Source organism: Bubalus bubalis, chromosome 3 (assembly GCF_019923935.1).
Source record: "Bubalus bubalis isolate 160015118507 breed Murrah chromosome 3, NDDB_SH_1, whole genome shotgun sequence".
In the NCBI taxonomy this organism is placed as follows: Eukaryota; Metazoa; Chordata; class Mammalia; order Artiodactyla; family Bovidae; genus Bubalus; species Bubalus bubalis.
In genome coordinates, this window is record NC_059159.1 from 108,766,188 (window position 1) to 108,910,366 (window position 144,179).

The 144,179-nt window shown below is 38.4% G+C and overlaps 1 protein-coding gene, 1 long non-coding RNA gene and 1 pseudogene across 4 annotated transcripts in view; 2 read left to right on the forward strand and 1 right to left on the reverse strand.

Annotated features, from left to right (window-relative positions):
• The first annotated feature begins 426 nt into the window (after positions 1–426).
• On the forward strand, positions 427–100,360 carry SMC5 (structural maintenance of chromosomes 5). Of its 3 annotated transcripts, XM_006080615.4 has the most exons (25): positions 428–1,354; positions 7,171–7,312; positions 19,521–19,573; positions 48,424–48,586; positions 50,169–50,303; positions 51,770–51,910; positions 55,199–55,360; positions 56,169–56,240; positions 66,320–66,575; positions 68,302–68,456; positions 71,433–71,546; positions 78,035–78,129; positions 78,728–78,860; positions 81,340–81,513; positions 82,785–82,954; positions 85,164–85,287; positions 85,561–85,683; positions 91,983–92,108; positions 94,017–94,061; positions 94,510–94,605; positions 95,014–95,118; positions 95,309–95,428; positions 96,600–96,779; positions 96,859–96,954; positions 97,982–100,360. In XM_006080615.4, exons 1-25 carry the CDS (start codon positions 840–842, stop codon positions 98,123–98,125), a joined length of 3,639 nt encoding a protein of 1,212 aa, XP_006080677.2. In that variant the 5' UTR covers positions 428–839; the 3' UTR covers positions 98,126–100,360. The 3 variants fall into 3 exon arrangements, with proteins under 3 accessions (XP_006080678.2, XP_006080677.2, XP_044795884.1); XM_006080616.4 differs by lacking the exon at positions 94,017–94,061 and having other exon boundaries at positions 427–1,354; XM_044939949.2 differs by lacking the exons at positions 95,309–95,428; positions 96,600–96,779; positions 96,859–96,954; positions 97,982–100,360 and having other exon boundaries at positions 442–1,354; positions 93,991–94,061; positions 95,014–95,074.
• A 25,045-nt stretch (positions 100,361–125,405) lies between these two features.
• LOC102411390 lies at positions 125,406–128,290 on the forward strand (annotated as a pseudogene).
• Positions 128,291–137,944: 9,654 nt separating this feature from the next.
• LOC123332839 overlaps positions 137,945–144,179 on the reverse strand; it is an 11,366-nt gene continuing 5,131 nt past the window's right edge. The window contains exons 2-3 of the long non-coding RNA XR_006549932.2: positions 141,739–141,871; positions 137,945–138,008 (exon numbers count right to left, since the gene is read on the reverse strand). This is a non-coding gene — a long non-coding RNA (uncharacterized LOC123332839). The remainder of the gene's footprint in view (positions 138,009–141,738; positions 141,872–144,179) is intronic.

The following is a 144,179-nucleotide window of genomic DNA, read 5'->3' on the forward strand; positions in this document are numbered from 1 at the left end:
TGGCTTCCCATTGCTTTTAAAATAAAATGCATGATGGGCAAGGCCCCCCTAAGCAAACTTGCTCACTTCAGCACAGCTTAGCCCGCCTTCCCTTTGTTCCTCATTCTGCTGGTTTCCACCTCAGAGCCTCTGCCCTTGCCTGGAATGCTCTTTTCTCATTTCCTCCGCTAGCTCCTTCTTCTCCAGGATTTAGCTCAAGTATCACTTTCTCTGGCAGGCCTTCCCTGCTTCTCTCTTACATTCATTCTGTTTTTTCCTTCATGACACCTATCACCACCTGAAATTATCTTGATCCTATGTAGGTTATCTTGTTCTTTTCCTGTCTTCCACACCAAAACGTAAGCTCTGAGACCTGCTTGCCTGGCTCCCTCACTGCCTCAGCCTAGCCTATTGTAGATCAGACATGATTATAGTGAGTGAGGACCTGCAGGGGCCTCAGTGAAGCTCATCTTTAATAAGGGAGTTAACTAGATGAACGTGACTAGGTTTAAGTGGAAGCATCCTCTCAACGATGCCAGCGTGCTCGCTGGGGCATTTCTAGAAAGCTCGAAGGAGGAATTCTTACTAGGGAATTAGGGAGCGGGGGTGGTGGTGGGGGTAGTGAAGAAAACCTGTGCCGTGCAATCTTTCCACCTGTTGGAGAGCGCAACAGTCCCGAGCGCTATGTTTTAAGGGAAGAGCTGGCATAGAGTCATTTGAAAGCTTGCATTGTTGGGGTTTTTGTTTTTGTTTTGACAGGGGGACCTGATTAAAAGCAGTCAGAAGATGACGAGGTCCCGCTCTCCCTCCTCTCCTCGTGGACGTTTCCTTGAGCGCTGAAAAGGCTTTCAAAACATTAAATGCAGCTGACATTTTTTTTTTCTGAGTTAAAAAAAATATCGGCAAAATGCAGAAACATACAGAGCAGTCCTGTGGCCGCTTCCCGGGGGGTGGTCCCGTGTGCCACCCCGTCCCATTCCCGCCAGCTCGGGTCTCCCAGGACCCTGGAGGGGTGGAGGGGAGGGGCATGCCCTGTGACGCTACCAGGCAGGGACTGCGCAGGCGCCGGGGCGGGCTCTCGCGCAGTCGCGCGCCGCGCTGTTCGCGCGGGAGTGGGACGCCGGGGCGCTGGGGCTGTAGGAAGGTGGGAACGGAAGCCACAGCCGAGAAGAGAGACCGCCAGGATGGCGACACCGAGCAGGAAAACATCCACTCAAAGCCCCCTGGCCTCCAAGAGAGCTATCCTGAGTGATCCCTCGTCGGAAGTCCTGTGCAAGAAAAAGAGTTCGGTCCCACCGGCGGCGCCACGGCCACTGCCGTCGTCCGGGCCTTTCGTGGAAGGCTCTATCGTCCGCATCGCGATGGAGAACTTCCTGTGAGTGACCGGAGGCCGTGCCGCGGCGTGGGAGGCCGGCACACGAGGGCCGCAAGCTGCGTGCGTGCCGGGGGCGGGTCTGTAGAGGTGTGCCTGGCTTTTGAGGCTTTTGGTAAATTCGTCCGGGGATTGCGGTGAGGATATTTACTTGTGGGCCGTGGAGATTGACGTGTTTGTTGATGTAGGTGTGTGCCTTGTGTATTGCAGTTTTTTAATTCTTAATGCCCAAGTTTGAAGGCGTCAAATGGCGGGCGGTGGACGTAGTAGGAATTACATCTCCCGCGCTGGGAGTCACGGCCTGTAGACATAATCTGTAATTCACAAAACTATGGTCCTGGGAAGTCAAAAAGTAACGGTTAAATCAGCGACAGTGACTCTGTGCTGTGGCACATTTCGTGAAGAGATAGCAGTTGCCAGGTGGACAAAGATGGTGATGGTTGTGATGGATGGAGACGTTTCCTGAAATGTACCAGAAAATTAAGCCCAGATCTCAGTTGTTGCGCTACCCAGCAGAGCCTTGCTTGACTCCTTCAAATCTGACTTTCTTCCTGGTTGCTTGCTCACCCTTCAGACAACTAATCATAGTATTCACTTTAGAATTTAGTAAAGATGTTGAAACACAACTACCGTGTATCCGTCTAGCACCTTGCAGTTCATTTGTCTATTATATTTTAAGCTTTCACAGTCGCCTAAGGAAAACAATTACAGTAACAATAAGGACTTTTTTTTAAAGCATCTATCCTGTGCCAGGTATAGAAATAGGTACTTTATTTACACAGTACCCTCATTCATTCCTCATAACTCTTGGTAGCATCGCCACTGATAAGCTCAGAGAGGTTGATTTGCCTAGGTTTACTCAGCTGATAAGTAGCTGAATTGTTGTTTTAATTAAAATCAGGAAAGATAAATATAATCAAATGAAGTATCTACCATAATTATATATATATATATGTGTGTGTATCAGGATGCCCTGGGGGCACAAAGGATGAAATGATTAATTTCCTCCTCAGTTGTGAGAAGGGCCTTGTACTGGAGGATATGAAAGTCTTAAGGGAAGAGCATGGCACTGCCTGAAACAGTTTGCTGTATTTAGTAAGTTTCCAGTATCCTAGTATGATTAGGACATAGGATGTGAGTGAATGTATGGATAGAGTGATACTGATGATATATAGCATTATTGAGGGTATGTGTTTCCTGTGCTGAGAAATTGCAGCTTTATCCTGTAGGCAGCCAGGATGCATTTTCAGTAGGGCATCATATGTGGTTTGGGCTTCTTAGGTGATGCTAGTGGTAAATAACCTGCTTGCCAATGCAGGAGGCTTAGGAGACAGGGGATGGATCTCCTGGAGGGCGGCATGGCAACTCACTCCAGTATTCTTGCCTGGAGAATCCCATGGACAGAGTAGCCTGGCGGGCTACATCCATAGGGTCACAAAGAGTTGGAAACGACTGAAATAGCGCACACACATGCACCCTCATGTGGTTTATATTACTTTGGAAGCAGTGTGAAGGATGATTTAGAAAGGGTGCAAGATTGGAGGCAAGAAGGCTTTTACAATATGAAGGCAGAGATGATCGGGATTTGAGTCTCGCAGTGGGAAGTAGAAGCAGAAAGAATAGATTTGACAGGATTTTGTCTGCAGATTAATTGCGAGGCATCAGGGTAAAGGAGAAATGGAGCATTTTTCTCAAGTCTCTATCTTGGCTAATTGGTATAGAGCTGTGTCAAAGGAGGAGTAATTCTGGGAGGATAATAATAAATGCCTTTTGTATCTTGTATATTGAAGTTTCCTGTGGGGCATCTAAAAGGTCTTCTAAGGGCAGTATTTATAAGGGTTCAGAGCTTATAGGAAAATGTTAACAGATGAGAGACTTAAGAATCATGCATATAGGTGATTGTTTAAACTGCCTCGAAGGGTATAGAAATAGAAGCCCAAGTACAGAGTTCCAGAGGAATGCCAACATTTAAGGGCAAGCAGAAGAACTCACAGATTGAGAAGGAACTGTTCAGGGAAGTAAGGGGAGAACCGTGGGAGAGTATTATCAGAGAACCCAAGGAAAAAGAGTGCTTCAAAAACATCATATGATACAGTGAAGTCAGATAACAGTACAGAAAAGAACCTGCTGCATTTAGCAGTCAGGAAATCTTTGGCGCTTTGAGGTAGGGGAAGTGGAAAACTTTGCAGTCATAGAAGAATGAATGAGTGTGAGGAAGTAAAGCTTGGATGTGAAAAGGAGAAAGAAAAGGTAGCTGGAAAGTGCAGAACTAAGTAAGATTTTGTTTATTTTTATGAGAGGACTTTGAGTTTTAGGAATGCAGTAGGAAGAGTAGGCCTAGAGAACTGAAAGGGCTTGGAAGAGAGTAGTCAAGGGAAAGATTCCTGAGAGTTCACCAAGTCCACTGGGATTGAGAGTGGAGGGAAGAGATTTCTAGGCAGAAGTAATAGCATATGCAAAGGCTTTGAGAAGGAAGGAAGCATAAGATAGTCAAGAAACTGAAAGAAATTCCTTATAGGTAAACTTTAGAGGTCTAATTAGAGAATAGGGGAAGGAGATAGAAAGTAGAAAAAGATGATCTAGACCTAAATTATGAAGGGTCCTATTTATTTCTTTTTTTAAAAGCAAGGTATGTCAGATTTTCTTGTTTACCAACATTATTTGGTGATAAATGGAGTGATGAGTGGGTGGGTAGTGTGAACAGAGGTGGAGGAGATGAAGAGAATCAAAGATGATGCCTAGGTTTCTGCTGTGGGCAGAGGAATGAATAATGATATCCTTCACTAAGAGACTACAAGAGTGGTTTTAGATTTTTTTTAAGGCTTATGAAAAAGTAATTCCGGTTTCGGACTGTGAATTTTAAATTATTATAGCTAGGCTCAAACACATCTTTATTGATCAAAATAGCAACCATTGCAATCAACACATTTTTGCCAACAAGAAATAAGTTTGTTTATTCTTGTAGCATAAAAATCCATCCTTCAGGATTTGACGAACTCTTTGAAAGCATTTTCTGTCTCATGCTGGTTGTGAAAGTGATTTGCATGCAAACCGTTGTTGAGATGCTTGAAAAAGTGGTAATTGGTTGGTGATAGGTTATATGGCCGTTGAGGCAAAACTTCGTAGCCCAATTCTTTCAACTTTTGAAGAGTTGGTTTTGTGATGTATGGTCAGGCATTATTATGGAGATGAATTGGGCGCATTCTGTTGGCCAGTGCTGGCTGCAGGCATTGCAGTTTCTGTGCATCTCATCGATTTGCTGAGCGTGCTTCTCAGATGTAATGGTTTCTTTTCACCAGGATTCAGAAAGCTGTAGTATATCAGATGGGCAGCAGGCCACCAAAAGAGTGACCATGACCTTTTTTTGGTGCAAGTTTGGCTTTGGAAAGTGCTTTGGAGTTTCTTCGTGGTCCAACCACTGAGGAGGTTATCACCGGTTGTCATATAAAATCCACTTTTCGTCCCATGGTTTGTTGTTGCATACAATAAGAGAAGATGACACTTCAAAACAACGATTTTTTTTTTCTTGGTCGATTCATGAGGTACCCACTTATCGAGCTTTTCCACCTTTCCAATTTGCTTCAAATGCCGAATGACCATAGAAGGACTGACATTGAGTTCTTGGGCAACTTCTGGTGTAGTTGTAGGAGGTTCAGCATTGATGATCCTCTCTGTTGGTTGTTGTCACCGTCCAGTTGCCGGCAGCTGTGCTGCTCATCTTCAAGGCTCTCGTCTCCTTTGCAAAACTCCTTGAGCCAGTGCAGTTTCATTAGCAGTTCCTGGGCCAAATGCGTGGTTGATGTTGTGAGTTATCTCTGCTGCCTTACAACCCATTTTGAACTCGAATAAGAAAACTGCTCGAATTTGCATTTTGTCTAACATCATTTCCCTAGCCTAAAATAAATATAAAATACACAGCGAGTAATAAGTCATTAGCAAAAAAAAAAAAGCCAAAAATGTACATTAAAATGATGTATAACATAACCACATATATTTGAAAATCTATTCCAATATCAAACAGCGAAGTTCAACAATGCAAAACCACAGTTACTTTCGCACCAGTGCAATAGTTTTGAATATGTTAAGTTTGAAGTGACCGTTGTGGGACATCCAAATAGAGTTCCTGAGGTGGGAATTGCATCTGTAGGTCATCTGAACCGACTTTCAGTATATAGATGTTACCTGAGACCATGGAGAATATATGAGGTACTAGATAAAGGATGTAAACTCACAAGAGGATGGCCTCTGAAATTAGCTTTTTCAGGGGGAGGTCAGACAAAAGGGAACTCACAAAAGGGAATTTCCAATAAACATATTGTAGAGTCAGAATGGTTTTTTTTTTCTTTTTTAAATGCGGAGGCTTTATTTAGTTTTTGGCAGCTTTTCGTGTTTATAGTATTTGTGTAACAATATAGGTCAGAAGTTTTCATGCTTTTTTCTGCTCTATTTGTTTGCTTAAATACCAGTTGCATCACTATTTTAGTAAGACAGTTTACAGCAGGAAATTCAAATATTAAAAGAATGGAGCTGCATGTGTTGATTAAGAAGCTCCAAGTCAGATAATTTTCCAGATGTCTGAAATTCCCAAACTCCCAGGGGCGGGGGAGCCTGGTGGGCTGCTGTCCGTGGGGTCGCACAGAGTCGGACACGACTGAAGCGACTTAGTAGTAGTAGTTTTATTTTAACTGTTGTAAAGGGTTGTTTCAAGACTCTGCTGTTACTAGAATAAAGCTTCTGAAAAGACAGATGGATGCTCTGCAGAGAAGTGGGGTTGGAAACCTGCCAGAAAATACTTTTCTTTACCACCTGTATTTATTTTATTACAACTTGGAATTTCAGAATGATTAATTTCTTGGAGTATTAAAGTTGAAGTGTGCTTGGTAAAATTATTTGAATACCTAGGAAGTTAGTAATAGGCTAAGCTTTTACTCTTGGGGAATTAGTTGGTAGCCAACTGAAACTGTGGGCACGGGACATTACTTATGGGGTCCAGTTCCAGATATTCAAGGACATAGTACAAAGATACTGAGTCAGTTTCCTTCACATCTTGCCATAGCTGTCCCTGAAGACTAATATGGATTAGATGCTCCTGTTGCAGGTAGAGAGCAGGACAGCATGCTGCTTTCTAGTATGAGGGAAATTTACAGACGTGCATGGTGATGATGCACTCTTGTTTCCTCCCATAGGAATAAAATTTAATTTGTACTAGAAATAGATCCTTTTGTGAATGTCTGGCAGTATATTAAAGGAAATTCATGTTATTTTAAAAAGTTAAATTAAACTATTGAGTTGATACATCTTCAGTTTTCTAATTATAATAAAAGTAATTCGGTTGACTATGATAAGTTTCTAGTAAGCATTTTAATTCAAGAGAAATATAAATGTAAAATACACAAATTTAGAATGAGCTGTCACTTCACTTACATGTAATTTGTTTAAAAATCATTTGTACAGTAGCTTTGATGGACTTTCTCATGTATTAGAATTACTAAAGAATAAATTATATCAAACTTCGCTCTATTTAGCAGACTTAATATTTGAGAAAAATTATGTGAAGTTTTATTTTCCCATGAATGTTCTAATTTTAGATATACTTTGTCACTTTTTCATTTCTCTCACTGACAGATTTTTTTTTCCCTCTAAGTTATTAACAACCTATAAAGTAATGTTACATTAATATTTATAAGGTTAATTGGTTTTTAAAGAATTTGAGGAAACCTATAGTTAGTGATAAGGGTAAAGCAAGAAAAAGTGCTTTAGTAGGAAAATATTCTTCACTTCTTATCTCTACTTAATAATCTCACCTCTTTATAATTTAGGACATATGATGTCTGTGAAGTATCTCCTGGGCCCCACTTGAATATGATTATCGGAGCTAATGGAACAGGGAAGTCCAGCATCGTGTGTGCCATTTGCCTTGGATTAGCAGGCAAACCTGCTTTCATGGGACGGGCAGATAAGGTAAGTTAACATAGGTACTTTTAACAAAATTCAAAACCATGAATCGCTTTTGGTAACAAATCAATTTCTACATCTTAATTCTTGGGTATGGCAAATGTGTTGTGCTTGAATATAAATAATGAAATTGGCAGGTAGAGACACTGAGGGAAGATCTCCATTTCCAGAAGTAGTTTGCTATATACCTAGAGAATTCTCCAAGTGTGTAACACCTTCAGCCTTAGAAATAGTGTAAGATACAGCTGTTTAAATGTATTGATGGACTTGTGAAAAGGAGATGTTTCCAAAGGGCACAAATAAAGTAATTTGGATCCGAAGATTTCTGCAAGCTCTGAAGTTGTTTTCCCAGGGTTATTTGCTTACCTTGTGCCCTGAAACCTGGCTTTGAATTCGTTGCATAGGATTGGGGGTCCTGAGGGTGTAGAAGAGTTAGAAGATAAAACTATGAGTACTGTGTGTAGCAGGAAAAACAAAAAATCACGAAGTGGGGCTACTTATCTCATTGTTATCTCTGAATACAGTAGTAGAAGGAAAAAGAAAAAAAATCTTTCAAACAAGCCTCAACACATACATTGTAATTTTAGTTTAAAGTGTCTTCACTTAGTAATATCTCTGGCAGAAGCAAATGAAATCCTCTGAAGGAAAATGTCTTCAATACAGTCCTCAAAAGAAATTTAAAGTTCCAAGAAATTCATGAATCCATACCCCAAAAAATAACAAAGCATAGGAGGAAATGAACCACTAAAAATGAGAGCTAATAAAAACAACAGGCTATACAATCTGACCTATAGAGCTTGTATATATAGAATGTAAACTAGGAAGATTTAGTTTATTTAAGAACTGAAAGAAGGTTGCAAAGAAGTAACAAAAAGATAAGGTAAATTTGAAAAAAGAATCATTGAGAATATAAATAAAAATACATGGGAGAGAAACTTGATGGACAGGTAAAACAAAGCAGACATAATTGAGAATATGTGAACCAAATACTTGACAGTTTTTCTAAACATGAAATACAGAGCTAAAGCGAAAAAATAAAAAGTAATGAAATCAAGATTGAGACCTGATAGTTGAAGGAAAATAATGGACTAAGGAAGAGGCAATATTCAAAGAAAGAATGACTAAGAATTTTCCAGAAATGTTGAAAAACTTGAATCCTCAGATCCATTGCACCTAAATATATTCCAGATGGCGTAAAAGAAAGAAATACACAAATAGACACATTGTAGTAAATTTTAGAATACCAAACATGGTAGTCATATGGTCACAGAATGTGACGGGGTTGAGAGAACAGTCTGAGATCCTCATAAAGGAACTTTGAAAGTGTTTAATTAGGAAGAAGGAAAATTATCTCAGACTTTAATTATCTCAGAAGAAAGTCTGAAAGGTAAAAAGATGTGAGCAATGAAATGGTAAACACATAGTAAGTGTTAGTTGCTCAATTGTGTCCAACTCTTTGCAATCCCATGGACTGTAGCCCACCAGGCTCCTATGTCCATGGAATTCTGCAGTCAAGAATACTGGAGTAGGTTGCCATTCCCTTCTTCGGGGGAACTTCCCAACCCTGGGATCGAACCCAGGCCTCCCACATTGCAGGCAGATTCTTCACCATCTCACCAGTGAAGCCTACTAAATACTAAACATGTAGTAAAGTTATGTGTAAACTGTATAAAATAATACTGATGTCTCGTGTCAATTTTTTAAATCAAAGAAGATACAACTAAATGTTGTCAAAGCTGTGATCAAAGTATTCTCTGTATTGTTGGGAGAAAGTTAAGATAATTGGTTAGCTTAAGAGTTTATTAAGTTAAATATGCATGTTAAAGTTTGTAGAGTAAACCAGTTTAAAAAAAAGAAGTCAAAATATGTAACTTCCAAACAGGAAAGATTAAAGTAGGAGGAGCGAAGTAGAGGAAAAATAACCACTGCCCAAACAATCCAGAAGGAGTCTTGAGAAAGGAGAAAGAGAAAAGAAACAGAAATGTGAAAAAGGACATCATTAGACAACATAAAAAGAGTGGAAATCCATGCACAATACATTTCACTGTAATTATGACTGCCACCAGGTCATTACAAGAATACAGCAGAGGTTTATATATTCATAATGTAAGAATATTATGAGACTCATTCCACTAAAGCGTAAATATTTTAAAAGTTGTATATATTTCCGTCTGAGCCATCGGGGAAGCCCCGTATATATTTCTACAGCTATTTAAATTATCAAAACTAACTCTAAGTAGAGAAGATAAATTAGCTGGTAAGTTTTTTCTCATAGAGAACACCAGACAAAAACAAAATGTGGATTAGTCCTAACAGCAAAAGTTGCTGTTTACACAGGGAAATGTGACTTTAGGTACCCAAATCAAGCAAGGATAGCATGAGAAAATAAAAAGCCCCTTTCACTCATGAATCTGGAGGCAAAAGTCACACACAAAAAAGGAACTTTAGCATGTTGAATTTAATAATATATAATGCACTGTGACCAAATCGAAGTTATTCAAGAAATGAGAGGTTGATTATTAGGAAAAAATTAACATGATACACCATATTTTAAAGAAGCAGAACTCAATAATTTCTCAACAGCTAAAAAGCATTCAGTTAAATTTCACAGTAATTTATGATTAAAAACTCTTTAGTAAACTAGGAATAGAATGGACGTTTCTTAATTTCAGGAGATATCTATGAAAATGTACATGTCAAGGTTACCTACTATCATTACTATTGAACATTGTATTGGAAGTTCTAGATAGAAGAGAAAAGATATGTGTTGAAAAGAAAGAAAACTCTGAATCATAGATTGTAGGAATGTCTGCTTAAAAACCATAAAGAAATTCTGGCTAAGCCTCCCAATGGATTAATATGCAAATTTAATAGGGCTAAATCACCTATCAACAGAAAATTGGATTAAAGATTTACTGAGCATGGCCCCAACCCTTCAGAACAAGACCCAGTTTCTCCCTCAGTCAGTCTCTCCGGTCAGGAAGCTTCCATAAGCCTCTTATCCTTCTCCATTATGGGGCAAACAGACAGAAAACCACAATCACAAAAAACTAACCAATCTGCTCACATGGACCACAGCCTTGTCTAACTCAATGAAACTATGAGCCATGCCGTGTATGGCCACCAAAGACAGATGGGTCATAGTGGAGAGTTCTGACAAAACGTGGTCCACTGAAGAAGGGAATGGCAAACCACTTCAGTATTCTTTCCTTGAGAACCCCATGAATAGTATGAAAAGGAAAAAAGATAGGACACTGAAAGATGAACTCCCCAGGTCGGTAGGTGCTATGGGAGATCAGTGGAGAAATAACTCCAGAAAGAATGAAGAGATGGAGCCAAAGCAACAACACTCAGTTGTGGATGTGACTGGTAAGGGAAGTAAAATCCGATGCTGTAAAGAGCAATATTGCATAGGAACCTGGAATGTTAGGTCCATGAATCAAGGCAAATTGGAAGTGACCAAACAGGAGAAGGCAAGAGTGAACATTGACGTTTTAGGAATCAGTGAACTAAAATGGACTGGAATGGGTGAATTTAACTCAGATGACCATTATATCTAGTACTGTGGGCAAGAATCCCATAGAAGACATGGAGTAGCCATCATAGTCAACAAAAGAGTCTGAAATGCATTACTTGGATCTCAGAAACGACAAATAATCTCTGTTTCTTTCCAAGGCAAACCATTCAGTATCACAGTAATCCAAGTCTGTGCCCCGACCAGTAATGCTGAAGAAGCTGAAGTTGAATGGTTCTATGAAGACCTCCAAAACCTTCTAGAACTAACACCCAAAAAAGAATCCTTTACATTTTAGGGGACTGGAAAGCAAAAGTAGGAAGTCAAGAAATAGCTGGAGTAACAGGCAAATTTGGCCTTGGAGTATAGAACATAGCAAGGCAAAGGCTAACAGTTTTGCCAAGAGAACGCACTGGTCATAGCAAATGCTCTCTTCCAACAACACAAGAGAAGACTCTACACATGGACGTCACCAGATGGTCAGTACCGAAATCAGACCGCTTGTATTCTTTGGAACCAAAGATGGAGAAGCTCCATACAGTCAGCAAAAACAAGACCAGGAGCTGACTGTGGCTCAGATCATGAAAATAAATATTGCCAAGTTCATACTTAAATTGAAGTAGGGAAAACCACTAGGCCACTCAGGTTATGACCTAAATCAAATCCCTTATGACTATACAGTGGCAGTGAGAAATAGATTTAAGGGACTAGATCTGATAGACAGAGTGCCTGAAGAACTATGGACTGAGGTTTGTGACATTGTACAGGAGGCAGTGATCAAGACCATCCCAAAGAAAAAGAAATGCAAAAAGGCAAAATGGTTGTTTTGAGGAGGCCTTACAAAGAGCTGAGAAGAGAACTGAAAGGCAAAGGAGAAAAGGAAAGATAATTCCATTTGAATGCAGAGTTCCAAAGAACAGCAAGGAGAGATTAGAAAGCCTTCCTCAATGATCAGTGCAAAGAAATAGAGGAAAACAATAGAATGGGAAAGACTAGAGATCTCTTAAAGAAAATTAGAGATACCAAGGGAACATTTTATGCAAAGATGGGCACAATAAAGGACAGAAATGGTATTGACCTAACAGAAGCAGAAGATATTAGTAAGAGGTGGCAAGAATGCACAGAACAACTGTACAAAACAGATCTTCATGAACCAGATAATCATGATGGTGTGCTCACTCACCTAGAGCCAGACATCTTGGAATGTGAAGTCAGTGGGCCTTAGGGGAAGCATCACTATGACAAAGCTAGTGGAGGTAGTGGAGCTTCAGTTGAGCTATTTCAAATCCTAGAAGATGATGCTATGAAAGTGCTGCACTCATTATGTCAGCAAATTTGGAAAATTCAGCAGTGGCCACAGGACTACAAAAGGTCGGTTTTCATTCCAGTCCCAAAGAAAGGCAATGCCAAAGAATGTTAAAACTACCTCACAATTGCACTCATCTCACATGCTAGCAAAGTAATGCTCAAAATTCTCCAAGCCAGGCTTCAATAGTCCATGAATTGTGAACTTCCATATGTACAAACTGGATTTAGAAAAGGCAGAGGAACCAGAGATCAAATTGACAACATCTGCTGGATCATCGGAAAAGCAAGAGAGTTTCAGAAAAACATCTGTTTCTGCTTTATTGACTATGCCAAAGCCTTTGACTGTGTGGATCACAACAAACTATGGAAAATTCTTCAAGAGATGGGAACACCAGACCACCTTACCTGCCTTCTGAGAAAACTGTGTGCAGGTCGAGAAGCAACAGTGAGAACTGGACACAGAACAACAGACTGGTGCCAAATCAGAAAAGAAGCATATCAAGACTGTATATTGTCACCCTGCTTATTTAACTTACATGCAGAGTTCATCATGTGACATGCTGGGCTGGATGAAGCACAAACTGGAATCAAGGTTGCTGGGAGAAATATCAGTAACCTCATATATGCAGATGATACCACCCTTACAGCAGAAAGTGAAGAAGAACTAAAGAGCCTCCTGATGAAAGTGAAAGAGGAAAGTGAAAAACTTGACTTAAAACTCAAGTTCAGGAAACTAACATCAAGACATCTGGTCCAGTCACATCATGGCAGATAGATGGGGAAACAGTGGAAACAGTGAGAGACTTTATTTTGGGGGGCTCCAAAATCACTGCAGATGGTGAGTCAGTTCAGTTCAGTCACTCAGTTGTGTCTGACTCTTTGCTACCCCATGAACTGCAGCAAGCCAGGCCTCCCTGTCCATCACCAACTGCCGGAGTTTACCCAAACTTATGTCCACTGAGTTGGTGATGCCAACCAACCATCTCATCCTTGTCGTCCCCTTCTCCTCCTGCCCTCGGTCTTTCCCAGCATCAGGGTCTTTTCAAATGAGTTAGCTCTTCACATCAGGTGGCCAAAGTGTTGGAGCTTCAGCTTCAACGTCAGTCCTTCCAATGAACACCCAGGACTGATCTCCTTTAGCATGGACTGCTTGGATCTCTTTGTGATCCTAGAGGCTCTGAAGAGTCTTCTCCAACACCACAGTTCAAAAGCATCAATTCTTTGGCACTCAGCTTTCCTTACAGTCCAACTCTCACATCCATACATGACTACTCGAAAAACCATAGCCTTGACTAGATGGACCTTTGTTGGCAAAGTAATGTCTGTGCTTTTGAATATGCTGTCTAGATTGGTCATAACTTTCCTTCCAAGGAATAAGCGTCTTTTAATTTCATGGCTGCAATCACCTGCAGTGATTTTGGAGCCCCCAAAAAATAAAGTCAGCCACTGTTTCCCCATCTATTTGCCATGAAGTGCTGGGACCGGATGTCATGATCTTAGTTTTCTGAGTGTTGAGTTTTACGCCAGCTTTTTCACTCTCCTCTTTCACTTTCATCAAGAGGCTCTTTAGTTCTTCACTTCCTGCCATAAGGGTGGTGTCATCTGCATATCTGAGGTTATTGATATTTCTCCCAGCAATCTTGATTCCGGCTTGTGCTTCCTCCAGCCCAGCATTTCTCATGATATACTCTGCCCGTAAGTTAAATAATCAGGGTGACAATATACAGCCTTGACGTACTCCTTTTCCTATTTGGAACCAGTCTGTTGTTCCATGTCCAGTTCTAACTGTTGCTTCCTGACCTGCATACAGGTTTCCCAAGAGGCAGGTCAGGTGGTCTGGTATCCCCATCTCCTTCAGAATTTTCCACAGTTTATTGTGCTCCACACAGTCAAAGACTTTGGCATAGTCAATAAAGCAGAAATAGATGTTTTTCTGAAACTCTCTTGCTTTTTCAATCATCCAGCGGATGTTGGCAATTTGGTCTCTGGTTCCTTTGCCTTTTCTAAAACCAGCTTCAATATCTAGAAGTTCACGGTTCACGTATTGTTGAAGCCTGGCTTGGAGAATTTTGAGCATTACTAGCGTGTGAAATGAGTGCAACTGTGCAGTAATTTGAGCATTCTTTGGCATTGCCTTTCTTTGGGATTGGAATGAAAAGTAGCCTTTTCAATTTTCAAGTTTCAGTTCCAGTCCTGTGGCTGAGTTTTCCAAATTTGCTGGCATATTGAGTGCAGCACTTTCACAGCATCATCTTTCAGGATTTGAAATAGCTCAATTGGAATTCCATCACCTCTGCTAGCTTTGTTCGTAGTGATGCTTCCTAAGGCCCACTTGACTTTATATTCCTGCAGCCATGCAATCGAAAGACACTTGCTCTTTGAAAGAAAAGCTATGACCAACCTAGTCAGCATATTAAAAAGCAGAGATATTACTTTGCTGACAAAGGTTGATCTAGTCATAGTCAAAACTATGGTTTTTCCAGTAGGCAAGTATGTATATGAGAGTTGGAATATAAAGAAAGCTAGGCGCCCCAAAATTGATGCCTTTGAATTGTGGTGTTGGAGAAGAGTCTTGAGAGTCCCTTGGACTTCAAGAAGATCCAACCAGTCCATCCTAAGGGACATCAGTCCTGAATATTCATTGGAAGGACTAATGTTGTAGCTGAAACTTCAGTACTTTGGCCACCTGATGTGAAGAACTGACTCATTTGAAAAGACCCTGATGGTGGGAAAGATTGAAGGCTGGAGGAAAAGGGGATGACAGAGGGTGAGATGGTTGGATGGCATTGCCGACTCAATGTGCATGAGTGTGAGTAAACTTCAGGAGTTGGTGATGGACAGGGAAGCCTGGTGTGCTCTAGTGCATGGTGTCACAGAGTCAGACATGACTGAGCGACTAAACTGAGATGTAAGATAGTGTAACACTGACATTGCATCTGTGAATGCATTGATCTTGCATATCCTAACCTTCAGATATCTCAGAAATGTATGTTTAAGCCACCCACTCTGTGGGACTTTTGTTACAAAATCCTAGACTAAGGCAAGAACCTTTTTCATTCTTAATAATGATTCCAAAACCTTTTCTGTGAGTTATATCTATTGATTAGAATTAATAATAAACTTAGAAATAATTAGCAGTTTAGAAATAAGAACTGAGAACCCCCTAAAAAAGTTGTATAACAGAAATGAGTTGCATTTTCTGTGTTCACTAACAGTGAACAGTAAATGCAATTAAAATGGATATTATAGCAACAAAGGTATAAGTTACATAACTGCAAATAAAAGGTATGTATGCAGAGATTATAGTTTTTATTTTAAAATGTTAACGTTTGATACATGTCATGTCAAGTGTCATTCCAGTCAGAATCCTGCTACCTGCTACAGAATCCTGCTATAAAAATTACAAGCTGTTTCTAAAATTTAGATGAAAATACAGAGGGCCAAAAATAGCTAAGCTCCTTCTAAAGAAATAGGATAAAGTGGAAAAACTTGTCTACTGGATATCAAGATGATACAAAATTTGGTAAATTAAGACATTGTGGTGTTGATGTAGGGTAGACTAGTGTGATGTGACAGAATAAAGAGCTAAGATACAAAGCTTAGTAAAAACTTGATTTATGACAGAACTGACATTGTAGGTGAGTGAGGAAGAGACGGATAAATGGTACTGAGACAACTGGGTATTGGTATAGGAAAAGATGAAATTGAGTCCTTTCCTCATACTTTAACAAAAATTAGTTCCAGGTGGATTAAATATCTAAATGTGATTGACCAGGAAGTTTTTAGAAGAGATCAGTAGTAGAAGAGAATATTTTTGTGACTTCGAGTTAAGAAAATGTCTTAAAGTATAGACCTAAAGGGAAAAGTTGATAATTTCAACTATAATAAAACTAAGGAACTTCTGTTCATCTAAAAGACACCTTGTAGAGAAAAGACTAGTCACAAATTGGGAGCATGTATATATAGCACATATAACAAGATTGATAAACAGGCTATATAATAAGCAAAATAATGACAACTCATAAGACATGTGAGCAAAAGATCTGCTTAAATGTCTCACAGTCAAGAGGCAACCCAGACAACCAGTACATTCCTACAGACATGAAAAGATGCTCAACCTCATTAGTTATTAGAGAAACGCACATTAGCCCTAGCAAGGTGTATCTATCAGACCCACCAGAATTCCATTGGTGCCATGTGCTTATAAGGATATAAAACAGTGGAAACTCTGATGCATTCTTGGTGGGAATATGAATTTGTACAACCCCCTTGGTAAGTGCTATGGTATTACATAGTAAATCTGTAAATGCTTATATCCAGTGCCTCAAAAATTCTGCTTTCTAGGTACCCTAGTCAGCTTTTGTGCATTTATACTAGGTGAAATCATGGAAATACTTATAGAAGTATTGTTTGCAGTGAATTCTGGAATAGTCAAATACAATTGAATATTATATGACAATAAAAACAAACTTTGGCTCACTGGTTAAATATCAAAAACATAATTTTAAGGAAAAATGCCATCTTGGAAAAATACACGTAATGTGAGTTTGTTTCTAGAACAGTCAAAAACATTTGGAGTCTCATACAGTAAAAAACAAAAGTAAAGGAATTATCAGTTTGCTTGCTTGCTTGCTTGCTAAGTCGCTTCAGTCGTGTCCGACTCTGTGTAACCCCATAGACGGCATCCCACCAGGCTCCCCTGTCCCTCCAGGCAAGAACACTGGGGTGGGTTGCCGTTTAATTAAATCAGTTTAGAGATTACATTTGTTGTTTCATTTTTTAAACTTTTTATTTTATATTGGAGTATAGCTGATTAACAATGTTGTGATAGTTTCAGCTGGACAGCAAAGATACTCAGCCATGCATATACATGTATCCATTCTCCCCCAAACTCCCCTCCCATCCAGGCTGCCAAATAACATTGAGTAGAGTTCCCTGTGCTATATGGTAGGACCTTATTGGTTATCTATTTAAAATATATAACAGTGTGTACATGTTGATCCCAAACTCCTAACTATTCCTTTACCCCTTTCTTCCCCATTAGTTGAGAGAAAAAGGATGCAATTAGCATGAATTAAGGAATGTCAGATACACCGTTAGTGACCAGTTCCTTAAACTGGTAGATATATGGTGGTTTTATTATTTCTAAACAGTTCATGAAGTTTGTATATACTGTTGGTATATATTTCACATGAAAACATGTTTTAAAAAGAAAGTCTAAAAGTTGAGTTACTTGACTGTAAAATATTTTAAAAACTTGAAATGATTCTTTTATTTTTCTAAAACTACTGTAAATATTATAATATAATCAAAGTGATATTATAGGTTTTTAAGCAAGGCTTAACATTTAATATGCTGGCTTACATGGTGTCTCCATGATAAAGAATCTACCTGCCAACGCAGGGGATGCAGGTTCAATCCCTGGGTCAGAAAAATCTTCTGTAGAAGAAAATGACAACCCAATCCAGTATGCTTGCCTGGAGAATCTCATGAACAGAAGGAGCCGGGCTGGCTACAGTCCATAGTGTTGCAAAAGAGTCAGATACAACTTAGCGAATAAACAACAGCAAAATTTAATGTAGGTTACAAGATTGATTTGTATACCCCTTAACATTATAAATAACCTATTCAAAACAAAATTTTTAATGCCATAAGAGAGGCATTTATTAGATAGAAAAGATACTGATTTATTAATGATTAATTTTGTAACCTGAGCCAGTTAGTTGTCTGGAATTCAGTTTTTATTTCAGAGAACAGGGGTTGGAGTAGATAATTTCCAAGGACATACTCAGATTTTTATTAATATTATGTTGTGTTTGTTTTTTTGGCCACACTGCACAGCTTGTGGGATTTTAGTTCCCCAACCAGGAATCTAACGCAGGCCTTTGGCAGTGAAAGTGCCAATTCTAACCACTGAACTGCCAGGGAATTCCCTATATGTAGTTTTTTAAATTGTCAGAAACTGTTCATTAAATCATTATCTCTCTGTAATGGTCTGTATTGTATTCCAAGGGCTGCCTTAGTCAGAATGGATTGGGCTGTAACAATTTTCACCAACCTTCTTATTTATTTTTGTCATGAAGATACATCTGTCCTCACCCTTGAGTGGTAGGCTTTTTAAAGGAAGCTGTGAAGTGCAGTTTTCTTAGATGACAGCTTGCAGACGTTTGTGTATCCACAGATGTGTTCAGGGGATGTCCAAATTCTTAGCAAAAAAAATTTTAATGTTGTATTTTTATTTAAATGCAATATAAAAATTTAGTATAAGCATTTCTGCACCACTGGTACAAATACTTTATAATAAGAACTGCCTTCTAATTTTATTTCTTCCATTTGGTACCAAGTATTTTAATTACTGCAACCTAATGAGCAGATGCCCCACTCCTAAAAAAATGCCATTGTTTTCCTTATTTATGAAAAAACTGAAACAGAGACGTTAAGTAACCCAGTCAAGGTGAAACAGCTTGTATATGGCAGAGCTGAGATTTGAACTAGACATGGTCTATGTTGAAGCCTGTACTCTTGATCATTAAACTGTACTTTCTTGTTACAGCAATAGACTTTCTTTTTCATCTTTATGGTTCTCAGTTTCATCATCTGTAAAATGGATATAATACATATCTCATAAATTTGCTCATGAGTGTTAAATGAGAAAATTGTATATCAAGTGCTTAGAGCATAAACATAGTAATGCTTAATAAATGTTAACTGTTGTGGTTATAATTGTCATCATCATTGTCATTACCACTATTAAAAAAACAATTATTTGCAAGGTGTATTTCCCACCTTTTTTGAGTATTACTTAATTATAGCCTGATTCAAGATCCAATCTAATTTTTTTAGGTCCAGGGTCTTTTTTCATACTTTACACTCACATACATATAGAAAGCAGCTTAAATACATCTATTTTATGATATAAATTGTGCTCACTTAAATCGTGTTTACTATATTTATTGGACTATTTAAAAAGTGCTTGGTGATAGGTGTATACTAATTAATAGGATGGGTGCTATTAGAGTGATTATTAATAATATTTAATCTGTGCAGCTCCATAGAAGTACTCAGTCTGGAGCTCGATAACTTGGGCTCAGATTTTTGCTCTGCACTACTTACTGTTAATAGCTTTGTCATGAACTTTGTAAGTGGCTCTTAAACGCATAGAAAGATCAATAACTCTTAGAATATTTAAATACTGGTAGCTTATAATATTATCTGTGAGTGGAAACAGTGGAGGAGCCTAAATCTGGAAAGGGTACAATTAGAAAGTGAAGTAAGTGAATGTACAGAATAGTTATTGAAAGAATTCTTGATCTGACAAATAATAATGACTTCTGCTGTGTCTCACCTGGGAATGTCACCACACAGCTCACTTTGTCTTTTTTTATATCTTAGGTTGGCTTTTTTGTGAAGAGAGGATGTTCCAAAGGCATGGTTGAAATTGAATTGTAAGTGTTAAAAGTACTGAAACTACTTTTTTCTGCATAATTTCTTAGTTTATGTTCATGCATTCCTGATGACTTTAGTCAAGAGTAATAATACAGTGTTTATTGTTGCTGTTCAGTCGCTAAGTCATGTCTGACTGTTTGCAACCCCATGGACTGCAGCACTCCAGGCTTCCCTGTCCTTCACTATCTCCTGGAGTTTGCTCAGATTCATGTCTAATTAGTTGATGATGCTATCTAACCATCTCATCCTCTGACACTGCCTTCTCCTTTTGCCTTCAGTTTTTCCTAGCTCAGGGTATTTTTCAATGAGTTGGCTGTTCACATCAGATGCCAAAGTATGGGAGCTTCAGCATCAGTTCTTCCAATGAACATTCAGGGTTGATTTCCTTTAAGATTGACTAGTTAGATCTCCTTGCTGTCCAAGGGAATGTCAAGAGTCATCTCTAGCACCACAGTTCTGTGGCGTCGGTTCTTCAGTGCTCAGCCTTCTTTATTTTCCAACTCTCACATTCATACATGACTACTGGAAAAACCGTAGCTTTGACTATATGGACTTTTGTTGGCAAAGTGATATCTTTGCTTCTTAATACGCCGTCTAGGTTTGTCATAGCTTTCCTTCTAAGGAGCAAGTGTCTTTTAATTTTGTGGCTGCAGTTACTGTCTGCAGTAATTTTGAAGCCCAAGAAAATAAAGTCTGCTTCCACTTTTCCCCTCTCTATTTGTCATGAAGGGATGCGACTGGATGCCATGATGTTAAGTTTTTTGAATGTTGAGTTTTAAGCCAACTTTTTCACTTTTTCATCCTCATCAAGAGGCTCTTTAGTTTCTCTTCACTTTCTGCCATTAGAGAGATATCATCTGCATGTCTAAGATTGTTGATATTTCTCCTGTCATTCTTGATTCAAGCTTGTGATTCATCCAGCCCAGCATTTTTCATAATGTACTCTGTATCAGTTCAGTTCAGTTGCTCAGTCGTGTCTGACTCTTTGCGACCCCATGAATTGAAGCACGCCAGGCCTCCCTGTCCATCACCAACTCCCGGAATTCACTCAAACTCATGTCCATCGAGTCAGTGATGCTATCTAGCCATCTCATCCTCTGTCGTCCCCTTCTCCTCCTGCCCCCAATCCCTCCCAACATCAGAGTCTTTTCCAATGAGTCAGCTCTTCGCCTGAGGTGGCCAGAGTACTGGAGTTTCAGCTTTAGCATCAGTCCTTCCAAAGAAATCCCAGGGCTGATCTCCTTTAGAATGGATTGGTTGGATCTTCTTGCAGTCCAAGGGACTCTCAAGAGTCTTCTCCAACACCACAGTTCAAAAGCATCAATTCTTCGGCGCCCAGCTTTCTTCCCAGTCCAACTCTCACATCCATACATGACCACAGGGAAAACCATAGCCTTGACTAGATGGATCTTTGTTGGCAAAGTAATGTCTCTGCTTTTGAATACGCTATCTAGGTTGGTCATAACTTTCCTTCCAAGGAGTAAGCGTCTTTTAATTTCATGGCTGCAGTCACCATCTGCAGTGATTTTGGAGCCCCCCAAAAATAGTCTGCCACTGTTTCCCCATCTATTTCCCATGAAGTGATGTGACCAGATGCCATGATCTTCGTTTTCTGAATGTTGAGCTTTAAGCCAACTTTTTTACTCTCCTCTTTCACGGTCATCAAGAGGCTTTTTAGTTCCTCTTCACTTTCTGCCATAAGGGTGGTGTCATCTGCATATCTGAGGTTATTGATATTTCTCCCAGCAATCTTGATTCCACCTTGTGCTTCTTCCAGCCCAGCGTTTCTCATGATGTACTCTGCATATAAGTTAAATAAGCAGGGTGATAATATACAGCCTTGACGTACTCATTTTCCTATTTGGAACCAGTCTGTTGTTCCATGTCCAGTTCTAACTGTTGCTTCCTGACCTGCATATAGGCTTCTCAGGAGGCAGGTCAGGTGCTCTGGTATTCCCATCCCTTTCAGAATTTTCCACAGTTTATTGTGCTCCACACAGTCAAAGGCTTTGACATAATCAGTAAAGCAGAAATCGATGTTTTTCTGGAACTCTCCTGCTTTTTTGATGATCCAGCGGATGTTGGCAATTTGATCTCTGACAGTATACAGCCTTGTGGTACTCATTTTACAAGTTTTAACCAGTCCATGAAAGGTTCTTACTGTTTCTAAAGGTTCTAAAGGTTGCTTCTTGACCAGGATACAGGTTTCTTAGGAGGCAGGTAAGGTGGTCTGGTATTCCCATCTCTTTAAGATATTTCCAGTTTGTTGTGATCCACACATTCAAAGGCTTTACCATAGTCAATGAAGCAGAAGTAGATGTTTTTCTGGAATTGCTTTGGTTTCTCTATGATCCAGTGAATGTTGGCGATTTGATCTCTGTTTCTTCTGCCTTCTCTAAACCCATCTGGAAGTTCTTAGTTAATATACTGTTGAAGCCAAGCTTGAAGAATTTTCAGTATAACCTTACTAGCATGCAAAATGTGCATAATTATACAATAGTTTGTAGATTCTTTGACACTGCCCTTCTCTGGAATTGGAATGAAAACTGACCTTTTCCAGTCCTCTGACCACTGCTGAGTTTTCCAATTTTGCTGATGTACTGAGTGCAGCACTTCTACAGCATCATCTTTTAGAATTTTGAATAGCTCAGCTGGAATTCCATCACCTTCACTAACCTTGTTTGTAGTAAAGCTTCCTGAGGCCCACTTGACTTCACTCTAGGATGTCAAGCTCTAGGTCAGTGATCACACCATCTTGGTTATCTGGATCATTAAGACCTTTTTTGTATAGTTCTTCCGTGTATTCTTTCCACCTCTTTTTAATCTTTTCTGCTTCTGTTAGGTCCTTTGTCATGCTCATTCTTGTGTGAAATGCTCCCCTGATATCTCCAGTTTTCTTGAGAAGTTTTCCTGTACTTCTTTGCACTGTTCATTTAAGAAGGTCTTCTTATCTCTTCTATTTTCTGGAACTCTGCATTCAGTTGGGTATGTCTTTCCATTTCGCTTTTTTGCTTTTTTTCTTTTCTCAGCTATGTGTAAAGCCTCCTTACACAATCATTTTTCCTTCTTGCATTTCTTTTCCTTTGGGGTGGTTTTGGTCACTGCCTCCTGTAGAAGGTTATGAACCTATGTCCATAGTTCTTCATAACTCTGGCTACCAGATCTAATCTCTTGAATCTATTCATCACCTCTCCCACTTTCTTCAAGTTAAGCCTGAGTTTTGCAATGAGGAGCTGATTATCTGAGCCACAGCTCCAGGTCTTGGTTTTGCTGACTGTATAGAGTTTCACCATCTTTGACTGCAAAGAATATAATCAGTCGTATTTCAGTATTGACCATTTGGTAATGTGTGTGTGCGTGGGGTCATCTCTTGTGTTGTTGTAAGAGGGTGTTTGCTATGTCCAGTGTGTTCTCTTGAGAAAAGTCTGTTAGCCTTTGCCCTGCTTCATGTTGTACTCCAAGGCCAAACTTGCCTGTTATTCTAGGTATCTCTTGACTTCCTACTCTTGCATTCCAGTACCTATGATGAAAAGGGCATCTTTTTTTGGTTAGTTCTAGAAAGTCTTAGAGGTCTTAATAGAATTGTTCAACTTCAGCTTCTTCAGCATCAGTGCTATAATTCTATATTATGACATTAATATTAGAAATAATATTTAAGGAATACTTTATCCAGAAAAGTAAGTTTTCTTTTTTCTTTAATGCATCTTTTAAAACCTGAATTGTAAGAACTTTTTTTCTGGAAAAATTCATTAGAAATTAGAAATTTATGGGAGATAATGAAATAATGAAATTTATGGGAGTATTATTTCATACCACCATATGGTATATCCATACCACTATTAAATATTCATTATTCATTAAGAAGTTGCAGTATTTTTACAAACTTAAGCACTTTTTTTATCTTTCAGAAATATTTATTTATTTGGCTGCATCTCAGTTGCACCCACAGGATCATTGTTAAGGCATGCAGGCTTCTTTCTAGTTGTAGCATGCAGACTCAGTAACTGTGATACACAGTCTCTCTATTTGTGGCTCCAGCTCCCTAGTTGTGCACTGGCTTAGTTGCTCTGCAACATGTGGGTTCTTAGTCCCCTGACCAGGGATCAAACCTGCATCCCCTGCATTAGAAGGCAGATTTTTAACCACTGGACCAGCAGGGAAGTTTTGTTTTGTTTTGTTTTGTTTTGTTTTTTTTCTGATTTTTGAAAGCAAAATACTTGATTGTTAGGAAAAAAGAAAAAACTTAATCTAGGGTTGTAAAAAGATGAAAATGAAGGCCCTCTTGACAATTCCACTTCTAGAAACAACCTTTGTTAGTAGTTTGGTCAATTTCATGTATGGCAAAAACTTGGCATTTATATCACCATTTTCTGTTCCCTCCCTTATGACAGAAATCAATAATTCATTATAGTATTCTTTTCCCTTAACCTAGATATTCTAAGTCTACCGCTCTTGGCAGCAATTTCTGATGGATGAGAGTTCCTCTCCAAGATGAAAGCAGTATATCCTTCATGTATATACTTAGTTTGTTTATACATAAAAAACATATGCACAGTATGTGCATTCTTTAGATGATTTTTAGATCATTTTTTGAAATGTTTATAGAAAGTTATTGAATTTTCATAGCTGAAATAGCTCTTAAAAAATACCTAACAGCCCTGTCATTTTATGGGATGTAAAGAAATGTTCTTTTTATTCAAAAATTGTTGGAAATTTTTAAAATTTATGTAGAGATGAGAAAGAGGCCCACATGGAAGGAAACAGTTAAGAGATTATGTTCAACTTACTAAAATATAATGGTATTTTACTGAAGGATATAAAACTAAGGCCTGAATAAATGGGGAAGCTTATTATGTTCTAAAAATATAAAATTACAATCATCATCAGCATGTCAGTCATTTCCACACTAATGCATAAATCTGATAAAACTCCAGTGAGAGTCTCAACAGTTTATAAGTTGATTATAAAGTTCATCTGGAAGAATAAATGTGCCAGAAACCCAAGAAGTTTTGAAAAAGCACAATCATGAATAAGACATTTGTATAACAGATGTTAAAGTGAACAGTAAAGCTTTTTTTTAATTTTTATTTTACATAGGAGTATAGTTGATTTACGATGTGTCAGTTCCATCACTATACAGCTAAGTGATTCAGTTATACATATATCTATTCATTTTCAAATTCTTTTCCTATATAGGTTATTGCAGAATATTGAGTAGTTTCCTGTGCAAATAGGAGATCTCTGTTGATTATCTATTTTATATATAGTAGTGTGTATATGTTAATCCTAAACTCCTAATTTATCCCTTTCCCCCACATGCCCTCACCTGGTGACCACAAATCTGCTTTGGAAATCTGAGTCTGTTTCTGTTTTGCAAATAAGTTCATTTGTATCACTTTTTTCTTTTTTTTTTTTTTTAAGATTCCACCCATATGTGTTACCATATGATATTTATTTTTCTCTGAGTTACTTCACTTAGTATGATCATTTCTAGGTCCATTCATGTTGCTGCATATGGCATTATTTAATTCTTTTTAATGGCTGAATAATATTCCATTGTATATATGTACCACACCTTCTTTATCCATTTCTCTGTTGGACATTTAGGTTGCTTCCATTTCTTGGCTCTTTTAAATAGTGTAAATCATATGGTAATTCTGTGTTTAGTTTCTTAGGGAATCTCCATACTGTTCTTTGTAGTGGCTGTACCAGTTTGCATTCCCACCAACAGTATAGGAGTGTTTCGTTTTCTCCACACCTCTCCAGCATTTATTGTTTGTAGAGTTTTTTGATGATGGCCATTCTGAGTAGTGTGAAATGATACCTCATTATACTTTTGATTTGCATTTCTCTAATAATTAGTGATGTTGAGCATCTTTTCAAATGTGTTTGTTGAGATCATCTATATGCCTTCTTTAGAGAAATGTCTAAGTCTTCTGCCTGTTTGATTGGGTTGTTTGTTTTTTATATTGAGCTTAATGAACGTTTGTATATTTTGGAAGTTAATCCCTTGTCAGCTGCTTCATTTGCAAATAGTTTCTCCCATTCTGAGGATTGTCTTTTCGTCTTGTTTATAGTTTCCTTTGCTGTGCAAAAGCTTTCAAGTTAAGTAGGTCCCATTTGTTTATTTTTGCTTTTATTTTCATTACTGTAGATCAGTTCCAAAAGATAATGCTGTGGTTTATGTCAAAGGGTGTTCTGCCTATGTTTTTCTGGAAAAAGCTCTGATGCTGGGAGGGGTTGGGGGCAGGAGGAGAAGGGGACGACGAGGATGAGATGGCTGGATGGCATCATTGACTCGATGGACGTGAGTCTGAGTGAACTCCGGGAGTTGGTGATGGACAGGGAGGCCTGGCGTGCTGCGATTCATGGGGTCGCAAAGAGTTGGACATGACTGAGCAACTGAACTGAACTGAAGAGTTTTATTTTATAGTATTCAGCCTTACATTTGGGTCTTTAATCCATTTTGAGTCTATTTTTGTGAGTGGTGTTAGAGAATGTTCAGATTTCATTTTTTACATGTAGCTGTCAAGTTAATAAAGCTGTTAATAGTATGGTATTAGTACAGAAAAATTAGAGGAACAGAAGGAAGAAAATAGTAGCAGTTCTAAACACATGTAAGAGTTTAATTTATGAGAGGTGGTATGTAAGGTGGCTATGTAAAGGTATATAAAGGTGGCTATATAAGCATGGGGTATAAATTACTGCAGGCTTCCCAGGTGGCTCAGCTGGTAAAGAATTCGTCTGCAGTGCGGGAGACCTGGGTTCGACCCCTGGGTTGGGAAGATCCCCTGGAGAAGGGAATGGCTCCCCACTCCAGTATCCTGGCCTAGAGAATTCCATAGACTGTATACTCCATGGGGTCACAAAGAGTCAGACACAGCTGAGTGACTTTCACTCTCCCAGGTTTTAGTTAAGTTCAGTTGCTCAGTCATGTCTGACTCTTGCAACCCCATGGAATGCAGTACACCAGGCTTCTCTGTCCATCAGCAACTCCTGGAGCTTGCTCAACTCACATTAGTCGAGTTGGTGATGCCATCCAACTATCTCATCCTCTGTTGTCCCCTTTTCTTCCTGCCTTCAGTCTTCCCCAGCATCAGGGTCTTTTCCAATGAGTCACTTCTTCACATCAGGTGGCCAAAGGATTGGAGTTTCAGCTTCAGCATCGCCCTTCCAATGAATATTCAGGACTGATTCCCTTTAGGATGGACTGGTTGGATCTCCTTGCAGTCCAAGGGGCTCTCAGGAGTCTTCTCCAGCACCACAATTCAAAGGCATCAGTTCTTTGGCACTCAGCCTTTTTTGTTGTCCAGCTCTCACATCCATACATGGCTACTGGAAAAACCAGAGCTTTGACTAGATGGACCTTTGTTGTCAAAGTAATGTCTCTGCTTTTTAATATGCTGTCTAGGTGGTCATAGCTTTTCTTCCAAGGAGTAATCATCTTTTAATTTCATGGCTCCAGTTACCATCTGCAGTGATTTTGGAGCCCAATAAAATAAAGTTTGTCACTGTTTCCATTGTTTCCTCATCTATTTGTCATGAAGTGATGGGACCAGATGCCATGATCTTAGTTTTTTGAATGCTGAGTTTTAAGACAGCTTTTTCACTCTTCTTTTTCACTTTCATCAAGAGGCTCTTTAGTTCTTCACTTTCTGCCATAAGTGTCATCCACGTATTTGAGGTTATTGATCCTTCTACTGGAAATCTTAATTCCAGCTTGTGCTTCATCCAGCCTGGCATTTCACATGCTAAACTCTGCATGTAATTTAAGCAGTGTGACAATATACAGCTGTGACATACTCCTTTCCCAATTTTGAACCAAGTCTGTTGTTTCATGTCTGGTTTTAACTGTTGCTTCTTGACTTGCATACAGATTTCTCAGGAGGCAGGTAAGGTGGTCTAATATTCCCACCTAGTCAAGAATTTTCCACAATTTGTTGTGTTCTACACAGTCAAAGACTTTGGTATAATCAATAAAGCAGAAGTAGAAGTTCTAGAATTCTCTTACTTTTTTGATGATCCAGTAGATGTTGGCAATTTAATCTCTGGTTCCTCTGCCTTTTCTAAATCCAGCTTGAACATTTGCAAGTTCATGGTTCATATATTGTTGAAGCCTGGCTTGGAGAATTTTGAGCATTACTTTGCTAGCATGTGAGATGAGTGCAATTGTGTGGTAGTTTGAACATTCTTCGGCATTGCCTTTCTTTGGGATTGGAATGCAAACTGACCTTTTCCAGTCCTGTGGCCACTGCTGAGTTTTGCAAATTTGCTGGCATATTGAGTGCAGTACTTTTAACAGAACCATCTTTTAGGATTTGAAATAGCTTAACTGGAATTCTATCACCTCCACTAGCTTTGTTCGTAGTGATGCTTTCTAAGGCCCGCTTGACTTCACATTCCAGGATGTGTGGCTCTAGGTTTGTGATCACACCATCATGTTTTTCTGGGTCATGAAGAATATTTTTGTACAGTTCTTCTGTGTTTTCTTGCCACCTCTTCTTAATATCTTCTGCTTCTGTTAGGTCCATACCATTTCTGTCCTTTATTGAGCCCATCTTTGCATGAAATGTTCCCTTGGTATCTCCAGTTTTCTTGAAGAGATCTCTAGTCTTTCCTGTTCTGTTTTTTCCTCTATTTCTTTGCATTGCTCACTGAGGAAGGCTTTCTTATCTCTCCATGCTGTTCTTTGGAACTCTGTATTCAAATGGAATTATCTTTCCTTTTCTCCTTTGCCTTTAGCATCTCTTCTTTTCTCAGCCTCCTCAGACAACCATTTTGCCTTTTTGCATTTCTTTTTCTTTGGGATGGTCTTGATCACTTTCTCCTGTACAATGTCATGAACCTCCATCCATAGTTCTTCGGGCCCTCTATCAGATCTAATCTTGAATTTACTTGTCGCTTCCACTGTATAATTGTAAGGGATTTCATTTAGGTCATAACCTGAATGGTCTAGTGGTTTTCCCTACTTTCTTCAATTTAGGTCTGAATTTGGCATTAAGGAGTTCATGATCTGAGCCACGTCAGCTCCCGGTCTTATTTTTGCTGACTGTACAGTGCTTCTCCATCTTTGGCTGCAAAGAATATAAGCAGTCTGATTTTGGTATTGACCATCTGGTGATGTCCGTGTGTAGAGTCTTCTCTTGTGTTGTTGGAAGAGGGCATTTGCTGTGACCAGTGTGTTCTCTTTGCAAAACGGTTGCCTTTGCCGTGCTACATTTTGGACTCCAAAGGCTGAATTTGCCTGTTATTCCAGGTATCTCTTAACTTCCTACTTTTGCATTCCAGTCCCCTAAAATGGAATATTTTTTGGGTGTTAGTTCTAGAAGGTCTTGTAGGTCTTCATAGAACCATTCAACTTCAGCTTCTTCAGCATTACTGGTTGGGGCATAGACTTGGATTACTGTGATATTAAATGGTTTGCCTTGGAAATGAACAGAGCTCATTCTGTCGTTTTTGAGATCACATCCAAGTACTGCATTTTGGACTCTTGTTGACTATGATGGCTACTCCATGTATTCTAAGGGATTCTTATCCACAGTACTAGATATAATGGTCATCTCAGTTAAATTCACCCATTCCAGTCCACTTTAGTTCACTGATTCCTAAAATGTTGATGTTCACTCTTGCCATCTCCTGTTTGACCACTTCTAATTTACCTTGATATCTGGACCTGACATTTCAGGTTCCTTTCCCAAGTGGCAGAGTAGTAAAGAATCCACCTGCCAGGGCAGGAGATGAAAGAGATGCGGGTTCAATTCCTCAGTTAGGAAGATCCCCTGAGGAAGGAAATGGCAACCCACTCCAGTATTCTTTCCTGGAAAATTCCATAGACAGGAGCCTGGCAGGCTGCAGTCCGTGGGTTCGCAAAGAGTCTGTTGGACATGGCTTACCACATAAATTACTCAAACTGAGTTGAAATAATTGGCTATTAGTTGTTTAAAACAGATAAATTTAGAACTTTATCAGGTAATCCTGTACATAAGTAAAATCTTGATTTTAAAAGTCTTTAGACTGAAAAAATATGTGGGTTTAAAAAGAATAGAAAAATGGTGTAGAATATTTTTTAAATCTCAGGAAAGGGAAAGACCTTACTCAGTAAAACAGGATAGCCAATAACCATATAAAGGAAGATAGAAGAAACTCGAAGGAAGAAAAGGCTGTTTTGATGCCCGGAACTGCTTGGCCTCTGCCCAACCATGTGGAAAGGTAGGCTAAGGATAGCTGGTCTTCACTTAAGATATGCTGGGACCTGGGACCGTTTCTCAGAATACTTGAACATGGACAAATATCCCCTGAAGCAACAGAATACAGAGAAACTAGAAGATAGGACTGAAAATAATTGCCCACATGGAAGTTGGTACAATTATGAACAGTGGGATACAGAAAAAGCCATAAATCAACAGAAGTACCAGTAGCAAAAGCAGGGCACTGTGTGTGATTCTTGCATACAGCACCACCAAGGTGGTGGGCAGGGTGGCGGGCAGATTGTCTAAGCTATACCTCCTGCCCAACCCACATACCTGGACCCAAAGCTCCTCTTTTGGAGTGAGCATGGGTACCAGACTCATGTTTTCACTCCCTCATGCTGCAGCGTGAGCCCTGTAAAACCTTGTGTGGAAGAGAAAAAAAGATAGGAAATTTAGGCTCCATAAAAATTCAGCCCAAAATAATGGCGCCATAGTTAAAAATGAGTGACAGATGGGAGGAAACATTTTCAGCACAGATAATATGTACATGTCTTAAAATGACTGAGATTTTAATATCTCATTAAATCAGTAAAAATTATATACAACTTAATAAGGAAATAAGCAAAGAAGTTTAATACAAAGTAATATAAATGACAAGTATATATAAAAAAAAGACTACATCTCACTAGTTACAAAGGAAATCAAGATGAAGATTGTTTTCCTCTCAGCTTAGAAAAATATAAAATAAAGTTCAATCATACGAAGTTACAGAAAAGAGAATTCTGTCATGCACTATTGTGGGAGTATAGGCACTATATCCTATTCTGCAGTATCTGTTAAAGTTTAAATACAAGTATTCTTTGGTCCAGTCACTGTTCTAGAGAATGATTGCTCACTGGCATAATGTAGCTTTTTCCTAATTTTAATGATGAAAATTATAAATAACTCAGATGTCCATTGCCTGAAAAATGGCTAAACAAATTATGATATATCCATACTGTAACACATGATTGAGCCATACAAAGGACTGAAGTACTGATAGATCAGGTAACATAGGTAAACCTTGCAAAGATTATGGCTGGTGAAGAAACTAGACACAAAAGATTGCATATTGCATGATTCCATTTCTATGAAATGTCCAGGATAAGTAAATTGATGGGACAGAAAAGAGATTAGTGGTAGCTGGGGTTTGAGTGGAGGAAAGAATGAGGAGTGACTGGTTAAACAGGTATGGGCTCTTCTTTTGAGTGATAAAAATATTCTGAAATTAGATGATGGTGATGGTTGCATAACTTTGTGAATGTACTTAACCCCTGTTGATACACACCCTTAACTGACACCTAAAAATGGCTAAAATCATAAATTTTATCATCTTTAAAAAAAAAAAAAATTAATTGTACACATTAAAATAGTGGATTCTATGATTTGTGAATTATATCTCCATTTAAAAAACACAAGCATACCTTGTTTCATTGTGCTTTGCAGATGTGTTTATACAAATTAAAGTTTTGAGGCAACCCTGCATTGTCAAATGATGGTTAGCATTTTTTAGAAATATAATATTTTTACTAAGGTAGGTTATTTTTTTAGATGTAATGCTTTTGCACACTTAGTAGACTACAGTATAGTATAAACATAACTTTGATTTGTAAGGGGAAACCAAAAAATTGATGCAGTACACTTTATTGCAATGTTTCCTTTATTGCAGTGTTTTGGAACCAAACCTGCAATGTATCTGAGATATGACTGTAATTGCAAAGATACTTCTAGGTTAGCACTGATCATGATGGTTTCCTAGATACTGAAACTGAAAAGTATACTAAACCAAGTATATTTATAAAACACAGAGGGAGTATTAACATTTAAGTTTCAGAAGTCTATTAAGGATGGCTGTAGGTCTTAAGCACTCCTGACTTTTTACTCTGAGTCATCAAAGCCCTGTTGTCTTCTTATTATCTGAAGAGGTTAACTGTTCTGGTGTTCAGTAGCTACTTGCTCTAATAATCTAACCAGTGACTGTTAACCAGAGTTCTGTTACCAGGTCTAGCACAGGGAAGATTTCCTTTCTACATACTCAACATGATTATGTTGTGCTCTTTTGTTCAGTTAGGGTCCTTGTGGCTTTGAGAATACCAAGCCCAAAATGGCTGATATAAGTCGTCAAAACTGTCATTGCTGTTGAATGGAGGCAATAACTGGTCATATATTCATTGAAGGGAATGGTGGGTAGAATAAATGGTCTCTGAAATGCATTTATGCAGTCATTTTTCAAATATGTTTTAGTACATTGAGGGATAGATACAGCATTCTTTTTTGGGAGGAACAGCATTCTGCCATCATGGAATATATTGTTGTTGTTGTTCAGTCGCTCAGTCATGTCCAACTCTTTGTGATCCTGTGTACTGCAGCACACCAGGCTTCCCTGTCCTTCACCACCTCCTGGAGCTTGCTCAGACTTATGTCCATTGAGTCAGTGATGCCATCCAAACATCTCGTCCTCTGTCATCCCCTTCTCCTCCTGACTTCAGTTTTTCCCAGCATCAGGGTCTTTCGTAATGAGTTGGCTCTTCACATCTGGTGCCCAAAGTATTGGAGCTTCAGCTTCAGGATCAGTCCTTCCAGTGAATATTCAGGACTGATTTCCTTTAGGATGGACTGGTTGGATCTCCTTGCTGTCCAAGGGACTCTCAAGAGTGTTCTCCAACACCACAGACCATAGCATCAATTCTTTAGCAGTCAGCCTTCTTTATGGTCCAACTCTCATATCCATATCCATGACTACCAGAAAAACCATAGCTTTGACTCTGTGTATCTTTGTTGGCAAAGTGATGTCTCTGCTTTTTAATACTGTCTAGGTTGGTCATAGCTTTTCTTCCAAGGAGCAACCATCTTTTAATTTCATGGCTGCAGTCACCACTTGCAGTGATTGTTTTTAGCCCAAGAAAATAAAGTCTGTCACTATTTCCATTGTTTCCCTATCTGTTTCCCATGAAGTAACGGACCAGATGCCGTGATCTTAGTTTTTTGAATGTTGAGTTTTAAGACAGCTTTTTCACTGTCCTCTTTCACTTTCATCAAGGGCTCTTTAGTTTCTCCTTACTTTCTACCGTAAGGGTGGTGTCATCTGCATATCTGAGGTTATTGATATTTCTCCCGGCCTTCTTAATTCCAGCTTGTGCTTCATCCAGCCCAGCATTTTGCTTGATATACTCTGTATGTAAGTTAAATAAGCAAGGTAACAATATATAGCCTTCAGATCAGATCAGATCAAATCAGTCGCTCAGTCATGTCCGACTCTTTGCAACCCCATGAATCGCAGCACGCCAGGCCTCCCTGTCCATCACCAACTCCTGGAGTTCACTGAGACTCACGTCCATTGAGTCAGCGATGCCATCCAGCCATCTCATCCTCTGTCGTCCCATTCTCCTCCTGCCCCCAATCCCTCCCAGCATCAGAGTCTTTTCCAATGAGTCAACTCTTCGCATGAGGTGGCCAAAGTACTGGAGTTTCAGCTTTAGCATCATTCCTTCCAAAGAAATCCCAGGGCCGATCTCCTTCAGAATGGATCTCCTTGTAGTCCAAGGGACTCTCAAGTGTCTTCTCCAACACCACAGTTCAAAAGCATCAATTCTTTGGCGCTCAGCCTTCTTCACAGTCCAACTCTCATATCCATACATGACCACAGGAAAAACCATAGCCTTGACTAGATGGACCTTTGTTGGCAAAGTAATGTCTCTGCTTTTGAATATGCTATCTAGGTTGGTCATAACTTTCCTTCCAAGGAGTAAGCATCTTTTAATTTCATGGCTGCAGTCACCATCTACGGTGATTTTGGAGCCCAGGAAACTAAAGCCTAACACTGTTTCCACTGTTTCCCCATCTATTTCCCATGAAGTGGTGGGACCGGATGCCATGATCTTCGTTTTCTGAATGTTGAGCTTTAAGCCAACTTTTTCACTCTCCACTTTCACTTTCATCAAGAGGCTTTTGAGTTCCTCTTCACTTTCTGCCATAAGGGTGGTGTCATCTGCATATCTGAGGTGATTGATATTTCTCCCGGCAGTCTTGATTCCAGCTTGTGTTTCTTCCACTCCAGCGTTTCTCATGATGTACTCTGCATATAAGTTAAATAAACAGGGTGACAATATACAGCCTTGATGTACTCCTTTTCCTATTTGGAACCAGTCTGTTGTTCCATGTCCAGTTCTAACCGTTGCTTCCTGATCTGCATACAAATTTCTCAAGAGGCAGATCAGGTGGTCTGGTATTCCCATCTCTTTCAGAATTTTCCACAGTTTATTGTGCTCCACACAGTCAAAGGCTTTGGCATAGTCAATAAAGCAGAAATAGATGCTTTTCTGGAACTCTCTTGCTTTTTCCATGATCCAGCGGATGTTGGCAATTTGGTCTCTGGTTCTTCTGCCTTTTCTAAAACCAGCTTGAACATCAGGAAGTTCACGGTTCACATATTGCTGAAGCCTGGCTTGGAGAATTTTGAGCATTACTTTACTAGCGTGTGAGATGAGTGCAATTGTGCGGTAGTTTGAGCATTCTTTGGCATTGCCTTTCTTTGGGATTGGAATGAAAACTGACCTTTTCCAGTCCCGTGGCCACTGCTGAGTTTTCCAAATTTGCTGGCATATTGAGTGCAGCACTTTGATAGCATCATCTTTCAGGATTTGGAATAGTTCAACTGGAATTCCATGACCTCCACTAGCTTTGTTCGTAGTGATGCTTTCTAAGGCCCACTGGACTTCACATTCCAGGATGTCTGGCTCTAGGTCAGTGATCACACCATTGTGATTATCTGGGCCGTGAAGATCTTTTTTGTACAGTTCTTCTGTGTATTCTTGCCATCTCTTCTTAATATCAAGACTGCTTCTGTTAGGTCCATACCATTTCTGTCCTTTATTGAGCTCATCTTTGCATGAAATGTTCCTTGGGTATCTCGGATTTTCTTGAAGAGATCCCTAGTCTTTCCCATTCTGTTGTTTTCCTCTATTTCTTTGCATTGATCGCTGAAGAAGGCTTTCTTATCTCTTCTTGCTATTCTTTGGAACTCTGCATTCAGATGTTTATATCTTTCCTTTTCTCCTTTGCGTTTCGCTTCTCTTCTTTTCACAGCTATTTGTAAGGCCTCCCCAGACAGCCATTTTGCTTTTTTGCATTTCTTTTCTATGGGAATGGTCTTGGTCCCTGTCTCCTGTACAGTGTCACGAACCTCATTCCATAGTTCATCAGGCACTCTATCTATCAGATCTAGGCCCTTAAATCTATTTCTCACTTCCACTGTATAATCATAAAGGATTTGATTTAGGTCATACCTGAATGGTCTAGTGGTTTTCCCTACTTTCTGCAATTTAAGTCTGAATTTGGCAATAAGGAGTTCATGGTCTGAGCCACAGACAGCTCCTGGTCTTGTTTTTGCTGACTGTATAGAGCTTCTCCATCTTTGGCTGCAAAGAATATAATCAATCTGATTTTGGTGTTGACCATCTGGTGATGTCCATGTGTAGAGTCTTCTCTTGTGTTGTTGGAAGAGGGTGTTTGTTATGACCAGTGCATTTTCTTGGCAAAACTCTATTAGTCTTTGCCCTTCTTCATTCCGTATTCCAAGGCCAAATTTGCCTGTTACTCCAGGTGTTTCTTGACTTCCTGCTTTTGCATTCCAGTCCCCTATAATGAAAAGGACATCTTTTTTGGGTGTTAGTTCTAAAAGGTCTTGTAGGTCTTCATAGAACCGTTCAACTTCAGCTTCTTCAGCGTTACTGGTTGGGGCATAGACTTGGATTACTGTGATATTGAATGGTTTGCCTTGGAAACGAACAGAGATCATTCTGTTGTTTTTGAGATTGCATCCAAGTACTGCATTTCAGACTCTTTTGTTGACCATGATGGCCACTCCATTTCTTCTGAGGGATTCCTGCCCGCAGTAGTAGATATAATGGTCATCTGAGTTAAATTCACCCATTCCAGTCCATTTCAGTTTGCTGATTCCTAGAATGTCGACATTCACTCTTGCCATCTCTTATTTGACCACTTCCAATTTGCCTTGATTCATGGACCTGACATTCCAGGTTCCTATACAATATTGCTCTTTACAGCATCGGACCTTGCTTCTATCACCAGTCACATCCACAGCTGGGTATTCTTTTTGCTTTGGCTCCATCCCTTCATTTCTGGAGTTATTTCTCCACTGATCTCCAGTAGCATATTGGGCACCTACTGACCTGGGGAGTTTCTCTTTCAGTATCCTATCATTTTGCCTTTTCATACTGTTCATGGTGTTCTCAAGGCGAGAATACTGAAGTGGTTTGCCATTCCCTTCTCCAGTGGACCACATTCTGTCAAATCTCTCCACCATGACCCGCCCGTCTTGGGTTGCCTCACTGGCATGGCTTAGTTTCATTGAGTTAGACAAGGCTGTAGATTGACTAGTTTTCTGTGAGTATGGTTTCAGTGTGTTTGCCCTCTGATGCCCTCTTGCAACACCTACCATCTTACTTGGGTTTCTCTTACCTTGGGCGTGGGGTATCTCTTCATGCCTGCTCCAGCAAAGCGCAGCCATTGCTCCTTACCTTGGACGAGGGGTATCTCCTCACCGCCGCCCTTCCTGACCTTCAATGTGGGATACCTCCTCTAGGCCCTCCTGCGCCCGCGCAGCCACGGCTCCCTGGACGTGGGGTTGGACCTCCCGGCCACCGCCCCTGGCCTCGGTTGTGCGGTTGCTCCTCCCCGCCGCCGCTCTTGGCCTCGGGCTTAGGGGCGTGGGGTAGCTCCTCCCGCCCGTCGCCCCTGGCCTCGGGCTTGGGGTGTGGGGTATCGCCTCTCGTCGCGCCCCTGGCCTCGGGCGTGGGTTGCTCCTCCCGGCCGCCATCCCCTGTTCTCGGGCGTGGGGGCGTGGGGTAGCTCCTCTTGTCACCATCCCTGACCTCGGACGCTGGGTATCTCCTCTCGGCCGCCCCCGCTGACCTCGGACGCAGGGTAGCTCCTCTCCGCCATTCCTGCGCTGTCGCAGTCTGGTACTCTCGGCCGCTGCCCCTGACCTCGGACGTGGGGTAACTCCTCTTGGCCGCCACCCTTCGGGCATGGGGTCCTCCCGGATTCTGTCCCTGACCTCGGACGTGGGGTGGCTCCTCTCGGCCGCGCTATGGCGCACCCGTCACAGCTGCCTGCGCATATATAGCCTTAACCTACTCCTCCCAGTTTTGAACAACCAGTCCGTTGTTCCATATCCGGTTCTGACTGTTGCTTCGTGACCTGCATACAGATTTCTCAGGAGGCAGGTAAGGTGGTCTGGTATTCCCATCTCTTTAAGAATTTTCCACAGTTTGTTGTGATCCATACAGTCAAAGGCTGTAGTGTAGTCAGTGAAGCAGAAGTAGATGTTTTTCTGGAATTCCCTTCTTTTTTGTATGATCCAGCAGATATTGGCAATTTGATCTCTGGTTCTTCTGCCTTTTCTAAATCCAGGTTTTACATCTGAAAGTTCTTGGTTCACATACTGTTGAAGCCTAGCTTGAAGGATTTTGAGCATTACCTTACTAGCATATGAAATAAGTGCAGCTGTATGGTAGTTTGAACATTCTTTGGAATTGCCCTTCATTGAGATTGGAATGAAAACTGACCTTTTCCAGTCCTGGGGCCACTGCTGAGTTTTCCAAATTTGCTGGCATATCGAGTGCAGCACTTTAACAGCATCATCTTTTAGAATTTGAAATAGCTCAGCTGGAATTCCATCACTTTACTAGCCTTTTCTTAGTAATGCTTCCAAAGTCCCACTTGACTTCACACTCTAGTATGTCTGGCTCTATCTACATGAATGATCACCCTGTCATGGTTATCTGTGTCATTGAGACCTTTAGTTTTTCTGTGTTTTCTTGTCACTTCTTCTTAATATCTTCTGCTTCTGTTAGATCTATACCATTTCTGTCCTTTATTGTGCTCATCTTTCCATGAAATGTTCCCTTGGTGTATGTATAATTTTCTTGAAGAGATCTCTGGTCTTTCCCCTTCTGTTGTTATCTTCTATTTCTTTGCATTGATCACTGAGGAAGGCTTTCTTATCTCTCTTTGCTATTCTTTGGAACTCTGCATTCAGATGGGTGTATCTTTCCTTTTCTCCTTTACTTTTTGCTTCTCTTCTTTTTTCAGCTATTTGTAAGGCCTCCTCAGACAACCATTTTACCTTTTTCTTTTTCTTGGGGATGGTTTTGGTCACTGCCTCCTGTATAATATTACGAATATATGTCTATAGTTCTTAAGGCACTGTCTGTCAGATCTAGTCCCTTGAATCCATTCGTCACCTCCACTGTATAAACATAAGGGATTTGATGTAGGTGTACCTGAATGCGGAGAAGGCAATGGCACCCCACTGCAGTAGTCTTGCCTGGAAAATCCCATGGACAAAGGAGCCTGGTAGGCTGCAGTCCATGGGGTTGCAAAGAGTCAGACACGACTGAGCGACTTCACTTTCACTTTTTACTTTCATTCATTGGAAAAGGAAATGGCAACCCACTCCAAGTGTTCTTGCGTGGGGAATCCCAGGGACGGGGGAGCCTGGTGGGCTGCCGTCTATGGGGTCACACAGAGTCGGACACGACTGAGGCGACTTAGCAGCTTAGCAGCAGTACCTGAATGTCCTAGTCGTTTTCCCTACTTTCTTCAATTTAGGTCTCAATTTTGCAATAAGGAGCTCATGATCTGAGCCACAGTCAAGCTTCCCAGTCTTGTTTTTGCTGACTGTATAGAACTTCTCCATCTTTGGTTGCAAAGTCTGATTTCAGTATTGACCATCCAGTGATGTCCATGTGTAGCATCATCTCTTGTGTTGTTGGAAGGAGGTGTTTGCTATGACCAGTGCATTCTCTTGGCAAAACTCTGTAAGCCTTTGCCCTGCTTCATTTTGTAGTCTTAATGCCAATCTTGCCTGTTACTCCAGGTATCTCTCTCTTTTTTAAAAAAATTAATTAATTTATTTTAATTGGAGGCTAATTACTTTACAACATTGTGGTGGTTTTTGCCATACATTTACTCCAGTTATCTCTTGACTTCCTACTTTTGCATTCCACACCCCTGTGATGAAAAGGACCTTTGTTTTCTTTTGGTGTTACTACTAGAAGGTCTTGTATGTCTTTGTAGAACCATTCAGCTTTTTTGGCATTAGTGGTTTGGACATTGACTTAGTTACTCTGATGTTGAATGGTTTGCCTTGTAAATGAACAGAGATCATTGTGTCGTTTTTGGGATGGCACCCAAGTACTGCATTTCAGGTAGAGGAATCTGTAAATGCTAAGACCCCGAAGTGGTACGTAGTGTCACTGGATTTTGTTAAATAGGAGGAGTAAAAGATAAGTTCTGAAAATATAAGGGAGCCAGCTCATTAGGCTTTGTAGACTAATGTAAGGAATTGTTTTGAATAAGCTGTGAAGCCATCAGAATATGAGCAGAGAGGTGACATAATTTAATAGCTTAAATTTTAATCAGATCATTTAGGTTGCTCTGTGAAAAATAGACTATAAGAAAACAGGCAAAAGCAAGGAAATCAGTGAAGCTTTAATGTAATAATTCTAAGAGAAAGTAAAATAGTCTAAAATTTGCTCACAAATTGAATACAGAATATGAAAGAGAGAGGGGCATCGAAGAAGAAGTATACCAATATATGTATCTGGCATCCTTAAGAGTGGAGTTTCTCTTAACTGAGGTAACGAAACCTGCATCTGGAGGTTTTAGGGTAAGATCAGAAGGTCATTTTGAAGTAAACCATATTTCGTCGAATTAAGATGCCACCATTGTAAAATGCAACTTCCAGTTAAACTATGAAACAGTTTGAAATATGCAACCTAGTTTCAGAAATGTTAAGATGGAAAAGAACAGCAACAAAAACAGATGCTTTTAAGGGTCAGTAAAATACAAGAAAGTTTGAGATGCTTATATAGACATTCAGGTAAAAATGTTGCCAAGGCCTGTGATGAGCTAAATCTCATTCAGTTTTGTGTCTTCATTTTATGTAAATTGAAATGTTGAATGGACAGTTAGGGTTTTTTTTTTTTCCCCCTTATTAGAGGAGAAGTCTGGGCCAAAGGTAATACACATAGGGAGTTGTTGGTAGGGTGGTTGAAATCTCCAAGGGAGAAGATGCAGATGGAGGAAAGAAGTCTGTAAGAACTAGATTCTGTTGTACTGCTGCATTTAGAGGCTGAACATGGGGAAACGAACCTGGGAAGAATGCTAGTGAGAGGAGAATGCGGTACCTGGAAAGCAGTCGAGGAGTCATCCAGTGCTGTTGACCTGTCCAGTGCTTCTGACAGGTGGAGCAAAATAAAGACAAAGAACTTTCCTCAGATTTAGTTCATTGTAGGCCTTGGCAGGGTTTGGGGGAAGTGGTGTTTTATTCCTATTGTATGTTCAGGAAGGGCCTGTTGGGAAGTGAGAACTGAATGAGAACCGTAATAACTGGGAGTAGAGTACTCCAGGCAGATGGAATAGTTTGTGCGAGGATCTCTGGCAAAATTAAATTTGTTGTTGCTGAGGAACAGAAAAATGGTAGTGTGGCTGGAGTGAAATGAGATACTTGTAGGATTTTGAAAGATATGATTTACTTGTTTAGAGGTATTCCTTGTTTCTGATTTCATGTTCTTTTAATTATAACTAGCAAGTGAATTTTATCAGCATGTATTGAATTGATCATATTATTTTAATTGGTAAATTCAGTTAATTTCCTAATGTTCAGTCTATTTTGCATTCTTAGAATAAGTTCAACATAGTCATAGTTTGCATTGATAGACTTGCTTCTCTAACATCTGTATTTTGCTTGTGAAATATTAGTTGATTGGATATTTGATTAAAGTTACTGATAAAATCATCTGGGCCTATTGATTTAATTAATGGTAATGAATTATTTAGTTTTTCTATTCTTGAGTCATCATGGTAATTTATAGTTTTCTAAAAAATATTTTCATCTTAGCTTTTAATTTTATTTGGCTAAATAATGTTATGTAACTTTATTATGTTTGTATTATGACTTCTCATATGTAAAATATATTATTTAAGTATCTCCTGTAGTTGTATTCCCCTCTTTCATTCGTTTTTTTTCATGATTTGGAAAAAAATTGATTTGTCAGTTATATTCATCTTTTTTTAATGAGTTTAACTTTTTGCATTGTTGTTTCTGTCTTACGTCATGGTTTTATATTTCATTCATGTTTACTCTTCCCTTTACTAATTGTTCTTTAAACTTTTGGTTTCTTTTGTTCTTCTCATTTCCTGAAATGGATATTGTACTCATTTTCAGTCTTGTTTTTTCCCTAATGTAAATAGTGAAGGGTAAAAATCTGCCTATCAGTACTGCTTTAGTTCCATCTCCCAAATTTTGGTATAGTATTTTTCTACTTTTCAGTTGTGAATGTTTTCTTTTTGTTTTTGAGCTCAAATTAAAAGCTGTTTCAAATTCTAATGTGATCTTCCTATTATATTTCAGTATTGATCATCACCTTGATAGTAGTGTGGTAAAAAATAGATAAGGTGATCTTTATGTTCCCAATCCTTTGAAATTTGTTGAGGCTTACATACTGAGCCCTTGTAATTGTTACCTGTTTGGTTGAAAGAATGAGTATTCTGCTGTTGTGTGTGCACTGTTTATTTGTCCATTAGTGCAAGATTACTAGTTATTTTTACTATTACTGAGAAAAGCATATTACACTATCCCTTTCTTTATGTAGATTTATTAATTACCTTTGTTCTGTCCATCTTTCCTTTATATATTTATAGGACAATATTGAACTCTATTGTTATATACTGAATTCTACATCTTTTGAGGCTTTCTGCCTTAAAATCTGTTTGTCATTAATGAATATAGTTAGCAGCTTTCTCTTTAAATATTTTCTTGTTTTTTTTTTTTTAATTTATTTCATTTTTTTAATATCTTTTGTATCCCATTTAAGCAAGGATAGCTGAGTAGAGTTTTGCATTTTGTTTGTTGGCTAGGACTTCTAATACTGTCAGAGATAAGAGTGGGCATCCTTGTCCTTGTCTTGTTTCAGATGTTAACAAGAAGACTTTCATTTTTTTGCCTTTGAGTGTTATATTGGGGGTGGGTTTGTCATAAATGGCTTTTATTATGTTGAGATATGTTCCCTCTGGGCTTCCCAGGTGATTCAGATGATAAAGAATTTGCCTTCGGTGCAGTAGACCTGGGTCCACCCTGAGGTTGGGAAGGCCCCCTGGAGAAGGCAATGGCAACCCACTCCAGTATTCTTGCTTGGAGAATTCCATGGACAGAGGAGCCTAGTGAACAACAGTCCATGGAGTTGCAGAGTTGGACATGACTGAGCAACTAACACACATGTTCCCTTTGTACCACTTTGGTAAGAGTTTTATCATGAATCGATATTGAATTTTGTCAAATGCTTTTTCTGCATCTATTGAGATGGTAATATGGTTTTTGTGTGGTGTTAATGTGGCATATCACATTAATTGGTTTGCATATGTTGACTCCTTCTTGTGACCCTAGGATGAATCCAGCTTGGTCATGGTGTATGACTTTTTATTTTATGTGTTGTTATATTTGGTTTATTAATACCTTGTTGAGAATTTTTACATCTATATTCATCAAAGATAGAGGCTTGTAATTTTCTTTTCTGGGTGGTGCCTTTGGCTTTGGTATCACAGTGATGGTGGCTCCATAGAATGTATTTGGGGGTGTTCCTTCCTCTTCATCCTTATGGAAGAGTTTGAGAAGGATGGGTTTAAGTTTTTCTTTGTATGTTTGGTAGAATTAACCGGTGAAGCCATCAGGTCCTGCACTTGTGTTTGTAGGGAGTGTTTTTCTTCTATTTATTTACAGATTCTATTTCACTTATAATGATTGTCTGTTCAAATTATCAGTTTCTTGATTGAATTTTGGTGGACTGTATGTTTCTAAAAACTTATCCATTTTTTTTGGGTTGTTGAATTTACTAGCATATAAATGTTCATAGTATTCTCTTACAGTGTTTTGTATTTCTGTGGTATCAGTTGAGACTTCTTTTTTGTTTCTTACTTTATTTACTTGGGTTCTCTATCCTTTCTTGGTGAGTGTGGCCAACGGCTTGTCAGTTTTGTTTAGTCTTTCTATTTCCTTTTTGATTTCCTCATTCCCTCATAGCTCAGTTGGTAAAGAATCTGGCAGCAATGCAGTAGACCCTGGTTCAATTCTTGGGTCGGGAAGATCTGCTGGAGAAGGGATAGGCTACACACTCCAGTATTCTTGGGCTTCCCTTGTGGCTCAGCCAGTAAAGAATCCACCTGCAATATGGAAGACCTGGGTTCGATCCCTGGGTTGGGCAAATTCCCTGGAGAGGGGAAAGGCTACACACTCCAGTATTCTGGGCTGGAGAATTCTATGGACCATATAGTCTGTGGGTTCTATGGACCGTATAGTCTGTGGGGTTGCAAAGAGTCTGATGTGACTTTCACTTTGATCCATTGGTTTTTTTAGTAACATGTTGTTTAGTCTCCATGTAATTGTTTTTTTCTCATTTCTTTTCCTGTGGTTAATTTCTTGTTTCATGCCTTTGTGGTTAGAGAAGATCCTTGAAATAATTTCTATACTCTTAAATTTGTTGGGGTTACTTTTGTGCCCTAGTATTTGGTTAGTCCTAACCAGTCCATCCTAAAGGAAATCAGTCCTGGGTGTTCATTGAAAGGACTGATGTTGAAGCTGAAACTCCAATATTTTGGCCATCTGATGTGAAGAGCTAACTCATTTGAAAAGACCCTGATGTTGGGAAAGATTGAAGGCAGGAGGAGAAGGGGACGACAGAAGATGAGATAGTTAGATGGCATCACTGACTCAATGAACATGCTGCTGCTGCTGCTAAGTCACTTCAGTCGTGTCTGACACTGTGCGACCCCATAGACGGCAGCCCACCAGGCTCCCCCGTCCTTGGGATTCTCCAGGCAAGAACACTGGAGTGGGTTGCCATTTCCTTTTCCAATGCATGAAAGTGAAAAGTGAAAGTGAAGTCGCTCAATTGTGTCCAACTCTTAGTGACCCCATGGACTATAGCCTACTAGGCTCCTCCGTCCATGGGATTTTCCAGGCAAGAGTACTGGAGTGGGGTGCCATTGCCTTCTCTGTAAATGGACATAAGTTTGGGTAAACTCTGGGAGTTGGTGATGGACAGGAAGGCCTGGCGTGCTGCGGTTCATGGGGTTGCAAAGAGTTGGACACAACTGAGCGACTGAACTGAACTGAAAGAATGTTTCATGTGCAGTTGAAAAGAATGTGTATCCTGGGTTTTTTTGCATACAGTGTCCTGAAAATATCACTTGAATCTGTTTTATTGCATCATATGAGATCTCTGTTGCCTTATTGGTTTTCTTTCTAGAGGATGTGTCCCCTGATGTGAATGAGGTATTAAAGTCTCTTCCTGTTGTGTCCCTATCAGTTTCTGCCTTTGTGTCGTGTTAGTATGTGTCTTATATATTTGGGTGCTCCTATATTGGGTGTATATATGTTAACGAGTGTAAAATCCTCTTCTTGTATTGGTCCTTTTATCATCATATGGTGTCCTTTTCCATCTTTTTTTATGGCCTTTGTTAAAGTCTATTTTGTTTGATATGAGTATTGTGACTCCTGCCTTCTTGTCATTTCTGTTTGCATGAAATGCCTTTTTCCATCCCCTCACTTTCAGTCTGTGTCCTTTGTCCTAATGTGGGAGGCTTTATTTTTCTTTTATCCTATCTTTTACTCTGTCTTTTGATTGGAGTATTCAGTTCACTGTCATTTAAGGTAATTATTGATACATAAGTATTTACTGCCATTTTAAACCTTGTTTTCCAGTTGACTATATTTCTTCTTTTTTCCTCTGGTTTGATGAAAATCTTATGCTTACATTTTCTTTTTGGTTTTTGTAAATTTTTGTATGTTTTTTAATTTGTAGTTGCTCTCTTTTTTAAGTATGTTAACCCTTTCCTGTATCTGCATGCTTTAATAGTCACATAAGTAAACATTCTTAGAAAAAAAAGTATTACATTCTCTTAGTCTTCTTCCACACATTTTATGATTTTATATTTTTTATATCTTCATGTTTATCCTTTTGCTGTTCATTATGTTTATTGTTGCTTTCACAAATAAGTTTTTTTTTTTTTAAATCTGTATGTACACTGGCTTAAGTGGTTTCCTTTTCAATTGTGATTTCCTCCTACCTATATCTGTTTGCTTCTTTTCTATATAGAGAAGACCTTTAAATATTTCTTTTAGGATAGGTTTAGTATCGCTGTATTTTAGTTTGTGCTTGTCTGATAAATTTTTTCTCTCCACTCCTATTCTAATTGGTTACCTTACTGGGTAGAGTATTCTAGGTTGCAGTTTTCCTTTTGAGACTTTGAATATGTTTTGCCACTTCCTTCTGGTCTGTAACATTTCTGTATAGAAATCAGCTGATAGTCTTATGGGAGTTCCCTTGTCATTAACTCTTTGTTTTTCTCTTGCTGCCTTAAGAATACTGTCTTTAACTTTTGCCATTTTAAAAATAATATATCTTGGTGTAGGTCTGTTTGGGTTCCTCTTGTTTAGAACCCTGTGTGTTTCCTGTATCTGGATATCTGTTTCGGAAGTTTTTAGCCATAGTTTCTTCAAATACGTTTTCAATCCTCTTTTCTCTTGCTTCTCCTTTTGGAATCCCTGTTATGTGTAGATTGGCATTCTTTATATTGTTCCATAGGTCGCATATTGCTTGCTTGCTTTTTTTTTTAGCTGTTGGCTGTTTCGACAAGATTATTTCCATTTTCCTTTCTTCTAGATCACTTATTCTCTCTTCAGCATCATTCATTCTGTTATGCATTGCCTTTAGTTCAGCCTTTGTCTCAGCAAATGAATTTTCTAATTTTTCTTGACTCTTCCTTACAGTTTTTAGTTCCTTTTTACAATAGTTTGCATTTCTGTTGGTGCAGTTCAGTTCAGTTCAGTCAGTCAGTCATGTCCAACTCTTTGTGACCCCATGGACTGCAGCACGACAGGCTTCTCTGTCTATCACCAACTCCCGAGTTTACTCAGACTCATGTCCATTGAGTCGATGATGCCATTCAACCATCTCATCCTCTGTCGTCCCCTTCTCTTCTTGTCTTCAATCTTCCCCAGCATCAGGGTCTTTTCTAGTGAGTCAGTTCTTCACATCAGGTGGCCAAAGTATTGAAGTTTCAGCTTCAGCATCAGTCCCTCCAATGAATATTCAGGACTGATTTCCTTTAGGATGGATTGGTTGGATCTCCTTGCATTCCAAGGGACGCTCAAGAATCTTTCCAACACCAGAGTTCAAAAGCATCAATTCTTTGGCACTCAGGTTTCTTTGTAGTCCAGCTTTCACATCCAATACTGGAAAAACTATAGCTTTGACTAGGTGGACCTTTGTTGGCAAAGTAATATCTGCTTTTTAATATGCTGTTTAGGTTGGGCATAGCTTTCCTTCTAAGCAGCAAGCATCTTTTAATTTCATGGCTGCAGTCACCACTTGCAGTGATTTTGGAGCCCCCCAAAATAAAGTTTGTCACTGTTTGCATGTTTCCCCGTCTATTCCATGAAGTGGCGGGACCGGATGCCATGATTTTAGTTTTTTGAATGTTGTGTTTTAAGCCAGCTTTTTTACTCTCCTCTCTTGGAGGGCTATTAATATGTGGGAGCGTCCTGGCATAGCTTGTATGGCTTTAATATTTTTTTGGTGTGAGGGCTGCTTTTGGTTTGGATGCTTGTCATATCTTTGCTCAGTGTATACTGGATATTGGTAGGCAGTGTGCAGGTGCTGCCCATAGATGCTCCCAGGAAGTGGGGGCCACGACCAGCCACCTGTCACAGGAGCCTCAGCAACAGCAGCCCATGCCCATCTCTGGAGTCGAAGATGACAGTGGTAGCTCGTGCCCATCCCTGCACCCCGTGTAGGCGGTGCTCTGCTGCCTAAGAGCGTGAACTCAGAGAAGGAAGTTTTTTGATGGTCTTGCCGCTCGTCTCATGTGCCACCAACAGTGGTGCCTTGCGTCTCTACCAGTCCCAGGCTTCTTCCCATACTCGCTCTGTTGTGGTGCACCACACCCTACCCACCTCAGGCTGCCTCTACACAGCCAACCCTGGTCCTCGCCTGGGGTCTAACCTCCAAAGCCCAAGCCTCACTCCACCTGCCCCAGCAGATGAGTGTCTCAGGCTGGGGTCTGCTAGGTGGCACCTACTGTCTGAAGGTGTCTTTCCACTTTGCCCTCGCAAAGCAGTTGCTGCACTTTCCTTTGAGGCTCCAAAGCTACCCCTTTGTCCCAGTTGATCTCACCACCAGTGAGGGAACTTTGCAATGTGCAGAAACCTTTCCTCTTTCACAGCTTGCTCCCAGGGACTCAGGTTCCATCCCAGTCTCTCTCTCTCTCTTTTTCCTTTCTTCTTTTGTCCTACTTAGTTACATGAAGATTTTCTTGCCCTTTAGAAAGTCTGAAGTCTTCTTCCAATGTTCAGTAGATGTTCTCTGTAAATAATTCTGCATGTAGATGTGTTTTTGATGTATTTGTCTGAGAAGGTGTTTCCCATGTCCTACTCCTCTGCCTTCTTGATCCGATCCTTGGGATGGTTTCCGTAAGACTCTACCTTGGAGAACTCTGGGCTTTGTCCTCAACACCCCTCTCTCAAGGGATCATAAAAATAAATACACCAGATTACCTGGTTGGCCAAATGCCCTCAGAATGAAAGGCAGTTTCTTTTTTCCACTGCTGGTTTCCCATCTGCACTGGTATTTTGTCCAGAATTCCTTACTTTCATGCTAACCTATAAATACATTTATAAAGATACTTTACCAGTTTTTTTTAGTAGTTGTTCAGTAAGAGAATCAGAAAATACTTTGTTAGTTAAGCTCTTGGAAATCAAAGTTTAGAATACCTTGTTTAACATCCTAAAATCTTACGGTTTGGAGTGTTCTGATTACAGTATAATCTAGATATATACCATATTTACATTGTCATTTTGCCATTGGATATCAATAAGTTATCTTTATGCCTCATGCTGCTGACTGCCAGTGAAGAAGATGGATGAATAGGTAGGAGGTGTGGCACAGTAGTGCTTCTAAAAGCAAAAAATAAATACCCATCTTTCAGATGAATTTTCTTTTGTTCAGTGTTCTTTTATAGTCATGCGATACAGTTTCTTTTGAATTCAGAGTGGTGGAGTATAAGATGAGGAAGCCGTGGGCCACCTGTATGCATTTCCACTTGATATCTGGAAATACATACACAGTAGTTGGTTTTCATTTGTACATTTTCCAAGTAGAGAGAGTTTCAAGGTTGGGCTCTTTATGCTGTCATATATCAACCCAGTTTGAATTTCAGTGAGCACATGTGATTAGAGAATAGCATAATGATTAAAGGATGAATAACTCCAGATATGTGAATCCTCAGGCAGTGTTTGGGAGTTAATATCAGTGTGTTTTAATTTTATTTTAACGGTTTAAATTTCAGATGTTGAAAGAAGTAACTTATTTGTGGTCAGTTATGTATTACCACTAATAAAATGCCAGGCTTTCCTTCTTTGGAGGGGCTATAATGTTAAAAGAAATAAAAATTATAATAATAATCCTATGTGGAAACCTTTGGTGCAAGAGAAAATAATGTATGTATTTTGAGTATAAAGATTTTTAATTTTTAAATAGGTTCAGGACTTCTGGAAATCTTGTAATCACTCGCGAGATTGATGTGGCAAAAAATCAGTCCTCTTGGTTCATCAACAAAAAATCTACAAGCCCAAAAGCAGTAGAAGAGCAAGTTGCAGCCTTAAATATTCAAGTGGGCAATCTTTGCCAGTTTCTACCTCAGGTATGAGAGAATTAAATGTAAAAGTGGGAAAATTTTCTATATAATGTTTCCTCTTTATGTCATATAAGAATGTAAATACTTTTTGAGAGCTATTGTTACTATTTAAAAGGAGCATAGTGGTCTTAATAGTTAACAGTTCTTTGTATTGTAAAAGGTAGTATCTCATCTCTTATAGTAAAATCTTACTACATTTTAGTAATTTGGAAATACTCAGTTAATAAATCTATCAATAAATCTATTATAATAGATTTATTATAATATTATAATAGATTGTAATAAATTATATTTATATTTCTATAATAAATATTGATCAATATAATATTTATTATATTATAAATATTATTAAAATTATAAATATAGGAGGGGAGAAGGGGCTCAGAAAAAAAAATAAAAAAAATAAAATTATAAATATAATATAAATATTTTATTATAATTATTATTTATAATATATTATAATCTATTGTAAAGGAAATAAAGGTATTATCTCCTTTGTTTATTTCCTTATAAATAATAAAGGTATTATTTATTTATAAGTACAGAAAGTAGCTTAAGTAGTTCTGTGCTTCAATTTATAGGCTCTTAAAACTGTGTTAATAAACAACTTCTTAATCAGTGTATTTGTATTTGTATAAAATGCTTTATATACCAAGACTCTTAAATCTATGTGTATGCCTTCTAGAACCGTTTTATATTTTAAGTTTGTTCAAAAAAAAATAAAAACATCCTGATATTCCATGTTAAATATTAAAGTCAAATATCTTTTAGACTGGTCTTTGGATATTATTCTAGTGGCTGAATTAGTTCTTTTCTTCAGAAACAATGATGATTTGATTACTGTGTCCAAGTTAAGTAAAAGTTAAAATTTGAAAGCATTTATCAGCTGGTTTTCAGAGAAGGCAATGGCACCCCACTCCAGTACTCTTGCCTGGAAAATCCCATGGATGGAGAAGTCTGGTGGGCTGCAGTCCATGGGGTCGCTAAGAGTCGGACACGACTGAGCGACTTCCCTTTCACTTTTCACTTTCATGCATTGGAGAAGGAAATGGCAACCCACTCCAGTGTTCTTGCCTGGAGAATTCTAGGGATGGCGGAGCCTGATGGGCTGCCGTCTCTTGGGTCGCACAGAGTCGGACACGACTGAAGCGACTTAGCAGCAGCAGCAGCAGCAGCTGATTTAAAGCTGTCTTCAGAAGTATTAATAGTTGTTTGAAATTGCCATCCTTCTTTTCTTTTTTAAGCTTCTAATAATTTCATTCCAATTGACATGTGGTAATGATCATTGCAATCCAGGGCAGTATTTTTTATTTCCAAACTGTGTTAAATGTATAGAAAAGTTTCAACCTGGAAATATTCTCATTGAAATTTTTTTAAAGTTCTCAAAAAGGTGGTAGTTTATACCCTAAGTTTATTATTTTAAAGAATAATATCAAAGGACAGGGTTTATTTTAAGATTCAAATCGCAAAGGTTTTTTTTTTTTTCCTTTTTAATGAGTTTCTTCTTGACAAGTATCATTGAGTGAAAAATGTTTTGAAGATATTTGTAAATGATAATATTAGTTGATATTTAAGTTTTGTGCTCTAGGATAAAGTTGGAGAGTTTGCTAAACTCAGTAAAATTGAACTCCTTGAAGCTACCGAGAAGTCAGTTGGTCCTCCAGAAATGCACAAATACCACTGTGAACTGAAAAACTTCAGGGAGAAAGAAAAACAACTAGAGGTAATTTATAGTCAACTCATTTTATTGTCTTTCATTGGCCAGTGAATAATAGTTCGTTGAGTAAATTCATATATTTGTGATTTTTTTTTTCAGCAAGGATTTTCAGTAATTATGTTACTAAAAAGTAAGAATGGGTTTGATATAAAGTTTTGACTATCATGTCATCAAATATATGTTATTAATTGAATTTCTAAAGTACTTTTTTCTCTCAGGAAGTTTCAGTGTTATTCTTGTATTCATTCAGTATTTTCTAAACACCTGTGATATTTCAGATGCTGTATAGGGTTTTGGGTAATACAGCATATATATAGCATTTAGTTAGTGTCTTTGTTAAGCCATTCTTATATTTTATTCAGTTGTGTGAGGATAGACTTTGTAAAAGAGCTGTACATTTAGTTGAAGTGTTTGATTTTTATCTTCACCTTTAATAAATAAATTTAAATGTCCTTTTATAGTATATCACATTAAAAGATGTTTATTTAATGAATCATTTTTCATAATTCAGCAGCTACAATTCAGTAAATTTTTGTAATGAGAAATCTAGTAAACTAATGCTTTCTTTTAAACTGTGACTGGTACTTCCCAGGTGGCTCAGTAGTAAGGAACCTGCCTGCAGTGCAGGAGGTGCAGGTTTGATCCCTGGGTTGGAAAGATTCGCTGGAGGAGGGCATGACAACCCACCCCAGTATTCTTGCCCGAAAAATCCTGTGGACAGAGGAGACTGGTGGGCTGCAGTCCATGGGATTGCACAGAGTTGTACACAACTGAAGTGACTAAGCACACACAAACTGTAACTATCTGTACTTGATAATGTGATTTGTTCTGATTTAATGCTATTGTTATTGTTGTACTTAATTCAGAGTGAATGACAAAAGAAGTTGTAATTATTTTAATCCTACTTTAGATACCCCTGTCACTTCTTTTATTTTTCCCCACATCAAATCGTCTAATACTCCCCTCTGCAAGACTGTAACTACCTACCAACTTCTGAAAGAAAACAAGCACATATTCTTCTAGGTTCTGAGTACAATTTACTTGTTTGTTAATTCACAAGATAAAGGCTAGATTTTAGCTTTCCTTTATCTCATTTCTAAATCCTTCAGTCATGGGTATTCATAACATACTACTAATAATATCACTTTGCTGTATGTCATGTTACAGCTTTTGAGCTTTCACCTGTAGTTAAGTTGAGTACCTTCTACCAGTGAAGTGAATAGGGCAGATATCTCTCTTCTCTTCAGGCAAGAAGAGTCCAAGCTTAGAGATGTGGCAGGGCTTCCTCATGGTCCCATAATTGATAAATAGTAGAGCCTAGACCAGAACTCAGGTGTGCACTTTAGTTTTACACAGTTCTTAAGAACTCCTATTGTGAAATTTTGCTAGCACTATACATTTTTCATTATAAAAAGATTTGACCTTTTGTCTTTCTTTGATTAAGCTAATTGTTAAATGAATATTTATTTTAGACCTCATGCAAACAGAAAACCGAATATCTAGAGAAAATGATTCAGAGGAATGAAAGATATAAACAAGATGTGGACAGGTTCTATGAACGTAAGCGACATTTAGATTTGATTGAGATGCTTGAAGCAAAAAGGCCGTGGGTGGTAAGTCTGAGTTACTAAAGTAAAATAGTGATTCTTTAAGTATCAGGAAAATTATAAAGGAGACACTAAATACTCAAATTAGGTGCTATTCATTTTTGCTTTGTATATTGTGCATAGTAATATTGATCTGTCTCTGTGTTCTTTTGTAACTGTGTGCTATGTTATTGTTATTGCATAACAGGTAACAGTGGATTTAGTCTGTGTCCTTAATTCTTCCAGAATTGAGTCAACAGATAGTTTTGTTTTATAAAATACTAATGAGCTAAAAATATTTACATATGTAAGAATGAAATGTCCTCGGGTTACTGAAAATTTACTTGGAGTGTGCTACTAGTATCAACTTCAGCTACAGACAGAGCTGAAGGATATTAACTGTAATCTTCTACTCATTATGGTTCATAAGTTTACTGAGTTTACTGTTTTAATCACTGTGATGTATATGATTTGGAACCAGAGTTTGGGCCAAAAATTCATTTCCCTCAGTACATTATTTTTCAGTGGGTGGAACAAAATAAGGAAGTTTAATAATATTTTTAATGCCAGGATGGAAATAATTATTAGATTGGAAAAATGTGTGGCTGTATTTGTGACTTTATTCAGCCTGTCCCACCCGTTTCACCGTATCCTTTTCCGTAATTCCATTTTTCTTAAACTTTTTCTTTTTTTTTCAGCTCAATTTCATAATTTTTTCCTATGTTTTTTATTATTCTGACACCTGCTTTATTTTTGTATTTTGAAGTCTTTTGATTTCTCTATTTAAAGACTGAGTTTAATGATTTTTCAATATTTCCTTCTTTGATTTCCTATGATGTTTATTGTTGTTCAGTCGCTTAGTTATATTCGACTCTTTGTGATCCCATGGACTGCAGCATGCCAGGCTTCCCTGTCTATCACTGTCTCCCAGAGTTTGCTCAAACTCATCTCCATTGAATCGGTAATGCCATTCAATCATCTCATCCTCTGTTGTCCCCTTCTGGTGTCTTTGATCTTTCATAGCATCCAGGTCTTTTCCGGTGAGTTGACTCTGCCTCAGGTGGACAAAGTATTGACGCTTCAGCATTAAGTCCAACTCTTACATCCAGATGCCTAGTGGAAAAATCATAGCTATGACTTTATGAACCTTTGTTAGCAAAGTGGTGTGTCTGCTTTTTAATACTCTTTCCAGGTTTGTTACAGCTTTTCTTCAAAGGAGCAAGCATCTTTTAATTTCATGGCTTCTGTCCCTGTTTCCATTTTTTCCCCATCTATTTGCCGTGAAGACCAGATGCCATGATCTTAGTTTTCTGAACAGTGAGTTTAAAGACAGCTTTATCACTTTCCTCTTTGACCTTCATCAAGGGGCTTTTTTTAGTTCCTCTTCTCTTTGTGCCGTAAGGGTGGTGTCACCTACATATCTGAGGTTATTGATGTTTCTCCTGGCAGTCTTGATTCCAGCTTGTGCTTCATCCAGCCTGACATTTCACATGATGTACTCTGCATATAAGTTAAATAAGCAGGGTGACAATATACAGCTTTGATGTACTCCCAATTTGGAACTAGTCCGTTGTCCATGTCCGTTTCTAACTGTTGCTTTTTGACCTGCATCCTGATTTCTCAGGATACAAGTATGGTGGTCTGGTATTCCCTTCTCTCTCAGAATTTTCCAGTTTGTTGTGATGCATACAGTCAAAGACTTTAGCATGGTCAATGAAGCAGAAATAGATGTCTTTCTGAAATTCCTTGCTTTTTCTGTGATCCAGCAGATGTTGATGATTTGATGTTGGTTCTTTTGCCTTTTCTAACTCCAGCTTGTACATCTGGAAGTTCTCAGTTCACATGTTGTTGAAGCCTAGCTTGAAGGATTTTGATCATTACCTTGCTAGCATGTGAAATGAGTGCAATCGTATGGTAGTTTGAACATTCTTTGGCTTGTCCTTCTTAGGGATTGGAATGAAAACTGAGCTTTTCCAGTCCTGTGGCCACTGCTGAGTTTTCCAAATTTGCTGACATATTGAATATAGCTCTTTAACAGCATCATCTTTTAGGATTTAAATAGCTCAGTGAAATTGCATCACCTCCACTAACTTTGTTCCTAGTAATGCTTCCTAAGGCCCATTTGACTTCACCTTCCAAGATTTCTGACCCTAGGTGAGTGATCACACTGTCTTGGTTGTCTGGGTCATTAAGACCTTTTTTGTATAGTTTTTTTGTATTCTTGCTACCTCTTCTTAGAGCTTCCCTGGTGGCTCAGAGGTTAAAGCATCTGTCTGGAATGCAGGAGAGCCAGGTTCGTTCCCTGGGTCGGGAAGATCTCCTGGAGAAGGAAATGGCAACCCACTCCAGTACTCTTGCCTGGAGAATCCCATGGAGGGAGGAGCATGGTAGGCTACAGTCCATGGGGTCACAAAGAGTCGGACACGACTGAGCAACTTCACTTCACTTCACTTCACTTCACTTCACTTCACTTCACTTACCTCTTCTTAATATTTCTACTTCTGTTAGGTCCATACTTTTTCTGCCCTTTTATCGTGCCATCTTTGCATGAAATGTTCACTTGGTATTTCTAATATTCTTGGTGAAATCTCTAGTTTTTCCCATTTTGTTGTTTTCCTCTATTTCTTTGCATTGTTCACTTAAGAAAGCTTGCTTACCTCTTGTTGCTGTTCTTTGGAACTCCGCATTCAGATGGGTATATCTTTCCTTTTTTCCTTTGCCTCCTACTGCTCTTGTTTTCTCAGTTATTTGTAATGTTTATTTGTATTCTTTTTTTTTTTAAGCTTCATCCCACTCATTCTTACTATATGCTTTCTTAGCACTTTACTTATTTTTTTTTTTTAAGCAAATATTTATTTATTCCTTTGATGTGACAAGCATCATTTCCACCTGGATGATTCATTTTGTTTTTCTGTTGAACCATTTTCTTTTTTTGTTTTTAAAAATTTTTCATGAATGAGTTTCTTTTGGTTCTTTACATGTTTTTGAATCCCTTCATTATTGAGAGATTAGAGGAGATCCTCCCTTTAGTAGGGAGACTCCCTTCTGAGTCTTCTGTCTCAGAAACAGAAAGGAATGGAAGACAGAATCTGGCCTAATGATAAAAGTGTGTAGTATCACTGAGTTCATCATTATTTGATATTTACTATTTCTGAAGTTGTTTCAGAGGGCAAATTTTTTTTATTAATAGACCTCCTAAAGGGATTCAGAATTGTCTTTTTCGTAGATTTGATTTCTGTCTGTAGCTTGATTTTAGTATATGTGTTACTTTAAATGAAGAGTATATTAACTTTTCTTTCTTGAACTCATTGTAAGGAATATGAAAATGTTCGTCAGGAATATGAAGAAGTAAAACTAGCTCGGGACCAAGCCAAGGAAGAGGTCAGAAAACTTAAAGAAAGTCAGATTCCTATAACAGAACGCGTTGAAGAAATGGAAAGGCAGCGTCACAGTTTGGAGGCTCGAATCAGAGAGAAGGTTATATTTCTGGCTCAATTTTTTATTTCTTGTCATTTATTTTAGCAAATACAAAAAATATTTTGTAGGTTTTTAAATTTGTTTTGTGGATTTACTTGTAACTTTAGTTCTTTTAAGTTCTTTTATTAGGAATTGTACTACCACAGATCTTTCAAGATCCTAATCATCACTTGCTACTTTATAGAAACTTGCTACTCTATAGAAATTCCAAGATGTAAAAAGAGAAAAAATGAAATGTAATTGTTCTAATTACAGGAGGATTCAGAGCAATATTCCCAGAAACATTGATCTCCTTTTATGAATTTCTTAGACATGTTATATAATTACATCCCCTTTTGTAGGAATGTAATGTAAAAAACCTCATGTTTTTTAGAATAAATAATATAATGGCATATGGAATATTCTCTATACCTTGAAAACATAACTAAAAAATTTTGCAATCACAGCTTTTAACCTTTAGGGAAGATTTTGGAGTCACATAATAGTTTTGAGACTGTTTTAGACTATGGACCCTGCTGTAATGTATGATTGCTTTTAGGATAAAATAACATGAGGAAATGTGAAGAAATGTAGAAACATATGTATTCATACAGCTGCAACTACTTTTAATATCTGTAGGAATAACCTTTCATAAATTTTCAAGTAATTGTTTGTGTTTTGGGTGATAGTGAATTTACTTTGAAAGAAATCATAGAGGAGCATTGTGGGTAAACTTACAGAGCAATTTTATGTTTGGACGAGCAGGGTCACATAATTGCCTTCCTTTTTTTTTTTAACTAACTTCCCTTCTTCTGATTCAATCTTGCAGGCATTAGCTATTAAGGAGACATCTCAAAAATGCAAACATAAGCAAGATGTTATAGAAAGAAAAGATAAACAAGTAAGATCTTGCATTGAATTTGAAATTTTTATGTTAATTTACCCTAACTTTTGTGTTTAGGTGTGGGTTATGAGAGAGTTTCTTGTTTTTGAATTTCCTGAGATCCTCCTTGTTCTCTCTTTCTTGTCTTAATCTGTGAGGAGAACTAAAATGTGGAAGTTGCACAGAGGATAATTGGGGGGAATGGCTCAAAAGTACTCATAGATATGCATTTAATAGGGTGATAGTAAAATGGGATTTAGTTGTCTTCATAGCAGCAATTAAATTGCAAAGGATTGATTCTGTTGTTTCTTTATATTAAAGAGTTGGATATTTCAGAGCTGATTATAAATTCATTGTGCATGGATGGAGCTTGATAGCAAAATTATTTTAGGATAATTGTGCAAGAAAGTGGGCTTTTTAGATGCTGTAGCTCTGGTGGCTCAGAGAGATCCCCAGATATTTTTTGGGTTCTGTTCTCCAGAACCATTCAGAAAGTAAAGCTTGAATTACCTTTCTTAGAGAGAGATGCACATCTTGAAGCATTTCTGGTGTTTAAAGCTTTATGTTAAATCTGTCCGTTTTCACCCTAACCCTTTTCCTATATCTTTATCTTCAAATTCCAATCCTCTCTCATTTAACTTCTCCAGAGGATAAACCTTACGTTTTCTTGACAGAAGCTTGCTTGATAGCAGTAGTGCTCAAGGTGTGTGCATAGCGGGGTGTGGATGCGTTGTAGTAGAAAGGTAGGGTGGTGTGCATGTGCAGTTGCTCAGTTGTGTCCGACTCTTTGCAACGCCATGGACTGTAGTCTGCCGGGCTCCTCTGTCCATGGAATTTTCCAGGCAAGAAGACTGGATGGGTTGCTATTTCCTTCTCCAGGGGATCTTCCTGACCCAGGGATTGAACCCATGTCTCCTCTGTCTCCTGTACTGGGAAGCAGATTCTTTACCACTGTGCCACCTGGGAAGCCAGGTGGGGTAGGTAGGAATCATTCTCTTCTATGTGATGTCTCCGTTTTTTTTTTTTTACATTTTGGAAGGCTCAGCAATCATTTCCTTTCTCTAAATCTCTCTAAGGCATGCACAGGGCAATCACTATTGTATCCAAATACCTGGTGGAAAAATAGTGGCTCAACAAAATTAAATGACTTAGAGAACTCAGAAGTGGCTCCGAGTGCTGCACTTTATTTTCCACAGTATAAAATAAGAATTTCCACAAAAATATTACTTAATATATGAGGTCTTTATACTTGACATTTCCTAGTTGTAAGACTCTTCTAGGATTTTTTTTTTTTTTTAGGAAGAGTCAGTTGTTTTTTTCTCTTTCATTCACTCCTTATACTGTGGTCCCTATAATAGGGTGCTAAATTAATTGTTCTTCTACTACTTTTACTCTTCTGAATATTTATTGAATTCTTCAGTTGTTCCTTTATTCCTTTTGTCCTTGTGGGACCAAGCCCTTTTAGCTCCATTTGTATTATTGATTTAGAGTTTAGAAGGGAAAAGGCGTAAAGATTCATCTTTAAAACCCCAAACAGGAGCTGCTAGGTTGATAGGTTATCTAACATTTAGCTGGATTTTAAAAAGGCAGAGGAACCAGAGATCAAATTGTCAATATTCTTTGGATCATAGCAAAGCAAGAGAATTCCTGAAAAAGATCTACTTCTGCTTCATTGACTGTGCCTAAGGCCTTTGACTGTGTGGATCACAACAAACTGGAAAATTCTGAAAGAGATGGGAATACCAGGCCACCTTACTGCCTCCTGAGAAATCTGTATGCAGGTCAAGAAGCAACACTTAGAACTGGACAAGAACAATGGACTGGTTCCAAATTGAGAAAGGAGTAGGTCAAGGCTGTATATTGTCACCCTGCTTATTTAACTTATATGCAGAGTACATCATGAAAAACGCCTGACTGGATGAAGCACAGGAGTCAAGATTGCTGGGAGAAATATCAGTAACCTCAGATAATGCAGGTTACACCACCCTTATGGCAGAAAGTGAAGAAATAAAAAGCCTCTTGATGAAAGTGAAAGAGGAGAGTGAAAAAGCTGGCTTAAAACTCAACATTCAAAAAGCTAAGATCATGGCATCCAGTCTTATCACTTCATGGCAAATAGATGGGGAAACAATGGAAATAGTGAGACTTTATTATTTGGGGCTCCAAAATCACTGCAGATATTGACTGCAGCCTTGAGATTAAAAGGCACTTGCTCCTTGGAAGAAAAGCTATGACCAACCTAGACAACATATTAAAAAGCAGAGACATTACTTTGCCAATAAAGGTCCGTCTAGTCAAAGCTATGGTTTTTCCAGTAGTCATGTATGGATGCGAGATTTGGACCATAAACAAGGCTGATTGTCAAAGAATTGATGCTTTCTAACTGTGGTGTTGGAGAAGACTCTTGAGCATACCTGGGACATCAAGGAAATCAAACCAGTCAGTCCCAAAGGAAATCAGTCCTGAATGTTCATCAGAAGAACTGATGCTGAAACTCCAATACCTTGGCTACCTGATGGGAAGAGCCAACTCATTGGAAAAGAGATGGGAAAGATTGAAGGCAAAAGCAGAAGGGTTCAGCAGAGGACGAGATGGTTGGATGTCATCACTGACTAATGGACAGGAGTTTGAGCAAGCTCAGGGAGATGGTGAAGGACAGGGAATCCTGGTGTGCTGCAGTCTATGGTGTCTATGGTGTCGCAGATAGTTGGACCCGACTGAGCAACTGAACAGCTTGCATTCTGACATAAATCTCACTTAGTATTTTAATACATTGGTGGATTCAAATAGAAAATCTTGTCTTTACCATTTTTGTACCGTCTAAGATTGACCTAAAATCTTATTTTGTTCCATCCTTAACTGGTTTATTTCAGTGTTAAGCCAACATTTAAGTAGTTCTCCTAGAACCAGTGTTTTCTTTTTTTTTCCTGTGTCATAATTACCAGTTTATCACTTCTGTAAGTTCTTGAATTTTTAGGTTTTCTTAATTTTTTAATACATTATAGCATATAAATTTTTTCTGATTATCATTTGGTTACATCTTAACATGTGTGGTATGTGCTTGTATTGTTTTGGTTCAAGATTTTATAATTCTCATTCACATGTTTTCATTTAAGTTTATATAGAAGTTCTTACTATTTCAGTTTACTTGGATATGGAATTTTTAATCTTTATAAAAAAAGTTTAGTCCCAGTTATATTGATTTACAGTTAATAGATGTGACCTTTATGACTTTATATTAAAATTTTTGGAAACCTCTTTTGGACTTTTACCGTAATTATATTATACAAAATGTTCTACTCTTTTTTTTTTTCCTGGCCTGATTTATCCACTTTAAAGTGCCAATTCCTTTTTCTTTGAATGTAGACTTTTCTGTTTTTCTTGTAATTGTATTTTTGCTTTCTAGATATTAAGGCTTTATTGTTTGTTCATTTTATCTGCTATAACTAACATATACTGGGTTTTGCTTTGTAATTTTTTAAATTTGGTATGAGACACTTTCTCATACAGTAAAGGAGTTTAACCAGTTCACATTTACCACTGCTTTCTACTTACCCTTAAAAAGTTTAAATAACATTTTTCTTAGTAGAAAAAGTTAATTAGTATTTTTATTCTTCTATTTGAGAAAGATCAGAATCTTGGCAAACTTTTATTTCCTCTTCCTCCACTCCATGCCAGTGTCATTAGAAATTTTACTTGTCTGTTATTTAAGGTATTATTTCCTATTGTCTGTATTTTAGATATTTTAATATATTAATATATTTGATATGTTAATACTTATTAATACTAATATTTACTGTATATTAATGTTTTAATATATTTTATTGGCTTATTTGGTCATGTTACTGCTTACATCACATTTTTTGTGATTCCTTCGTTTGAAGAGATAGAAATTTAGGTTGTTTTTTTCATACTGTCTCTCTTCTGTAGGTGTTTTAGAGAGCTTCTTTGGCTGATAAACTTTCTGAGTCCTTGTATGTTAGGAAATATCTTTTTTGCAGTCACTATGGAATATTAAAATGTCTGGATGTTGAATTCTAAATTACAAATTATTTTTCCTTAGGACTTTGGCAGTCTGTCTCAGTGTCTTCCTGGGTCTAATATACTTGACCTGCCACGTCTGTGGATTCTGTATTTGTGGATTCAACCAAAGATGGAGCAAAAATATTTGGAAGAAAATATTCCAGAAAATTCCAAAAAGCAAAACTTGAATTTGTTGTATACCAGAAACTATTCATAGCGTTTAGTTTGTACTACAGATGATATATATATTTTTTAACATTTAATTTTATCCATGTTTGCTTTGGGATAGGGAATAGATCATTTAGTAAAAGCATAAAGTAAAACCAAGGTGTGTCTTGCGTACAACATGTAAATTACAATAATGATGTACTTTTGCACCCCATAATAATGATGTGTGTAGGTTATATGCAAATACTATGTCATTTTATATAAGGGACTTAAGTATCTATGGATATTGGTAGCTGTGGCAGGTGGGGAGGGATGGTGAGGTGCTGGAACAAATCCCCCAAGGATGCCAGGAGACAAATGTATTGTTCCTGAGAAGTAGCAGATATGAGAGGTAGACAGACCATATTAGGTAAACCCTTGAAGAAAAAGCAAATTGAACTTGATTGTAAATGAACTATACAATCTTTCTTACAGTGAGAAACTATAAGAAAGCTTTGGTTTGAAAGTTTTTAAGCCATAGAGAAGCAGTATATCATACATGTTAAAATACTTTGGACTGCCTTATGGAAGACAAGCTATAGTCCATTTTTGCCCCACACGTGGGAGTTTAAAACCATTTAGGAGGCCACTGCAGTAATCTAGGCAAGAGATAATAGTGGTTTCATCTAAGGTGGTAGCAGTTGATAATTTAGAAAATTGAACCAACAGTATTTGCTCAGGAAGTAGATACAAGAATACATTGTGAAAGAAGCAAGGATCAGATCTAACCTTTTGACCTTACAGTTGATAGTGGTGCCTTTTACTGAAATGAAATTTGCTAGGAGAGGGAAATGGAGAAGGAAATGGCAACCCACTCCAGTATTCTTGCCTGGAGAGTTCCATGGACAGAGGAGCCTGGCAGGCTACATAGTCCATGGGGTTGCAAAGAGTCAGACTTGACTTAGTGACTAAACCACCATCAGGAGAGGAAAAATAAAGAATTCTATTTGACTGTATAGAAGAGTTCCATCTTTTTACTTTATACCTGTTTCTATCCTCAAATCTAAAATGTGTTTCTTAAAAACCATATTTAGTTGGTCATGACAGTTTTTTAATCCATTCTGCCTATATCTGCCTTTTAATTGGAGTGTTTAAACCATTTGCATTTGATGTAATTACTGTTAAGTCATTTTGTGATTTGTTTTCATATGTCTTAGGACTTTGTTGCTCCTCTCTTTCTCCAATATTGCCTTCTTTTGTATTGTTTTTTAATGTATCATTTTAATCCCCACCTCTTTTTTTTTTTCTGTATTTTTGAACTATTTTCTTAGTGGCTGCCTTTAGAAATAGAAATAACATCTTAATTTATAATAGTCTAGTTCATATAAATATGTACTGGAGTAGTATAGAAAACTTTGCTCCTATGTAGCTCTAGTCCCTTCTCCTTCCTTTGTGCTGTTATTGTCATACCAGTTACATTTTTAAGCATTATAAGCCTGTCAAAATAGTTTTGTAATTATTTCTTTATGAAGTTTCATTTTTGTGGCAGTTGTTGATTCTTTGACACCAGCTCTGTTCTATACAATTCAATTCAGTTCTGATACTATTTAGAATTTAAGTAGATTCTACAAATTCATGGCCTAGTCCCACAAGACAGCCCTGGCTTCATGCCAGTCTCAAGTCCCCAGACCTCAGTTTTCCTACTCTTCTCTCTGACTTGGGTACAAATTCAGAGGTTCCCACAAATACCCCTGCCTTCAGGTTCAGTATGTGCTAGAACGACTCACAGAACTCAGGAAAACATTATACTTGACAATTATGGGTTTACTATAAAGGATACAACTCAGGAACAGCCAAATGAAAGAGGTGCATAGGACAAGGTAGAGTGGTGCAAAGTTCCTATTCCCCTTCTGGGTGCATCACCTTCCCAGCATATGGACACGCTCACTAACCCAGAAGCTCAATAGCCATGTTGTTCAAGAGATTTTATTGAAGTTTCATTAACTGGGTATGATTGATTAAATTATTGGCTATTGGTGATTGAAGTCAATCTCCAGCCTCTTTCACCTCCTGGAGGGCATGAAGTTGGACTGAAAATTGTAATCCAACTTTTAATCATGTGGTTGTTTCTTTGGGCAATCAGTCTCTATCCTGAAGCTGTATAGAGTCCCTGACAACTTATCTTTTCACTGTATGGATCATAATAAACTGGAAAGTTCTTAAAGAGATGGGAGTAATGGACCACCTTACCTGCCTCCTGAGAAACCTGTATGCAGGTCAAGAAGCAATAATTAGAACTGTACATGGAACAACGGACTTGTTTCAGAAGGGAAAGGAGTATGTCAAGGCTGTATTTTGTCACCCTGCTTATTTAACTTACATGCAGAATACATCATGTGAAACTCTAGGGTTGATGAAACAGAAGCTGGAATCAAGATTGCCACAAGAAATATCGATAACCTGAGATACGCAGATGATACCACCCTTATGGCAGAAAGTGAAAGAGGAACTAAAGAGCCTTTTGATGAAGGTGAAAGAGGAGAGTGAAAATGCTGGGTTGAAAATCAATATTCAAAAAACTAAGATCATGTCATCTAGTCCTACCACTTCATGGCAAATAGAAGGGGAAACAATGGAAACAGTGACTTTATTTTTTGTCCAAAATCACTGTGGATGGTAACTGCAGCTGTGAAATTAAAAGATGCTTGCTCCTTGGAGGAAAAGCTGTGACATACCTAGACAGCGTAAAAAAGAGCAGAGACATTACTTTGCTGTCAAAGGTCTGTATAGTTAAAGCTGTGGTTTTTCCAGTAGTCATGTACAGATGTGAGAGTTGGACCATAAAGAAGGCTGATCACCTAAAAGTTGATGCTTTCTAACTGTGGTGTTGGAGAAGACTCTTGAGAGTTCCTTGGACAACAAGGACATCAAACCAGTCAATCCTAAAGGAAATCAATCCTGAGTATTCATTGCAATGACTGATGCTGAAGCTGAAGTTCCAATACTTTGGCCACCTGATGTAAAGAACTGACTCATTGGAAAAGACCCTGATGCTGGGAAAGATTGAAGGCAGGAGGAGAAGGGGACGATAGAGGATGAGATGATTGGTTGGCATCACGGACTCAGTGGACATGAGTTTGAGCAAACTCTGGGATATGGTGAAGGACAAGGAAGCCTGGAGTTCTATCCATGGGGTCACAAAGAGTTAGACATAATTTAGCATCTGAACAACAATTGATAAAAGTGACTTGTGGTTGCCAAGAATTTTTTTACTGTTCTTTCACCATGAATAAGTTGAGAAACATTGCTTGGAGTAGCCTTGGAGGGTTAGATTTAGGTAGCTATAAGAACTCTTCTTATATTATATATGATAAAGCAGAGTGATTACACTTGGAGGTAGGATGATGGTTTTAAAAGGAGGAAGTACTCTGATCAGAGTAGTCTGCTTTTAACACTGCTGTTAATGAGATCTGAGACAGAGTCTCATATTAACTGAGTGAGTAGATGGCCTTTAGCAATATTGGATTGAGGAAGGAGGAGAAGATGAGAATTCATCTCAGAATGAGAGCATTTGTCCAAAATCACTGTGGATTGTAAGCGCAGCTGTGAAATTAAAAGATGCTTGCTCCTTGGAGAAAAAGCTGTGACAGACCTAGACAGCGTACAAAAGAGCACAGTCATTACTTTGCTGTCAAATGTAAATGTAAATAATACATTCATTAGACAAACGTAGTAGTTTTTGGGGGGAGTTTGAGTGCCTGTTTAAGTTATGTGGCCATAAATTTGAAGTAAGACCTGTTTTCAAAAATTTCTCCAATTAGTTCAGTTGTTTAGATCCAGATAAATTGAAGGTATATATTTAGGTTTAATAAGGACTGACCTTTTCCCTTGCTAATGTAAATTAGGAATGGTGTGGGGTCAGGACATCTTTGCATGGGAGTGATTCTCATGCTGAGTTGTGGAACCTCAGCGGGTGAAGGAAAGAAATGAGGAGGGGGGTGGTTGATGGTGAAAAGATAGTTGGCTCTGTGGTTTGCAGGACTCTGTAGTCAAACAACAGTTGTAATACCATGGAAGTAAAATGGAAGGGAAGGAAGGGGGTGATCAAAGAGTAGGATTGTGGAAATACAGTTTTCGGAGGTGGTATGGTTTTTTTGGTGAATGGATATCATTAAATATAACCATAAGAGAGGTTGGCCGAGGTGGTGTTGAGGAAAAGATGGTTGAAGTTGAAGAAGTCAAGGAACACAGAGGCCAAAGACTTAAACTGGTTTTCTGTATGTATGTTGAAATACCATGATGGCCGGCATAATGACGGAAAGAAAAGGTAGTCGTAGTCGGGTGCTAAAGTCATGACTGAATGAAGGGTGTGAGGAAAGATTTTGAGGGAGGCAGTTAACATCGCAAAGATAATGGGTGGTAACGTCTGATCGCATGGTCTTCAAAGCATCTGAAGTGGGGCTCAGTTGACGGAGAAAGTAGTACAGTGGAGATTAATGAGGACACCCTCCCCACCTGAGTCCTGAAGTGTCCTAAAGGATTATAGCAGGAAAAGGTCACCATTTGAAAGGGCTCCAGGGAGAAGTGTCTTCCAGCAATCACCAAATTTTACTTAGAACAAGAAGAAAGGGCATTCAGAGAAATTAAATATTCAGAGCAGTATGTGGATAGTATCCTAGCGAACGTGGATTATCTAAGAGGCTTGGACTTACTGTGCCTGACTGAACTTGGGTGTACAGAATTAGTTATTTATGGTAGTTTGTTGGATGAAGGTGTTGAATGAGTTAAAAACAACTCAAAACTTAGCTAGAAGGACAGGGTACCATCAGGTTGCTTTGCAGTTTTTCAGGTCAGTGTCAAGAGACTTCTTGGTGTAAAATTTTTTCAGCAGCTCAGTGATTTTTGGTAGCTTGGTGGTCTCTTTTGCTGGAATTGCAAAAGTTATATTTGTTAAATTTCTTGTCCCTTTTTGATTGACTTGGAATTCCTTATATGTTTGGTGTATTCTTAATTCCATCCTTGTCTCCCATGACCTGCCAGTTTAGTCTCCTAAAACATGGGTTTCCTAGCTGAACACTATGGCTTCTTGTCTGCTTGCTTCTTTCAGGATCGTTGAACATTGTTAATTTTCAGTCACATACACACACACATACATACATCTTATTTTTTCAAATATTTTTTCTTCACTTCTGTGTGTTGTAGGAGAGGGAATTTTGGCATATATTCAGTTCATTGTCTGATACTGTCAAAGCTAAACTTTTAAAAAGGAAAATTAATACCAACCCAAATTTCCAAAGATCCCCTGGAGAAGTTCACAGCAACCCACTCCAGTATTCTTGCCTGGAGAATCCCATGGACAGAGGAGCCTGGCAAGCTGCAATCCATAAGGTTGCAAAGAGTAGGACACAACTGAAGCAGCTTAGCACACATGTACCCTGAACATAAGCATATAGATTGAGGATTGAAATCTTAAAATATTAATTTGAATTGCTAGTAGAAAGTAACTGAAAGAAAATGGTTTATTTTGGTTTAAAATTAGTAGGATATAATCTTCATCATTTCTATTATTACTGCTTTATTGAATGTCTGTTGTACCATATAACTATTTTCAGCTTTATGATGTATGTGAAATCTTCTTGTAATTATTTAGAGATCTGCTGATTGGCTTTATAAATATTTTGCTTATTCAGCAAATATATAATGAATGCTACTATATACTAAGCACTGCTCTGGATACTTGGTATGTATTACTGAACAAGTAAAGAGACAAGCAGTCTGGTAGGAGTAGCAGTCTAATTCTACCTTTTAGTGAGGAAAAAACCCATATTCTTAGAGTATTTGCATTTTTAAAACTATTATCACTATAAAAACTGTATAAACCAGGAGGAAAAACAATCTCTAATACTAATCTGCTTTTGTTTTATTAGATTGAGGAGCTTCAGCAGGCTTTAACAGTAAAACAAAATGAAGAGCATGACCGACAGAGGAGAATAAGTAACACCCGCAAAATGATAGAAGATTTACAAAATGAACTGAAGACCACAGAAAACTGTGAGAATCTTCAACCCCAAATTGATGCCATTACAAATGATCTGAGACGAGTTCAAGATGAAAAGGCATTATGCGAAAGCGAGATAATTGATAAGCGAAAAGAGAGGGAAACTCTAGAGAAGGAGAAGAGGAGTAAGTTTTATTAAACTTAGAGTGAAGACATGTTTATAAAATGGGAGATATGTCTCTGTTGATAGACTTTTCTTCTTTCCCTGATTATGCTTAAATGTTCAGCTCTGCTTGTTGAGGAAGCTCTTTTAATACCTGTATCTGTTGTGTAATGATTTGCCACTAGCAGACCATTGTCTTAGGTCAGATTATGGCAGTTGATTTGATTCCCTAAAAGTACTTTGTTTTCTGTACTGTCACTCAGTTTTCTGTTACTTCTCAGGTCAAATTTAAGCTCTTTATTCTAGCTTTCTTCCTTGAAGCCTCTCCAGTTTCATAATTATTTTTTTTTCCTGTAGATCATATGGCTAGATCATTATTCAGAGGAGATCTTACAGTCTGTCTTCTCAGTATATATGACTAAGATCAGTTAAAAAACATTTTAAAATGTATTTAGCAAAATGCTAGGTGTATGGTTTTAAGAGAAGACAAAACTAGATAAGACAACTTCCTGATTCACTGTCAAGAGTAAGCACTCTTTAACTATTTCAGCAATTTTTTTTCTAGTGGTTTTTCATGTATCTTAATCATATTTTTGTTTCTCCATATCTTGGTTAATCAACTTTAGATATCATCTTTTAATAGTTTGTTTCTTTAGATGTGAATTTCAACTCATGACACCTCCCTTACCTATTGTTGTAATTCCTCAAGTGAGATTATTATTTTAATATTAGTAATCATATATTAATGTGACTTACTATAAATATTCTTACTCTTTTTTTGTCATTTAGCATTTGTTGATAATGCTTGAATGCATATTTATAAACTAAAAATATTGGTACTCCTAGCCTTCCTTTTTGCTTTCCTCCTTTTTTATAATCTAAATCTGTAATGTGTACTCTGGTTTTTATAGTTTAAAGGCTGAAATATATTTTATTGAGAACCATAATAAATGTTATATGTTCTGTTTATGGGTTAATTCAAACAGCTAGAAATACTAAGTATTATTTATGTTATTACAACAGTAAAACTTGTTCACAACAGAGCCAAGTAGTATATTATGACCTTATTTCCATTCATTGATAATTTTTTTTAAAGATTTTAATTTAGCATTTTTTAGAAATGCCATTTAGTTTGGCATTTCCTTAATTGGGAAAAAAAGTATCTTCAAGTTCTGAAACCTTCCATCCTCCCCCTCCCATCTAAACTGATTGTTCTCAAGGTCTGTTACATGAATGATACCTAGCACTTGTCTCACACTTTTACTGTGTTGGATAAATAGCTATTGCTGAATTCTGTGTCTTCATTTTTTTTTAATTCCTTATTTTCTAAGAGTATATCTTCAGGTAACCTCCTAGGAAGAGATACTTGAGAATTGAGTCTTTGCATCCCTGAAAAATCTTTACTTTGTTATCTCCCTTTTTTGTTGTATATAAAAATCTGGCTTGAAAACAATTTTTCTCAGAATTTTGAACACCTATTGTGATTGTTTTTTTGATAGGAAGTCTAGTGTTTTCTCATTTTGTACATGGCTTGTTTATTTTTGATAGCTTAAAGATCATCTTGTATCCCAGATGTTTGGAAATTTGGGAATGATTTGTCCACGGTGGGTCTTTTTCACTGTGCTGGATACTTGCTGAGTGGTATTTATAGCTTTTAGATCTAAGATACTCTTTTGTATTATTAATAGGTTATTTTACTAATTAAAGTTTTCAGAGATAATGCTTTGGTTATTTTCCCCCAATTTTAGGTGTAGATGATCATATTGTACGTTTTGACAATCTTATGAATCAAAAAGAAGATAAACTGAGACAGAGATATCGTGATACCTATGATGCTGTTTTATGGCTAAGAAATAACAGAGACAAATTTAAGCAAAGAGTCTGTGAGCCCATAATGCTCACGGTAAGAAATTTGTTTATCTGTTCGTTTTATTATTATAATCATTGTAGATTTTGTTGTTTTAAGAATTCTTAGTCTTATTAACACCGTAGTTTTCTATTAGTAGACTTGTGGCATCTGGTATGCTGCTGAATCTGCACCCTTTTTAAAGGGTCTTTGATAATAAACCTATGAACTGTTTCTTGATAGAAGTATGAAACTGGCAGCTTATTGACCAAGAATCATGTATAAACTTGGTTATCTGGTTCCTTTGGCAATTGCTATTTTTCGGTTATAATAGGCAATGTAGTAAATTCTGCCAAAGAGGTAGAAAACTTCTGTACATGTATGCTACTGACAAGGGGATACCTGACAGGACAAACAAGAAAATCATCTGCTACAAAAATGAAGCATTCTGAGAATTCTGCGAGTCAAAACCAGCAATTTATTGACCTCAAAAACATATGATAGGTCTTATTGGTGACCATGGGTCATCAAGAATAGGGCAAGCTGTATTTGGTAAATTATTTAATCAAATGTGGATGTGGATTTAATAGGAAGATCTCCATCTAAAATATTTAAAATAGTGAGTTGGGCTATGAGAAGGAATGAAAAAATAAAAAAAAACACCATTCTTTGCTAATGATATGTTAGACATTAAAACTTACCCCAAAACTATAAAAGGATCATTTTTACTAGATGACTCTTTCTTAACTTTGGGAAAGAATTCATTGCAGATCCTTGCAAGATCCATGACAAGTTCTATTTTCTGTAACTCCTGTTTATAATACGCTTTATTCAAAATCATTTCATATAGTTCTTTGTCTTTTATTAGAGCGTGCATTGTATTAGCAAAATTAGTAGGCATAGTACTGTGTTCTCTTTTTGCTCAAATATGTATTATTAGAATATTTTTGCCAGATCAGGAAGGGAATACCTCTTTTGGATGCAGACATTATTGTTTTTATTAATCTGGTAAGGATTGAAAGAAAACACAAGAAAAAAATATGTGACTCTTAGTATAATAAATTATAATGCAAGTATTATTTTCAACAGATTTTTTATTAAAATGCCAGCCTCAAAATACTGTCATCTTCTTGTCACTTGATTTCCTGATAGTAGTCAGTCACCAAGTCAGATTATTAGCTGGCATGTATTTACTTTTTAAATTACATTTGAGTCTGAGATAAAGGGAGATACTCTGTTATTTTATCCTTTCCTGGAACAACCTTGTACCTTTCCTACCACCTGCTTCTAGCGGTATCCTGCCCACACTTAACTCTACCTCCAAAGGCCTTAAAGTGTTGCCACAGGTTTCTATTTACTAATATAAGGGGGCATTTATTATACATTCATGAATTTTAAAACAGATTACAGGATAGATATTAGAAAGGTTTCATTTTTTAAAACTAGCGAAACAGGAGTCTGCCATTAACTACCAGAACATCTTGGAGTGCTACACCTCCAATGGGTACCTGTCTGTGTCTTAGTACTTTGTGAAGACGTTGCTTTGAAGAACTTTGCCAAATATTTTCTTCACCAATCTTATAAGGAATAAGAGCTCACTAAAAAGCTGATCAAGGTGTGAAACCAACAGGGTGGCCAAATCTTCCTTCAGGATATCAGCAATGGAGTGTGTATACACTTGGAAAAAATTGTCAATTACTACAGGAAATGCAGGAACTGACCAGTGACAAAAATGACCCCTACTTATGTGGCTTCTTTGAGATTCATTACCTAAACAAGCAGGTGAAATTCATCCAAGAGTTGGATGTCCATATAACCAACTTACAGAATGTGTGGGCCCCAGAGTCTAATATGGCAGAAAATCTCTGATAAGTGTGTCCTGGGGGAGAATGAGAGCTAAGTCCTAGGTTAGCATATCTATTAAAAAAAAATTTCCTTTGGTGATATTGGGGTTACTTTATCCACTTTGTTTTTTTTCATTTGTTCCATTCCTTCCAACAAAGTAGTTTGATACCAAAAAATTTGTGGAACAATAGACATCTAATGTCTATAGCATTTATGTCTGTGTAACAATATTTTATATGGCTGTGATTTTTTTTTCTGTTTGCTTGTGTATCAGTTTTCCCATGTTTCTATACTGATTGATATTCTGTCATTTCAAGTAATACTGACCGACAATTTATGTGACAAACACGGTACTAATTTTTTAATATTATTTCTTTTAACCCACTTTTAGTCCCATGAAATATAAACTGTTTTACTCTACCCATTTTACAGATGAAGTAACTAAAGCCTTCAGAGATTTAGGTGGTACTTGATCAAGATCAGGATAGGAATGGAAGTGACATCTGTTGGATCCTAGAGCCCTGGCTCTTGAGCTATTGATATCTTAGTATTTTCCATAGCACTGAGCCTCACATGCAGAAATGTCTATTAGTCAGTATTTTTAAAATAAGTGATTAAGTTTATGCTCTTGTAGTATAAACGTAAGGTTTCTCTTGAAAGCACTAATGAGTGAGTGAGTGAAGTTGCTCAGTCATATCCGACTCTTTGTGACCCCATGGACTATAGCCTACCAGGCTCCTCTGTCCATGAGATTTTCCAGGCAAGAATACTGGAGTGGGTTGCCATTTCCTTCTCCAGAAGATCTTCCCAACCCAGGGATTGAATCCAGGTCTCCTACATTGTAGGCAGAGTCACAATTAAACCATTGCAAGTTTTTTTCATTAGTCTCAAAATTTTATTTAGGCCTTTGTGTTTATACTAATTAGTTTTTGCCATGGATAGTATGAATTTCTCTTAAAGACAATATGCATTAGGTGCTGTTAAAGTCTTAGCTTTTGCTTTACTATGTATGGACAGTAAATTAAATAGCTGTTTTAAGATGTTGACTCTTCAATACCAAACTTCTTTAATCTTTTTTCTCAAGGATTGACTTTTAACCTAATTAAATAAATCTAAGTTAGATACAGTTACATTCTAGTAATCAGTTTGGGTTTCATGAAAATCAGCTTTTCTTTTTGTTTTGTTTAGATAAATATGAAAGATAATAAAAATGCCAAATACATTGAAAATCATATTCCATCAAATGACCTGAGAGCTTTTGTGTTTGAAAATCAAGAAGATATGGAGGTTTTCCTCAAAGAGGCAAGTACTAACCAGCATAATATTTTAACTCACTTCACACTTATTTTCCAGTGCTTGAGTTTTTAACTTCAATCTGGAGCAAAAAATGATAATGACCTATTTTACCAGCAATAACTCTTATGTAAAATCATTCAAATTCACTAATTTCTTTTTTGTGCCATTACTGAGGATTGAATTTGTTTTACAAAAGGACAAACAGCCCATAATTCCATCTGTAACATATTTTGAAATTATGATTTGGAATTAATATGAAGTAATTCTGTCACATTAAGAAAAAGAAGCATCTTAATGATAAGCCTTTGGTCTTGGACATCCTTTTTGGAAATGTATTGGAATGAACTCAGTTTTTCTTTGGAGAGGGAAATAATATAGTATTGCTTCTTATTATAAATAAAACATTTGCACTTGCCTGATGGTTCAGTGGGTAAGACTGCACTTCCAGTGCAGGGAGTACAGGTTCAGTCCCTGGTTGGCGAATTGAGGTCCCATGGGCTGCATGGTGCACCCAAATAAATAAAACTTTAAAAAGAGTGAGAATCCTATGTCTGACTAGAAAAACACCACTGACCAAGAATCTAAGCCACTAGAAACCAGCGTGGCTTTGTTAAGAGCGTAGACTCAACAGACAGGCTGCCAAACTTTGAATTCTGGCTTTGCTGCTGTTTTCAAAAACTCAGTGCTTTGTATCTTAATTTCTTCACTGTAAAATGGAGATAATATCTACTTCAAAATATGGTCATGATGATTAAATAAATTATTAAATGAAAAAGTTAAGAGCAGTGTTAGGTACTGTAGTTTTCACTGTATAATATTAATATATATTGTGAGCTATGTATGTTACTATCTTGTCAGTAAGATTTCTTTTTCGTTTTGCAATATGCCTTCTATTTTTTAAAAAACCATGGAAAGATGAACTTTTTCTAGTAAGTCTAAGTAAGGACAGCACCCTGAATCAGCTTAAGTGGTCCTCTGTTTCTCTGGTACTCAAGTTACTGGAAAAAATCTTTACTTTCTTTGACTTTCACTATATTGACCTCCTTCTGGTTTGGGAGTTGGCAAGGAATATGAATATATGATGACCAGATAAAAAGGCTGAATCTACAGAAGTATGAAATGGACTCCAAAAAGTTAAGCATTTGTGTAGTTAGAGCTATTTAAGTCTAAACAGTTGGGTTCTTGACCTGATGTCACTGAAAAAGTAGTTTACTTGGATTACAAGTCTGTGAGACATGGCACAGTGTGAAGGGCCTGGAGTCAGGTGTAATTAGATGATTTCTGTTTTGTAAATGACCAGCTTAGCCTACACTGAGTAACTGGATTTGCCTCAAAAACTCATGCTTCCTCTGTGCTAAGAATTTGAATCATATAATAAGACATTTGTGTCCACCTCTTTTGTGACCCCATGACTGTAGCCACCAGGCTCCTCTGTTCATGGGATTTCCCAGGCAAGAATACTGGAGTGGGTTGCCATTCCCTTCTCTAGGAGATCTTCCCAACCAAGGGATCAAACCTGTATCTCCTGCATTGGCAGGTGCATTCTTTTACCACTGAACCACCAGGGAAGCCCCAATAATATGACATAGGTTCCAGCAAATTTGACCTTTTATTTTTCTTGTATTATGAGAACTATCCATTGTATCTCATTATTAGGACTAGAACTGCTTGCATGTGTGATTTTTTGTGTGTGTATATTTTAAATTATGAAGTTTATTGTATGTAATCTCCTCCTGTAATTATGTCTTCCAAAATACCATTTCCCATCCTTTGGTAACTTACAAACCAGTTGCTCAACTGTGTTGTTGTTCAGTCACTCAATTGTGTCAGACTCTTTGTGAACCCATGAACTGCAGCACACCAGGCTTCCCTGTCCTTCACTGTTTGCCAGAGTTTGCTTAAACCCATTTCCATTGAGTCAGTGATGCCATCCAGCCATCTCATCCTCTGTGGTCCCTTTCTCCTACAGCATTCAATCTTTCCCAGCATCAGGGTTTTTCCTGTGAGTCAGCTCTTCCTATCAGGTGGCCAGAGTATTGGAGTTTCAGCTTCAGCATCAGTCCCTCCAGTGAATGTTCAGGACTGATTTCCTTTAGGATTGTCTGGTTTGATCTTGCAGTCTAAGGGACTCTCAAGAGTCTTCTCCAACACCACAGTTCAAAGGCATCAGTTCTTTGGCACTCAGCCTTTTTTATTGTCCAGCTCTCACATCCGTACATGGCTACTGGAAAAACCAGAGCTTTGACTATATGGACCTTTGTCATCAAAGTAATGTCTTTGCTTTTCATTACACTGTCTAGCTTTGTCATAGCTTTTCTACCAGGGAGCAAGCGTCTTTTAATTTCATGGCTGCAGTCACCATTTTCAGTGATTTTGGAGCCCAAGAAAATAAAATCTGTCTCTGTTTTTGTTGTTTCCCATCTATTTGCCATGAAATGATGGTATTAGATGCCATGATCTTAGTTTTTTGAATGTTGAATTTTAAGCCAGCTTTTTCATTCTCCTCTTTCACCTTCATCAAGAGGCTCTTTAATTCCTCTTCGCTTTCTGCCATTAAGGTGGTGTCATCTTCATATCTTTATTGATATTTCTCCCAGCAATCTTGATTTCAGGTTATGCCTTATGCAGCCTGACATTTTGCATCAGGTACTCTGCATAGGGGTTAGATAAGTGGGGTGACAGCATTACAGCCTTGATGTACTCCTTTCCCAATTTTGAACCATTCTGTTGTTCCATATCTGGTTCTCACTATTGCTTGACCTGCATACAGGTTTCACAGGAGTCAGGCAAGGCAGTCTGGTATTCCCATCTCTTGAAAAATTTTCCACAGTTTGTTGTGATCCACACAGTCAGAGGCTTCAGCATAGTTGGTGAAGCAGTAGATATTTTTCTGGAACTCTCTTGCTTTTTCTATGATCCAGTGGATGTTGGCAGTTTGATCTCTGGTTTCTTTGCTTTTTCTAAATCCAGCTTGTTGTACATCTGGAAGTTCTTGGTTCATATACTGTTGAAGCCTACCTTGAAGGATTTTGAGCATTACCTTGCAAGCATGTGAAATGAGTGCAATTGTGCAGTAGTTTGAACATTATTTGGACTTGCCTTTTTTGGGGATTGGAATGAAAACTGACCTTTTCGAGTCCTGTGGCCACTGCTGAGTTTTCCAGATTTGCTGCCATATTGAGTGCAGCACTTTAACAGCGTCATCCTTTCGGCTTTGAAATAGCTTAGCTGGAATTCCATCACCTCCACTAGCTTTGTTCGTAATGATGCTTCCTAAAGCACATTTGACTTCGCACTCCAGGATGGCTAGCTCTAGGTGAGTGATCACACCATCGTGGTTATCTGGGTCATGAAGATCTTTTTTGTACAGTTCTTCTTTGTACTCTTGTCTGTGTGTCTGACTCTGCAACCTCATGGACTGTACAGTCCATGGAATTCTCCAGGGCAGAATACTGGAGTGGGTAGCCGTTCCCTTCTCCAAGGGATCTTCCCAGGTCATCCACATTGCAAGTAGATTATTTACCAGCTGAACCACACGGGAAGCCCATGTTCTTGCCACCTCTTCTTAATATCTTCTGCTTCTGTTAGGTCTATACTGTTTCTGTCCTTTTTTGTGCCCATCTTTGCATGAAATGTTCCCTTGCTATCTCCAGTTTTCTTGAAGAGATCTCTAATCTTTCCCATTCTATTGTTTTCCTCTGTTTCTTTGCATTGTTCACTTAAAAGGCTTTCTTATCTCTCCTTACTGTTCTTTGGAACTCTGCATTCAGATGGGTTTATCTTTGCCTTTCTCCTTTGCCTTTCACTTCTCTTCTTTACTCAGCTATTTGTAAGGCCTCCTCAGACAACCATTTGTCTTCTTGCATTTCTTTTTCTTTGGGATGGTTTTGGTCACCACCTCTATACAGTGTGACGAACCTCCGTCTATAGTTCTTCAGGCAGGAGACTGCCTGCCTGAAGATCTAATCCCTTCCATCTGTTTGTCACTTCTACTGTATAATCATAAGGAATTTGATTTAGGAAGTACTTGAGTGGCCTAGTGGTTTCCCTATGTTTTTCAGTTTAAGTCTGAATTTTGCAATAAGGAGTTCATGATGTGCGCCACAGTTAGCTCCTTGTTTTGTTTTTGCTGACTGTATAGAGCTTCTCCATCTTCGGCTACAAAGAATATAAACAGTCTGATTTCTATATTGACCATCTGGTGATGTCCATGTGTAGAGTCTTCTCTTGTGTTGTTGGAAGAAGGCGTTTGCTATGACCAGTGTGTTCTCTTGGTAAAACTGTTAGCTTTTGCCCTGCTTCATTTTGTATTCCAGGACCAAACTTGCCTGTTACTCTAGTTATCTCTCGACTTCCTACTTTTGCATTCTAGTCCCCTATGATGAAAAGGACATCTTTTTTTTTTTTTTTTTTTGGTGTTCTAGAAGGTCTTGTAGATCTTCAGCTTAGGCTTCTTCGGCATTAGTGGTTGGGGCATAGACTTGGATTACTGTGGTATTGAATGGTTTGCCTTGCAGACAAACAGATCATTTTGTCATTTTTGAGATTGCACCCAAGTACTGCATTTCAGTCTCTTTTTTTGACTGTGAGGGCCACTCCGTTCTTTCTAAGGGATTCTTGCTCACAGTAGTAGATATAATGTTCATCTGAATTAAATTTGCTCATTCCTGTCCATTTTAGTTCAGATTTCTAAAATGTCGATGTTCATTCTTGCCATCTTCTGTTTGACCACTTCCAATTTACCTTGATTCATGGAGCTAACATTCCAGGTTTCTATGTAATACTGTTCTTTAGAGCAGCGGACTTTACTTTCACCACCAGACACATCCACAACTGGGCATAGTTTCCACTTTGGCTCAGCTTCTTCATTCCTTCTGAAGCTATTTCTCTCCTCTTCTCCAAACTGGAGAACAACTATTCCAAAGAAGTTCTGAGTCACTGCTGCAAAAGTTCTAGGCCCCACAACAGACTTCCCAACCTGGGGATCCAGCAAAGGGATTGAGAACCCCCAGGGAATTTGACTTTGAAGGACAGTGAGATTTGATTACAGACTTCCATAGGACTGGGAAACAGAGACACTTGGAGGACACAAGCAAAATCTTGTGCACACCAGGACCCAGGAAAAAGGAGTGGTGATGCCACAAGAGGCTGAGGCAGACTTAACCTATGTGTGTTTGGGAGCCTGGCAGAGGCGTAGGTCAATGGTGGCCTACCGCTGGGTTGGGGGCTCTGACTGCAACATTCCTGGGAGGCAGGGCATGCTGGCATAAGTCCTTTTGAAGGAGGTTGTCATTACTGCCATTATTCCTACCATAGTTTGCCCTCAGGCCACAATACAGGGAGGGAACACAGCCCCACCAGTCATGACTTATATAGTGTCAGTTGCTCAGTTGTGTCTGACTCTTTGCAACTGCATGGTCTGTCCACGGAATTCTCCAGGCAAGGATACCGGAGTGGGTTGCCATTCCCTTCTCCAGGGGATCTTCCTGACCCAGAGATCGAACCTGGGTCTCCTGAATTGTGGGCAGATTCTTTACCATATGAACTACCAGTGAAGTCCAAATAAATGAAGAAGAAAAAGCACTTCCTCATATAGTAGAATACCAACTAATAAATACAGAAAGAACAATTAGAATCATTAATGGTTCTTAAACCTATTAGGTAGTTCCATGAACAACAGAGTATTTTTAAAGTCTCTCCACATACATAATTACAAACAGAAAAGTAGTTGACAGATCTTTTTGTTCTTTTTCAATCATTTACCTCTTTATTGTGCTTCACTACATTGTCTAGCTCTTCTAGGACAATGCTGAAAAAAAAGTGGTAAGATTTGATATCTCTACTTGTTCCCAAGCGTAGGGGGAAGCACTTAATAATCCACAATTAAGTACTGTGTCTGCCATATGCTTATCATAGATGCCCTTTATCACATTGAGGAAGTTTCCTTCTGTTCCTAGTTAGCTGAAAATTCTGAGATAATCTTATGGCTTTTGTACTGTATTCTGACAATACAGTAAGTTAGACTGATGTAGCATTCAAAGTCAACCAATTTCCTGGGATAAACTTGACTGGGTCGGGTATAGTGTTTATATATTGCTAGATTCTGTTTACTAATATTTTGTTAAGGATTTTTGTATATGTGTTCAGGAGGGATATTGTAGTGTTTTTGTCAGGATTATACTGGAATCATAAAATGACTTGGGAAGTATCCCGTCCTTCTGTGTTCTGAAAAGGAGTCTTGGTGTTACTGCTTCTTTATCTGTTTGATAGACTTTATCAGTGAAAATAATAAAAGAAATGTACTTTCTGTGAAAACACATAGCTCTTAATATCACCACACTAAAAAGGTTTTTTTTGAGTACCATTAAATATCCAGTGAGTGTTCAATTTTTTGATCATCCCATGAATGCCAGTAAGAATAATATCATAACTTTAAAAATCTTCATTGAAAGTATATGGTAATTAAAGTAGTATTTTATTTTCCTTATATTAAGGTTCGTGACAATAAAAAATTAAGAGTAAATGCTGTTATTGCCCCTAAGAATTCATACGCAGACAAAGCGCCTTCAAGATCTTTGAATGACCTGAAGTAAGTCTTAAAATAGTATTAGAACTAAGCTGTTTTTTTGAATATTGAATCATCATTTATCTCTTATTAAATATATTTAAATTATCTCTTTGTCACACAAATATATTTGTTATAGGCTGTATTATTCCCTTTTAGGATCTCTTCTTAAGTCTAAAAAGGCAAAATCTAGGCCCAGGAACAGATTGTGGCATTCTTAGTATATGATGGTGATTTTTCAAATCATTGGAATAATATTGGACTATTTAGTGAGCTCTTAAAATAGTTGGTTAGTTATTGGGGAAATAGAAGGATAAATCACTTCATAATGTAAAAGTAATTTCCAGAAGGATCAAATGGAAATACTACAGTTATAAAACCTACTACAAGTAAATAAACTCTTAACTCTGTATAAAAGCAATGGTAGAAACCACAAAAGAAGAGATTAATAGTTTGTAATTATAAATATTAAACTTATCAGGAAATAAAATCACTTAAGTGACTAACTTCCTGTACCATCATTCATTTATATTTTATTTATTGTTTATTCACTTGTCAACTATGAGATTTTTTTTTAATGCTGTTTTAAGAAGGAAATCCTAAAAGTTGCTTTTCCTTTCAGACAGTATGGATTTTTCTCTTACTTGCGAGAGTTGTTTGATGCCCCTGACCCTGTCATGAGTTACCTTTGCTGCCAGTATCACATTCATGAAGTTCCTGTAGGAACTGAAAGAACCAGAGAAAAAATTGAACGGGTAAGAAAATACTGCATCAGTCAGTACCAAAAATGTAGTTTCGTTAAAACTTCTTAAAGGCAAGGAAACTTGTGAGAAATTTAAAGAAACGTGTCATTGTTTTTAACTAAACAGGAATTACCTGGATATTTTACATTTCTAATATTACATAGGACAATGAATGTTGACTAATACTTTATGACAGTAAGGATGTGGAGTTACCTAAATAAATACTTAATACCTATAGGGTAACTAAATTAAAGCCTGAAAAGAGACACCTGACTCTCTTATTGAATTCTGCTTTGCTTGACAGACATTTGTTCAAACATTAATGGTTTATTCATTTAATTCTTGTATTCTAGATTATTTTTCAGACAGATTATACTTGAGGATGGTAGGCTAGGATATAGAACTGTTCTGGTAAGCCCTCCCCTTAAAGTTCCATTTAAGATTATCTCATAAGTGAATGACCACTCTTAAGAGGATCTCCTTCTATTATCTGACTGAGCCACCTAAACTCTTAGCTTCCTGTGTTCTGCCGATGCTGCTTCGAGTTTTCTTCTCCTTACCAATAGTCTCCAAGACTCCAAACCACCTTCAGTGCTTTAATCATAGGCAGAAACAGTGAAGAAGTCTTTCTAGAACAGGTTTTTCCATAATACTAAGTTACCATGTTAATACTGCTTGTATGCATTTACAGACCTAACTGCTATTTATAATACTGAATTTATTAGAGAATGTGTTTTAAGTTTTTAACAGCCAGTCTACAAGTATCCCTAGAATATTCATTTGTAGTCTGGCGCTTTTGTATACCTCATTAACAAAAGATAGAAATGGGGCCCTATTACTAACCCATTTTGCGAAGACAAGCAAATTATTAAGTTGCATATCATATTATGGTGATCATTTGGGGAAACCAAAAAAATAGAACTCTCCATGTGTGTGTACCCCTCTTTAATACGCATTGATGGGGTTTAAAAAAAGACAATATACACAGACCTTCCAATTTCTGTCATAACTTCAAGGGTAGGTAGGGTGCTACCTCTTAAGGTTAGGATAGTAGGCATTCTTTACTATTGCAGAAAGACTAGAAAATTTGCTAAGGGCTTTCATAGCTTTACTCTGGTGCAAAAAGGGATAGTACTGCACTTGGAAAATCCTTTCACTTTTTGAACAGTTCTTCAAGTTGAAATATTTTTACATGCTTTACTTTTTAACATTCTGTTTAGGTCACCTAGAGAGCTTTAACTCTACTGTCTCTACTAGAAAAAAGAACATGGTACATAGAAAAGCAAAGTCAGACACCTAGTAAAGCCCTTAACATTGTCTTGGCCATCTTTCAGAAAATACAAACCTGCACTGAGGAAATTTACTATCTAAACATTTCATGTCTACCTCCTAACAACAATGGTCATATTTTCTCCCTTAGAAAAAAATAACATTCTTTAGTGTAAGTTTTGCTTTATTATCAAATTCTGACATTTTAGACTCTGTAAATGATTATTTTCATGACACGTGGTGGGTAGGCTAGCGTCATGTGGGCTCTCCTTTCATTTCAAATTACTGAACATTTGTGGATGCCAGTTTATACCCTGTTAAGCTAAGTATGCTTAAATATGTCATATCTCGTCACTTAGACTGTAAACTTCTGCAGAGAAACAAGCCACAAGAATACTGGTAGTAAACCTTTAGAGACTGAAAAAAACTACATTAAAGCCTATTCTTTATAAATATACAGAATGTTACGATGTTTAGAATGTGCGTAGTTTATGAAACTCCTTAATAAATTCTTGAGAGAAAAACTCTCCCCCAAAATGCAAAAAGAAGTCTTTGAAATCCTTGAAAAGTATGTGCATTAACTATTCCCCAAATATATAGGAATTAAATATAAGAGTATGTATCTTTGAACAATATAACTAAGGGGAAGGGAGAGTAAATGTATTAGTTGAGATAAGCGACTTCATTCTGCTGGGCAACTGACTCCCCAAAAGTACACCTACTTGGGAGAGATTGTATAGTGAAGTAGAAGTGTAGCCAACTTTGGTAGTTGTTTCAGTTTTCTCCCAGTTCTCTTCCTTAGTGTTATTTTCAGATAATAACCTGAAATTTATCACTCACCTTTTTAGAGATGTTGGATTACATTTCTTTTAAACAATGAAAATAAATCTAATATATTTTGATCTAAAATTCACTTGATCTGTACTTTTAATTCTTTAGTCCTTTTTTTTTTTTAATGTTGTAATTATTCTTGTGCTTAGTTGCTCAGTCATGTCTGACTCTTTGTGACTCCATGTACTGTAACTCACTTAGGCTTCTCATGGGGATTCTCCAGGCAAGAATACTAGAGTGGGTTGCCACACCCTCCTCCAGGAGATCTTCCCAACCCAGGGATCAAACCCAGCTCTCCTGCATTGCAAGCAGATTCTTTACGGCTGAGCCACCTGGGAAGCCCCATCTGATGATTCTTAGATGTCTACTAAATGTTTATTTTACATTATAGGTAATACAGGAAACCCGATTAAAACAAATTTATACAGCAGAAGAAAAGTATGTGGTGAAAACTTCTTTTTATTCAAACAAAGTCATTTCAAGTAACACATCCCTAAAAGTAGCTCAGTTTCTCACAGTCACCGTGGATCTAGAGCAAAGACGACACTTAGAAGAACAGCTAAAGGTTGGTCATTTTTTATTTTACAGTTGATTTACAGTGTTGTGTTAGTTTCTGGTATGCAGCAACCTGAGTCAGTTATATTCTTTTTCATTGTGGTTTGATACAGGATATTGAATATAATTCCCTGTGCTATACAGTAGGACCTTCTTGTTTATCCATTCTGTATATAATAGTTTGCATCTGTTAATCCCAAACCCTAATCCATCTGACCCTACCTCACCCTTTAGCTTGGCAACTAGAAATCTGTTCTCTGCATCCAAGTCTGGTTAAGAAATTTGTGTCACATTTTAGATTGTGCATATAAGTGATATGGTATTTGTTTTTCTGACTTACTTAACCTAGTATATTGTTGTAGATAGCATTACTTCATTCTTTTATGGCTAAGTAGTATTTCATTGAATATACCATTCATTGAATATGCCAAAGGTACACTGAATGTACCGTTCTTTATCCATTCACCTGTTGATGGACATTTAGATTGTATCCATGTCTTGGCTGTTGTAAATAGTGCTGCTGTGAACATTGGGGTGCATGTTTCTTTTCAAATTATAGTTTTGTCTGGATATATGCCCAGGAGTGGAATTGCTGGACTGTATGGTAACTATTTTTAGTTTTTTGAGGAACCTCCATACTATTTTCCATGATGGCTGAACCAGTTTACATTCTCACCAACAGTGTAGGAGGGTTCCCCTTTCTGTGCACCCTCTCCAGCATTTATTATTTGTTTACTTTTTAAAATGATGGCCACTCTGGGTGGTATGAGGCAGTACTCTGTTGTGGTTTTGATTTGCATTTCTCTAATATTATTAGGAATGTGGAGCATTTTTTCATGTGCCTATTGGCCATTTGTTTCTCTTCTTTGGATAAATATCTATTTAAGTCTTCTGCTTATTTAGTGTTTGGATTGTTTGTGTTTATGTTACTGAGCTGTTTAGTATATTTTGGAAATTAATTAAGTCCTTCTCAGTCACATCCTTTGCAAATATTTTTTCCCAGTCCATAGGTTGTCTTTTTGTTTATGGTTTCCTTTACTGTGTAAAACTTGTAAGTTTGATTAAGTCCATTTGTGTGTTTTTTTTTTTTTGCTTTTATTTGTGTTGTCTTGGGAGATTGACTTAAGAAAACATTGGTATGATTTATGTCAGAGAATTATGGTGTTAACGTCTTCTATTGAAGTTAAAGATTGGTTATTTTGATTTGAGTATTTAAAAAGAATATTAACTCAGTTTATAATACTTTAGTCTGTTTTACTAACAATGTTGCGTATTCCATAGGAAATTAATAGAAAATTGCAAGCAGTAGACTCAGGATTGATTGCCTTACATGAGACAAACAAGCATCTGGAACACAAAGATAATGAACTTAGACAAAAGAAGAAGGAGCTTCTTGAAAGGAAAACCAAGAAAAGACAACTGGAACAAAAAATTAGTTCCAAACTAGGAAGGTATCTTTCAGCCCATTCTGGGCTAGGGGGTTGGGAGGGTGATACAGATGCACTATAAGGATATTATTAATTATATATACCTTGTAATAACAACACAGTTCCCACCAGCATGCTGTATAGAGTTTCTCAAACTCAAACCCTTCTACCCAAAACACAGGACAAAGCAGGGGGGATCTTAAGTGTTGTGTATTTTTCTGTTTCTTGATCAGCTGTTTTCATCCCTGGAACCCATTCTATTCTTCAAAATTATTGAGGACCTTGAAGTTTTGTTTATATGGATTATATCTATTGATATTTACCAAATTAGAAATTAAATTCATTATATGTTAACAAAAAATATTTATGAGAAACAATTTTCCAAACAAAATACATTTAGTAAGAAGAGGGACATTATTTTTACATTTGTAAATCTCTTTAGATGAAGTTAGTTGTTTTTTCATAAGTGCTTCTGCATTCACTTGGTTGTGAGATGTTTTGGTTGAAGTATATGAAGAAAATCTGGCCCCACATATATATGCAAATGGAGAAGGGAGGACTTGTCAGCATACGTATTCTCTAATGTTACATCAAAACTTGGCAGAGTATGGTTTGTTAACGTTTAACTGCAACATGGAATCTAAAATCATTAGTGAAGGAATGTACTCTTACATTACCATAAGTGCATCTTTTACCCATGAATGACTTTGTTACATTATGCTAGGTTACTGTGAGATCCCAGGCAGTTGTTCTCAGAGCTGATTGTAAGTTTTGTTTTGAACTTAGATGTTTTGTAGAAACTTGGAATATATAAGATCAGATAAAAGCTGTTATAGGGTGTTCAGTCTAGGGGAGAGGAAAGTGATTTCCAGTTTCAAAGTTTTTCCATGCCCATTTCAGGACACAATGCAGACCTTTTTTGGTGATTGTTCTTTTGTGCTTCTTTCCTATAGAATAAAGATACAGGTATTAAAGACATAATAAATGACAGCTTGAGTACTGTATAAATTTACCTTGATTTAATAGTGTTTCTAAACACATACATTGAATATTTAAAATGCTTTTTAAAAATTTTTGGTTTTTTTTTTTTTTTTCCCAAGCAAATTGCCTGTTAACTTTTAAAAGTCAGTAGTGTATGTACCTTGGTTGCTTAAAAGAAGATGAGTCTTAACTGCCTAGAATGCTTTTCTACATAAATCTTTTATCTTCAGTCATCCACAAGTCAACCTTTTACTGTTGTTGGACTGCTGTATTGAACTCATTGTCTGAAACTAAACTTTCTCCTGGTAATGTTGAATTTTGTAGTGAAATAACCTTTCATATCCATTGTCCTCCTGGCTGTCTCATATCTACAGTTACTCTGGAATACTGCAGTGGTGACCTGTTAGTGGTCTCCCCATGACTCATCTCCTCCATCCGGTGCATACAGAATACTGTCATCAAGTTTATCATCTTTTCATGTTCCTGCCCCCTTCAAAATATCTGTGGTGGCTTCCTACCTTTACTGTATGAAATTTAAATATTGCTTTCCTTTAGATTGTCCTTCACGTTTTTCAAAATCGTCTTGCACTCCATGCGTTCTAATTTTCTCCCTCTCTGCCCCAACACACTCTTCACTCACCATTCAGTCCACTCTCTACAGCATCCACTGAACTTGTTTATTCTTGTTTTTATTGCTTCCATCTTTGATTTTTCTCTGTAGTGGAAAGAACTTGGTCTTTGATGTCAAACACATCTTACAACTTAATATCTGTAATGTTAGGTAACTTAAGTAAACTTCTCAGCCTTCGTGTCTCCATATTAAAAAGCAGAGTATTAACTTTTAGAATTGTACTGTCTTTTCATCATTATTATTTTACCTATTAGATTGCCACAGTTAAGCTCCTTAAGGGAAGGGACTGTTTTTATAAACAATGCTTATCACTTATGGACCAGACACTATACTAAGTGTGTTGCATAATTTGCCTTTTTTTAATCTTCACCAAAGCCCTGCAGAAGTGCTATTATTATTTACAGTTTATAGATGAGGAAACCAAAGCTTAGAAGAGTAGCTTGTTCAGTTATACTGCTCATTGGTGGCAAAGAGGAATTTTAAACCCAACTTTCTGACTCTAGATCCTATACCATTAGCACTAGCATTGCTACATAGACCACAAAGCAGCAGGAAACCTGAGAATGTGGGCTCAGTCCTTGTGTTTTCTCTGATTTCTACATCATTATGCATTTCATACAGTTTAAAGCTGATGGAACAGGATACTTGCAATCTTGAAGAGGAAGAACGAAAAGCAAGTACCAAAATCAAAGAAATAAATGTTCAAAAAGCAAAACTTGTTACTGAATTAACAAACCTGATAAAGGTAATAAGACATTTTCATTTTAGTCATTTTTTTGTTGTTGGAAGTCAATAGTAAAATCTTAGCAAGAGGTTTTTATAGGTAATTTCAGCTTTCTCTGTTTGACATTTCTCTTTATAGATCAGTAAATTGATTAAAAGTACTCATTAAGCTAAATTGTTTTATTCCAAATGACTCAAAGGAGAACTATTTAAGATTGAAGTATCAATCACATTAGAAAAATGTTAAGAAACTATATTGTTGTAAAATAAAACTCATAGAGGTTTTTATTCCTAGAATTGTACTGCTTTACATATACAAAAAGTAGATTTAATTCTTCAAAATACTACAGTGATCTCTGAGAAGAACAAATTAGAATCAGATTATATGGCAACCTCAGCACAGCTACGTATCACAGAGGTAACATTTTTGCTTTTATTTTGGGACTTCAGTTTGAAAACTGTATATACATGTGTGTGTGTATATATATATATATATCATGCCTTGCAGTGTGCAGTTTTGGGTATGCTGTTTAATTTACAGATTTCATGCACTTTGCTGATTAGGAAGTAATATTTGAAACCCTTTGTGTACATTTTTTATTATTACCACCCTCCCCCATTTAAATAACAAATAGAGTACCTGATTTAGTCATTTGAAAACCAAAATCTTACCATGTCTGCTTTCTTAGCCGATACAAATTATAGTTAGTACTATTGCCAAGAAGCAACTAGTAGCTTTTATTGCAGTTTGTGTCCCCTAAACTACAGATGAGTTCCAGTCAACACTCAGAATGGCCTTAGTGTGTGATCCTGGTGATTTCTGTTCTGATAAATACTGAAATTGTTAATGATAAATATTGAAAAGGGGAAGGACAGGGGGTGATGTACTAAGTTAACAAATTCCAAAGAAGAACAAGCAACAAAATGAGGTCGTAAGAGTGACATAGTTTTTGAGTCTTTCAAATCCTTTCCCAAAAATAGAAGAGCAACTGAGGTACTATGACGACGTAACAGCAAGCCCACGGACAATGTATACAACAGACTCAAAGATGTCCCTGTAGGTGTACTGCAGTATATTCTCAGACTCATCGTCCAGGATTAGCATGAGGTTAGGTTAAGGGCTTAGTCCTTAATAAAACTGCCCTTCAGATGCCACCTGCACTTCTGACCAACTGGTGACTGATTCAAGGGTTCTCATGGCTCCCCCAAGTTCAATAATTGAGTGGCTCACAGAACTGAAGAAAAGGCTGTTCTCAACAATTACAGTTTTATTATATAAACAATACAAATCCCTACTAGTCAAGAGGCATATAGGGCGGGGAGGGTCCTGCACGCAGTTTCTGTGCCCTTTTCTGGTGAAATAATTTGTTGCTCTCCTAGCACATCAGTGTTTAGAATTTTTACCAGGTTCCATTACCTAGGCATGACTGATTTGATCATTGGCCATATGGTTAAACTCGGTCTCTAGCCCTTCTCTCTGCAGTTTAAAAGACTGGGTGGGGATAATAAGAAGACTCAAAGCCCCAACCCTTTAGTCACATGATTTGTCTTTCTGGCATTGACTTCCCCCATCCTGAGTCACTCCTTAGCATAAACTCAGACACTCCTATCACTCAGAAAATTCCTAGGATTTTAGGTCTTCCTCCTAAGAACCAGGGACAAACATCAGTCAAGTTCTGTGTTTTACAACACCCAGTCAGCAGCAGCATCAAAACTGGTATGGTATTAGAAAGTATGTGGTAAGAAACAGAGGGAAAGCTCAAAGAATCCAAAAATTAAGTCACCAGCAGGTTCTCATCTTTTAAGAAAAGAGGCCCCATTTGGTGTGGAAAGCTGAGCAGACCAATTTCAGAGCAGCTGAAACTGGGAGGTGACTTTTAGATTCCAGAAAGGTCAGGTGGTGCTGGGGTGATTCAGGTCCTGTGAACTAGCAACTCACGTGAAACTGCCTTGCAGAACAAAGTTGCTTACTGAGGAGAACTAGAACTACTGGGCAGGCTAAGGAGACAGCAAGCATGTGTTATGTGGGCAGAAGGCTGACACGGTAGCTAAAGGCACAACACTCTTAAACACAGAAGAAGGGAGACAATGTAAGTAAAACAATATGTTTGCTGACTGTCCTATAGGTACTATTAGGAAATAAAAGGATACTACCTCAGATTAGATGCTTTGGGAGAGGGAAATGAGGGAGAATTTCAATATTGTTTATAGTAGAACTGAACTGAGTATGTCAAAGATACTCAGGCCACAAGGATATAAGATACTTGAGCGTAAATACTTTTTCAAATAAAAAATGGAAGGATGTTTAGCATACTTCTACATACATAATCAGAATAAAGACTTCTACACCTGCTGCCTTCCCTAACCTGACAGGGGAGTCTCCTATCCATATTGTTAGTAGCAGCAGAAACAGTAATATTTTTGAGTTGAGCTGATTACTCTGGAGAGTAGAAAGGTTCTTAATTATACTGTCCAGGGAAATAATCTCATTAGCTACTTGTCACACTAGGTTTTCTTACCTGGACATACACACAAACTCCCTCTCTGAAAGGTGTTTCCATACTAATCTTCTTGACTGTATTTTCTATTTCCTCCGCAATATTTTATATCATTGTTTCTCTTTTTTTATATGTTAATCTGAAAGTTAGTAAATGCTTTTTATTTATAATTGTCTTATCAACCCTTTTGTAGGGTTCTCTCCTTTCTTGCACTGTGTTTTGGTAAGTGCTTGTTACTGACTGATCATAGTCACAACTATGCATTTTAAATTGTCAAGAATGATGAGTGAAAGATACAGAGAAGAGTAAGTCTATATAGTAGTTCATTTTGTCTTTCATTTGCTCTTTTTTCTTCTCATGTTTTCTGTCACTTACCCACACTTGCTCTTATCTATTCCTCTTGCTGGTCTTCATTTGAAACAAAGGGAAATCATTTCCTTCCTTCTTTTCTTCCCCTCACCCCACTTTGGGGTTTGTCTTTTACCCTGATCATGAAAAACAAATTCATACACAAAAAAGATTGACACAGAATTTCAGTAGGGGTTGTGTTCATGAAGGAACCTAACGGATAACTAAACACCATTGAGTTTAATTAATAACTTCCTCAAATTATTGGAGGGCAAATAGCGGAAGAGGGATCCAAACCCATTAAACATTTCCAGAGGTATGTCATTACCATCTGGACTATTTTTACAAGTTAATAAGCTGACTGCACATAAATCCAGATATGGAGGTAGACAGATGGATGAACATGTTACTTAGTTTTTTACTTTGGGCAGGTTTCCTGACCACTACAAGCGTTTTGTCTTCAGCCACAGATATTACAATACCTACCTCACTTGCAGGGCTATTGTGATAGTCAGTTTAATAATACATGAAGATGCTTAGTGCACTCCCTAGCATGAAACATGTATGGATTTACATCAAGATTCATATTATAAGAATTGGAAGTTGTTAAATTTATTTTTTATCCTACGATCAAATTTAGAAATTGTGCTTTCATCTAATGTTCTTTACCTACCTGCTTGCTACTCTCCCACAAAAACTGAACTTCAGGAAAGACTTTTTTTTTTCTATTTAGAGCAGGGCAAAGACTAATAGAGTTTTGCCAAGAAAATGCACTGGTCATAACAAACACCCTCTTCCAGCAACACGAGAGAAGACTCTATACATGGACATCACCAGATGGTCAACACCGAAATCAGATTGATTATATTCTTTGCAGCCAAAGATGGTGAAGCTCTATACAGTCAGCAAAAACAAGACCAGGAGCTGACTGTGGCTCAGATCATGAACTCCTTATTGCCAAATTCAGACTTAAATTGCAGAAAGTAGGGAAAACCACTATATCATTCAGGTATGACCTAAATCAAATCCTTTATGATTATACAGTGGAAGTGAGAAATAGATTTAAGGGCCTAGATCTGATAGACAGAGTGCCTGATGAACTATGGATTGAGGTTCGTGACATTGTACAGGAGACAGGGACCAAGACCATTCCCATAGAAAAGAAATGCAAAAAAGCAAAATGGCTGTCTGGGGAGGCCTTACAAATAGCTGTGAAAAGGAGAGAAGCGAAACGCAAAGGAGAAAAGGAAAGATATAAGCATCTGAATGCAGAGTTCCAAAGAATAGCAAGAAGAGATAAGAAAGCCTTCTTCAGCGATCAATGCAAAGAAATAGAGGAAAACAACAGAATGGGAAAGACTAGAGATCTCTTCAAGAAAATCAGAGATACCAAAGGAACATTTCATGCAAAAATGGGCTCGATAAAGGACAGAAATGGTATGGACCTAACAGAAGCAGAAGATATTAAGAAGAGATGGCAAGAATACACAGAACTGTACAAAAAAGATCTTCACAGCCCAGATAATCACAATGGTGTGATCACTGACCTAGAGCCAGACATCCTGGAATGTAAAGTCCAGTGGGCCTTAGAAAGCATCACTACAAACAAAGCTAGTGGAGGTGATGGAATCACAGTTAAACTATTCCAAATCCTGAAAGATGATGCTATGAAAGTGCTGCACTCAATATGCCAGCAAATTTGGAAAACTCAGCAGTGGCCACAGGACTGGAAAAGGTCAGTTTTCATTCCAATCCCAAAGAAAGGCAATGCCAAAGAATGCTCAAACTACCACACAATTGCACCCATCTCACATGCTAGTAAAGTAATGCTCAAAATTCTCCAAGCCAGGCTTCAGCAATATGTGAACCGTGAACTTCCTGATGTTCAAGCTGGTTTTAGAAAAGGCAGAAGAACCAGAGACCAAATTGCCAACATCCGCTGGATCATGGAAAAAGCAAGAGAGTTCCAGAAAAACATCTATTTCTGCTTTATTGACTATGCCAAAGCCTTTGACTGTGTGGAGCACAATAAACTGTGGAAAATTCTGAAAGAGATGGGAATACCAGACCACCTGACCTGCCTCTTGAGAAATCTGTATGTAGGTCAGGAAGCAACAGTTAGAACTGGACATGAAACAACAGACTGGTTCCAAATAGGAAAAGGAGTACATCAAGGCTGTATATTGTCACCCTGCTTATTTAACTTATATGCAGTGTATATCATGAGAAACGCTGGACTGGAAGAAACACAAGCTGGAATCAGGATTGCCGGGAGAAATATCAATCACCTCAGATATGCAGATGACACCACCCTTATGGCAGAAAGTGAAGAGGGACTCAAAAGCCTCTTGATGAAAGTGAAAGTGGAGAGTAAAAAAGTTGGCTTAAAGCTCAACATTCAGAAAATGAAGATCATGGCATCCGGTCCTACCACTTTATGGGAAATAGATGGGGAAACAGTGGAAACAGTGTCAGACTTTATTTTTCTGGGCTCCAAAATCACTGTGGATGGTGACTGCAGCCATGAAATTAAAAGACACTTACTCCTTGGAAGGAAAGTTATGACCAACCTAGATAACATTTTCAAAAGCAGAGACATTACTTTGCCAACAAAGGTTCGTCTAGTCAAGGCTATGGTTTTTTCTGTGGTCATGTATGGATGTGAGGGTTGGGCTGTGAAGAAGGCTGAGCGCCGAAGAATGCTTTTGAACTGTGGTGTTGGAGAAGACTTGAGAGTCCCTTGGACAGCAAGGAGATCCAACCAGTCCATTCTGAAGGAGATCAGCCCTGGGATTTCTTTGGAAGGAATGATGCTAAAGCTGAAACTCCAGTACTTTGGCCACCTCATGCGAAGAGTTGACTCATTGGAAAAGACTCTGATGCTGGGAGGGATTGGGGGCAGGAGGAGAAGGGGACGACAGAGGATGAGATGGCTGGATGGCATCACTGACTCGATGGACGTGAGTCTAAGTGAACTCCAAGAGTTGGTGATGGACAGGGAGGCCTGGCGTGCTGCGATTCATGGGGTCGCAAAGAGTTGGACACGACTGAGCGACTGATCTGATCTGATCTGATATGTATTTCGCGGGGGTGGTGGGGGGGAACCTTTACCAAGTAAACAGTATTATTGCCACTACCATTGTTTACTATTTGATTGATTGAAATAGAATTTGCAAGCTTGTATATTAAACTTTGTGAAGACCACTGATGTCTGAACTCCAAATCTGACAAGGAAGCAAGGGAGGAAGGACCAGACACACACTGCATGATGGATGTGAATAAGATTACACAAGTTTAGTTCCTTTTTTATTTAATCTCCAAAAATACAAAGGATAATGTTTCGGTACTGTGTCTTTATGAAAATGACTGTGCATCTTATTCACCTTTCTATGCTCAATACATGGTAAAATACTGATGTTTAATAGGTTCTCAGTAATTATTTGGTGAAGGAATGAATGGGTCCATGAATAAATGATAACTACATGAAAGGCACTTGGAAAACAAACATCATTTAAAGGTTCTGCTGAGCTCTCTGATATGAAGCCTATGTATTATATATATTGTTTTATTAAAGTGTAATTATACATAGGTTAAACTTTCATAAAAAGGCAATTAAGTTTAAATTTCAAAGCTTTTAGGGATTCAGGAATGCCATATTATTAATGTCCTAATATATTTTGAAGTTTAAGTTCAAACTTTATCTTAGCAATAAAATCAGTCATAATTTGAGATATGGTTTTTGGATGATTTGCTTATTACTATTATCAAAATACAGTAATATATGTGATATAGTGTGGTGATATTTATTAATAAAAGAGCTCTCTGATTTAACAGTAACATACAAATTTTCAAAATTTTTCTCTTAAAATAGCAACATTTCATTGAATTGGATGAAAATAGACAGAGATTATTGCAGAAATGCAAGGAACTTATGAAGAGAGCCAGGCAAGTATGTAACCTGGGTGCAGAGCAGACTGTTCCTCAAGAATATCAGACAGTAAGTATAAAAATATATAATGCTACAAGTTAACATAGTTAACACAGGATTTTTAAGCTTAAAATGTGTTAGGCATTGTACAGGAGCATGTAAAACATGATCTGCCATAAAAAATGAGATCCCCCTGCCACCATTTTTAAACTGAGTATGCATGTAATTTTGCTCAATGAATTTTTTCTTCATGATACTCTAATGTACACCATGTAGTCTTATTGCTTAGTACCAAAGTTATTCAGATATGGGTATCATTTTGCAAAATTATTCCTACCAAAACATTCATCCAGTAAAAAGCTTTTTTCTCCAAGCACCTTTTTAGGAGAGGTTTGGGAGATGGGATATGGTTTTTCCTGGAAATGTAGTACTAGTAATTGATATATAAGAAACAGTACATAGAGGTGATAGGTTCGAAGAACAAAGACAAAATGAAAATGTTTTCCTGGAAATCAGGGTGTTTGTTTAGGGTTCTTTGGGAGTGGATTCTTTATGACTAACATCTGTTGGTAAAGAAAAGAGCCTTTCCTTCTTCTCATTTGTGTACTTTGTATTCTGACATATCATTCAGTTAGTAAATGAGAAGATACTGCCCTTTCCTGCCAGTTGTACATTGAGTAGGTAGCCCCTTGACCTGAAGCTTTATCTGACAGGTAGGGGTAATGCCTTGATTATCTTCTATCACACATTGAACAAAACACATACTTTCTTCTCTCTTGAAATCTATATTCTAGTCTGGAGGGTGGGGAAAACAAAAAGCAAATAGATGATGTTGGGAATAGCAGGACCTACTAAGAAGAAGAATAATACAAGGTAAGAGGCTAGTGTCAGAGAAGGCTCCTTTGAGAAGATACTATTTTAGATGAGTGCTGAATGAACAGAAGAAATCAGTCAAGTGAAGGTTTGAGGGAAAAGCATTCCCAGCAAAGAAAACAGCTTATTCAAAGCTCTTGAGGTAGAAGTATATTTGGCTTGTTTCAGAATAGAAAGAATCTTAGTGAGGCTAAAATTTATTATCCAAGGAGGGCAGAAGTCAGATCCTATAGGGCCTTATAGGCCATTGAAGGAATTTGGGCTTTACTTTGAGATGAAGTCCACTGGAGAGTTTTAAACAGAAGATTGAAAGAGGTAGGACAACCATTTGTAGAACACTCCAGCTGCAATCTGGAGAATAAAGTCGGGATACAAGAATGGAAGATGACCATTTAGGAGATTGTTGCTTTGGACCAGGCAAGAGACTATTGTGGTGTGGATTAGGGTGGAAGCACAAATAACAGAGCAGTTTACAGACGTGCGGTATCTTTTAATGACAGAACCAGCAGGACTTACTAATGCATTTGAATTGAAGGGTAGAGAGAAAATCCCTAAATTTTGCCAATTACTCAGATGGAAAATATCGAAGGACAAATAGGTTTGCTCAAATTGGTGGGGAAGGTGGGTAAGTTGCAGAGTTGTTTCACCATCTTAAATTTGTCTGTTAGAATCAAATGAAGATACGAAATAAGTGTGTGGTACGTGAGTTCAAAGGACAAGTCAGATTCAACAAACAATAAATACCTGAAAGCTTATAGAAGCTGAACTGCTTTCCAGAAGGTTAGAGGGAAAAAAGGTTAAGATATTAGATTAATGTGGCAAGTTAGGATCTTTTTCAGAGTTTTAAGATTCATTTTGCACATTGTAGCACATAAACTTTTGCAAGTTGTGCCGACAAAACGTTGTACGGCTTGCCTGCCCCCGCGCTGTTCTAATTTGTCACTATGGTATGGTCTCAGAAGATAGTACTGTGGTGAAATTCTATTGTCAAAGTAATTGGATTCTTAGGATGCTTGTGTAGTTCTTCACAAGTACAGTATAAAGTTCTAACTTCTTGCTCTCTTTCAATGCCCCACATATTCTGGACCCATTCTACCAATTCAGCAAGTACCCACCATTCCAAATGGACACAACTCCTCACCCCCCATGGTATGCAGTGCTCTTTCTTTTTCTCCAAGCTCCTGTCTCTCCTCTGCCTTACTTTGCCCTAGCTGTTTGCTTTAAGGCCCAGAGATGAATTCTAGGCCTCTGAATTCTCTTACTATTTCTTGTAGCTCCTGTAGCATGAACTGATAATTCCTTTCTCTCAATTCTATAACCTGTATGATGTGTACCGCTTATTTTAATACTCAACATCAATACATTGCCTTAAGGTGTTAGCTCGTGTTATTAAGTATAAATGTTTTCTTCTAAAGTATAGACCCCTTTTTGAAAGCAAAAAGCCATGTTTGTAATTCCTTTGATTCCTTACTGTGTTGTGCTAGCATGCTGTTCAACATATAGCAGACACTCAACAGAATATTTTCATTTTAACTATTTGAATTGAACTGTTTTCACTGTCCTACCTATAATAATGGACAGTTTTTTCATTCTTTAGGCTTTCCAAGATCTTCCAAACACCTTGGATGAAATTGATGCTTTATTAACTGAGGAAAGATCAAGAGCGTCTTGCTTCACAGGACTCAATCCTACGGTATGCTGCTCTCCCTAATGCCTACTGCAGTCGCCACACCAGCACACCCTGCCCCCGCCCCCACACAGTTCCCTCCAGTACTTGCCTCCCACTCTGTTCCTGCTGTCTAGCTTATTATTACCAAGAACTCTAGTACAATGTACTTTTAAATGCCAGATTCTGAATCTATTAGAATTTTAAATAGATTCTTCCTAAGGAACACAGTGTTCTGTGCCTTTTCTTTATAAAAAGAATACTCGGGCTAACCTGAAATACTGAGATGTCTTTTTTTTTTTAATGACATTTTTTTAGTATGTTACAAGAACATAAATTAACTGCATACAAACAGTGGCATTTTCAATGTGATGCAAAATTTTTTGTACCTTTATCCTTTGGTAGATTATTCTTAAAGATTTTTTTTTCTGCCAGGTTGTTGAGGAATACACAAAAAGAGAAGAAGAAATAGAGCAATTAACTGCGGAACTAAAGATAAAGAAAGTTGAACTGGATAAATATAGAGAAAACATTTCACAGGTAATTATTCAACTTTTTCTCATGTGCATTAATAATATGGGAATGTAGAATAATGCAAAATGAAATAACGTTTCTAAGAAAAAATGTATGTTCTCAGGACTAGATTGATATTGATTTTTTCTATGTAAAGTTTGTATCAATGTAATAACACTTCTTTTACATTGTATTTTTATATTGCTTTTACTTACAGGTGAAAGAAAGGTGGCTTAATCCTTTAAAAGAGCTGGTAGAAAAAATTAACGAAAAATTTAGCTATTTTTTTAGTTCTATGCAGTGTGCTGGTGAAGTTGACCTCCATACAGAAAATGAGGTAAAATTGCATTCGATATGTTTCGTGACAAGAATTTTAATTATATGCTAAAAGTATATGTAAATCGTTTATATACTCTAAAGTTATATCTGAAAAATTTTCTTATTAAAAAAAAAATGTCCAAAGGAAAGAAGAGACCATATATAGGATTCCATCAGGGTCACTTGTTGTTTTGAAGATGTTCTTCTTGGTGACGTCTGAGATTAACGACTAATAGCTTACAGACTCTTTTCATATCCAGCCTAAGTAATAATGGTTATTCAGTTGTGATGCACAAGTGCATTGCTTTTTGAAATCACTCCTCAAGTTTGAAGAGTGTCATATACAAATTGGCAAACATAACTGAAATATAGAATAGTATCAATGATTTCCTTTTGATCAAGAATATGAGTTCACAAGAACAAAAATACTTAAAAATTTTGGTACTGATTTCTTGAACTATATACGTTTCATGCATTGCAATTGTGGGTAAAATAAGATTTCCATTAAGAAATATATGAAGAGATGAACTAGGATGTCCTTCAAAATGAGTGGGTGGAGCTATAGATGAAGCAAGATAGGTCATGTATGGATCACAGTTGAGACTAGTTGATTGAGCTTATTTGGGAGTTCTAATTTTGTAAATGTTGAAATTTTTCCCTAATAAAGCATCTCCTTTAAGGAGGAAGAAATGTAAGGCAAGGTAGTGCCTTTATTTCTCCTTAGGAATTTTGTCCCATTACTCCTGTATCTGTTTATTATGAAACATAAGGTAGCAAACATCATGTAACTGTAAGTTTTAGTAAGCTATTAGACCTGCCAAGAGAATTGTCATCTACATAGTCTGGGCTTGCTAGAAGGAAGAAATGTATTGTAATAACATGTAATTTATAATATATTTCCTTTGTGCCAGAAACTGTGCCAAGCATTTCTAGGTTTACCTTCTTTAATCTTCAGAACCATTCTATAAAGCAGGTGCTTTTTATTGACTATTTTATAAATAAACTGAAACAATATTAGAACCACTTGCTCTCTACAAGCTCTAGAGGTCTCCAAAGATCTATTTAGATAAAACTGATATCATGAATAAGTCAATTACAAGAGTAAAGAACTTAAATTTATTTTCAAAAAACAGTATAAAATTGCCAGAGAAAACTCTTCACCTTTCATCAACTTTTTAAATGTTTTGTAGGAAGATTATGATAAATATGGAATTCGAATTAGAGTTAAATTTCGCAGTAGTACTGAACTGCATGAATTAACTCCTCATCATCAAAGTGGAGGTGAAAGAAGTGTTTCTACTATGTTATACTTGATGGCACTTCAGGAGCTTAACAGATGTCCGTTCCGAGTAGTTGATGAAATCAATCAGGTATTGCTTATTCTTTTATTGGGTTTCACTCTATCTTGTAATAGATTTAAATCTAATCATTATTATTGTCTTTCTTTAGGGAATGGACCCAATCAATGAACGAAGAGTGTTTGAAATGGTTGTAAATACTGCTTGTAAAGAAAACACATCTCAGTACTTCTTTATTACACCAAAGGTAGGTAATAAGTAATCTAAAAATATTCACATACTTGGAAGTCCCTTATGGCTAAAACATGTAGATTTTGGCCCAGTATGTGTAAATATGAGCAGAAACAGTCCCAAAATAGATTATAGTAAAGGGGGACAAGTTCCAATAACATACTTAATCAGAAACCTTATCATTAGAGGAAGAAAGTAGTAGGCATAGCATTATGTTCTAGAGCTGAGAGTTCCTCTGCTTTTTTGGCATTTATTCTTCCTCTAGGGAACTTCCTCTCTTAGCACTGAAAAATGACAGAAGGCACTGCTCCACCTCATTTCCTCAGAAAGGCCTGTTTTGCTCTGTCCTGGCCCAGAGGAAATCCTAAGTATCCTCAAAATCTTCTCTTCACATAAAAAACAGACTTACCTTTACAGAACCATTACAATGGGAAATTTTCTTTTGTTACCTCTTGTGCTATGGGTCAATTATGAAACTGCTGTATAGCAATCAAAGATGTTTTTATTAGATTTTTTAAAAGAAATTTCATTGGAGATCCTATCTTAAATTCAGTTTTTATCAAATAGTATAATCTCTTCTTTTTCTAGCAGATACTCTGTGGAATAGCTAGATCTGTTAATACCCTATTGTTGTTGGCTTATAAATCCAACCACCCTGTTAATACACTTTTCAGGCTATCAATCTATTACAGTACCTGACTATAGAAGTTGCTTGAAAGGTGTTTTGTGGATAAAAGAGTGAAATTATCCTAGGAAAGTTCTGGAGGATATACTTTTCCACGGTCAACCCAGGAAGCAGTGTGATCCCATTGGCCTGTGAATATAGAGGGCTCCCAAGATATGTTGACGAGTCCTTAGGCCAGGTTTCAGATGTGGTAATTCAAGTAAAAATCGCTATCTGGCAGAGTGTATGTTGAGTTGAGAACTTCATTAAGAGTTTCATTAATTTTACAAATAAAATGTATTTGACTCTACACGTGCAAGTTCAGAAAGTTGTGCTTAATATATAGCATTCTATGACAGTTTGTTTTAACACTTCACAGCTCCTTCAAAATCTCCCTTATTCTGAAAAGATGACAGTATTGTTTGTCTACAATGGTCCTCATATGCTGGAACCAAACAGATGGAATTTAAAGGCTTTCCAAAGGCGGCGGCGCCGTATTACATTCACTCAGCCTTCTCAATGAAAGTGAAGGGCAAGAACTTGGAGACTTTTCTGTTAAATCCTATATGTAAGTGTGGCTCAACTGAATAAAAGTTAGATTCATTAAGACTAAAGGATCAGTTATTTTTGAAACCTGCTATTAGATACAAATAGGTTGATGAAGAGAGACCATAATAACTTCTTTCTGTGGAACATCATCTGGTAGTAAAATTTAAATCTTGTGTCCTTAGCACTCTGACCATAAGTGACTGGGTCCCCACTTTTACAGTATTGGCTACTCAAATGAGAACTACAGTGGAAGGGATTATTGGTTACAAGAAGTTTCGTTGACATGGGAACCCTGAGCTTTACTTGCAAAGTAATTTTAACTACTCTTAGAGTCTAAAGATGACTCTACAGCTAAAGTCTGAGTTTCTCCCAGTGTTATATTTAATTTTTAAAATTTGATATGGAAATGTCTAATGTAGTATGTAGTAATTTATGACAAATCTATTCATTTCTTCCGATTAAAAAGCTTACCTTATCTCCACTAGGAAATGGGATTTTAGGAACCTTTTAAAAAAAGTTTCATGAAACTTGATACTGTAGTTGTATTGGTATCTCAAAGGAGGGGAAAGTACTGGGAGCAGGACTTCTTTGAAATGCCACAAGATGGCCACTAGATGATGCAAAATGCAACCAAAAGATTGACAGAGAAGAAAGTGGCAAGAATTTTTAAAGAATAACCCTATAAAATGTGGGTGGGTCTTTTCGGGCTTAATCGTTTCTGTTTTCTTTTTTTAATTTAAAGTCAATTTTTACATCTTAAATTTCTAAAACATTTTTATAATTATTTTTAGTAAAATTTTTCTTAACATTTCTTATACTGGTTTCTACAGTTTATATTTGAAATTTCTCAGTGTTATGTAGAGTGAGCAAAAGCATTGATTTGTTTAAAACCATAATATTTTTAGACCTTAAGCTTGTGTAGGTCCTTTTAATTTACAGTGTTGATCCTACCCCAGTATCTTAGAAAATCTAAACTGTTCTTGCAGCATGGAAGAATCAGATTAGAAAATCATTTGTTTATCTCTGAGTTATACTAATTAACAGTGCCAAAACATTCTATTCTTTAAAATCTTGTAAAAATAAAGAACTGGATCAAGGACGTATCTTTGAACAGTGTATTGGATCTGTAGAGGTAATGACAATTATTTTTTTGACTTGGTAGCTTGACTAAATTGAAGAATTGCATTCATTTTGGGTTTTGTATGTTCTTAAATAGCTACTGAAATCTTAAGTCAAAGTCTACATCCTCTTATTTGGACATTTTCTCTCTAAAAAGCTATTTTTTTCTTTATAAAAATTTTAAAAGAACCTTCCCCTCTTAAACTAAGTCTAATGCATGTACTATGAAACTATTTTGAAATAACATTTTTACTAGTGCAAACAACTCATGTAAATATTGAAAATGTTGGTAACATGTTAGTAAATGAATGTTTTACCAAATGTTTTGTTGTTAAATACTTTGTTTTCCATCAAAGTATCTTTACTAACATGTGCTTGGTGTAGTTCATTTATTGTCTAAGTGCCAGTCATCTTATTTCTAAAAACTGATCATCATTGTGAAAAAAGTTTGAAGATTATTTCAGTTTGCATATGCCAAGAATTATTCCAAACCTTGTTTATAAGCATTTGTATCTCTGGTGGACAAATACTTGGTTTTACACTGAAAGTTGAGCTGCGAATAAATTATGTATTTTAACATTAAGTCCTGCACAATAACTCAGCCACCTGAAACGTCACATATTTTCTGAAAAAGTTGATTTTAATTACAAATTGTAAAAACTTCATATAATAGTCTTATTTGATGAATAAAATATTTAAAACCCTAAAAGGTGACAAGCAATTATTTGTAATGACAAAATCTTAATTGATTTGCCTAAGGTTTTTAGCATTAAAAGGAAAGATTTCTTGCTGCTTTGTAATTGTCTTTTGGAAATGTGTTTATTTTCTTTGGTGTATGAATCTTTAGTATCTAAAAAAATGTAATTTGGGGGAATTCCTGGTGGTCCAGTGGTTAGGACTTCGTGCTTTCACTGCCAAGGGCCCAGGTTCAGTCCCTGGTCTGGGAACTAAGATCCTGCAAGCTGTGCAGCACCACCGAAAAAAAAAAGTGTAATTTTGTCCTGCTACTATGTATCTGCAGGTGTAACTGGAAAAAAACTCTTTGTGGGAAATGCTCCTTTGTTGGTAATAAATGCATATTTTCATGTTCTTTTAGTGTATGTCTTTTTAAATGAGCACTGTTTTTTATATACTTTGAATCTTTGTAAGAGTCATTTTGGTTTTCAGATTTGCTAAAAAGTCTATTGAATGCCTACCATTTACAGAATACTGTTTGGCAGTCTATGTTCAAAAAGATAGAAAATTTAGTCCCTTGTCTTGCTGCAAGGCGATCTTAGTCTAAATAAAGCCATAAACACCAGAAAAAAAAGGTATTTAAATCATCTAAAGAAACCAGTTACAAGGTAAGTATAAATATTTTTAGGTTGAAACCTTAGATGGCCTGCAAGAGAGCCTTGAATATGGTATGTTTACCTATATGGTTGTGTACTTAGTTAAATTTCAGCCACTGTGTTACTCAAGAGGGAGAGGGTGACTAGTGGAGACAAGGAGGCGTCTCTGCCATGATCCAGAGAGTCACCCTGTGGTTTGCTGACAGTGTTTTCAGAGGAAAGACTTGGTAGGCTTTCATCACACTCATAAAAATCCAGTTGTCACAGCCTTCAAGACTTCTGTGTATCTCCCCCCACGCTGCCCTCATCTAAAGTATCATCCCTAAGCCACTAATACATATCACTGGCAAAACACAATGTATATTTTGAAGAATAAAAAATACAGCCTGCATATGATTCCACTGTCAAGAATCTTAGTTCAGGGTGGTGATTCCAGTTCAAGATGTCAAACGCCATCCTGAAGATCCTGAACTTACCTTTTGCCCCAGACATATTGTGTCTACAGTTACATAATAGAAAATTCCTCATCACTGGCTGAGTGACAGCCACACATCAAGCAAGCAGGTAGGAGAGGCTGGAACAAACTCACCATAACCCCCACCCCCAGTGGGTCCCAAATTGGAAGAGAACTGAAAGCCCAGAGCTTCTTGATGAGAAGTGAGGAGTTTGAACCCCACATCAGGCACTCCAACTTTTAAGACCTGCACCTGGAAGAGAAGCCCCCATCTGATTTGGATAACTAGTGAGGCTTGTGTCCTAAGACCCAAACTGTAGTGATCTGAGAAGTGATTCTTCAGAGGCTAGTCTGCTCAGACTCACCTACCCAGGCCCCAGCTCAGAAACAACAGATCACACCCAGACATAAATTGAAGGAGGCTCACCGGCTTAAACTGAAGCATCAGTCTGCCTGAGAAAAGGCATCTACTCTGACATACACATGTAGGAGTTAGTTGGCGGGGACAGAGACGGGCAAGTGGTTTTCATGCCCGTGTCCTAGAGCACGAGTATCTCCTGGACAAGAGGGTTCACATCTGATGCCCTGGTTTTGCTGGCTGCTGCCCTGAGGACACCTCTGGACTACCTAGCTCTGGAGGCCAGGGGAGCTTGTGTTCTGGGCCCTTGGGACTAGAACAGTCAGTGTCACCAGAAGAATCTGTGTTCTGATTTTTGTGGCTGCTGCCAGTGGGCACCTCTATACTCCCTGGTTCTGGTAAACATGGGGCTTATGCCAACGGGTCCCATGGAACAGTAGTGAATGGAGAAAAAGTTCTTAAATAGCTACCATCTCCAGGGCACAGCAAGAGGCAGTGGACCCAGGAGCTCAGTCTTTGTGAAGAGTGTGGGCCTATTAAAAATCATGTCTGCAGCCTGAGGGACAGGCTTCCAATTAATCACTCATCTGGGGCTGTCTGAATACTTTGCAGAAGTCTGGGAGAGGAGTACTATCTTCAGGCTCTCCCTTTGCCATGCTGCAGAGTGCCAGTGCCTCCCAGAGGGGAGCTTTACACATGTTTGGTATCCTGGTTTTCCCATCCAGTCCTTACTCTGCAGCTTCTGCCTAGCAGGGGATGCCCCTTGATTGCCTGGATGGCCAGGGGGTCTTACATTCCTGGGTCCCACAGGACTGTGATTATCATAGAGATGGTTCTTGGCAGAGCATGGCCACAGAGAGCAGATTGAAGTAACCCCTCACCCTAGTCTTTCTGTGATGTAGCTTCTATCTGTCCTGGAGTTTTGACCTGAGAAGCAGGCTTCAAGAGTGGCATACACTTTGTGGCCTCCAAAGTTATTCTCAGGGCATTTAGGCTACAGATGGCATCCTGGCACTCCTGCCTTGCTCCAGAATGCTGGTATTTCCCAGAAAAGAGCTTATACATGTGTCTGGAGGCACAACTTTTTTGACTGCCACCCAGGCACACCTTCAAATTTCCTGACTCCGGTGGCCAACAAGGTTTATGCTTGCAGTCCCACAGGACTACATACATGTCCATACTTTTAAAAGCTGCTGCTTAAGGATCTGACTTCTAATCAGCCTGAATCTAGGTAATGAGAACCTCCCTAGGCACACCCTCAACTACTAGGAGCTGTTTAACAATATGATAGGCTGTTTTGGACAATCACAAAAGTTTGAGAGACAACAAGAGGCTAGGGCAGGGTTGAACAAGTTTCATCCACAAAAAGCCATTCTTTTTAGACTGAGAGAGGTTGTTGTTTTATCTACTGCAAGAAATCAACACGGAGTCAAGAAATGGAGAGATAGAGGAATAAACAAAATAATAAGATAAAAGCTCCAGGGCTCAGGGCAGAGGCAAACTTAATTAAATGGAGATAAGTAATTTATGTTCAAAGAAATGATTATGAAGATGCTCACCAAACGGAAGTAGAATAAATGAATACAGTGAGAATTTCAATGAAGAGTTGGAAAAAGTACCAAACATAAGGCACAGAGCTGAAGAATAATTGAACTGAATATGAAAAGTACACTATGAAAATGAAAAGTTCAGCAGGAGACTAAATTAGAATTAATCATCAAGTTGAAGACAAGGCAGTGAAATTCACCCAATCAGAGCAGCAAAAGGGAAAAAAAAAATGAAAAAGAAGATAGGGTAAGGGTTTTATGGGAAACTATCAAATAGAGCTAACATTCACATTTTAGGGCTCCCAGAAGTAAGACAGAAATGGGCAAAGAAATTATTTGAAGATAAATGGCTCAAAACTTCCCTAAACTGGGTAAGGAAACAGCATCCTGAGGCAAGAAAAAAAAGGGAGGACTCAAATAAAATCAGAAATGAAAGAAGATTTTTATAATTGGTACCACAGAAATACAAAGGATCATAAAAGACCAATATGAATAATCATATGCCAACAGATTAGACAATCTAGAAGAAATGGAAAAATTCCTAGAGACATACAGCCTATCAAGTCAGTTGTGAAAAACAGATAATCTGAACAGACTGATAACTGGTAATGAGACTGTATTTGGTAATTAGAAACTCCCCAACAGACAAAGTTCAGAATTAAGTGGCTTCATTGGTGAACTCAACCAAACATTCTAAGGAGAATTAACACCAAACCTTTTCAAACTCTTCCAAAATTTAAAAAAAAAAAAAAAGAAGAGGAGGAGGAAACTCTTCCAAACTCAATCTACAGGGCCAGCATGTATCCTGATACCAGAACCAGACAAAGACGCCACAAGAAATCTTCAGGCCAGTATCCCTAGTGAACACAAATATAAAAATCCTCACCTAAATATTAGCAATCCAAATTCAACAATATATTAATAAGCAGGTCATACATACACCAAGATCAAGTGGGATTTATTCCAGGGATGCAAGAATTAACAAAATGAAGACTATAAATCATATGACCATCTCATTAGATGCAAGAAGATATCTGACATCTAGACTTCAACATCAATTCATAATAAAACTCAGAAGTGGGGACAGAAGTAACATACCTCAACATAACAAAGGCCATATATATGACAATCCCAGAACTAACATCATATTTAACAAGTATAATGCTGAAAGCTTTTCCTCTGAACAGCAGGAACAAGACAAGGATGCCCACTTTCACCACTTATATTCAACAGAGTACTGAAAGCCCTAACAAGGAATTAACCAAGAGAAATGAATAAAAGGCATCCAAATTGGCAAGAAAAAACTAAAACTGTCACTAGTTATAGATGACATGATATGATACAGAAAGCCCTTGAGACTCTACAAAAAAACTTACAATAAATGAATTCAATAATGTTTCAGGATACAGGATCAATGCAAAAAATGTCTTGCATTTTTATACGCTAATAACTATCAAAAAAAGAACAAAACAATCTTTTTGCAGTTATATAAAAAAGAATAAAATACTTAGAAATTAATTAACCAAGGAGGTGAAAGGCCTGTATATTGAAAAGTATAAGACATTAATGAAAGAAATTGAATAAAAACATAACTCTATGCTAATGGGACGATTTCATTAAAATGTCCGAACTACCCAAACAATCTTCTAATTCAGTGCAATTCCTAACAAAATTCCAGTGGCATTTTTCACAGGAATAGAACCAACAATTCTAAAATTCATATAGAACCTAAAGAGACACTGAATAGCCAAAGCAATCTTAAGAAAGCTGGAGACCTCACATGCCCTGATTTCAAACTACAGGTGGCCCTTCAACAATGGAGGGGTTAAGGGGACCAGCCTTCCACACAGTCATCTATGTGTGTAACTTAACAGCCAGCCCTCCATATTTGCAGTACCGTAGCCAAGGATTCAACGAACCAGTGATTGTGTAGTACTGTAGTATGCATTTAGTGCAAGTTCCAGGTATAAGTGAATCCATGCAGATCAAACCGATGTTGTAAGGGTCCACTTAACATTACAAAATTTTAGTGTGTGTGTGTAGTATATAACTGTATCAGCATAGAAACAATTACACAGGTCAATGGAACAGAAATGAGAGCCCAGAAATAAACCTACACATATGCGATCAATTAATTTATGACAAAGGAGTTAAGAATATACAGCGGGGAAGGGGCAATCTCTTTAAGAAATGACATTGGAAAAGTGGACTGCTGCTGCTAAGTCGCTTCAGTTGTGCCCGACTCTGTACGACCCCATAGACGGCAGCCCACCAGGCTCCCCTGTCCCTGGGATTCTCAAGGCAAGAACACTGGAGTGGGTTGCCATTTCCTTCTCCAATGCATAAGAGTGAAAAGTGAAAGTGAAGTTGCTCAGTCCTGTCCGACTCTCAGCGACCCCATGGACTGTAGCCCACCAGGCTCCTCCATCCATGGGATTTTCCAGGCAAGAGTTCTGGAGTGGAGTGCCATTGCCTTCTCCAGAAAAGTGGACAGTCACATGCAAAAGAATGAAACTGGTCCACTAACTTACACTGCACACAAAAATTAAGCGAATTAAAGACTTAAACACAAGACATGAAGCCACTAGAAGAAAGATAGGTTGTATGTAAGCTCCCTGACATAAGTTTTAGTTATGCAGTTTTTAATTTGACACCAAAAGTAAAAACAACAGAAGCAAAAGTAAACAGATTGGACAACAAACTAAAAAGCTTCTGCACAGGAAAGGAAACCAGTAACAAAATGAAAAGGCAACCTACTGAATGGGAGAAATTATCTGTAAATAATATATCTGATAAAGGATTAATATCCAAAGTATATAAAGAACTCATAAGTCTGCCTGTTTAAAAGTGGATGAAGGATCTAAATAGACATTTTTCCAAAGAAGATACAGTTTTAGCCAGACTTATCCAGAATAAACAGAAAGGGTCCAAATCATTAAAATTCTGAAATTAAAAAAGGTTATTACCAACATCACAGAAATACAAAAGACATTAAGAGACTACTAAAAGCAACTATCTAAATAGAACCCCTCCCCCCCCCTCCAAAAAGATGTCCTTTTCATCATAGGGGACAGGAGTGCAAAAGTGGTAAGTCAAGAGATACCTGGATTAACAGGCAAGTTTGGCCATGGAGTACAAAGTAAAGCAGGGCAAAGGGTAACAGTTTTGCTAAGAGAACACACCGGTCATAGATAACACCCTCTTCCAACAACGCAAGAGATGACTCTACACATGGACATCACCAGATGGTCAATACCAAAATCAGGCTGTTTATATTCTTTGCACCCAAAGATGGAGTAGCTCTATACAGTCAGCAAAAAACAAGACCTGGAGCTGACTATGGGTGGCTCAGATCATCAGCTCCTTATTGAAAATTTCAGGCTTAAATTGAAGAAAGTAGGGAAAACCACTAGGCCATTCAGGTATGACCTAAGTCAAATCCTTTATGATTATACAGTGGAAGTGACAAACAGATTCAAGGGATTAGATCTGGTAGACAGAGCGCCTGAAGAACTATAGATGGAGGTTCATAATATTCAGGAAGTGCTGACCAAGAAAAGAAATACAAGGCAAAGTGGTTGTCTGAGGAGGCCTTACAAATACCCGAGAAAAGAAGAGTAGTGAAAGGCAAAGGAGAAAGGGAAAGATATACCCATTTGAATGCAGAGTTCCAAAGAATAGCAAGGAGAGATAAGAAAGCCTCCTTAAGTGAACAATGTAAAGAAATAGAGGAAAACAACAGAATGGGAAAAACTAGAGATCACTTCAAAAACACTAGAGATACCCAGGGAACATTTCATGAAAAGATGGACACAATAAAGGAAAAAACAGCAAGGACCTAACAGAAGCAGAAGAGATCAGCAGGAGGTGGCAAGAATACAACAGAAGAACTGTACAAAGAAGTTCTTAATAACCTGGATAACCACAGGCTGCCTGCCCTCTGCTCCTGGGCAAGCAGATTGGCCCCAGGGTGACCAACGGCAGTGGAAAAGCTGGGGCACACTCTGCTCCTGAGCATCATCCGCCATCAGCTCCAGCCTTACCTGAACCCTCTTCCCAATGACCCCTGCAGGGCTTCTGCCTCAGCACCGGACAGCACAATGACCAACATCCAATGAATGGCTGGTGAAGGTGTACACACTTAATGAGGACCAGCAGTGGGACAACTAGGGCACCAGGCATGTCATCCAGCTGAAGCGGATATCCCTGCTAGTCAGGGCTTGACAAGATGTGGTCCACTGGAGAAGAGAATGGCAAACCAGTATTGCCTTGAGAACCCCATGAACAATATGAAAAGGCAAAAAGACACTGACAGATGAGCTCCCTAGGTCGGTAGGTGTCCAATATGCTACTGGGGAAGAGCGGAGAAACAGCTCTAGAAAGAATGAAGAGGTTGCACCAAAGCAGAAACGATGCCCAGTTGTGGATGTGTCTGGTGGTGAAAGTAAACTCCGATGCTGTAAAAAACAGTATTGCATAGGAACCTGGAATGTTAGGTCCATCAATCAAGGGAAATTGGATGTGATCAAGCAAGAGATAGCAAGACTGAACATCAGTGTTTTAGGAATCAGTGAACTAAAATGGATGGGAATGAGCAAATTTAATTTAGATGACCATTATATCTACTACTGTGGCAAGAATCCCTTAGAAGGAATGGAGTAGCCCTCACAGTCAACAAGAGAGTCCAAAATGCAGTACTTAGGTGCAGTTTCAAAAATGACAGAATGATCTTGGTTTGTTTCTAAGGCAAACCATTCAACACTATGGTTATCCAAATCTATGCCCCAACAACTAATGCTGAAGAAGCTGGAGTTGAATGATTCTCTGAAGACGTAAAAGACCTCCTAGAACTAACACGAAAAAAAGATGTCCTTTTCAACATAGGGGACTGGAATGCAAAAGTAGGAAGTCAAGAGATACCTGGAGTAACAGGCAAGTTTGGCTGTGGAGTGCAAGATGACCCAGGGAAGAGACTAACACAGTTTTGCCAAGAGAATGCACTGGTGATAGCCAACACTCTTTTCCAACAACACAAGAGATAACTCTTCATGTGAACATCACCAGATGGTCGATACCGAAATCAGATGGATTATGATGGAGAAGCTCTATAATCAGCAAAAACAAGACCTGGAGCTGACTGGCTCAGATCATCTGCTCCTTACTGCAAACTTCGGGCTTAAATTGAAGAAAGTAGGGAAAAACCACTAGGCCATTCAGATATGACCTAAATCAAATCCCTTATGATTATATAGTGGAGGTGACGAATAGATTTAAGGGACTATATCTGGTAGACAGTGCCTGAAGAACTGGTAGACAGAGTGCCTGAAGAACTATGGACGGAGATTCATATCATTCTACAGGAGGTGGTGATGGAAACCGTCCCCAAGAAAAAGAAATGAAAAAAGGAAAATGTTTGTCTGAGGAAGCCTTACAAATACCTGAGAAAAGAGAAGCAAGAGGCAAAGGAGAAAGAAAAAGATATACCCAACTGAATGCAGAGTTCCAAAGAACAGCAAGGAGAGATAAGAAAGCCTTAAGTGGACAATCCAAAGAAATAGAGGAAAACAATACAATGGGGAAAACCAGAGATCTCTTCGAGAAAATTAGATACCAAGGGAACAGTTCATGCAAAGATGAGCACAATAAAGGACACAAATGGTAAGGAACTAACAGACACAGAAGACATTAAGAAGTGGCAAGAATAGAAGAATTACACAAAAAAGATCTTAATGACCAGGATGATGATGATGGTGTGGTTACTCACCAAGAGCCAGATATCCTGGAATGTGAAGTTGAGTGGGCCTTAGGAAGCATTAGTACAAACAAAGCTAGCGGAGGTGATGGAATTCCAGCTGAGCTATTTCTAATCCTAAAAGATGATGCTGTGAAAGTGCTGCACTCATTATGCAAGCAAATTTGGAAAACCCAGCAGTGGCCACTGGACTGGAAAAGGTCAGTTTTCATTCTAATCCCAAAGAAAAGTAATGCCAAAGAATGCTCAAACTACCAAACAATTGCACTTATTTCACATGCTAGCAAGGTTTTGCTCAAAATCCTTTAAAAGCTAGGCTTTAGCAGTACATGAATCAAGAATTTCCAGATTACAAATAGCATTTAGAAAAAGCAGAGAAACCAGAGATCAAATTGCCAACATCTGCTGGATCATAGAAAAAGGGAATTCCAGAAAAACATCTACTCTGCCTCATTGACTACGCTAAAACGTTTGACTGTGTGCATCACAACAAACTGTGGAAAATTCTGAAAGAGATGGGAATACTAGACCACCTTGCCTGCCCACTGAGAAACCTGTATGTAGGTCAAGAAGCAACAGTTAGAACCAGACATGAAATAAGAGACTGGTTCAAAACTGGGGAAAGAGTACATCAAGGCTGTATAGTGTCACCCTGTTTATTTCACTTATATGTAGAAGACATCATGCAAAATGCCAGGCTAGAGGAAGCACAAGCTGGAATCAAGATTGCTGGGAGAAATATTAATAATCTCAGATATCCAGATGATACCACTCTAATGACAGAAAACAAAGAGGAATTAAAGAGTCTCTTGATGAAGGAGAAAGAGGAGAGTGAAAAAGCTGGCTTAAAATTCAACCTTCAGAGATGCAGAGTAAAAGGAACGTGGGCTAATTTTCTCCTGCAAGAGCACCAAATCACAACTAGCTGTTGAATAACCATCGACAGGATGACACTGGAACCGACGAAAAAAAGACACCTCATGTCCAAAGACAAAGTAGAAGCCACAGCAAGACAGTAGGAGGGGTACAATCATGATAAAATCAAATCCAATACCCACCAGATGTAGAATAAATAATACCAAAATGGAGAACAGTAATACCAAAGAAGTTCTCCCACTGTTGTGAAGGTTCAGAACCCCACATCAGGCTTCTCAGCCTGGGAACACAACAAAGGGACAGTGAATCTGACCTTGAAGGCCAGTGGGATTTGATTACAAGACTTCCACAGGACTGGGAGAAACAGAGACTCCAGGCTTAGGGGGCACAAACAAAACCTTGTGTACACCAAGGCTCAGAGGAAAGGAGCAGTGACTCCACAAGGGACTGAACCAAAGTTTACTAGTGTTGGAGGGTCCCTGTGGAGGCTTGGGTCAGCAGGGGCTCCCCATAGGGATGAGGGGACTGGCAACAGCAGTCTGGGAAAGTCCCCTTTGGTGTAAACCCTCTTGGAAGTCTCCACTAACCCAACCATAGCCCTCGAAGACCAGAGGGCTGGGTCACCTCAGGCCAAAAAACTACCAGGGGGAAAGCACAACCCCACTCATCTGCAGATAACTGGATTAAAGCTTTATTGAGCAAGGCCCTGCCCACCAGAGCAAGACCCTGTGTTTCCCATCACCATTCCCTTCCATCAGGAAGCTTACACAAGCCTCTTACATTATATTTTAAGTCACTCAGTTGTGTCCAACTCTTTGCTACCCCATGGACTATGCAGGCCATGGAATTCTCCAGGCCAGAATACTGGAGTGGGTAACCTTTCCCTTCTTAAGAGGATTTTCCCAACGGGATCAAACCCAAGTCTCCCACATTGCAGGTGGATTCTTTACTGTCTCAGCCACCAGGGAAGCCCAAGAATACTGGGGTGGGTAGCCTGTCCCTTCTCCAGGGGATCTTCCTGACCCAGGAATAGAACCGGGGTCTTGTGCATTGCAGGTGGATTCTTTACCAGCTGAGCCACCAGGGAAGCCCAAGAATACTGGAGTGGGTAGCCTATCCCTTCTCCGGGGCATCTTCCTGACCTGGGAATCGAATCAGGGTCTCCCGCGTTGCAGGTGGATTCTTTACCAGCTTAGCTACCAGGGAAACCCACACAAGCCTCTAAGCCTCCTCCATCAGATGTCAGAAGAAGCAAGAAGAACCGCAACCTCACAGTGACTAAAACAAAATCACATTACAGAAAGTTAATCAGCATGAAAAGTAGAAAGTTATGTCCCAGTTGAAGGGACAAGATAAAACCCCAGAGAAATAATTAGAGATAGGCAACCTTTCAGAAAAAGAATTCAGAATGACAGTGAAGATGATTCAGGATCTCAGAAAAAGAATGGAGACAAAGATTGAGAAGATGCAAGAGATGTTTACCAAAGACCTAGAAGAACCAAAGAACAAACAGAGATGAATCACTAGAAGGAATCAATAGCAGAATAACTGAGGCAGAACAATGGATAAATGACCTGGAGGACAGAATGGTAGAAATCACTGCCACAGAACAGAACATAGGAAAAAGAATGAAAAGAAATGAAAACAGCCTAAAAGACCCCTGGGACAACAATAAATGCACAAACTTTCATATTACAGGGGTCCCAGCATGAGACGAGAGAGAGAAAGGGGACCTGAGAAAATATTTGAAGACATACTAGCTGAAAACTTCCCTAACATGGAAAAGGAAGTAATCAACCAAGTCCAGGAAGCAGAGTCCCAGGCAGGATAAACCCAAGGAGGAACACACCAAGACACATAGTAATCAAACCGACAAAAATTAAAGAAAAAATTAAACTGACAAGAATTAAAGAGATAAAATATTAAAAGCAACAAGGGAAAAATGACAAATAACATAAAAGGGAACTCCCATCAGGCTATCAGCTAATTTCTCAACAGAAACTTGACAGGCCACAAGGGAATGGCTGCTGCTGCTGCTGCTAAGTTGCTTCAGTCGTGTCCTACTCTGTGCGACCCCATAGACAGCAGCCCATGAGGCTGCCCCGTCCCTGGGATTCTCCAGGCAAGAACACTGGAGTGGGTTGCCATTTCCTTCTCCAATGCATGAAAGTGAAAGTGAAGTCGCTCAGTCGTGTCCGACTCTGTGCAACCCCATGGACTGCAGCCTACCAGGCTCCTCTGTCCATGGGATTCTCCAGGCAAGAGTACTGGAGTGGGGTGCCATTGCATTCTCCAAGGGAATGGCATGGTATATTTAAAGTAATGAAAGGGAAGAACCTACAACTGAGAATACTCTACCCAGAAAAATTCTCCTTCAGATTTAATGGAGAAATAAAGCTTTCAAGACAAGCAAAAATTAAGAGAATTCAGCACCACCAAACCAATTTTACAACAAATCCTAAAGGAACATCTCTAGGCAAGAAACAAGAGAAAGAAAAGACCTTTGACTGTGTGGATCACAATAAACTGTGGAAAATTCTGAAAGAGATGGGAATACCAGACCACCTGACCTGCCTCTTGAGAAACCTGTATGCAGGTCGGGAAGCAGCAGTTAGAACTGGACATGGAACAACAGACTGGTTCCAAATAGGAAAAGGAGTACATCAAGGCTGTATATTGCCACTGTGCTTATTTACCTTATATGCAGAGTACATCATGAGAAACGCTGGGCTGGAAGAAGCACAAGCTGGAATCAAGATTGCCAGGAGAAATATCAGTAACCTCAGATATGCAGATGACACCACCCTTATGGCAGAAAGTGAAGAGGAACTCAAAAGCCTCTTGATGAAAGTGAAAGTGGAGAGTGAAAAAGTTGGCTTAAAACTCAACATTCAGAAAAAACTAAGATCATAGCATCCAGTTCCATCACTTCATGGCAAATAGATGGGGAAACAATGGAATCCATGACAGAGTTTATTTTGGGGGGCTCCAAAATCACTGCAGATGGTGACTGCAGCCATGAATTTAAAAGATGCTTTCTCCTTGGAAGGAAAGTTATGACCAACCTAGACAGCATATTAAAAAGCAGAGACATTACTTTGCCAACAAAGGTCTGTCTAGTCAAAGCTGTGGTTTTTCCAGTAGTCATGTATGGATGTGAGAGTTGGACTATAAAGAAAACTGAGCGCTGAAGAATTTTGAACTGTAGTGTTGGAGAAGACTCTTGAGAGTCCCTTGGACTGCAAGGAGAGCCAACCAGTCCATCCTAAAGGATATCAGTCCTGGGTGTTCATTGGAAGGACTGATGTTGAAGCTGAAACTCCAATACTTTGGCCACCTGATGTGAAGAGCTGACTCATTGGAAAAGACCCTGATGCTGGGAGGGATTGGGGACAGGAGGAGAAGGGGAGGACAGGGGACAAGATGGCTGGATGGCATCACCGACTTGATGGACATGAGTCTGAGTGAACTCGGGGAGTTTGTGATGGACAGGGAGGCCTGGCATGTTGTGATTCATGGGGTCACAAAGAGTGAGACACGACTGAGCAACTGAACTGAACTGACAGAAAATAAACCCCAAACAATTAAGATGGTAATAGGATCACACATTGATAATTACCTTAAATGTAAATGGGTTAAATGCACCAACCAAAAGCCAGACTGGCTGAGCAATGAGAACATGTGCATGTATGACTTTCACTTACCACATCACTCTGCTTGACCCCCCAGATTGTATGTAATTATTTTATATTGTTAGGTTACTCATGCTCCCATTATGGGTTGCAATGGTTAATTATCTTTAATTTTTTGTCTGGCTATAAATTATGAAAATTTATAAACATCTTTTCCTATTGTGATTATGTAACTATTATTCAATACCATTGTATCATGATTGGTCAACAGAAAAATAATAGAATTCTATGTCACCAAAACTACCATTTAATAGAAAAACCTGTAATCACTTTTTAAAATCCAGATAGCAGGATTATCTTGGAATTTTCTGAATTATACAAATGCCCAGATACTGCTTTTTTATTTTTTGCCACAATGCCAGATATGTTTCTAATCAGCAGCCATGTTTAAAAACAATTGGACTATATGAGGATCTTTTGCTTTTATCTACTTTCACTTTTTCTATTTCATATTCAATGCTCCCATTTCATTTAGTTTGTTTTCCAATCTCTCCATCTCTTTTTTTTATGTTCTTTCTCAAGCCTTTATTAAGCGTACTAGAGAAGATTTTCTATACATATATATAAATAATATGTGTAATATATATTGAACAAACATGAATTTTTGCCTAACTAAAAAATTTATGACATTTTGATTCTACTTTTTGACTTGGTATGAATAGAATGCTAGATTTCTAATTTAAGAAAAATAGATATGCAACAAACAACAAAAGTCTACTGTCTAAAACAGGGAACTATAGTCAATATCTTGTAATAATCTATTATGGAAAATAATTTCAAAAGTATTATATGTATATAGATATAACTGAATCACACACAAAGAATTCTACTTTTTGAAATTTAGTATTACTTATCTTTTTGCCAGTTTTTCTAAATATCCTCTGGACATCTAATAACAACATATGAGAAAAATTTTAAATATGTTTGTGTGAGATTTAAGATTAATATAAATTAATTAAATATAAATATTTAAATTATTAATGGCATCATTCAAGATACTCCTGTTATTTTTTTCTGTACTCAGAGAAATATATTCTCAGAGAAATGTTAATATGTCTCAATATGATTATGTATTTTTTTCTTTTCTATTTCTTCTGACTTTTGCTTTCTGTATCTTTGTTTCTTTGTTGTTAGGTGTCTAATGGTTTATGATGTCTATCTTCTTTGTGAATTTTATCTTTTATCATTAAAAATATTCATGTTTGTTTCAAAATAAAAAACACTCAACATTCCAAAAACAAAGATCATGGCATCCAATCCCATCACTTCATGACAAATAGATGGGGGGAAAGTGGAAACAGTGACAGATTTTATTTTCTTGGGCTCCAAAATCACTGCAGACTTCTGCTCCTTGGAAGAAAAGTTGTGACACACCTAGACAGTGTATTAAAAAGTCGAGATATCACTTAGCCAACAAAGGTTTGTATAGTCAAAACTATGATTTTTCAGGTAGTCACATACGGATGTGAGATGTGGACCATAAAGAAAGCTGAGCGCTTTAGAATTAATGCTTTCCAACTGTGGTGCTGGAGAAGACTCTTGAGAGTCCTCTGGACTACCAAGTTCAAACCAGTCACCCCTAAAGGAAATCAACCCTGACTATTCATTGGAAAGACTGATGCTAAAGCTGAAGCTCCAAATCCTTGGCCACCTTATACAAAGAGCCAACGTACTGTAAAAGACTGATGCTGGGGAGGATTGAGGGCAAGAAGAGAAGGGGACAACAGAGGATGAGATGGTTGGATGGCATGACTGACTCAATGGACATGAGCTTCAACAAACTCAGGGAGATAGTGAAAGACAGGGAACACTAGTGTTCTGCAGTTCATGGGGTCACAAAGAGTCAGACATGACTTAGCAACTGAACAACAATAAAAGCAACTATATGCCAATAAAAAGACAACCTAGCAGAAACGGAAAAATTCTTAGAAAGGTACAATCTCCCAAGACTGAACCAGTAATAAATAGAAAATATGAACAGACCAATCACAAGTACTTAAATTGAAACTGTGATTAAAAACCCCCAACAATGTCCAAGAGCAGAAGCCTTCACAGGTGAATTACATCAAAAATATAGAGAAGATGTAACACCTATCCTCTGAAACTATTGCCCAAAATTACAGAGGAAGGAATACTCCAAAACTCATTCAATGAGGCCACCAAAACTGGACAAAGATACAACAAAAAGAAAATTACAGGCCAATACCACTTCTGAATATAGACACAAAAATTCTCAACAAAGGACGAGCAAACCATATTCAACAATACATTAGAAGGACACAGCCTTCACAGGGTAAAGGGGCTTGCATACCTCAATGAAGCTATGAGTCATGCAGTGCAAGACCACCCAAAGACAGATGAGTCACAGTGAAGAGTTCTGACAAAATGTGGTCCACTGGAGGAGGGAATGGCAAACTACTCCAGTATTCTTGACTGAAGAACCCCTTGGACAGTATGAAAAGGCAAAAAGACATGACACCAGAAGATGAGCCCCCGAGGTCAGAAGGTGTCCAATATGCTATTGGAGAAGTGTGGAGGACAATTACTAATAGTGCCAGAAAAAATGAAGGAACTGGGCCAAAGTGGAAATGAGGCTCCATTGTGGATGGGTCTGTTGGTGAAAGTAAAGTCCAGTGCTTTAAAGAACAATATTAGGACCTGGAATGTTAGGTCCATCAATCAAGAGAAATTGGATGTGGTCAAGCAAGAGATGGCATTGAAAATATCATCACTTTGAAATCAGTGAACTAAAGTGGACAGGAATGGAAAATTTTAATTCAGATGACTATTACATCTACTACTGTAGGCAAGAATCCTTTAGAAGGAATGGAGTAGCCCTCACAGTCAACGAAAGAGTACAAAATGCAGTAATTGGGTGCAATCTCAAAAATGACAGAATGATCTCAGTTCATTTCCAAGGCAAACCATTCAATATCATGGTAATCCAACCCCAATCCAGTGCCCTAACCACTGATCCTGAAGAAGCTGAAGTTGACCAGTTCTATGAAGACCTACAGCACTTTCTAGAACACCTTCTAGAACTAACACCCCTCCAAAAATGTCCTTTTCATCATAGGGGATTTGAAAGCAAAAGTAGGATGTCAAGAGATACACAGAGTAACAGGAAAATTTGGCCTTGGAGTACAAAATGAAGCAGGGCAAACCTAAGAAGAGTTTTGCCAAGAGAACACACTGGTCATAGCAAACACTCTTTCCCAAAAACACAAGCAACAACTCAACACATGGACATCACCAGACAGTCAATACCGAAATCAGATTGAATATTATTTTTGCAGCCAAAGATGGAGAAGCTCTACATAGTTAGCAAAAACAAGACCTGGAGCTGACTGTGGCTCAGATCATGAGCTTCTTATTGTAAAACTCAGGCTTAAATCAAAGCAAGCAGGGAAAACCACTAGGCCATTCAGGTATGACCTAAATCAAATACCTTATGATTATACAGTGGAGGTGATGAACAGATTTAAGGGATTAGATCTGATAGATTGCCTGAAGAACTATGGACAGAGGTTCGGAACATTGTACAGAAGTCAGTGACCAAAACCATTCCAGAGAGAAAGAAATGCAAGAAGGCAAAGTGGTTGTCTTGAAGAGGCTTTAAAAATAGCAGAGGAAAGAAGTAAAAGGCAAGAGAGAAAGGGAAAAATATAACTAACCTGAATGAAGTGTTTCAGAGAATAGCAAGGAGAGATAAAAAGGTCTTCTTAAATAAACAATGCAAAGAAATTCAGGAAAACAATAGAATGGGAAAGACTAGAGATCGCTTCAAAGATTGGAAATATCAAAGAAATATTTCATGCAAGAAAGGGCATGATAAAGGACAAAAAAAGGTAAGGACATAACAGAAGCAGAAAAGATTAAGACATGGCAAGGATACACAGAACTATACAAGAAAGGTCTTAATGATCCAGATAACCATGATGGTGTGGTCACTCACCTAGAGCCAGACATCCTGGAATCTGAAGTCAAGTGGGCCTAAGAAAGCTTTACTACAAACAAGGCTAATGAAGGTGATGAAATTCCAGTTGAGCAATTTAAAATCCTAAAAGATGATGCTGTTAAAGTGCTGCACTCAGTTTGTCAGCAAATTTAGAAAATACAGCAGTGGCCACAGAACCGGAAAAGGTCCGTTTTCATTCTAATCTCAAAGAAGGGCAATGGCAAACAATGTTCAAACTACCACACAATTGCAGTCATTTCACATGCTAGGTTAGGCTCAAAATCCTTCCAGCTAGGCTTCAGTGGTATGTGAACTGAGAACTTCCAAATGTATAATCTGGGTTTAAAAAAGGTAGAGGAACCAGAGATCAAATTGCCAACATTAAGTGGATCATAGAAAAAGCAAGGGAATTCCAGAAAAACATCTACTTCTGCTTCATTGACTGTGTGAAAGCCTTTGACCGTGTGGTTACAACAAACTGTGGGAAATTCTGAAAGAGATGGGAATACCAGACCACCTTACCTGTCTTCTGGGAAACCTGTATGCAGGTCAAGAAGCAACAGCTAGAACCTTACATGAAACAATGGACTGATTCAGAACTGGGAAAGGAGTAAGATAAGGCTGTATATTGTCACCCTGCCTATGTAACTTAAATGTAGCGTACAACATGCAAATGCTGGACTGGATGAATCACAGGCTGGAATCAAGATGGCTGAGAGATATATCAACCTCAGATATGCACATGATACCATACTAATGGCAAAAAGTGAAGAGGAACTAAAGAGCCTCTTGATGACAGTGAAAAAGAAGAGTGAAAAAGCTGGCTTAAAACTCAACATTCAAAAGACTAAGATCATGGTATCTGCTCCCTCACTTCATGGCAAAGAGAAGAGCAAAACATGGAAGCAGTGACAGATTTTCTTGGGCTCCAGAATCACTGTGGACAGTGACTGGAGCCATTAAATTAAAAGACACCGGCTCCTTGGAAGGAAAGCTGTGACAAAACTAGACAGCGTATTTAAAAGCAGAGATATCACTCTACTGACAAAGGTCTGTATAGTCAAAGCTATGATTTTCCTGGTAGTCATGTATGGATGTGAGAGTCGGACCACCAAAAAGGCTGAGCGTACAAGAACTGATGCTTTCCAATTGTGGTGCTGAAGAATCCTCTTGAGAGTCCCTTGGACTGCAAGGATACCAAACCAATAAATCCTAAAGGCACTCAATCCTGAATATTCATCTCATTGGAAGCACTGATACTGAAGTTTAAGCAGTAATACTTTGGCCACCTGATGTGAAAAGTCAACTCACTGGAAAAGACCCTGGTACTTGAAGATTGCAGGCAAAAGGAGAAGGGGGCAGCAAAGGATACAATGGTTAGATAGCATCACTGACTCAATGGATATGAGTTTGAGCAAACTCTGGGAGCTAGTGGATGACAGAGGAGCCTGGCATGCTGTAGTCATGGGATCATAAAAAGTCAGACACTACTTAGTGACTAAACCATGATCAAGTGGGATTTATCCCAGGGATGCAAGGATTCCTCAGTGTCAAAAAATCAATCACCATACTAACTAAAGAATAAAAACTATATGATCATCTCAAGAAATGCAGAAAAAATTTCTGATAAAATTCAACATCCATTTCAGTTCAGTTGCTCAGTCGTGTCGGACTCTTTGTGACCCCATGGACTGCAGCATGCCAGGCCTCCCTGTCCATCACCAACTCCTGGAGTTTACTCAAACTCATGTCTATTGAGTCAGTGATGCCATCCAACCATCTCATCCTCTGTCATCCCCTTCTCCTCCTGCCCTCAATCTTTCCCAGCATCAGGGTCTTTTTAAATGAGTCAGCTCTGTGCATCAGGTGGCCAAAATATTGGAGTTTCAGGTTCAACATCAGTTCTTCCAGTGAACACCAGGACTGATCTCCTTTAGGATGGACTGGTTGAATCTCCTTGCATCCATTTATGATTAAAAGAAAAACAAACTCTACAAAGTGGGAATACAGGGAACCTACCTCAATATAATAAAGGTCATCAGTACGAAGAAATGGAGGAAAACAATAGAGTGGAAAAGACTAGAGATCTCTTCAAGAAAATTGGAGATGCCAAGGGAACACTTCATGCAAAGATGGGCTCAATAAAGGACAGAAATAGTATGGACGTAACAGAAGCAGAAGATATTAAGAAGAGGTGGCAAGAATACAAAGAAGAACTATACAAAAAAGATCTTCATGACCCAGATAATCACGATGGTGTGATCACTCACCTAGAGCCAGACATCCTGGAATGTGAAGTCAAGTGGGTCTTAGGAAGCATCACTATGAACAAAGCTAGTAGAAGTGATAGAATGGAATTCCAGTTGAGCTATTTCAAATCCTAAAAGATGATGCTGTGAAAGTGCTGCACTCAATATGTCAGCAAATTTGGGACACTCAGCAGTGGCCACAGGACTGGAAAAGGTCCATTTTCATTCCAATCCCAAAGAAAAGCAATGCCAAAGAATGTTCAAACTTTTGATGTGAGTTTGCACTCATCTCACATCTAGTAAAGTAATGCTCAAGATTCTCCAAGCCAGGCTTCAGCAATATGTGAACCATGAACTTCCAGATGTTCAAGCAGGTTTTAGAAAAGGCAGAGGAACCAGAGATCAAATTGCCAACATCTACTGGATCATAGAAAAAGCAAGAGAGTTCCAGAAAAACATCTATTTCTGCTTTATTGACTATGCCAAAGCCTTTGATTGTATGGATCACAATAAACTATGGAAAATTCTGAAAGAAATGGGAATACCAGACCACCTGACCTGCCTTTTGAGAAACCTGTATGCAGATCAGGAAGCAACAGCTAGAACTGAACATGGAACAACAGACTGGTTCCAAATAGGAAAAGGAGTATGTCAAGTTTGTATATTGTCACCCTGCTTATTTTACATGCAGAGTACATCATGAGAAATGCTGGGCTGGAAGAAGCACAAGCTAGAATGAGAATTGCCAGGAGAAATATCAGTAACCTCGGATATGCATATGATACCACCCTAATGGCAGAAAGTGAAGAACTAAAGAGCCTCTTGATGAAAGTGAAAGAAGAGAGTGAAAAAGTTGGCTTAGAGCTCAAGATTCAGAAAACAAAGATCATGGCATCTGGTCCCATCACTTCATGGCAAATAGATGGGGAAACAGTGGAAACAGTGGCTGACTTTATTTTTCTGGGCTCCAAAATCACTGCAGATGGTGATTGCAGCCATGAAATTAAAAGACGCTTACTCCTTGGAAGGAAAGTTATGATCAACCTAGATAGCATATTAAAAAGCAGAGACATTACCTTGTCAACAAAGGTCCGTCTAGTCAAGGCTATGGTTTTCCCAGTGGTCATGTATGGATGTGAGAGTTGGACTGTGAAGAAAGCTGAGTGCCAAAGAATTGATGCTTTTGAACTGTGGTGTTGGAGGGCTCTTGAGAGTCCCTTGGACTACAAGGAGATCCAACCAGTCCATCCTAAAGGAGATCAGTCCTGGGTGTTCAATGGAAGGACTGATGTTGAAGCTGAAACTCCAAAATTTTGGCCACCTGACGTGAAGAGCTGACTCATTTGAAAAGACCCTGATGCTGGGAAAGATTGAGGGCAGGAGGAGAAAGGGACAACAGAGGATGAGATGGTTGGATGGCATCGCCGACTCAATGGACATGGGTTTGGGTGGACTCCGGGAGTTGGTGATGGACAGGGAGGCCTGGTGTGCTGTGATTCATGGGGTCGCAAAGAGTCGGACATGACTGAGCGACTGAACTGAACTGAACATACATGACAAATCCATAGATAACATCATTCTCAACAATGAAAAGATAAAAGTATTTCCTCTAAGATCAGGAACAAGACAAGGTTGCCCCTACTCTTGCCACATTAAACATAATTTTGGAATTCTACCAATCAGAGATGAAAAAGAAATAAAATTTGAAAAGAAGTAAAACTGCTATTGTTTGCAGATGACATGATACTATGCCACAGAAAATCCTAAATGTGCTAGCAGAAAACTACCAGAACTCATCAATGAACTCAGTAAAGCTGCAGGATACAGAATCAATACTACAAAAATCTCTTGCATTGCTATATATCAGCAACAAAAGATCAGAAATATTAATTAAGAAAACAATCACATTTACTGCTACATGAGAAGAATAAAATACCTAGGAATAAACCTACCTAATGAGGCAAAAGACCTGTACTTCAAAAACTATAAGTTGTCAATGAAAATACTGAAGATGACACAAACCAATGGAAAGATATGCTATGTTCTTGGATTGAAATAATCAGTATTCTAGAAGTTAGTATAGTACCAAGGCAATCCACAGATTTAATGAAATTCCTAGCAAACTATCAATGGCATTTTTGGCAGAACTAGAACAATTTTTTTCCCCTTAATCTGTATGAAAACTCAAAAGACCCTGAATAGCCAAAGCAATCTTGAGAAAGAAAAATGGAGCTGGAGGAATCAGGTTCCCTGGCTTCCGACCATATTACAAAGCTATAGTAATCAAAACAGTATGGTACTGGTGCAAAAACAGAAATATAGATCAATAGAATGGGAAATAAAAAAAGAAAGCCCAGAAACAAACCCACACACCTATGGCCATTTATTCTAAGACAAAAGAGGCAGGAATATACAATGGAGAAAAGACAGTCTTTTCAATAACTGGTGCTGGGAAAACTGGACAGTTACATGTAAAAAAAAAAATGAAATTAGAACACTGTAGCACACACACAAAAATAAAGTCAAAATAGTTTAAAGACCTAAATGTAAAACCAGATACTATAAAGCTCCTAGAGGAAAAACATATGCAGATTACTCCTTGAACTAAATCACAGAAATATCTTTTTGGATCCATCTCTCAGAGTTCAGTTCAGTTCAGTTCAGTCACTCAGTCATGTCCGACTCTTTGCGACCCCATGAATCACAGCATGCCAGGCCTCCCTGTCCATCACCAACTCCCAGAGTTCACTCAGACTCACGTCTATCAAGTCAGTGATGCCATCCAGCCATCTCATCCTCTGTCGTCCCCTTCTCCTCCTGCCTTCAATCCCTCCCAGCATCAGAGTCTTTTCCAATGAGTCAACTCTTCGCATGAGGTGGCCAAAGTACTGGAGTTTCAGCTTTAGCATCATTCCCTCCAAAGAAATCCCAGGGCTGATCTCCTTCAGAATGGACTAGTTGGATCTCCTTACAGTCCAAGGGAATCTCAAGAGTCTTCTCCAACACCACAGTTCAAAAGCATCAATTCTTCGGCGCTCAGAGTAATGAAGGTAAAAACAAAAATAAACAAATGGGACCTAATTCAGCTTAAAAGCTTTTGCTGACAAAGGTCTGAATAGTCAAAACTATGGTTTTTCCAGTAGTCCTGTATGAATGTTAGAGTTCGACCATCAAGAAGGCTGAGTGACAAAGAACTGATGCTTTCAAATTGTGGTGCTGGAGAAGACTCTTGAGAGTCCCTTGGAGTGCAGGGAGATCAAACCAGTCAATCCTAAAAGAAATCAACCCTGAATATTCAATGGAAGGACTGATTCTAAAATTGAAGCTCCAATACTTTGGCCACCTGATGCAAAGAGCCAATCATTGGGAAAGACTTTGATCTTGGAAAACATTGAAGGCAGGAGGAGAAGGGGATGGCAGAAGATGAGATGCTTGGATAGGATCAGCAACTCAATAGACATGAGTTTGAGCAAACTCTGGGAGATAGTGAAGGACAGGGAAGCCTGGTGTGCTGCAGTCCATGGGGTCACAAAGAGGTGGATATGACTTAGTGACTGAGTAACAACATAGCAAAAGAAATTTAAAAAAAAAAATGAAAAGAGAACCTAGAGCTCGGGAGAAAATATTTGCAAATGATGTGACCAATAAGAGATTAATCTCCAAAATATACAATACACACTACTCATACAATTTAATATACAAAAACCAAATGATCCAATCATTAAATGGGCAAAAGATGTAATAGACATTTCTCCAAAGATGTACAAATGGCCAAAAGTACATGAAAATTTGCTCAACATCACTAGTTATTAGAGAAGTACAGATCAAAACTACAATGAACTATCACCTCACACGGGTCAGTATGACCATCATCAAAACATCTACAATAAATGCTGGAGAGGTGTGGAGAAAAGGGAACCCTCCTACACTGTCGGTAGGAATGTAAATTGATCCAGCCACTACGAAAAACAAAATGGAAGTTCCTTTAAAAACGAAAAATACGGCTGCTAGGACTTCCCTGGCAGTCCACTGCAGCAGGCACAGGTTTGATTCCTTTTTGGGGAACTGGGATCCTGCATGCCATGCAGTGTGTGTATGTTTTTTTTTTTTAATTAATTAATTTAGAAAAGAAAGTCACCATATAATCCGCTATCCCACTCCTGGGCATATATCTGGAGAAAACCATAATTCCAAAAGATACATGTGTCCCATTATTCATTGCAGCACTATTTACAATAGTCAAGACATGGAAACAAGTGTCCATGAACAGATTAATTGATAAGGAATATATGGTATATATACATGATAGGGTATTAGTCATAAAAAAGAATGAAATAATGTCATTTGCAGCAACATACATGGACCTAGAGATTATTATACTAAGTGGAGTAAGTCAGAAAAACAAATACCATATAATATCACTTATATGTGGGCTGTAAAATATCACACAAAATGAACTTATTTACAAAACAGACTCACAGACCTAGAAAACAAACTATGGTTACCAAAAGCAAGGGGAGAGATAAATTAAGTTTGGATTAAAATATACATACTCCTATATATAAAATAGATAACCTAAAGGGACCTACTGTATAGAACAGAGAATTATACTCAATATCTGTAATAACTTACAATTGAAGAGAATGGGAAAAAAAAAAAGAAATATTCACACACATATATGTATTACTTTGCTATACACCTCAAACTAGCGCATCATCATAAATCAACATTTCAGTTTAAAAAATTGTTTAAAAAATAATGTCAACATCACTAATGATCTGGGAAATGCAAGTCAAAACCACAAAGTTATTATCTCAAACATGTCAGAAAGGCTGTTATCAAAAATGCAAAAAATAGCAAGTGTTATTAGCAAGGATGTGGAGGACAGGGAACACTTGTACAATTTGTGCAGCCACTATTAAAAACAGTATTGAGGTTTCTCAAAAAATTAAAAATAGAACTACTATATGATACAGCAATTCCACATCTGGGTATTTATCTGAAGAAAATAAAAACACTAGCTCAAACAGATAAATGTATCCCCAAATGCACTGCAGCATTATTTCCAATATCTAAAATATGGAAGCAGCCTAAGTGTCCAGCAACAGTTGTATGGATAAAGAAAAGGTGAAAAAAACATATATATATATATATATATATATATATATAATGGAATATTATCCAGTTATAAAAAAAGATTGAAATCTTGCCATTTGTGATAACATGATGGACCTTGAGGGCATTATGCCAAGTGAGATATGCCAGACAAACACAAATACTGCATGATCTCTCTTAAATCATGAATCTAACAAAACAACAACTAAAAACCAAAAATCTGACCTCATAGAGACTGAATTGATGGTTCCAGTGGTAGTAGAGTGTGGGAGGCAACATAAATAGGTGAAAGGGTAAAAAAGGTAAAAAAAAAAAAAAAAATTTTTTTTTTTTAAGAAATTTAGTCTATCAAGTGGTATGAAGTGAACCACAAAGACAAATTTTGAAATGCAGTGATATGCAATTTAATACTATTGGAACTGAGAGGAGATAGGATCTGCTAGAAGACTGGAAAGGCTTCAGGAAGACAAAGAATCTGGATAATCACTGTGGACCTTCCAAGAGGAGAAAGAAGAACATGTGTTTTAAGGTGTTTTATAGGAACTGGAAAGATGTTCATGCTATTAAAAATATACATTCAATTATTTCCAGCTGATTCAAGACAATGATTTCATGTACAGCTCTTAGTGATTCTACTGGCAATAAAAAACTAAGTTTAATATGGATGAGAGTTAGCTATTTCCCCACAACCTTGTTTAAAAGGATACAATGAAAGTAAGTCTTAGATCAAATTCTGCCTAGCACATATATTTGTTAAGCGTTATTACAACTTCCGCTGTGGCAGCCACTGAAGAACAACAGCCATGGCTCTGTGCTACCAAATGGCTGTGGGCCTTGACAAGGGCCACAAGGTGACCGAGAACGTGAGTGAGCCGAGGCACAGCCGCCGCTGTGGGCGCCTCAACGAACACACCAAGTTCATATGGGACATGATCTGGGAGGCGTGCGGCTTCACCCCTTCTGAGCGACAGGACATGCAACTGCTCAAGGTCTCCAAGGACAAGTGGGCACTCAAGTTCATCAACTAAAGGGTGGGGACACACATCTGCGACAAAAGGAAGAGACAGGAGCTGAGCAACGTCCTGGTCGCCATGAGGAAAGGGGCAGCCAAGAGGATCGAACCCTTCTCCTCTGCACAATACATCTTTCCAGAAAAACACAGAAAGAAACGTGTTATTATAAGCAACCACAAAACTGTCCATACAACTTGTTTTATCACCCTGATAAAGTCCTGGCCCATTACCAGTTTGAGTGATTTGATCACACTCTGTAGGACAGGTTCACTAATAGATGTGATAATATTTCATTTAACAGACAGTTCAGACACTCAGTCGTGTCCGACTCTTTGTAACCCCGTGAACCGCAGCACGCCAGGTCTTCCTGTCCATCACCAACTCCCGGAGTCCACCCAAAACTATGTCCATTGAGCCGCTGATGCCATCCAACCATCTCATCCTCAGTCATCCCCTTCTCCTGCCCTCAATCTTTCCCAGCATCAGGGTCTTCCCAGTGAGTCAGCTCTTTGCATCAGGTGACCAAAGTATTGGAGTTTCAGCTTCAACATCTGTCCTTCCATTGAATACCCAGGACCGATCCCCTTTAGGATGGACTGGTTGGATCTCCTTGCAGTCCAAGGGACTCTCAAGAGTCTTCTCCAACACCACAGTTCAAAAGCATCAATTTTTTGACGCTCAGCTTTCTTTACAGTCCAACTCTCACATCCATACATGACCACTGGAAAAACTGTAGCCTTGACCAGACGGACCTTTGTTGGCAAAGTAATGTCTCTGCTTTTTAATATGCTGTCTCTGTTGGTCATAACTTTCTTTCCAAGGAGTAAGCATCTTTTAATTTCATGGCTGCAATCACCATCTGCAGTGATTTTGGAGCCCAGAAAAATAAAGTCTGACACTGTTTCCACTGTTTCCCCATCTATTTGCCATGAAGTGGTGGGACCGGATGCCATGATCTTAGTTTTCTGAATGTTGCGCTTTGAGCCAATTTTTTCACTCTCTTCTTTCACTTTCATCAAGAGGCTCTTTAGATCTTCACTTTCTGCCATAAGGGTGGTGTCATCTGCATATCTGCAGTTATTGATATTTCTCCCAGCTATCTTGATTCCAGCTTGTGCTTCTTCCAGCCCAGCGTTTCTCATGATGTACTCTGCATGTAAGTTAAATAATATTGTCGGGTGACAATATACAGCCTTGATGTACTCCTTTTCTTATTTGGAACCAGTCTGTTGTTCCATGTCCAGTTCTAACTGTTGCTTCCTGACCTGCATACAGGTTTCTCAAGAGGCAGGTCAGGTGGTCTGGTAGTCCCATCTCTTTCAGAATTTTCCATAGTTTATTGTGATCCATACAGTCAAAGGCTTTGGCATAGTCAATAAAGCAGAAATAGATGTTTTTCTGGAACTCTCTTGCTTTTTCAATGACCCAGTGGATGTTGGCAATTTGATCTCTGGTTCCTCTGCCTTTTCTAAAACCTGCTTGAACATCTGGAAGTTCACGGTTCACGTATTACTGAAGCCTGGCTTGGAGAATTTTGAGCATTACTTTACTAGATGTGAGATGAGTGCAAACTCACATCAAAAGTTTGAACATTCTTTGGCATTGCTTTTCTTTGGGATTGGAATGAAAACTGACCTTTTCCAGTCCTGTGGCCACTGCTGAGTGTCCCAAATTTGCTGACATATTGAGTGCAGCACTTTCACAGCATCATCTTTTAGGATTTGAAATAGCTCAACTGGAATTCCATTCCATCACTTCCACTAGCTTTGTTCATAGTGATGCTTCCTAAGACCCACTTGACTTCACATTCCAGGATGTCTGGCTCTAGGTCAGTGATCACACCATCGTGATTATCTGGGTCATGAAGATCTTTTTTGTACAGTTCTTCTTTGTATTCTTGCCACCTCTTCTTAACATCTTCTGCTTCTGTTACATCCATACTATTTCTGTCCTTTATTGAGCCCATCTTTGCATAAAATGTTCCCTTGGTATGTCTAATTTTCTTGAAGAGATCTCTAGTCTTTCCCATTCTATTGTTTTCCTCTATTTCTTTGCATTGATCACTGAGGAAGGCTTTCTTATTTCTCCTTGCTATTCTTTGGAACTCTGCATTCAGATGCTTATATCTTTCCTTTTCTCCTTTGCTTTTTGCTTCTCTTCTTTTCACAGCTATTTGTAAGGCCTCCTCAGACAGCCATTTTGCCTTTTTGCATTTCTTTTTCTTGGGGATGATCTTGATTCCTGTTTCCTGTACAATGTCATGAACCTCCATCCACAGTTCATCAGCCAATCCATCTATGAGATCTAGGCCCTTAAATCTATTTCTCACTTCCACTGTATAATCGTAAGGCATTTGATTTAGGTAATAACTGAATGGTCTAGTGGTTTTCCCCACTTTCTTCAATTAAGTCTGAATTTGGCAATAAGGAATTCATGATCTGAGCCACAGTCAGCTCCTGGTCTTGTTTTTTGCTGACTATATAGAGCTTCTCCATCTTTAGCTGCAAAGAATATAATCAATCTGATTTCGGTGTTGGCCATCTGGTGATGTACATGTGTAGAGCCTTCTCTTGTGTTGTTTAGATAAGAAACAACCAAAACCATGGTTAGGCCCAAAGTCTGGCCGTGGAACCACTGGGGGTCAGTATGGCAGTGCCCTGAAGAGCCAGACCTGAGATACACTGGGCTGAAGAATGTAGTCAAGGAGGTAGAAGACTTATATGCTGACAACTATAAAACATTAATAAAGGAAATTGAAAGTGAAGTCGCTCAGTCGTGTCTGACTTTTTGCAACCCAATGGACTGTGTAGCCTACCAGGTCCTCTGTCCATGGAATTTTCCCGGCAAGAGTACTGGAGTGGGTTGCCATTACCTTCTCCAGGGGATTTTCCTGACCCAGGGATTGAACCCAGGTCTCCTGCATTGCAGGCAGATGCTTTACCATCTGAGCCACCAAGGAAACCCTAAGGAAATTGAAGACGATTCAGAAAAAATGGAGAGCCCATGCTCTTGGATTGGAAGAGTCAATATTGTGAAGATGGTCATACTACCCAAAGCATTCCTGTCAAATTACCCATGACATTTTTCACATAAATAAAATAATCCTAAACTTTCTAAGGAACTATAAAGGACCCAGAATTGCCAAAGCAAATCTGGAAGAAAAAAAAAAAAAAGAACAGAAAAGGAGACATAACCCTGTGTCAGATTTTAGACAATACCACAAAGTTACCGTAATCAAAACAATGTAGCATTGGCACAAAAATGGATCAGTGGAACAGAACAGAGAGCTAAATAATAAGTTAAATAAGCAGGGTGACAATATACAGCCTTGACGTACTCCTTTTCCTATTTGGAACCAGTCTGTTGTTCCATGTCCAGTTCTAACTGTTGCTTCCTGACCTGCATATAGGTTTGGAATGTGAAGTCAAGTGGGCCTTAGAAAGCATCATTATGAACAAAGCTAGTGGAGGTGACAGAATTCCAGTTGAGCTGTTTCAAATCCTGAAAGATGATGCTGTGAAAGTGCTGCACTCAATATGCCAGCAAATTTGGGACACTCAGCAGTGGCCACAGGGCTGGAAAAGGTCAGTTTTCATTCCAATCCCAAAGAAAGGCAATTCCAAAGAATGCTCAAACTACCGCACAATTGCACTCATCTCACATGCTAGTAAAGTAATGCTCAAAATTCTCCAAGCCAGGCTTCAGCAATATGTGAACCGTGAACCTCCAGATGTTCAAGCTGGTTTTAGAAAAGGCAGAGGAACCAGAGATCAAATTGCCAACATCCGCTGGATCATGGAAAAAGCAAGAGAGTTCCAGAAAAACATCTATTTCTGCTTTATTGACTATGCCAAAGCCTTTGACTGTGTGGATCACAATAAACTGTGGATAATTCTGTAAGAGATGGTAATACCAGACCACCTGACCTGCCTCCTGAGAAGCCCTCTGCTCATAGCAGCACTATTCACAATAGCCAACGCATGGACACAATCTAAACACTCATCAGCAGACGAATGTATGAAGACGTGGTACATATGTGCAATGAAATACTGCCTAAGCCATGAAAAGAACAAAATAATGCCATTTGTAGCAACATGGATGGAACTAGATATTATCATACTATGTGAGGTAAATTAAAAAAAGACAAATACCACATGATATCACTTATACATGGAATCTAAAATATGGCCCAAATGAACGTATCCACAAAACAGAAACAGACCCACAGACATAGAAAGCAGACTTATGGCTGCCAAGGGGAGTGGGGTAGGAGAGGGATGGAATGCAAATTTGGGGTTAGCAAATGCAAACTATTATATTAATATATAGAATGGATAAACAAGGTCCTTCTGTATTGCACAGGAAACTGATGTATTCAATATCTGTGATAAATCACAATGGAATATCATATAAAGAAGAATGTGTATATATATGTGGCTGAATCACTTTGCTTTACAGCAGAAATTAACAACACTGTAAGTCAACTGTATTTCAATAAAAAAAAAATCTGATATTTGCAAAAAAGAAAAAAAAAGTCACAAACTGCTACAAAACAATTTCAGGGACTACATCTGATACAGGGCTTATATCCAGAGTATATAAAGTACTTTCAAATTTTTTTTTAATCTAATTTTTTAAAAATCCTTTTTTAATTGAAGGATAATTGCTTTACAATATTGTGTTGGTTTCTGCAACACAACAACATGAATCAGACATAGGCATATGTATGTACCCTCCCTCCTGAACCTCCTTCCCACCTCCCATCCCATCCCACCCCTCTAGGTTATCACAGAGCCCTGGCTTGAGTTGCCTGAGTCATATAGCAAATTCCCTCCGGCTATTTTACATATGGTAGTATGTATGTTTTCATGCTACTTTCCCCATTTTTCCCACCCTCTCCTTCCCCCTAGTCTCCACAAATCTGTTCTCTATGTCTGCATCCCCATTGCTGCCCTGCAAGTAGGTTTTTAGTACCATTTTTCTAGATTCTATATATATGTGGTAGAATACGATATTTATCTTTCTCTTTCTGACTTTCTTCACTCTGTATAATAGGCTCTAGGTTCATCCACCTCATTCTATAGAACTGACTTAACTGTGTTTCTTTTTCTGGCTGAGTAATATTCCATTGTATATATGTACCATAGCTTCTTTATCAATTCATCTGTCAATGGACATCTAGGTTGCTTCCATGTCCCAGCTATTGTAAACAGTGCTGCCGTGAACACTGGGGTACATGTGTCTTAGAAAATAATTTTTTAAATAAGCAAAAAGTTTTAACAGAAAACTCATTAAAGAAGATATGCAAACAAATGAACATATTACAAAGTGCTCAACATCATTAGCCATTAGGGAAATGAATTAAACTATAATTGAATACAACTACACACTCACTGAAATGGTTAAAATCAACATGGTTGTTTTTGTTGTTCAGTCACCAAGTCCTTTCTGACTCTGCAACCCCATGAACTGCAGCATGGCAGGCTTCCCTGTCCTTCACTATCTCCCAGAGTTTGCTCAAACACATGTCCATTGAGTCAGTGATGCAATTCAACCATCTCATCCTGTCACCCCTTTCTCCTCCTGCCCTCAACTCTTCCTAGCATCAGGGTCTTTTGCAGTGAGTTGGCTTTTCGCATCAGGTGGCCAAAGGATTGGAGCTTCAGCATCAGTCCTTCCAATGATGCTATTAAAGTGCTGCACTTGATATGCCAGCAAATTTGGAGAACTCAGCAGTGACCATAGGACTGGAAAAGGTCAATTTTCATTCCAATCCCAAAGAAAGGCAATGCCAAAGAATGTTCAAATTACCATACAATTGCATTCATTTCACATGCTAGCAAGATTATGCTCAAAATCCTTCAAGCTAGGTTTCAGCAGTACGTGAACCCAGAACTTCCAGATGTACAAGCTGGATTTAGAAAAGGCAGAGGAACCAGAAATCAAATTGCCAACATCCGCTGGATCACACAAAAAGCAAGGGAATTCCAAAAATAATCTACTTATGCTTCATTGACTATGCAAAAGCCTTTGACGTGTTCAGTTCAGTCGCTCAGTCGTGTCTGACTCTTTGCAACCCCATGGAGTGCAGCACGCCAGACTTCCCTGTCCATCACCAACTCCTGGAGCCTACTCAAACTCATGTCTATCCCGTCAGTGATGCCATCCAAACATCTCATCCTCTCTCATCCCCTTCTCCTCCTGCCTTCAATCTTTCCCACCATCAGGGTCTTTCAAATGAGTCAGCTCTTCACATCAGGTGACAAGAGTATTGGAGTTTCAGTATTGGAGTCCATCCTAAAGGAAATCAGTCCTGGGTGTTCATTGGAAGGACTGATGCTGAAGCTGAAACTCCAATACTTTGGCCCCCTGACGCGAAGAGCTGACTCATTTGAAAAGACCCTGATGCTGGGAAAGATTGAGGGCAGGAGGAGAAAGGGACCACAGAGGATGAGATGGTTGGATGGCATCACCGACTTGATGGACAGGAGTTTGAGTAAGCTCCAGGAGTTAGTGATGGACAGGGAAACCTGGTGTGCTATAATCCATGGGGTTGCAAAGAGTCAGACACAACTGAGCGGCCAAACTGAACTAAATAGTACATAAACAAGTAGGATACCCAGCTTGATAAATTGATTATATTGTGTCTCTGAGGAGATTAGGTCTATTCTACTTTTATATTCTAATGTGGAAATACTAGATTGGTCAAAAAGTTCATTTGTGTTTTTCTGTAAGATGTTATGGAAAAATCCAAACAAACTTTTTGGCCAACCCAATATAAAACTACTCTGTATAAATCTGGATTCATTTTATAGAAATAAGCAGGAAGCCTCCAGCATCCACAGAGGTCAGGTGGAAAAATTCTCTTCTTTACCTATCCTCCTGCTTCAGGTATAGCTTCCAAATGGATGTAAAGTCTTTTCAGAGAGCCTGCGTTACCATGGAGTACAGTTCTCTGTTGGATTTGAGTCTAAGAACACAGGGGAGGTGGAGAAGGTGATGGCACCCCACTCCAGTACTCTTGCCTGGAAAATCCCATGGACGGAGGTGCCTGGTGGGCTGCAGTCCATGGGGTCGTGAAGAGTCGGACGCGACTGAGCGACTTCCCTTTAACTTTTCACTTTCATGCATTGGAGAAGGAAATGGCAACCCACTCCAGTGTTCTTGCCTGGAGAATCCCAGGGGTGGGGGAGCCTGGTGGGCTGCCATCTATGGGGTTGCACAGAGTCGGACACAACTGAAGTGACTTAGCAGCAGCAGCTGGGGAGTAGTATGGAGAGAGGGCTGGGTTATGACTCAGGGAGCATCATGAAAAGCAGGTGAACCACAGGACAGGACACCAAGACTTGTTCTCTTGCTTGGACTTTGCTATTTGACCAGCCTTTATAATATTCTGGAATTGTAGTACACAGTTACTGTTTTCATCTTGTTGTATTCTCATCACATTCCAAACATGGTGGCTCTTTAGAAACTAAATGTTGAGGAATTTAAAGTGAGGAGCAAGCTATGAGATGCAAGGCATATTAAAAACTAGGACCAAGATTAGTTGCTATTGGTATAAATTTTGTATGTATATCCAAATAACAATGATGTCCTTTGAGATTGTCTTGGAAAAGTCATTTGAAGAGACCACCCCCCTTCCCCCGCCACCAACCAAATCAACAAAAACAACAAGAATGTGGAAATGAGGTAAGTGGAACTGTTTTGGTAAATGCCTTCTTTCCATTTATTGTGTACTAACCTCTCCTTTAAAAAAAAAAACAAAACAGTTAAAAGATTATAGCCATTAAAACCTGCTTTAGTTAGAACTTTATCAAGAAGCATTTAAAGGATACTTCATTTCTAATACTATCTTATTGGTAAAGTACCTTTAATTTTATTAAAGCCATTTCGTATCTCTTTCTCACAGGTTTTAATTATAAAAGCTGTCCTGAACATTTTACATATTTACATACAGTTTCCTCCATTACCTAGCCAAGAAATTTTCCAAAAGCATTGTAGTTTTTTTTAAAAAAACACAATATACATATGGCCATTATTTTTCCATCCTTTTTTAAAAAAAAAACTCTCGAACGTATTTTATAATCTGGTTCCATTCTTCTGACTCATACACATTTGTAAACTTTCACATTTCTATTCTTTCTAAGGGCCATTGTTTTTCCTTTTCTGTCTCACTTGAAACATATCCATTAATGAGTAGCAAAGAAAAGCATCTTAGTATGGGACAGCCTGGGGGCTTTGGCGCCATGAAGACCTGTACTTGGATGCTGGCACCGGTACCTATCTTGGAGCAGTGATAGAACACCTTTGTTTCTCTTTCAGCATCTGTAAAGTGGAGATAGTAATGGTATCCGCCTTGCAGTGTTGCCCTGGGGATTAGAGATGATGTATGTTCCAAAACAGAGCCACCCTCACTCTCCACTTTTTGCCAAGTACTCTCAAAATCTTTTTATATTAATGCTAATACCAGCACTGGTTGAGCTCCACACCCTGTGCTCAGTAGGTTATATATACTATCTTATTTAATTCTTACAACCACTGTATAAGTCCTAGTATCGTGTCCAGCTTGCAGAGGAGGTAACTAAGACTTAAAAAAGAAAAAAAAAAAATCAAGTTACTTATTGACTCAAAGTTACTCAGGGGATAAGTGGCAAGACTGAGATCCACATGTGCCTTGTCTTGTTTCAGAGCCTGAGCCCTGGTGTACTGACTGCCTTCTTGCTGAATTTCTGTATCTGACTGACCTCTGACCTCCCTACTCTTCTTCTGGAGAGAGCATGTTTTCCATCTTGTTCAAGACACATTTTCTAGCTTTGATTTTATAATGGTTTTATCGTCTCAAATATTTACCAAGCGAAATGGATATAAATTAACAAATTTAATACTGAAATGAATAGGGTGCTTTATTTTTTAGTATAAAACCTTTCCCATGAGTTTCCATCTTTGTCTCAAACTTCAAATTCTGTAGCCACTTTTTGACATAGTAGTAACCTTACTTGCATGTTCATAGACCCCTTACGTCAGTTTGAGAGTGCCTGGCATTTCAAATTGTCTCATTTTTTCCTATGCCTTTTTCACACTGTCCATTGGGTATCTTTTTTCTCTCCAGAGCCATACTTCCTTTTTACCAGTCTTAAAACATAAGGCAGTAGAAATTCAGAATTTTCTGTCCCATTCCATCTTCTCCACATGAAAATGGAATAATGGAAAATGATGCTAAATTCTTTGGACCTTGTGCAGTAGTCTGACTTGGTTGATGATGTTTGACTTCTGATGCTTGTAAGCCTACTCCTGTGTCCTGCATTCGGGAGAGCTGATGGGGAGCTCAGGCGCTCCCTCCTTGGTGCCAGCAATTAGTTCAAATCTCACTGTAAGAAGCTTCACCCTGACCTCACCCCTAACCATGATGAAACCCACACCACTCCTCTCCTTGTTCTCAAGCCATTTTGAATCGACTTGGGAGCCTCTTCTGCTCTCTCCAGAAAGTCTTGTTAGAAAAATAATAAACGTTTTATACCTCTTGGTGTCATGGAGGCAGCATTAATCTTGACATCAGAACCAAATTTGGGGTGGAGGGTTCATTCTGTTCTGGCAGAGGCTCCATAGCACCTTGTACTGAAGGAAGCCTTGTCCTTCTTCCTCTCATAAATTGCTTTCTGAGTTTGTGATCTTATAATATTTGGTACCAGAAATTGCTCGACTACCTGACCACTGTTCTAATGCTGACTCCTAAATCTCCCTTGAACTCACTGTATCTCATTTTTTTTTTTTTTTTGGCTTTATTGGTGTGGACCAAAAGTTCTCTCCTGCCTATTCTTTATTTGTACTTCTTTATTATTATTAACATTCGCCTTTCTTCTGTGTTTATGATTTTAATTTGGGTTGCTTCTTGCTCCAGTTTCTACAGTGCACTCTTTATTCACTTTGAGTATTATCAAATGCCAGATATCATCATACAGAAGCAAGCCGATTTATTGGGAAATGAGTATTTCTAGTCATGGTTCCACAATTTTTCAACCAGCGATGACTCTTCTACCTTAACAGTGATTATATATTTAGTGACAGTTACAAATACTGGCTGTAATTATTGGAAAGTTATTTTAAAAGTAATTTACTTCTGGTGAAAACTAATTTATTTTGGATGAAAAGATAATATATATGTATGGTACACAAATGGTAGACAAGGAAGACTCCCTCTTACATCAGACTCCCCTCCCCTTCCCCAGAGGCAATCACTGTAACACTTTATTAGGTATACTTCAAGAAGATTGTAAAGCAAACATTTTATATATACACATATAAATGAGTGTTTATATATACATGTATATGTGTACATATACATACATAAGCATTACACATTTTTTAATTAAGATTTTGTTTATTTTTGGCTGTGTTGGGTCTTTTTGCTGCACGGGCTTTTCTCTAGTTTCAGAGAGCAGGGGCTGCTCTCTAGTTGCAGTGGGCGGGCTTCTCATTGTGGTGGCTTCCTTCTCTTATAGTGAAGCACAGGCTCGAGGCGTGGGCTCTAGTAGTTACAGCTCATGGGCTCAGTAGTTTTGGTCCCCGGCCTCTTTAGAGCACACGTTCAATAATTGTGGCACTCAGGCTTAGCTGTTCCTCAAATATCCAACCTGTGTCTCCTGCATTGGCAGGCAAATTCTTTACTGCTGAGCCACCGGGGAAGCCCAAGCATATTTTAAAATTATACTTTTATATATACTTAGAGAAACACTTTTATAAACTTCACAAATAGAAATATGTGATCCTAATGTGGACATGAGAATGTCAGAGATCTTGTCTATCTTAAATTCTGTGTCCCTAGTGCTCAGACACTAGCTGGCATCTAGAAAGTGCTCAATAGTTTTTGAATGAATGAAAAATGCTATTTCACAACATCTATCCTGAGAAGTGTCCCATATCACATATACGTTCTACCTCATTCTTTTTAACAGCAAATTTTACTCCATTTTCTAAATTTGTCATAATGTATTTAATTGAGGCTGTGTGATGAACATTTAGGTTCTTTCTGACCTTTTCTCTTAGCAGACTAAATTAATGAGAATAACACACAATGCTTCTCACATGTTGCTTTTACACTCTGATGCTTATTTTTTTTTTTTTTTTTAGGAATATGCCATAAAAATTGATCATCCCATTACAGGTTTGGGGTTTATCTATTTTGAAGAAAACCTATTACAGTTGCTTAAACATGAAAACACCAGTAAAAAGTGTGGCACTCATTGACAAACAGCCAAAGTGACATCCCTGGCATCTAAAAAAAGTAAGTATTTTAGAAAAAAGTGGTCACTTAAATTTTTTTTAATTTGTCAAATCTCTCAGGATTGAATAGATGTTATCTGTGAACTGACTGTAGGAAGCTGTGCTTGTTTACCAGTTTGCTCTTGGACAATTTACTAGGAATTAAAAGATGAAAAATTTTTAACAATGAAAGTATTGCTTACATAGCAGAATAGGTATAAACAATTTAAAACAACTCAAATATTTCAGATTGAGAGGAGCAAAAGCATCTGGGGAGAATTCCTTGGTTCATTAAAATTATCACCTGGGTCCCACACCTCCTCTCATTCTGAAAAAAAGTCCCACTGGTCAATGGAACACTGAAATGTTATTTGATTTATAAAAGATAGCTAAATATCACAGTCTAAGAAAATGTGAAATATACCTGGAAAAATAGAGAACAGAGAATCTCATGAATGTGCCCTCCGAAGAACTGGGAGATTCGGTTCAGTTCAGTTGTTCAGTCGTGTCCGACTCTTTGCAACCCCATGAATCCCAGCACGCCAGGCCTCCCTGTCCATCACCAACTCCCGGAGTTCACCCAGATTCACGTCCATCAAGTCAGTGATGCCATCCAGCCATCTCATCCTCTGTTGTCCCCTTCTCCTCCTGCCCCCAATCCCTCCCAGCTTCAGAGTCTTTTCCAATGAGTCAACTCTTCACATGAGGTGGCCAAAGTACTGGAGTTTCAGCTTTAGCATCATTCCTTCCAAAGAAATCCCAGGGCTGATCTCCTTCAGAATGGACTGGTTGGATCTCCTTGCAGTCCAAGGGACTCTCAAGAGTCTTCTCCAACACCACAGTTCAAAAGCATCAATTCTTCGGCGCTCAGCCTTCTTCACAGTCCAACTCTCACATTCATACATGACCACAGGAAAAACCATAGCCTTGACTAGACGAACCTTTGTTGGCAAAGTAATGTCTCTGCTTTTGAATATGCTATCTAGGTTGGTCATTGGTTTCCCATAAATACTTGATTCACAGAACGGAGATTTATCTCCTGACCAATGAATATCCGCCAAGAATTTCTCTCCATCCTCAAGGCAATGAATTCACTGCTTGGATGGTGGTTGGCCATCCTCCTCTTTGCACTCCCTGCCAATAAAAACAGCCTTCAGTAGATTGGCCTGCAGCTTGCTGGAGCACGTGTTTTCCAAATCACTGTTCCTCTGCTATTCCTGACTCAATTTCTGATAATTCATCCTTGCCTTAGTTTACCTCCGTTAACAAAGCTATAGATGTCAAATTTAAACCAGCTGAGACAAATCAGGAAATTCAGTCACACACAACCAGGAAGTACAGTGTGAAGCTGGCTCAGCCGTATTCAAGGTTTCATGTATCCTCGGGGCTGGCTCCTGTTTGACTTCTGAGCTCTCCTGCCTTGATATGTTACCTCTTTTTCTCCTGCACACAGTTTTTTCATGCAGCCAGGGAAGATGGCCCTTTGTACGGCCAGACTCATATAGTCCAACTTAGCAAATGCAGCAGACAAAATTACTTCTCCTTCTCAGTTTTGGTTGGGCCAGAGTATCTCAGAGACACAGGGTATGGGAGCCTCCAAAGGATGGGGTTGGAGGGATGATATATATATAAAGCTAAGTTTGGTGATGGACAGGGAGGCCTGGCGTGCTGCGGTTCATGGGGTCGCAAAGAGTCAGACACGACTGAGCGACTGAACTGAACTGAAGTTACACAGTTAAGGAACTAACAGCCTCATGGGAAAGACAAGAGTAAACAGAAAGCTGTAGTTTTGTGACACTGTGTGCTCAGAAGACCAGAAGAGTGAGCTCCCAAATCTTTGTTTTTAAAAATGGATTCAACCTTCCATGGTTAATATCAACATTGCCTCATCTGAGTACAAGCATAGTACTTGAACTTTATACTTCATTTCTCTTAAGTACAACATTTTCTCATGCAAAACTGTATTGTAGCTTACTCAGCCCTCCTCCCCTACCTTCCTCCCATCCACCACGCCCCTAATCTCAAGAAGACAAAAGAAGCTTATTCTGACTTTCAAATGAGCAACGTTTTCTAGTCTATTTCCCCAGATATGTCAAGCTTATTTTTTTCAGGTGTGTTTCTGTATACATTATCATCCATTAAGATTTCAAATAGTATTTTGGGGGGTACAAGGGAGCACAGAAGTGCCAGAAAAATTAAATAAATGCCAGTTTCTAAAGTAAACGTCCCCTTTCATGGATCATAACCTTGTTGTGGCAAAGGGGCTTGTGTAACTCCATGAAGCTGTGAGCATTGCTGTGTAGGGCCACTCAGGACAGATGGGTCATAGTGGAGAGTTCTGATAAAATGTGGTCCACTGGAGAAGGAAATGGCAGCCTACTTCAGTATTCTTGCCTGGAGAACCACATGAAAAGTATGAAAAGCAAAAAAAAAAATAAATAAAAATATGACACCAGAAGATAAGCCCCTCCCAGATTGAAAGGTGTCCAATATGCTACCAGGGAAGAATGGAGGGCAATTACTAATAGCTCCAGAAAGAATGAAGCAGCTGGGCCAATGCAGAAATGACACTCAGTTGTGGATGTGTCTAGTGGTGAAAGTAATTGATGCTTTTGAATTATGATGCTGGAAAAGACTCTTGAGAATCCCTTGGACTGCAAGGAGATCAAACCAGTGAACCCTAAAGGAAACCAACCCTGAATATTCGTTGGAAGGACTGATGCTGAGGCTGAAGGCCCAATACTTTGGCCACTTGATGCAAAGAACTGACTCACTGGAAAAGACCCTGATGCTGGGAAAAGACTGAAGGCAAAAGGAGAAGGGGGAGGCAGAGGAAGAGATGGTTAGATAGCTCAATGGACATGAATTTGAGCAAACTCCGGGAGATGGAGGTCAGAGAAGCCTGGTGTGCTGCAGTCCATGGACTTGCAAAGAGTCAGACACGACCCAGCAACTGAACAACAAAAAAGTAAACTTCAGGCAGCCTCATTCTGAAATGTCTTTTGGAACACATGTAAAAGCTCAGATATTTAAATTGAAGGACACTTAAAAAGTCAATATTTAAATGTTGAGACATTTCTTCATAGGATTCTGAAGAGAAAACAAAATATAAATGATAAAATTTGATAATAAAAATAAGCAGAACTGAAGCATGCATAAAGGTTGACTCATTTAGGTAAATTCCTCAGAGCCCAGCTGGCATTTCCATGGGTGGTGATAACAAAATTAGTTTTTAGGATGCCCAAAGCTGATTTCCTAAGACCAGCAGAGAAACTCAGAAAGTGATGGTAAGCTTTTAAAAAGTGACTTTGATTTCTATAAAAAAAGAAAACATTTTTAGACATTGCCAGAGGTGCTTAGGAACAATACATTGCATGATGCTGATCCTGACCCAGAAAGATAAACAAGCCATTTACAATGCTTTTATCCATGGCTCCCTTAAAGTTAGCTGGAAAGTTAGCTGGAATCTTGGGGACCATAAACACTATATAATGAATGTATCCTAGAAAAATTACTGAATGTATCCTAGAGTTGATGGCATTACTGACTCAATGGATATGAGTTTGAGCAAGCTCCGGGAGTTGGTGATGGACAGGGAAGCCTGGTGTGCCACAGTCCATGGGGCTGCAAAGAGTCAGACACAACTGAGCAGCTGAACTGATCCTAGAAAATAATGAAAGCTTGGAGAAGCTATAGACAACTCAGCACTTCCTCTGTGGGATATTCCTGTCTATTTAGAACTTTTATGCAAAAGAGTTAAAGTCTGACCTAGGCAGGGGGGTACTAAAGGGAACAGGCCAGTAGAGACAAACACTGAAATCAAGGAGCTGAAGGGAGTCAGGAAGGACTGGTATCCTGATGTTTTAGGAAAATGAGGAAATTCTGCAAAACACTGATGGTTTGCAGCTGGTAAAAATGCAAAGAAGAACAGTTTCCCTGGTGGCTCAGTGGTTAAAAAAAAAAAAAAAAATCTGCCTGGTAATGCAGAAGACACGGGTTCCATCCCTGGTCTGGGAAGATCCCCCACACTGCAAAGCCACTAAGTCTGTGAGCCACAGCTACTGGGGCCTACATGCTCTAGGGCCCACAAGCCGCAACTACTGAAGCCCACGTGCCTACAGCCCACGCTCCACAACGAGAGGGGCCACCACAATGAGAAGCCCCAGCACAGCACGAAGAATAGCCCCCGTTCGCTGCAACTAGAGAAACAGAAAAGACTAACAGAAAGCAAACATATTCTAAAACTGGGCAAATATGGTTGTTGAGAGCTGGCATCGAAGAAAACCTGCATGCTCTGCGTGTGGTTTTTTCCTGTCTGAAAACAGAAAGGTCTCTTTTAGAATAAGCAAATCGAATTCAGTTTGGCTTTATTATCACTCAAAAATAGGCAATGGCCGTTTCAATCCTGCTCATATGTATACTGTTTTGCTTTGAGTTAGTTGCATTTAACAGATTTTTACTTTCATAGAACTATAAACAGAATGGACAACATGCTGGACTCACCCTCCTATTACTTAGGCCCAGTGCGGCTATAATTTATGCAGCCAGAGCTGGCCAGGTTGCAGATTTGTTGTTTTTGTTCAGTTGCTAAGTCATGTCTGACTCCTTGCAACCCCATGGACTATAGCCTGCCAGGCTCCTCTGCCCATGGAGTTTTCCAGGCGAGAATATTGGAGTGGGTTGCCATTTCCTTCTCCAGGGGATCTTCCCAAGCAAGGGATCAAACCCACGTCTCCTGCATTGGTCTCTACCAAAATACCCATTCTCAAAGAAGGAGAAAAAAAAATCTGCAAAGGCTCTACCTAAGATACCCTACTGTCCCTGTTAGGAGACTGCCCTTTGCACTATGCAGCAGAATACTTACCATTAGTATCTGAACATCTCTCCTACAGAGAAACGTGAAGGTGACAGGGGCTGCACTGCACAGGAATCCTCAAATGACAAATGGATCACAGGGTCTTTTTGAAGCAGCATCTTCTCAGATGCTTGTGTATAAACTAAATAACAAGGGGGAGGGCAATGACAAAGACAGTCTTCTAAGGCATTGCATGTTAACTACCAATTAAAACCAATGATAAACAAATCCGTAGTAATTAGTTAGAACATTATATACATACATGTATCATATATATATATTTATATTAGGGTGTATATATATATACATAACTCAATGAATCTATGAACCATGCCATGTGGGGCTACCCAAGACGGATGGGTCATAGTAAAGAGTTCTGACAGAATGTGGTCCGCTGGAGAAGGGAATGGCAAACTACTTCAGTATTCCTGCCTTGAGAACAGCATGAACAGTACGAAAATGCAAAAAGATAGGACACTGAAAGATGAACTCCCCAGGTCAGTAAGTGCCCAATATGCTACTGGAGATCAGTGGAGAAATAACTCCAGAAAGAATGAAGAGAAGGAGCCAAAGCAAAAACACCACCCAGTGGTGGATGTGACTGGTGATGGAAACAATGTCTGATGCTATAAAGAGCAATATTGCATAGGAACCTGGAATGTTAGGTCCACAAATCAAGACAAATTGGAAGTGATCAAACAGGAGATGGCAAGAGTGAACATCAACATTTTAGGAATTGGCGAACCTAAATGGACTGGAATGGGTGAATTTAACTCAGATGACCATTATATTTCCTACCGTGGGCAACAACCCCTTCAAAGAAATGGAGTAGCCATCATAGTCAACAAAAGAGTCTGAAATGCAGTACTTGGATGCAGACTCAAAAACGACAGAATGATCTCTGTTCGTTTCCAAGGCAAACCATTCAATATCACAGTAATCCAAGTCTATGTCCCAACCAGTAATGCTGAAGAAACTGAAGTTGACCAGTTCTACAAAGACCTACAAGATCTTTTAGAACTAACACCCCCAAAAGATGTCCTTTTCATTATAGGGGACTGGAATGCAAAAGTAGGAAGTCAAGAAACACCTGGAGTAACAGGCAAATTTGGCCTTGGGGTACAGAATGGAGGAGGGCAAAGGCTAATGGAGTTCTGCTAAGAGAATGCACTAGTCATAGCAAACACCCTCTTCCAACAACACAAGAGAAGACTCTACACATGTACATCACCAGATGGTCAACACCGAGATCAGATTGATTATATTCTTTGCAGCCAAAGATGAAGAAGCTCTATACAGTCAGCAAAAACAAGACCAGGAGCTGACTGTGGCTCAGATCATGAACTCCTTATTGCCAAATTCAGACTTAAATTGAAGAAAGTAGGAAAAACCACTAGACCACTCAGGTATGACCTAAATCAAATGCCTTACGATTATACAGTGGAAGTGAGAAATAGATTTAAGGGACTAGATCTGATAGACGGATTGCCTAATGAACTGTGGATGGAGGTTCATGACATTGTACAGGAGACAGTGATCAAGACCATCCCCAAGAAAAAAAAATGCAAAAAGGCAAAATGGCTGTCTGAGGAGGCCTTACAAACATCTGTGAAAAGAAGAGAAGTGAAAAGCAAAGGAGAAAAGAAAAGATATAAGCATTCTGAATGCAGAGTTCCAAAGAATAGCAAGGAGAGATAAGAAAGCCTTCCTCAGCGATCAGTGCAAAGAAATAGAAGATAACAATAGAATGGGAAAGACTAGGGATCTCAAGAAAATTAGAGATACTGGGGGAACATTTTATGCAAAGATGGGCTCAATAAAGGACAGAAATAGTATGGACGTAAGAGAGGCAGAAGATGTTAAGAAGAGGTGGCAAGAATACAAAGAAGAACTGTACAAAAAAGATCTTCATGACCCAGATAATCACGATGGTGTGATCACTCACCTAGAGCCAGACATCCTGGAATGTGAAGTCAAGTGGGCCTTAGGAAGCATCATTATGTACAAAGCAAGGGGAGGTGATAGAATGGAATTCCAGTTGAGCTATTTCAAATCCTAAAAGATGATGCTGTGAAAGTGCTGCACTCAATATGCCAGCAAATTTGGAACAGTCAGTAGTGGCCACAGGACTGGAAAAGTTCAATTTTCATTCCAATCCCAAAGAAAAGCAATGCCAAAGAATGCTCAAACTACTGCACAATTGCACTCATCTCACATCTAGTAAAGTAATACTCAAAATTCTCCAAGCCAGGCTTCAGCAATATGTGAACTGTGAACTTCCAGATGTTCAAGCTGGTTTTAGAAAGTAGAGGAACCAGAGATCAAATTGCCAACATCTGCTGGATCATGGAAAAAGCAAGAGAGTTCCAGAAAAACATCTATTTCTGCTTTATTGACTATGCCAAAGCCTTTGACTATGTGGAGCACAATAAACTGTGGAAAATTCTGAA

What these genes read in the sequence shown, in the direction of transcription:
- SMC5 (XM_006080615.4), top strand. Translation starts at nt 840, where the DNA reads ATGCAGCTGACATTTTTTTTTTCTGAGTTAAAAAAAATATCGGCAAAA. An exon ending in TAGAAAGAAAAGATAAACAA is followed by an intron (nt 56,241 to 66,319) that starts GTAAGATCTTGC and finishes TTGTTTTATTAG; the next exon opens with ATTGAGGAGCTTCAGCAGGC. An exon ending in AATTAACAAACCTGATAAAG is followed by an intron (nt 85,288 to 85,560) that starts GTAATAAGACAT and finishes TTTTATTCCTAG; the next exon opens with AATTGTACTGCTTTACATAT.